We start from the raw sequence: 126,992 nt of genomic DNA on the forward strand, positions 1-126,992 counted from the left end.
TGTATTTTTATGTAGGCCTTCATCACATGGGCAAATACATACCTGTCTCCAAAGCAAGACATGATAAACGAATAGTATATGTCATCGCACCAACTGGCGTTCAGCCGCTAACAGGGCTTGACACTTGCGAGCATCGCGTCACTTCAAAAGCAAATAGAACCCATTATAATCACTGATGCTGTCTACTCTGTATACAGCACACAGATGCCCGTTCATTAAACAGCTCATTTGTGCATTTCTGTAAAAAACGAGCAGGAACAAGTGGGTGTTTTTTTTTTGTTTGTTTTTTTTTATGGGGTCACTGATGGCATCATGGAGAATTATGTTTGTTCTGAGAATTTGGCTGCAGATTGTTTTGTAAATGAGGCACAGTAATGGAGAGTTTGCAAAGAAACTTTAGTTGACAGATGAAGCACTCAGCTGTATTGTACACCGCAAAAATATTTTTCTTAATTAGATTTTTTTAGTGTATTGGATCTGACAGCAGCTACACCGAGCCATCAAACCAACACAGATCACCTAGGGGTCGCCCTTATGGTTTAAATTGAACTGAACAGCCTATAATAATTTATAGATTTATAGCAGATTCAGTTGACAACTTATCCTGTATAGTGTGACATCATGATAACACGATATGGGACTTCACGATATGTGCCTAGAGTAATTGTAACTGTAAAATAAAGGTTAAACCTACCATGAGAAATATACTTTGGAGTAAAAAGTGTGACAACTAGCATTAGTTTATGCTGTAACAATGCATAGGCTACAGATAATAATCTTAACTGTGTTTTGTTAAAAACTAAATAGGTCCACATTTATGGAAGTTGTCAGTTTATTGAAAACAAAACGGTAACCATTATGCACTGAAAGGAAAATGGAAACAAATACCATTTTATAATGGCTCAGAGTACCTTTAAATTAAGAGAAATGGCAAAATAAGCATTTAGGTTACATTCAGGATATATCAATAAAAGACTTGCAGTACTATTAGCCCTAATGCTGCCAAAGTGCAATGACAAAATGCCTGGCCGCACATAAGATTAGTTACCGTTCAGATTGCACTAATGTTTATTGACCAGATCAGATGGAGAGGAATGATATGTCATTTAAACACAATTTAAAGGAATGAGGAACTGAGAGATGGTTCACATGTCCCATTAATCACATTCAACAAATATCACACAAAATTCTCAATGTAAAAAAATAAACAGGTTAAGCAAAAAGCACACATCTAATAAAAAATATTCCCTTCATTAGACATCCGACACCAACAAACATCCACATATGAAGTATACAAATATAGCTACATGACGTTATTCTCACAGTTTCCAGATAGGGTGTGAAACCGCAAGTGCGTGATTTTATTTGTCCTGTGAAAGTCGGCTGTCACGGTCACAATCACATTTCAAGTGAAATCCTGTGATTGTGAATGAACCATTGACCTGGAGAGCACCGGTAGCCCTGGCCTATGTGTCTGGCATCTCCACATCAGAGTTAAGGTTCAGTTCAGCGATGTTGTTATAGAGTGCCGGGTCAGGGCTGGTTTGAGCCTGTCTGTCCCGTGACTGGACCATTGCTTGGCGCAGACAAGAAATCCATTGCTGCTTATTGAAGGAGTCATTAGCCTGCAGGCTGTGGGATTGAGACTTGGAGCGGCCTGTGGTGCTCACACGGAAACAGTTCTTCACTGGGAACGGCAAAAGCAGAAAATGTGGAATTAGAATGAGATGAAAAAAGCAATTAGAAAGTCTCCAATCTCAAATAAAAGGGTCAAATAAACAATTCAAACTTTTAAACCATTGCATTCATTATAAAAGCAGTAGTAAATCAAAAAAATATCACTTTATAACCCTCTGGTGCTGTTCATTTGGGCCTCACGCTTGTGAGGTTATACACTTCTATACAGACATTATCAAAGGCTACTTTGTCAAAGTTTAGTTTTTTGTTTTCTTGTTGTTTTTTTAAATGTTGATTTAAAGTGTTAGTTTTTGCATTATGATTACAGTCAAACCTGAAGATTGTGCATTATTGATATGTTGCAATTGTGCATTTTGGATATGTTACAGTGTCATCCCTTCATTATTGCATGTGTGTTCTGCATTTTGAACGAATTATTGATTTTATTTCACAATTTCTCAAAATTTGCTCTGTTACAGTCTCTGAAAATAAAGACGAATCGGCACACTGTCACTTCTGCTCCCTGATGATATTTTTACCTGGTGGTTTGAAAATATCTTTATGTACTTTAGATAAGATATATATCACAGGCGTGGTTGGATAATCAAGATTTTGAAGAAAATATTGCAATGTCTCATGTATCTCAGTCTTAAAAGTTGCGGTTTGATCACCTCTCAATTTAATGTAAAAAGATGAATTTCCAAGTTGCCGATAAAGTTCTTGATCATAATACTGAGTTTTATTATGTTTTAACTCCAATAAAGCATTTCTTTGAGCTTTTGGTAAATTATTAAAAGCTGTGTACTCTAATTTTTTTTAAAAGCTTGTCCCACATGCCTTTCAACCAATCGACAGTATGTTTCTAATGAAGGATTTAAATTTTTTTTGGTGTAATAAATGTGGATTTAATGCGCAAAACTCCAGAGTTAGTTGGTGAACTACTTTAACATTCTGAGGAAGGCAAATTCTTATTTCGTTGTTCATGGAAAAATGACTGAAAAAAAAAAAAAAAAAAAACTTTTAAGGCATAATGTTTTAAAAAACTTCCGAAAATCTACAGACACAGAATTCATTACGATATGTTGTAGGAACAAATGACAAACCTCTTGTTTATTTTCAGGTGAAGTGCTTTATCTGATCGAGCACCTGCCTGAAGTTTCTGGATGTGTGCAAATTAATTTTTTAGAATTTGTTAGTCTCACCAGTTAATTTCTGTGTGTATATGTGTGTGGTGTGTGTGTGTCTGTTTTACTCGTTTGGTTTAGAGTTTAACCCCTACAGTCACATCAGTTCATGTGTGTGCATGTGAGGTTGTGAAAGTATGTATGTGAATGAGTGTCATTTTGCACTTTTGATGTTTTGAGTTTAACCCCTTAATTGCAGTTCTTTTTTTTTTTTTTTTTTTGGCAGATTTGTAGATTTTGACAACAAGAATGCTCTGTTTTCATATTTTCCATTAATTGCCTATAGCAATCACTTTACAGCAAACAGAGACTGTTTTTTCAAGACCATTTAGCCTTTTCGAATCACGTCCCCAATTTATTGTGTGTTCATATAGGAAGTGGGACAAAAGTCACCAAGTTTCGTACTATTCTAATGGAGTAAAAAATACAACAATAAAAATAAAACAGCAAAACATTTTGGCCAAAAATGAGGGTTACCAGAGGGTAAATACAAATTTAAATTTTCATTTTAAAAAACACAACAAAGAAAATAATGTAATAATATAATTTAAAAATATATTAGTTAATATTAAAAAATATAATAATTTAGGTATGTTGCCTGAAAAGAAATTAATTAGACACTGATGTCAAACTAAATAATAAAAAAATAATGTTTATTAATTTGAATCATATTATTGATTGCAAGCAACATTGGTTAAAATATGGTTAATATTTTTATTATTTTTCTATTTATTTTTTTATTATTATTACAAGTGTAAGATGCAATGCCATTACTTTTATCATTGCCCGTAAAGGCCCCACGAAAGGATCCAGAACTGCTTGGCTCTCCATCGGGTAGGTCCTCCAGATGGAGGTGAGCAGCTGGGAGGGGCTGACGATACACCTGGAACTGGACCGGTCCTTCCCTGTCCTGTGCCACTGGTCGAGTCAAAACCAAAACCAGCTCAAAGAGGAACACATGCAGCTTCTACAGAGGAGAAAGGGGGAGAAGCATATAAGTGTGGATTGCATTTAGTTATTAGACCTGCTGTGTTAATTCAAAAGCTGTTTTGTAAACAGATTACAATGTATGAGTTACCTGTCCTTTAGTACTCTTCAATTCACCATGACAGTACAAAAAACGCGAGGCCTGTATTTCTGAAACCCTCTGGCTGTCTTCTGAGTAGCACAGACCCCGTCTGTAAAACTGACACTCGGCCTCCCCAGTTTTAAGATTGACTTCTGTTATAATCCTTTGGATTAGATCCATCTGAGGTAAAAAGAAATCAAAGAATTACAACAGTTCTAGTCTTTTAAGTTTTTCATCTGTTATTTATGTTTAATTTTATTTCAGCTTCATTTATTTTTAATAGTTTTCATTTTAGTAAACAATAGTTCTGAACTAAAAGAGTCACTGGCTGAATTCAAGTAGCATACTTGCATACTACTCTTACAATTCCTCTCATATATTTATATGGCACAAATAGTAAGAATATGCTGGTATGCTATTTCAAATTCAGCCACTGGCTTTAAGCGTGAATCATTAAATCAATCACTCAAACAATTTATTCAAAACACTGATTTATATCCAGCAGGGCCTGGCATAGCATTTTTATTGGCCACAATTTTGACATTGACACCATGGGGAAAAACTGCGACAACAAGAATGCTCTGTTTTCATATTTTCCATTAAGTGCCTATAGCAATCACTTTACAGCAAACAGAGATTGTTTTTTCAAGACCATTTAGCCTTTTCGAATCACGTCCCCAATTTATTGTGTGTTCATATAGGAAGTGGGACAAAAGTCACCAAGTTTCGTACTATTCTAAAGGAGTAAAAATACATAAATGAATAAATAAATAAAACAGCAAAAAATTTTGGCCAAAAATTAGGGTTACCAGAGGGTTAATACAAATTTTAATTTTAAAAAACACAACAAAGAAAATAATATATTTTTTAAATTATATTATTACATCAGTTAATATTGAAAAACTAAAAGAGTCAAATTCTGACTAAATTCAAGTAGCATACTTGCATACTACTCTTACAATTTCTCTCATATATTTATATAACACAAATAGTAAGAATATGCTGGTATGCTATTTTAAATTCAGCCACTGGCTTTAAGCTTGAATCATTAAATCAATCACTCAACCAATTTATTCAAAACACTGATTTATATCCAACAGGGCCTGGCATAGAATTTTTATTGGCCACAATTTTGAAATTGATACCATGGGGAAAAACTGCCATACAGATATTTTTAATATCTCATAATTTTGCAGCAGGTATATTAGGCTGCTGTCACTTTAAGGGCTATTTCACACAGCACGCGTCAGTAGAGCGTAAGCAGCACATATTTTTTTCGGTGTCCATGTTAACAGATGAGAGCATTCACACCGCAAGCAGAGGCTGCGCGGCAGCGCGTAGCAGGAGCAGCGAAGCAGCAGTGCCGCGATCATTTCGGCGCTGGGTCTATTTTTGCTGCGCTGCGCTGCGAACGCTCAATTAAAGTGAAAGTACACTTTTGATGGACAAAGTAAATATGATTTCACACAAAAAGTGCTCAAAGTGCACAGAATAAGCATATCTAGTGTGTTTTAACAAGAATTGGAGTATGTCAGGAAAGAAAATTAATATTAAAAAATATTTATAGAAGATTTTCTCATTTAAATGTGCCCTAGAACCAGTTTTTAAAAGATGTAATATAAGTCTAAGGTGTCCCCGGAATGTGTCTGTGAAGTTTCAGCTCAAAATACCCCATAGATTATTTTAAATTAATTTTTTAACTGCCTATTTTGGGGCATCATTAACTATGCACCGATTCAGGCTGCAGCCCCTTTAAATCGCACGCTCCCTCTCGTGAACTCTTGTTATTCAACTATGCCAAGGTAAATTAAATTTTTGATTCTAGGGCACCTTTAAACTTGTTTTCAATTATTCAGTTTGGGTTATCATAAAAAAATAAAGTAAACTAGCCAAAAAATATGATATATAAACATTATTTTAGTTATTACACAGACAGCTATAGGATCTAGCATACACAAATTAAAACAGAGTTTGCTGTCTTATTTTGCCGAGTTTTCTGTCTTGTAAACGTGCACGCAGCATATGATGTAAAACATAAAGCTTTATTGGTAATTACCTCATTCATGTGCAGCAATGGTTAACACAAGGCTTTTAAGACTTTCAACACTATCAAGCTTATAAATGACCAACTTATAAAAACAAATTTATAGTTGTCTTTGTAAAGAAATGCTCACTTTATATGCAGCTTGAAGCCGTTGCTGTGACGCTGTACAAACGCTTCCAGTGTGAATACTTGTGCATCTCTGCAGCTGCAGTTCATGCGCTGCTAATGTGACGCTAGCGGTTTAAAACCAGCCTAAGACCTGACACACTGATTCATTATACTGCTACACGTGCATTATCTTTCTCAACTGTTTATGTTCACTTAAAACATAACTGTTTTTACGTCAATACTCGCCAAGACTGGCATTATGACATAATTTTTTGTGTATTTGACTGTTTAAGTGCAATAAGCAGCGAAAAATAACTCAATTTGGTACTGTGCGCGCACTTTGGGTGTGAGCACAAAATCTGCGGGAATTAGTAAAATTATGCGCAGTCCCACGCCAAAATTCAAGCCCTGTAACACCATTAATATTCATCCAGATCAATTGAAATGAACGAGTGAGGGAAGGGAGGTTTGTGTGTCAACTCTCCGTCGGAGAGATGAGAGAGCGAGAAAGTGCAGCTTGTATTGTGTATTCTGTGGAAAATTAGCATTGGAAGTTTTTCAGACATTTTAGTATTGATATGTATTGAAAAATCTATATTTTTGACAAAACTACATTACACTTAGTTTATTATTTCAGATGCCTTTTTAAAAGACTACAATTGAAAAATGTATTAAATATAAAATTCAACCTGCCAAAGTGGCTAGAAGGAGTGACTGCATTACAAGCCACTGCTGAAATCCACCCACTTTTGGGGGGTGTTAATGTCAAGCCCTGATATCCAATGTAAGTTTGTATGTAGAAGCATCTAAACTCACAGCCAGAGGCAACACTTCCTCATCTGGATGGTCAGGTGGAGTGCTCTTCTGGATCTCCTTTAACAGCAGAGGATATTTCACCAGTCTGCTGCGGGGCAAGTCCAGAAAGTTCCACAGGTCCAGCTTTCTGCTGAAGGATGACTCCTGGCACAGCCGCAAGAACTGTTCAACCCGCCGGTCCTGTTTCTTTTGATCGAGCAGAGCTTTTGCTCCAACCTGGTTACAGCAGTATGTGATGTACGCCTCCAGACAGGGAAACTATGAAAGGAGAGCAAAGAGCTTATAACACCTCAGATGTTCTCATGAAGTCATGTGGGTGAACTTGAATGTGTGTCAATAATAATAGAGGCAAAAATGTTTTTATTATGGACTATAAAAAATATTTTGTTATTATCTAGGCTTTCTAATGTTAGACTGACCCAATCCATCATGGTCGGGCCGACCTCTTGCACAGTCTTCTCTGCTCCACGCAGACCTTCGAGACGAGCTAAAAGATCTGAACGCACAGGCAAATAGTAGTGAATACATCATTACGCTTCAAAGAGACACCTACAAAGAGTTCACTGACATTTACCTTCATGAAGGGGTATTAAAGAATCAAGGGTTCCAAATATCTGTCCCAGCTCGCTTTCTGTCATGATGTCTAATTTCAGCATCGGTTCATAGTACACCTGCGAGGACAGTTGAAATTAAAATCTATTATATAAATCCATCCCATAAAGACAAACCTGTTGAATTCTGGACAAACCTTTTTCACTAGACTAAGATCCTCAATGAGCTGTTTCTCTCCCTGAGTTAACTCATAGATTACCTGTGGGTGAAGAAAATAAAGAGGTGAATGAGACACAAATAAGGGTTAAAAGTGTACAGGTAGCTCTCATGAGGCCTTGTAGAAGATACCGCAAACACACACATTTAAAACTGCTACTGTCACACAAGTTACCAGTCAGTGCTTATTGCTACTGTGTGGTAGAGCTAGTTTCTTTTAGAGGAAATTCTGACACTGAAATAGAGAACATGGCCTCATATACCAGCTCACTTCCTGTTTCACAACTAAGGTAGTGAAGACAGATTTGGGCAGCTGAAAGCTCTTTAAAAAGGTATTAAGGTACATGAGCCAAAACTACTAGTTTGAATCTTTTAATTAAAGCCCCAGCATGAGAATGTAACTTTAAGTAAGAGTTGAATTAATCATGCAAAAAATATATTTAGAGTAAGAAGCATTCCTTTGTGTTGTGGCATTAATTCAAGCAGCTTTACCGCACCTCTTGTCGCTTGATCTCTTTGGTACTGAGCTCGTGGCTTAGACTGTCCACTGTATCACTCCATAGCTGGCTGCTCCGCCGCCGTGGAAATGAAGAGGCCTTCTGACGCGTTCTTATTGGCATTGGGGGCAATGGCCGGGCCTCTGTCCGGAAACTGATTGAACGCTGAGCAAACAAAACAAATATTCATATATTCACACAAACACACACACTCATATATATTTTATAGATAAAATTGATATAATTTATATTTTCATGGAATGTATAAAAACAGATCTAAATAAAAATGACTGAAATATATATATATATATATATATATATATATATATATATATATATATATATATATATATATATATATATATATAAAAAAGAAGTACGATTTTTTTTTATGTTTTTGAAAGAAGTCTCTTATGCTCACTAAGGCTGCATTTATTTAATCGCAAATAAAGTAAAACAGTAATATTGCTCACAGCTTTTGTAACAGTATATACTACTGTTCAAAAAATTGGGGTCAGTAAGATTTTTTTTTTTTTTTTTTAATTAAAGGTGATGAGAGGATTTTTTCATCGACTGAGAATCCAAAGACTGTTAGTGAAAAAAGAAACGCCTCCCAAAAATCATGCACGAGTATTGGAACACGAGTGTTTACCACCGGCATTCGCTGTGTCGTGTTTTTTGGATTCATTATGTCGGACTCACCGCAGGTAACTCATAATCTGCAGTTGTTACTCCTGTCTCCTGACAAAAACATTGCATGCGGCGCCTGTGGAGTGTGGAAAGTTACTGGAGCGCACAGTCGCGCTCGTCTCTCACAAGGAACGTCATGGCAGTGACTGATAAGCCAGAGGGCCAATCGTTTATGCGATGATCGCGGAAACGATTGGCTGATGTTTTTAAGGCCCTACCCCGTGCACAGATGATAATATTATTACTTTCAGTGCACCTAATAAATTTATCAGTTAGTAAAGACAGTTTCAAGTAATATTGCAAAAATGTATAAAACAAAACATCCTCTTTAGCACCTTTAATAGTTTAATTCATCAAGGATACATTAAATTGATCAAAAGTGACAGTAAACACATTTATAATTTTACAAGAGATTTCTATTTCAGATCAGTGCTGTTCTTTTGAACTTTCTATTTATCAAAGAAAATTGTACACACCTGTTTTCAGAATTTTGATAATAATCAGAAATGTTTCTTAAGAACCAAATCAGCATATTAGAATGATTTCTGAATGATCATGTGACACTGAAGACTGGAGTAATGATGCTGAAATAATGTAGGAATAAATTACATTTTAACATATATTCAAACAGAAAACAATTATTTTAAATTACAAAAATATTTCACAATTTTTACTGTATTTTTGTTCAAATAAATGCAGCCTTAGTGAACAAAAGAGACTTAAAAAAGTCTTACTGATTCCAAACTTTTGAACGGCAGTGTATATGTGTGAGACAGAGTGTGTAAAACTGAAATCATATATTCATGTACATTAAAAATATAAATATATATATATATATATATATATATATATATATATATATATATATATATATATATATATATATATATATTAAAATGATATATAAATCCCCCCCCCCCAAAAAAAAAAAAAAAAATATATATATATATATATATATATATATATATATATATATATATATATATATATATATATATATATATATATATATATATATATATATATATATATATAATATATTATATACAGTCAAACCAAAAATTATTCAGACATTTTTTATATATTTTTACTAGTGGGTGCAGGACACTATAGTTCATTTATGTAAGAAAGTGAGGATAGTAAAATAAAGTAAACTGTGACATATTATACCCAAAAAAAAGTTCATACAGTGGACTACCAGTAAAATTGATAAAAATTTGGAACCAAAAATTATTCAGACACTTTGACCTGACCATGTTTTGCTTAAGTATTATCTAAGATTAATTTTTTTCTGACACAGTTTAACTCTGAGATCTTGTCATATTTTATTACCGTTTTTTAAAACTTTAGTGAATAAACTGTATTAATGAATGACATGTTCAAGGTGTCTGAATACATTTTGGTTTGACTGTATGTATTTAAATATAAATGTACCATATATGTAATTTATTGATTTAAATACATTTATAATATCTACCTTATGTTACATATGTACTTTATTGATTTTAAAAAATATATAATACCTAGCAAACTCCTAAAAAAACCTATATTAAAAATAACCTTCTCATTGTTATTGCCGATGATAGTTAAACTAAAAATGGTTTAAAGATTTTGGCTAAATAAGATGGATGTGAAAAGCTGAGTGTCTTCATAACTCACCTGTATGGACTGGCCCAAGCGTTTCAGTGCAGGGGTCTTCACCGGTGTTATGATACCAGTGACTGAAGCACTTTTGTCTACTGGTTTGACTCTTTTGTTACATGGACCCTAATATGAGGCCAGCAGCAGAGAATGAGGGTCAAGGTTAAAATTGACATGTTTACATGGACCACAAGAATGTCTAGCACACATCACCAAGTCATTCACTGAAACTGAGAAAGTTAACCGACACAGCTTTCTCAGATTTTGATTGTGATGTTTTAACTACTATGAAGGCTGACGGATCATTTCTGTGTTCAGCGGAAAGGTACTAGGAACAAAGATGCATATTAATTTCTGTACCTCAGAATCTTGTGTGTGGTCACTGATGGGAAAGTCATCGTCTTCCTGAAAGAGACGTGAAGTATAGCACAGATGTCAGCACGAGAATATAACCACAACCAATTAGATGAAAGCAGTAAACATATACGGTACAGATAAAGTATGTATATGTATATATCCAAATATCTAAACATCAGTAAATACAGCAGTATCAGTATTATAGAACAATGACATGCATTTGCTTTCACACAGAGTGGGTGTTTCTTCAGCTACATGCATTTTTTGATTAAAACTTTTTTCTTTTTGCTATACGAAGGTGGATTTATTTATTTTTTTCATAATTTGTTTTTGCTTGATTTGACTGTTTGAACCACATTTCAGTTGTGAAATAAAATAAATCATAAAATTCATTTTAAAAACTATTATAATCTAAAAAATAAATAATGATAAATTTATTGTCTTTATATCAATACCTTAATACCTTTAGACAAATTACGATTTAATTTCCACAGCAAAAATGAATTATCAAAATATACAGTTATATCGAAAAAAAAAGATTTTGTTACCAAGGAGATGACAACGTCAGTGAAGAGCTCGATATGAAAAATGAACCACGCATTGTGTGAAGATAAGATAGAAAAATCAACATATATATATCAGAATTTTCATGTGCGTCATTTCCAATAAAGCTGTAATTTTGCCAAATTATTCCAAACGTGTGAAATATGGAGTGTTTTTATGATATATTAAATTCTAGCTAAAAAATTATCCTCTGACACAAAAACTGGGCCTTTCAGCCACATCATTTCCACCACAGAATATCATTAGCCCCAATTGAGAAAACACACAGTTCTGGTCCTAGATGCTAATTGGTCGATGCAAAATTCAAGCCCCCTTTTATTAACAGTTTTTACCTGTTCACCACATCCAATCTTTTGATTTTTATCAATCATTAAGTATGTTTTCAGAGAGATTATTAGAAGGAGTCCACAGAGTCAAAAATGCAGGTAGTTGAAGAAACCCAATGCCAAATGCAAGTGAGACTTCTATCACTCAGAGTGTGTGCATGTAGCAGACTGAGACAGGAAACTGAGTTGTAAAACTTTTTTTCCTGTCAGCTTTTTTCTCAGCTGAGAACAAGTTGCTTAATTCTTTTACTGTAGCCTTCCTTCAATTCTATAAAAAAATGGCTATGAATTATGAATGCTCTATTCTCTAGATGCCTTATGTAAAAGACCAAGAAAACCATTGATTGTTATGAAGTCACCTGGTCTGTCTTAACAAGTTTCCGGTGTAGAGCACAAACAAGCAGACCACTTTCACCACATTACACTCCTCAATCGATGCCCATTAACTGTCATAAATAATCAATTATTAAGTTAAAGCTTACGGGGAGGAGCTTTAACCTTTGAGTAGATCATCTTTAGATCACCTCAAGGCAGCCTAACAGGAAACACTGCGGCTTTTTTGTAACAGATGCTCAAATTATCACACACAAACATCCAGTATATTCCATTTCAGAAATGTTTTTCAACAGAAATGTTGTATCTAATATCATAGACAACAACTTACACAGTCCTCCAAGATTCGGGCTGAATTCTCAGCATCACTACTTGGGTCTTGTTTTCTTTTCTTCTGCTCAGAAAACCAACAGATAACACATTGGTTTCCCTCAAAGGAACAAGACCTACAGTGCAAGGTCTGTCCAACAAAATTTTGTGTAGAAGATTTATGCCCGAAACAAATCTTACCCCTGCGTAATCTGATAAGTTGGCGCATGTGAGGAGTCTGTCTCTAGATACTGGAGACCTGAAAAAGTCATACAAAAAAAGTGGTATTATGACACTGAAAAGACAATCTTAGAAAAAATAATGCAAATATTATCTTTTTTAGTCTTTAGTATACGGACATTAGACTAAAGCGAATTTATATGGCACAATAGCCAATCAGAATGATATTTAGACACCAAAATGTCTTTGTTTAAGTAACTATTGATGATCTGTGAAAAAAAAAAGTCATACCAGGAAGGTGGTGAATCAACCTCCGTCTCTTCAGGCTCCATATTTTCCTCTCTCATAGCATCTTCAGATGTGTTTATAAAAAGAAACGCCGGTAAATAAAAGAGTATTAGGTTAAAAATCAGACCATAAATCTTAGAAGCACCTGTTCCAACTTTTCAAAGAAAAGACAAAAAACTTAATGTGCACTCTCTTCCAGCCCTCCCCTCTTCCTCTTACACTTGCATGTCTGAAACCACATCCTGTGCAAGAAAAAAATGTGTACTTCCTGTTGTCAGGCAGAACGAAGCCAAACCACCACTCTTTAACGTCTCTGTGACAGATCCTTGGTTCTCTGTGTAATTGCGCCAGTCATACATAACGCCATCACTGAAGAGGACGGAAGCTAAACCAAATCTTCTGACCCATTTCTGAAAATGATAGTCAGTGGCGTCTACTGCTCAGTTGATTAGATCATGACACGACAGAGATATGTGACAAAGATCCTCACGTGTCATAAATTGGGCTTTTCTTGAAGCATGTCAGGAAGAAAGTGTTTTTCAAAAAAAGAATTCACAAGAAATGAAGGCCTATTTTCAACAATGTTCTTCGAGAACCTTTAGAAAACATTGATGGTCAAAGTATGTATTATACGAGCAGTTTCTATTCGTATTCACATTTTTGTAGCCCTGTTACCAAAATTTAGGACATCTAAAATCCTTCTGATTTTATTATTTCCTAGCAACAACTTTAAATAAATAAACATCAAAATAATAAAAATAGAATTAGTTAACATAATTGCAAATTTAGACTAAATTTATTCAGAAGAGGCTAACTAGTTTGAGATCAAATGTTATTTTTTAATTGTTTAACTCACATTTCTCTTAACCCTGTAGTACTGTTTGGTCATTTTTGAGTTTTTTTTTTTACTTCATCAGAATGGTACGAAACTTGGTAAAGGTTTTGGCACTTGCTATTTGAAAACACAAAATCATAGACATGATTCAGAAAGGTTAAATTGTCCTGGAAAAAAATAGTCACACATGTACTGTTCGCAGTCAAAAATGGCCTCATTGGAAATTAATGGGAAGTGAATTATCTAGTGGAAACGTTTGGTACTGCGTCCAAACAAAATCTTACTGAAAGCTCATTTTTTGAGATGTCAAACACAAATTTAGAACACAACTTTAGATTTACATCTTTGATTTTCTCACAGATTTAGAGTAAAACATGTTTTGGAAAATATATATTTCATATACAATTTAAAAATACTATTTTATGCATTTTTCATACTTTTTTTTTTCCCCAAGAGTCTTCTATTAAAGGGACCAAACTAAAGTCTGTGCTCCAATATTTATGACAGTTTCGTTTTCAGGTCTATGCTCAAAAAGTGACTAAAAGGTGATAAATGGATCACAACTATTACATAAATATAATTTAGTACCATAAAATCCCCTAAAAATGCAAAATATTAAATAAATCTGTAAAAAAAAAAAGACTTACTTGTCTTTCTGTTTACATGTTAATTTAATACACATTTATTGTATTTAAAACTCACTACTTCAGATGCTAGGTAAAAAAAAAAAAAAAAAAAAAAACCACATGGTGCCTCGAATGCTTTTTAAAAAAGTAACAAAGCACCAAACTTCATCTATTCTTGAAAAGTACCATTAATAAAAACCACATGTGCCCACAAGCATTTGGAGAATGATTCTGTAGTGAGATAAGAGCAAGAGTAAAACTAAAACAGCACCACAGACAGTTTCAAATGTGATGCCTAATGGTGGCAGCATCACGCTTTGAGCTTCTTTGCAGCAGGGTTGAGATAAATCAATACAAAAAGAGGGACAAGTTTCAACTCGTATGAAAAAACAATGTGCTGTAATTTGCAAGGCAAGTGGGAGTTGGATAATTTTCAATAAGACAGTGACTCAGAGCAGTGTAACGGCCAAACTGGAGGAAATTTAAACAAAAAAGGTTCATGTCATGAAGTGGTCCAGTTTAAGTGGATTGACTCACAATACAGCGCATAAAAACAGTCAACAGTTGGATTAAATTCTATTATCTATATTCATTCAAAGCCTTGATCCTAATCAAATGTTGACCCAGACTATTTATTTCTGCTATTTATTATTGTTGTGAAATATTTTAACAAAGATTACGAAAATGTTTTTAAGTGGCAGATATTTTATATTTTGATTTTTCTTTCTATAAAAAAAAAATACTCTGGATTGAATGTGTACTGTGCAGCTTTGTGACAGAAACACTGAAATATTCCTGATAACCAGTTTGCTTAACTGCAGATTCTTTTTATTAACTTTATAGATACATTTTAAAAACAACAATAGCAAAGAAAAGACAATAAAGCAAGGAAATGTTTTCAACTTTATTCACTAACACACTAAGTGCTCCCATTACAGAGTAAAATCACTTTTTTTGTACTGTAATGTTTTTTTTTTTTGTTTGTTTTGTTTTTTGGAGTTTAACAAAGTAGAAAGAATACAGAGTTTATGTTCTACAAGGTGTACACCAGAAAGAAAAAAAAATGGGGAGGGAAAAAAAAAAAAAAAAAAAAAAAAAAAAGTTATGTGCAAGTTCCTGAACCCAACCCATACAGAAGCCAGAGAGGCAGAGGGATATTCCCACTGGACCTATGGGAGAGCAGGAGTTCAGAAAGTGGACCAACTCGCTCCAAGACCTTGGCCAAAAAGAGCATTTCAAGTTACATTTAAACGTGACATCAAGCCAAGGCAGCGATTAAAAAATTAAGCGAACATAACTGATATTTTTCCTTTGTACTCCATTTTTTGGCATTAGTCAATATTTTTCTCCAGAATACAAAGCAAGATGGTGCTGCCCAGAAATGTATCATGAGGACAAAAACAGAGATCAGTGCGAAAAAGATGATTCAGAGGGAGGGAGTGACAATCGGTGTACAGATTAATTCATACACTGAAGCCGTGTTACAACAACCAGTTCAAATAAGTTACAGCCAAAAGATTCACATGCTCCCCATATTCCAAATGATAACCAGCCTGATTAATTCATACCCTTGAGAGCTCAACCAATAGAGAAAGAGGGGGTGTTTGAGATTTAATACTTATATTTTTCAATTAAAAAAAAAAAGTTGGATTTCTCTTTGGGCTCTCCAAGCATACTGATGCTCCCCATTCCCAGTGGGCTGCCCTCTCCCTCCTCCGACACGTCCCCTTCCCTACCCCAACAGCCCTCTCAGCGGATGGTGTATCTGACATAGGGGACCTCAACATCCTCTTCTGTGTCATCATTGCAGCAGAGCTCAAAAACTAGTGCTTTAACATGCTTCCCCAGTTTCTTCTTGGACACCTTGGTCACAATCTCAGTCATCCTATAGAGCAAAACAAAGTTAAAGAATGTAATTTTCTTCAATTCTATATGCGATTATGATTATAATTCTATGTCTAAAAACATACGAAAAACAAACTCACGGCAGTTCCAGCCTTTCTTTAAGCTTGGCCGCGGGCATGAAGAAAGAGTAGAGCATGGAAACTCCCTGAGAGAGCATAGTGATCTCCAGTTTGTGTTCATTCTGAAGGAAGAACAGAGTGTGATTAAAAAGATGCAAGTTTGCCTGTTTATACAAGAGAGAGAGTGCTGGGTGATATGGCCTAATTTCACTATTTTTTTCACATGCCATTCTACATCAATATTTAATCACAATATTCATGTCATAGCTTTAATGGAGAATGAAATGCATTCAACACATTTGCTTGAGAATTTATGTAAACAACATATTTGGTTACACGTAGACTTTAAGAGTTCAGCTTCCATTTCTGAAATCTTTTTTTTCCAAATATGGCTATTAATTTTTTTTTTCTTCAGGATTCTGTTTTGATTTAATACAAATTAAGACAATATGAAATAGTGACTGAAATGCGGTCCATTAATGCTGCGTTTACACCGAACGCGTCTGGGGCATCTGATTTACATGTTAAGTCAATGTAAACGCACGTCTAGGTGTCCTGCGGAGCGAATCAAGCATCTAGCGCGGCGCAAATCGGCCGTTGACACGCGAATGGCATGGCGCAAATTGAGCGTTCACGCGTCTGACGCGAATTGAGCATCTGACGTCCAAACGCCCGAGTTGAAAAATCTGAACTTGGTGTAAATTCGCGGCGCGTTAACCAATCAGGGACTCTGCTTTGGTAGTAACGTGTTTATGATGTGATCAGTGATGCCGGAGACCAGAACAAAGATGTCGCTTTGTGTGGCCACCCTGAGCTCTGTGATGTGTCATTATATCTTTATCGAGACAGGAATAAAAAGGACCTTGCCTGGAAGAGAATAAGCGAAGAAATCGGACAATCTGGTTAGTTGTAAAACTTTTTGCATGATTTTAGCCGTTGATACTAGCCCACCTTCTAGCTAGCAAAAGTCGGCCGGCATAACAGAGTTAAATTGCCGCTACAGGTTTCCAACTGACGAGATTGTTTATTCAGAGGATCTGTGCAGATAGAGATGGAAGTCCCTACTGTGATTCGAATTCGCGTCTGAACACACTGTTTAGATTGAATTTTACACGCGTCTGAAGTGTCTGACTTCAAAATGTTCAAGCGTCCAACTTAACGTGTTTGGTGCGAATTTGACACCCCAAATGCGTTCGGTGTGAACGCAGCATTAGACTACATGCAGGGCTCAACATTAAGCCTTGTCATGGAGAAGTAAAATCGATCATTTACTTGGCCGAGTAAAAAAAAGTTGCTTGTCCGGAAATAGATTTTTGTGTGGTGTAAATATAAAATTTATTCTGAAGCAATATTCTTTATTCTGAATATTCTTTTAGAATATTGCAGTTTTGACATTTAAATCTGCATATTTGTGATATTTACCCTTTTTTTTTTTTACTTTTATAAGGGGCGAATAATTAGAATACCACACAACAGGGCTATCAAATCAAATTGTCAAAAATGTTAGATCGTTTTAAATATTTTTTGAAAATACTAAGAAATGTTGGAGTGAAAATGATAGTAAACCGCCAGTAGGTGGCAAGTAACCATCTTAATACGCAAGTCATTCATTCAAATGATTTGTTCAAAAGGCTGATTCATTCATGATTATGTTTCATTCGTGATTATGTTTATGAATGGGTCACTGAATCATTGACTCAACCGATTTGTTCAAAACGCTGAATCACTCAAAAACACAGTAAAAAAAAAAAAATGGTTTGCTGCTGTGATGTTTATTTGGAACTATTTTCACTGCTGAAACGGAACAAAAAACAGTCAATGTTCCTTCTAAAATGTAAGTGACTTGATATTAACTACTTGTTTAACTGTTTTATGAAATCAGTGTCACGTTGACAATAGTGATGGTATTCAGGAAGACATTTTACGTTCGAATTAGCAGCAATTCGGGGCAGCAATTGCTTGAATGGTGGGTTCATTATTATTCTTAATGAAAACAAACAACAAAACAGTACAATGACAAACTCGCTTAAAGAGGCGCTTTTACATTTTGCTTTGAAACCAAATCTTCTGCCATCATCTTGTCAGTCAGGAGTGAGGTGAAATGGGTGAAGTTAGGTGAAATCTGAATCCTGCTGCTGATGTGTTGCGACTTTTGTTCGCTCACACTGAATTGAGCAGATGCGTTCAGTTTTTAAATTGTATTGTCTGTTCTCTAACTGAACCAAAAGATTTTTATTACTATAAAAAATAAAAATAAAAAAACATCTAAACAACGGTGTGGTGGGCGGTGCCGTGATGGACAAGTGATGTAACTAGTGTTGCGGCTGAACACCGGTAACACAGACTATCGCAGCAAGCCTAGTCCAGGATAGTCCCTTCAACAAAGAAATCTGTTGATTTATCTGTCAAGTACTCAAATTAATAAATCAACTTCAGTGCCCATCCCTTGTTTCTTCAAACATCTCAACAATGAGCATCAAACATTACCTTGAAATAGTCCAAGAACTGTCGGAGTGTCATTTCCTCTCCATTGGGCTGAATGCCCTTCACCTCGAAACGGTCCCAAAGTGTCCAATCAATTTCGTAGTACTGTGAAAGAAGGCAAGAATGTCAGACTAGTTTAGTCATTTAAAGTGATGCTGCTGTAATGGAGAATGCTGCAGCGTACCTTGTGCTTGGGGGCAGCTATGGGCTCAGAGAAGGCAAAGAAAGGTAGAGCAAGGTTCATGAAGCCGTTCTTGTAGGACTCAAGCTTCTTGTGTTTCTGAACAATCTTCAGCAGCTCCAGACACACCAGACCCACCACAGCAGCTGTCGTTGTGGCGATGGCTGGAATGATTTTTCCAGCAATGAGCTTGCTCTGAAATAAGAAAACTAAAGGTGAGGATCTGCAATGATGGGATTTAACTCCCAAGACAGTTGAGAAACCATTTCACTTGCCCTCTCACCTTATGTCTATCTGCAGGAGGAATGTCATAGTTCTCCGCTCTCAGATTAGAAGCCGCTACAATGAAGTCCATATGGAAGTTTGTGTCATCATCCTGAGGAAGAGAACATAATTAGCATTTTAACTAAGTTCAGAAGTTCTACTGGCCAGGAAATTGGGGTTGAGTTATAAGCGGCACCTTTTCAAAGTCAATGGGACAGAGCTTGAACTGAGAGGTCGCTTCTACAGAAGGCAACAGTGTCTTCAGTTCTTCAAGCCTAGAGTCATCTGAAAAGAGACCAAGTTGCATCAATAATAGAATGAGCAATGCAAGGACAGTAAAACCTTGCATTTGCTTTAGTGTCTTTTTACACTTTTTCAAATATTGTTTCAAATCCACGCCCACCCAAGTGTTGTCAATCACCTCTTCTCTTACCGACTGATGCATTGGCACTCTGCAGCTCCTGATCAGACACGTGGATCTTGACTCCTGACTTGGGTGTAAACTCAGGCACTTTAATTTCTTGCAGCAGCTTGGTCAGAGCTGGGCGGTCATTTGAGGTTGGCAGGCCATATGACTGGGCATATAAGTTAGCTGCTGCCATAATGTAGTCCATGTGAAGATCCTGCCAATCACAATAATATCAAAATCGCTCTTATTTTTTGTATGTAATTTCAAAAGGAGTTCTTTTTTTTTTTTTTTTTTTTTTTGAGTCTTCAAACAGTGAAAACTTACGTTGTTAGTGCTGAATTCTAATGGATGAGGACATCTTTTTGGGCCGGACCAGAATGGTGCCCCAGAGCTGGTAAGCTGGACAAAGAGAGGTAGATATTACAATAATGTTCAATAAAGTAGTAAAATCATGGAAATTAACCCCATTTTCTCTTTATCTTATTATAAAGTAGCGTTTTTTTTAACAGGGACATTTGGAGAACATCGGGGGGTGGGGGGGGGTTGATGTGCTGGAAGCAATATCTTCGAAGTGTTCTTGGGCAGCGTTTGTTTAAAGCACGTAAATGATAAAGATTTACGAGATAAAACTACTTTCAAAAGAAAATGGTCTGCAACATTAAAACACCGTAATTTTTTTAAATGTAAATTATTTTAAATGTTATTTAACATTATAAATAATTTTACAATCTTTTTTACATTTTTTATTGCACATTTACAAAGCTGGACAGAGATCATACCTACATAAAAAGGCACATCATACTTACTAACATGCAAAAAAAGCAAGATTTGAAATGGAATGGACTCATGACTTAAAGATGTAAACCAGGACAGCACTTAAAAAGGGGATTCAACATATTCTTCAAAAATATAGTATCTCCTAAAACTAAAGGAATAAATATGACTATTTTTAACTAAAATCCAATTAAAAACCATTAACCCAAAATGTACAGGTAAAAATTACAGTAGTAAAAGCCTTTCAAAAGTTTCAGGAAAGTAAGAACAAACTAAAAACTCTTCTGTAAAAATTCCACTATGGATTTATCCTGAACAGGATTTTGTAGCAAGTCTCTTTAACCGTTGGGGTAACAGGGTATGTCAGATAGAATTTTAAAGACACCTCAACATCGCCAAAGGCTACATCACTGAAAAGACTTAAGGCCTCAATTAAATGTTTTTAGAAATTTAAATAAGCATGATAAAACCTAATAAAAGATGCTTATTCAAATCAATGTATGTATAAATAACATTTTAATGTATTTGAATAAATAAATCTAATCAGATTAATAGGAAAGTGTCATGTCATTGACTCTTTAAAGTTCAGAAAATGAAAGCATAGTCCACTGAGAGCTGATAAAATGAGAACAGGCAGGCCTCACCTGGTCTGGAGGGAAATTGTGCAGTAGCTGACGGATGTTGTTGTTATACTGACACTGCCAGTGGTTGCGAGCCCAAGCTACACAGTCTTCCCAGTTGCGTGGTTTGTCTGTCACCAGGCTCTTGTATACTGCCTCCAGCACCTCCAATGGCTGAGCTCCAGGGAGCTTCAGAGTGCGCTCCATAAACTTTGGGTCTCTGGGGAGGGATATGAATATTACATCTTAAAATGACTGACAGCACCATGAGTGGCAAATTTACAGGGTTGTTTAAGGTGACGGGAACTTACGTCAGATACTGCAAGGCATTTTCAGCAGGCTGCTTGAAAAGTCCCTCAAACTCATCACGAGCCCACTAAGAGAGTGAGAGGATGGATAAACAGTAAAAGGTCAGTTCAGGTCAATGAAAGTACTTAAGCCTCAAGACAACAGAAGTTTATCACAATATTACTTGTTACCTGGAGGGTGTGTTCGATTGCATTTGGGAAGTTTTTGAGCGTGCAGATAGGAATGGACTTCTCTGGAGGATCCTGGCTGGAGCTGTAGGACTCTGTCAGGAAGGGAATGACCACCTGCACATTCCCTTTGGTGCCTAGAGTACCAGACTCCAGCAATGGCTTACGGTAGTACACACATCTCCGGTCCATATACATACCTGGAAAATCAAAGCATGCCCAGTTGATTTCACACAAGCAGCTATTTGACCGTTACATTTTAAAGTGACCTACGTGACCAGCCGCTTTACTTTCTAAAACTCTTACTTACGGGCATCTACATTGTCAAGAGCATTTGCCACTCCATCAAGGCTTTCAAAGAAGTCATCATCATAGACCTTCTCTGTGTCCGGCCCTACACGGTTCTGATGGCCGGTGATTCGGACTGTCGGGTTCATCTGCTTCACGGCTGCAGCTGCGGTCTCGCTCTTCATCTTCTGCTCAAAGGAGGAACAAAGTCATCAGCAACCATAAGCCGGGTGCACGCTGTATGATTTATGGATGTTGCTTGTAAAACTGTATGAACATGATCCCCACTGTAGAATCTCAGTTGTCATTAATGTCAGATTGTACGGCAGTCAAGCAGCGGTAAAAATGGACGTATGCAAGAAGATTCGTCCGGAGTTTTACATCAAGCCGTTGGGTGACTGTGAGACGCATTTACATGCAGGATAGAAATGGTGGACAGCAAATAAAAACAATCTCAGGTAAATTTTGATCATGGCTTTTCTTGAAAAGAAAACTGGAAAAAAAACAAAGACGTGTGTGGAGCAAGCGGTGTTTTGTTGTCTCGCTAACTGCGTCAAGTTCTGTGCTCCTATTGGTTTTTGATTTGACGGTTGTCGTAGAAGTCACACTCCAGGATTGTACGTCATATCTTCTGACAGAATGTCAAATTTGCTCGCAATGGTCATTTATCGGCTACTGGCGAACATGTCAAATCAGTGCTCAAAGACTTCAGATTTTGGCGAATCAGAGCAATCTTTTAGGATTCACAAAATTTGTCTCACATGGCCAAAATCAAACAATGTGCACAGATTACACCATAATCAAGTTCTCCCCTAAATTCTATCCTCCTTCAGTCTAATAATGTGTCAGGTCAATCTCACCGTGACATCCCAGGGCCTGAAGAGGAACTGTCGATTGAGATTGGACTTCTCTATGGTGTCCATGTCAGTGACTATGACCTCCCCATCACCACTGGCCAAGCCCATCATGGCAAAGTTTTTCAGCAGCTCACAGCCAATGGCTCCAGCACCAACCTGAATACAAGAAATAAGTCACTAAAATGAACACTTCAAAGACTAAAGCAGTGTTATTTTAATTTATAAACCATTATAGTTGTTAGTATTTTAAATTAGCTTGTGTTATACTTTTTTTTAGCTTAATTTTATAGTAATTTTGTAAAGTTCTTTTGTCATTTATACTTCTAAACAGATTTTATTTATTTTTTTTAAGTTTTAAGTTAGTAATTTTAGTACATCAACTCAAAATAAAATTAGAAACATTGCCTAACTGAAACAAGTTTTAGTTTTTCCATCTAATATTTCAATTTTTTTTTTTTACAAGTTTACAATAACAGCAATTTTGTTTGATTGGCTCAATATAACTTCAGGGAAAAAGCAAGCATGGTGCAATTGCATAATTGGCATGGTGTAATTGTCTCCCATCTTGATAAATGACCAGTCTCAGCTCCTCACCAGAAAATATCGCTGTTTGGCTAACAGCTCCTGCAGCTTGGATCCAAAGACAGCAATCTGGCCATCATACCGGCAATTCCTCTGTAGAAAACAGATGATTGAATGAATTATTCTTTGTATGAAACCCACAATCTTCTGAGTGTGCTGCTGTTCAGTTCTGCTAATGTCAACTCCACTAATATCAAACAAACACTGAAGACATGGAAATATCTTGCAAAATGAAGGTGATTGACAAGAGGCACTCACAGGTGCACACTCTTCCTCTGTAAGGACGACATCCTCAACCTCAGGTAAGCACTCCACAGCATCAAAATACAGCCACTGCATGATGGGCATAAACTTTCCTGTGCAGGCCTGAGCAGATGAGAGAAAAAACATTTAACAGACCATGACAGATGAGGCTAATGCAAAACGTTCCTGATATATCTCATTGATCCGAAGCTATAATGGGAGACTGTATTACCTTCATAACCTCCTGGGCAGCAAGCCCACCAATAAAGGCATTGACGGGTGCCAGGTCTCCAGCAGCCACACAGGACAGTTTTTTGATGATTGCCTGGTCCAGCTGCTCCTGCTTGGCAGATCCGGTCTGTGCAGCGTTCACCTCTTCAGCAAGAATCACAAACTCGTCCGCATCCGACTGCAGCAGTACAGAGAGAAAGAGATCATTGCTGAGTCACTGAGTATGAGCAGATATATTAGTTCTTGGCCAGAATAAGCTTGAACGTGGATTCCTCCATTAGCAGTTGACAGAAATCTGGCTACACAAAAATAACAAGTCTTCACCTGACTCCAAGGCTTCGGTAGGCGACTGTGCTTCTTCTCAAATGCATGAAGCGCCTGAAAGCCCACGTGCAGTTGGCCTGGACGATCAAATTTGGCAAAATCAGTCAGCATGAACTCTGGTTCGGCCATGGAGGAGGACAGGGATTTCTGGGCAAAGAAAGATGCGTGCATTTGAAATCCAGTAAAATATTCACTTTACATGATTTCCATATTGTTAGTCTCAGCAGGGGTATCAACTTACAAAGGCAATTTTCTTAGGCATCTTCACTTGCGTGACAATACCACCTCGCACATAGTCTGAGAATGAGCTTGTGTCACAGATGCTGAAGGTGTAAGGACCTGAAGACAGAGGACATCAGTCATATAAAACAGCCCACTGACCTTCAATGGTGTACGGTTAATGGCACACTTTAACAGTAATAAAATGTTCCATGCAGCACTGCATGTTATGGTTCAGTACGGCTCACTTTGGCTTTTTCCCACTGCATGGGACAGCTCGGTATGGCTCGGTGGAGGTTCCAAGCGTGCCGCGCAACTATATGATCAGTCTATAATCCCACCCACTTTGAAGCGGTACTAAATTGCAACAGAAAACCAAACCGAAAATAAAGCGAGCCGAGCCAAGCCATGCTGTACCGAGCCGAGCAGGGGTGTGTTTCCCAAAGCGAACTATGGTCGCAAGTTCCGTCGTTACCAATAGAGTTCAATGGGACTTACGACCATGGCTCACCAACGATGCTTTCGGGAAACGCAGTGGAAAAAAAAGCACCACTAGACTCCAGGATGTTATTTCTGTCATTCATAAGATCCTGTTCCTTCAGGAAAGAGGTAGTTGACTGATGTGATCAGTTGCTTAAGTTATTGACGCTTGTTGTCTCATGCTGAACCAGTTACATTTTAAAAAGTAGGCCAACATAAAAAGCAGTTAAAAGCTGTCATAACAACTAGATGTCTCCAGACGTCTGAAAAGGTTGTAAATTTGCCAGGATGAAGACACAGATGCATATGGTTTTGACAAAGTGAGGAAGATGATAAAGGCAAAGAAGAATCCACTGAACAGTTTGAACATTGAAGTTTGTCAAGCTCTTTGCTTATTCAATTATTTTGCTAAGTGACATTCAATAGTTGATTATTTAGCCATTTTGTATCATCTACAACAAGTGTTTAATCAGGTGTCTGTAGAAAAGATGTACACTGACTTTTTATAAAAAAATAATTACTATTAAAAATAATATATATATATATATATATATATATATATATATATATATATATATATATATATATATATATATATATATATATATATATATAGATAAATAGATAGATTTCCAGCTAATGCTCAATTAAGCATTATACAGTGTGTAGGGTTAAACTTCCATGGAAAACTCAAAATGACTATTTAATGTCTTATTTTACATAAGACAAAACAATTCTGAACATATGAGGGAGCCTACTTTTATGTGCGATTTCAAGTCTGGTTATGAACATTAATAAAATCTTAAAATGACATATGCATTTATATAACAAATATTTTGCAGTTATTCAGAACACTAAAATATTTTGTGAGCAAGTAAATACAGAATGACTAGAAGAGTAATGTAAATTTACTGGTTAAAAAGAGTAATGTTTGAACACCCAGCAATTAAAACTCTTGGAATTCTGAAACTTGAAGGGCTTCAAGTCAAAAGGGTTGAGATTGTATTCTGGGGGTTTTGTATTCTGGGGGTTCCTGGGCTAACAGAATCTGGGTGGGTGTTCCTGGGTCTGTAACGGCAAGAAAACCCCTGATGACTCACCCAGTGTCTTGATCTCTACTGGTTCACAACCATTGAGTTCTGTCATGCCCTGCACTTCTGTGAAAGTTACGTAGTCTCCACTCTCAAATCCATGTCGTGCTTCATCCAGACACGTAACCACACCAGCGCTGTCCTTTTCACACACACACAAGGCAAAGAGAGCAAAAGAAATTTAACAAACGACAATGTGACACTTGATTCATTCTGACTCTACAATAAACAAGGCTTAATGTTACCGTCACACAGGCTTTTACCTTTGTGATCATTGAGATCATGGCGCTCAACGGTTGCTCACCATTGCTGTCAAACACTAACATTTCCTCCCCAAAATCACAGAATAGTTGCCTATTCAAACACATAACATACATGAGAATATTATCCAAAAAACATGAATAACTGCACACAAATCAAAGGGGATATTCTTACCCAAACAGCCCACGTGTGTCTGCAATGATCAACTTGATGCCATCACTGTGGCAGAATTCCCCGATGCGTGTCTGCTCATCGAGGCTGGAGTTGGTGAGCACAACAACCTGGTCAAATACAAACACCTTTCAGGCAACTCATTCAAATTTGGTTAAAACTAATACAAAATTCCATATGTATGTGGAAAAAGTAGGATTTAGTCCATGTGTTCAGGTGTTAGTCCAGTGGAGAATAATGGCAGTACCTGAAACTGGGTCAGGTATTCATTGGTGAGGGCGCCAGTGTAGGAGGTTACAGGCACATAGCTGTTCAGTTCTGCCAGTCGAATCTGACTGACATCTGCACGGTTCTTCCCAAGATCCTCTTCACGGAGGTAAAACTAAAACATGTAACAAACACTTTTTATTACTACTACTACTACTACTACTATTAATATTACACTGCTGTTTCATTTTTATTAATATTTGTATTATATAATCCTGTCTTAATTTAAGACAATCACTGCTATTCAAAAGTGTGGGGTCGGTTTTAAAAAACTTTTTTTTGAAAAGTGTCTGGCTCACCAAGGCTGCAAAATGCAGTAAAAACTAGGGGTGTCGCTAGATGAGACGGTGAAATACATGACTGGAAAAAATATTCTGCAGATGTATTTGAAATGTTTTTTTAACTAATCATCTTGTAATCAATGTCATTTCAGTTCTACTTTCTGAGTATGAATTATCATATGCAGTAAAAAAACAACAATACTCAAGTACTGTAAAAGGTTTTGCCACAAACTCAACTGACTGACTTCTCTTCTGTATGATTTCAGTCTCTTCAGACCTTACTGTACATGATTTATGAGCTTCTACAACTTTTGACCTCCTAACTGAACTCCTTTCCACAAACTTATCATAGAAATAAAAACAGCATAAATAAAAACATTAACACTTTACAATAAGGTCTCATTTATTAACATTAATGTATTAACCAACATCAACTAACAATGAGCAATATATTTGCTACAGTATTTATTAATCTTTGTTTATGTTAGTTAATAAAAATAGTCATTCATTGTTAGTTCATGATAGTTCACAGTGCATTAACTAATGTTAACAAAAGAAACCTTATTGTTTGTGCTTAAGATTAAGAGAAAACAGTTATTCATTTTTATGGTAACACTTTACAATAAGTGCAACCATAATCACATTCTCTCAATATTCAAAGTGCAAATAAGACCAAACTGTTCTTTGATACAGAGCTAAGAGATGATTACAACCTAAAATAGCTTTCATATTGAGAGATATCTGTATTCATCAGGGAGCCGCTTTCAAAATGTGGGGTATTGAAATCGCGTTTGAATACGCGCTCGCGTTTACTTTCACTTTCACGATTGCACGTACTCTGTGAATATGGAACGGCGGCGACTGTTATCCAACTGAATTAAATGTTTTTTTATTTAAATACAAAGCAAAATGACTGTGGAGGCGTAATGTAAACGTAGCGGTGGCATATTCTTTCCAAATCATCCTAACCACTCCGTCAATGGCAACATCACAAGACTACTTTTCGCCTCGACAAGAAATTTTAGTCTAGCGACACCCCTAGTAAAAACAGTAATATTCTGAAATATTACTACAATTTTAAATAATTGAATACATTTTATTCCTGTGATTGCAAAGCTGAATTTTCATCATGATTTCTCCAGTATTCAGTCACATGATCCTTCAGAAATTATACTGATATGCTGCTCAAGAAACAATTCTTACTATTATCAATGTTAAAAACAGTTGTGCTTCTTAATATTTTTGTGATATTTTTCTCAAGATTCTTTGATGAACAGAACATGATTCAAAAGAACAACATTTATTTGAAGTAGAAATCTTTTCTAATATTATGACTATAACTTGACAAATTTAATGCACTCTTACTGAATAAAAGCATTAATTTCCTTGCTTGTTTTAGTTTAGATATTTTTAGCTTCCTTTCAGAGCTTACAAGCAGTGGCTGTGTGTTGCATTCACACACTTGCAGTTATTATGAGTCATGATCAACAACTGACCTGTGATGAAAGGTCCCTCCACTCGGCCACACCCTGGTCATGCAGGGTGACGCTCTTGACTCCGCCCAGAATTACATTCTTGGCTATTTCTACACCCAAACCTCGCATCCCTGAGATCAGAACATTGGAGCTCTGCATGCGCTTCATAGCATCATGGCCCAGTACGTACCTGAGAGACGCATACTAAATTTAGCCACTCATGTTATCAAGTCTCTCTTATTTGCTCAAAAAGAACACTACAAGACTACATCAAACCGAAATGAAGGCCAAACTCACAGCTGTCTGGAGTACAGACCCTCGTCGATCTCAGCATCATTTCCATTCTTAGCCATGCCCTGCAGAGACCAAAACCACAGTTAACAGACTATAAATAGACAACCAAGCACATGACTTATGAAACAGGCTTCCTTTCAACAATCAGGCACAGTAAAGAATGAAGATTTTAACCAAAAAATGCACATCAATTAATCAATATTGATTTAGATGATCTAGATGTCCAAATTATATCCAAACTAGTTTGTTTTGAACCTACGTTAGCTGGTGTGTGGGACAGTTCGGTTCTGACAGAGTTAGAGGAGGAGCAGTGGGATCCCGTCTTCGTCTCTGATCCTGACACGCGACGCTTCTTGGACAGCGGCGAGCTGGACATCTAAAAGAGAAGAAAGAAAATTCAATCTCTGTGTTTCTCAAGCAAATATTATGAGTTTGAAGTGCCTAAATATTACACAAACAAACACTGCAGATCACATTAAACATCTAACATAGAAAATTAAAAGAACAGCATCTGACAGATCATTTAGTTTTGGTGGAATAATATATCAGTTTCCCTAATTAGACAAACCAATTAACATCTTAGAGGCTTAAAAGCATTCAGGTTATTTGCTCTAGGTTGGACTTGCCAAAAGCTCTTGTGTTACTCCCACAAACAAGTGGAAAGCAGTGGCGCAAATGAACAATAATAGCAACATCCGGATGGTTTGAATACATTATTTAATATGCAACCACAAGGAAAATATGCTCTACTTATTGTACTTTTATTCATTATTGAACAAAAATGTTTTAAGATCTGGGTATACAGCCAAGATGGAACAAAAAGGCACAAATTTCAGCAATGCAACTTCTAGAAAACAAATGATCATCTGTGTAAAACGTAATGTGTACAGTTAGGCGAATGCTAAAATATGCCCTCCTTATACAGATAAATGTTTATTTCAGCACTGGACAGTTCCTATAAGAGTATAAAATTGATTGTACAGCAATGCAGTGAAGTCAGTGTCATTCAAAAGGGCAAAGGGAGTTCTGGTCTATAAAACAAAGGCAGAGTTTTATTACAAGACTACTCATATTTCGCAAATAACTGCATTTAAATGAGCTTTTACAATGAAAATAAAATAAAATAAAAAGGAAAGCACCAACCTAGATTAAATTAACTTATGTGAGGATTTACAACAATAAGGTTTGTCTTCCCACAGCACAAGGAGAGCCTGATTTCTGCCGCAAGATTAAGCTCTTCGGCTATAAATAGCTCGCGGACAGAAGCGTTGTGTTTATGGTGAATGGCTCGAGCATCTATTGGCTCACCCATTCTGCTTAACAAAACCGCTGATTCATTAAAACAAAACTGCAGTGAATGTCACATCCCAAGACCTGCTCCGTGTAGCACAAACTCTTATAACATTACGGTTACCTATCCACCCACATATATAGCCCACTATGAAACTAATGAGCATTATGAAGTTCAGTTTGGTTCGAGTTCAACGGCCATTGAATTGCATCGTATATTCTAGAATGACTACAAACTGCGCTCGTGAGTTCCGCATACAATCGTGCCGTTGTCAACAGACACTTCATTTTGTAAAAGGGATAGTTCGCCTAAAATATATTAATTATGTCATGATTTACTCACCCTCATGTTGTTCTAAACCTGTATGACTTGAGGAACATTAAAAGAGTTGTTAGGCAGAAAATGACTTAATCATTCACTTTCATTTTTTCCATAGTAATGACTGAGGCTGTCATTCTGCCTGACAACTCCATTTTTCCCCCCGGAAGAAAGTCAGTCAAACAGATTTGTGACAGTAAGAAAATTACCATTTATTTTTTTGATGAACTGTCCCTTTAACAAAAATCAGAAGAATACCAACAAATTCCATTAGTGTACAGATGGCGAAGTGAACTTAATATCTTGACGTAATCTTGCACAACAAAATTACGGTACGAGCAGATTGATGTGCCCACCCTCTGATTTGGGATGACCCAAGCAAAACCGAAACATGAATAAATCCGTGCGTGACATAAGCAAAAAAAAAAAAAAAATCTAAGATTTTCACGTAAACATCAACGGTTACACCTGCTACGTTTCAGCTATTCACTTCCGTTTCGACGAGACAGAAAAAAAAAAATCATCTGCAGTATGTCAAGACATCAAACGTCAAATTAAACGGTCACGCCAAGTGAAATCCAAACAGGTCGCGTGCCACTAATCACTGATTTGATTCAATTTAACCGGATGATAAACTAGCAGGCAACACGAGGGCATTCTTAGACACCTAGCTTGCTAGCCTGCTACATGCTTTGTAATAGTTGGTGCAGCCAGTTTACTGAGCCTGAGGCCTAGCTCACTAGTAACAACTTCGCATGCTAACCAGTGAATGAAATAACTCCGCGCCTGCACAAATACAACGATCCGATTTATGCCGATCAAACACCGCGCAATTATACGAGCAAAGGCTAGGAAATACACGCTATTAAACAGACAGCTGCTTGTACTGAGCTAGCTCACAGTGCAATTGTTTGCCTCTTACCAATAATCCTTCTCAGTCCACTCTCAGTGTCAGCAAACCGCTCCTCGTGTGAAACTAACTTAGATGGTGCGGATTGTGGGCTGATGTAGATGCGAGGAGAAAACGGACAGCAACAGCACGAACAGCGCTGGGCGAGATGCTGTGAGAAAGCCCCCTTCACTATCCTGCCGAGTCACTGTGTCGTTCAGTCTGCTGCCTGCCTGCCTGTATCGCGTTTCTGGTTTTGTTTCAGCGAACGGAACAAAACCAAAATGGCAGCTGTGGCACAGGGGCGGAGCTGCTCCGATAAGCAGGAAAAGGTGGACTCGCCAAGAGTGCTGCAATCCTCTGCAGTCGCCCATTGGCTGCCCTACCTATGACTTTACGGAAAACCCGCCCAATTCAAGTACGCATACTGCATATGCCGGGACTTTAGAGTTCTGTAATTGATATTCAGAAGTGCATATTGAACTGAACCACATTATCAAGATGCTGTGGATAAAGCACTGAGCCCATGCTGCAAAAGGACAGTCAACCAAAAAACTGTTCTTCCAAAACGGCATGACTTCCTCTGTAAAACATAAGTTATTTTGAAAAATGTCTTTTTTTCTGAGTATTACCATTAAAGGAACACTCCACTTTTTTGAATATATGCTCATTTTCCAACTCCAACCCTAGAGTTAAACAGCAGAGTTTTACTGTTTTTGAATCCATTTAGCCGATCTCTGGGTCTGGCGGTACCACTTTTAGCATAGCTTAGCATAGTTCATTGAATCTGATTAGGCCGTTAGCATCTCGCTCAAAAATGACCAAAGAGTTTCGATATTTTTCCTATTTAAAACTTGACTTTTCTGTAGTTACATCCTGTACTAAGACCGACGGAAAATGAAAAGTTGTGATTTTCTAGGTCGATTTGGCTAGGAACTATACTCTCATTCCGGCGTAATAATCAAGGAACTTTGCTGCCTTATAATGGGTGCAGCAGGCGCAATGATATTACCCAGCGCGTCTCACAAATGTCTCCATGGTTGTAAGGCATGCTTCCTGTGCAAACAGGGGGTCACAGACGGTGTGTAATATCATTGTGTCTGCTGCACCCATTGTAAGGCAGCAAAGTTCCTTGATTATTACGCCGGAATGAGAGTATAGTTCCTAGCCATATCGGCCTAGAAAATCGCAACTTTTCATTTTCCGTCGGTCTTAGTACATGATGTTACTACAGAAGAGTCAAGTTTTAAATAGGAAAAATATCAAAACTCTTTGGTCATTTTTAAGCACGATGCTAACGGTCTAATCAGATTCAATGAACTATGCTAAGCTATGCTAAAAGTGCTACCGCCAGACCCAGAGATCGGCTGAATGGATTTGAAAACGGTAAAACTCAACTGTTGAACTCTAGGGGAGTTGGAAAATGAGCCTTTTTTTTTAAAAAAGTGGAGTGTTCCTTTAAGTGGGCATGGCATTTGATGCACAGAAGCCATTGGCACATGCTGCTATGCTTAGTGGCGCATCCAGTTGTCAATCGCATGTGCCGCTAAAACTTGTGGATTGCATCATGTGCCACTGGCATGTCGCCATATGTTGTGGCACCTCCAATAGCTTAGGGGTTTTCTAACCTGTCCTGGAGCACCCCCAGCACTGCATATTTTGTATGTCTCCCTTATTTAACACACCCATTTCATATCTTGCAGTCTCAACTAATGAGCTGATGAGTTGAATCAGGTGTGTTAGATGAGGGACACAAACAAAATGTGCAGTGCTAGGGGTGCTCCAGGACAGGTTCAGGCCTAGTGACACATGCCACTGTCTGCCGCATATTGTAGATGGTGTAAAACGCACTATTCGGAAGAACGTCATTTAATAATATAAGAAGTTGCTTTTAAACATAGGGTTTATTACATCTCAGGGTTAATTGTTACAACCATTAGGCTGCCTCCAACCATCTGCCTCGTGGCCCATTGTATGCATTTATTTTATTTATTATAAAATTGTTGTTGTTGTTTTTAAATACATTTTTACAATGTATTTTTATACATATTGTAAATGCAGTTTTGATAATTTTTCAACTTGCATAGGAATGACAATTCAGCTGTCATTTGATTTTATAAAAGAATAGTCACTATTTAGATAACTAAAAATCTAAAAAAAGATATACTATTTAGATAGGTGTCCACAATTAAAAGTGAAACCAGCAGGGGTATGTGCCACCAAATTGACACCAAGTATTTCATATTGTGAACTAACAGAGAAAAAAGTGCCACAAACCATTATAGTGACACCCACCATTCTGAAATGCATTATGAAAACTGAACAACCATTCATAAATGTGCTGGACCTCGACACTGGCTCTTCAAAATGCAGAGTAATGTAGGTCTGTAGATATATTATATTAAACTAGATGTCTATTAAAATGTAAGTCAAATACTTTATCAAAACATTCAGGCATCTCCAGAAAGAATGCATGTTAACATTGAATGGTTTCATTCCTTATTATATAGTTACATAACACTATTTGTGCGATATTAAAAGGGATAGTTCACCCAAAAATATCTTTGTTCTGCTCCCCAGTGACTACCATAGTATTTATTTTTCCTACTATGATAGTCAATGTGGGGCAAGATCTGCTTGGTTACAAACATTCTTCCCAAATATCTTCCTTTGTGTTCAGCAGAACAAAGAAAGTCATACAGGTTTGGAACAACTTGAGGGTGAGTAAATGACAGAATTTTCATTTTTGGGTGAACTATCCCTTTAAAGCCATAGATGAGAACCACTAACCACATATTAAATTATACCTATATTTATTTAGATCAATATTAGACTCTGATTACTTGTTTGTGCTACCATCTAACTCGCAAACAAATACACCACCCGACTTGCAGATTATGTGTGCGGTCGTCCGCCGGCCCCTCATTCACAACCATTGTAAACTTTGGATATTTTTAAATATATCTCTGATTGTGTTAGTCTGAAAGAAGATAGTAATATGTTGATGTTGATGTTGATATTGATGTTGATGTCCTGTTTCGATGCTCTGTCGTTTATTTTGTGATTCTGTCGTTTTTATTTTGTACAGCACATTGGTCAACAGCAGTTGTGTTTAATTGTGCTTTATAAATAAATTGAAATTGAAAATTAGTCTGAAAGAAGATAGTAATATACACCTAGGATGGCTTGAGTGGGAGTAAATCATGGGATAATTTTCATTTTTGGGTGAACTATCCCTTTAATGCGATATTCGTAGTGACCCATGGTAGATTTATTTTGTGCATTTCATAGAACGGGCAGTTTGCGTGATCGACAACATACAGTGGCACTGGTATTACATAGCATTCAGTGGCACATGCCACTCAGATACAGATGTGCCAAAAATTGACATGTTTGAAAATATTACTGATTTGTAAATGCGTCTAATTGATACTTTTTCAAAATCACTTAATTAGACTATTTATTTAGGATCTTGTGTCACAAACAATTACATGTTCCACAACATTGTCCCTCGGCACATCACAAGTTTTAGTGGCACATGGCAATGAAAACCGAATGTGCCACCAAGCACATGTGCCAATGGCTTCTGTGCATAAGACACCATGCCACTTAATGTTAATACCGCTACTGTTTTTTCTTTCTGTGAAACATAAGTTATTTTGAAAAATGTATGTATTTTTATCCATAAAATGGAAGTCAAAGGTAACCAAAACTATTTGGATACCAACATGCTCTGCAGAAGAAAGTCAAACAGTTTTGGAATGACATGAAGGATGAGAAAATGACAATTTTCTTTTTTGGGTGAACATTCTTTTAAATGCGTTTTAAATCCTATAGGAATTACATGGGAGATAAAAACAGTACTGAAGATATAAAGCAATGTTTTGAGGAAAAATATGACATATTATTTGAGTCCTATTGTATTGCAAAATAACAAAAGCATTTTCTGAGATATTTAATGTCCCTGCCCATTTAAGGGTTATATACACTCTCTTCAAATGCTATATGTAAACAGTACAATTATAATCTTGTTGTGGATGCAAAATGTTTATGCTCATAAATTTAGACACCGTTTTTAAAAATATTGTTGTGAATGTCTCTCAATGCCACTTCATGCTACAGTAATGTAAAGATATGCTTTATTTACAATAATAGCCAAAATTAAATGTACATGTGAGTTTGGTAATAACTGAATATTTATTACTAGTAATGGGAAACAGTATGAACTAACCTCCCGTCAGGTCAGACAAAGCAGCATTCTAGTCATTACAATACATTATAGAATGCAAAACCTTTTTTGCAATAAATAATTATTCAAATTTGCAGAATATTTTAAAATGGCCAGAGGAACTGAAAAGCACTTATATGAGATATTTTAACAGACATGTACCAAAACACTAAAGCAGGTCCTGCACTTATTCACTCTACCTAATGTAAACACACAACCTGCTCATTGACAGCTGACTCTGTAAAGTAGGTCACAACTATTTTACTAAGGAGCAGACATACTTGACACAAACCAAGTGGGTAAAATATTTCACCCTGCATGCATATGGGGATAAAGAGTGGCGGAAAATAAAGCCATAACAAAGTTTAAATGCACCTAAATGGAATGATGCTTTCATAACCTCTGAATAATCTCCCTCATTGCCCTGCAAGGATCAGTTTACCTCCCCTAAACCAACAACCCAAAGAAAACTATGCCTTTTCAAAGCAATGACTACCAAAATGAGGGGTTAGGCATGGGCTTTCTTGTAAATGAGAGGAATAAGCGTTGGGGGATGGGGTGATGCTTGTGACAAAGGCCCAAGTGGGCCGCTTATTCTCGCATATGGAGCATAAAAGAAGCAAATGTCCCCTGTGCGAGTTACCTTCACAGCAGGTACAAATAATGTAAACAACCCCCAACGCATCGCATCTTTCTGCCGCTCACGCACCTGCACTTGATAGTCAAAACCTCACACTTCGCATGAGCCAGTTAGCTCGCTGCAAAACACCATCTTAAGATGGTAGTTTCAGATTTCAGATATATGCGTACTAAAGAGGGGATTTGTGGGATTTAAACAAGCTGCAGTTTACAGTATAGCAAATCGATGCTAACAATGCACGGGGTTATATAAGGTTGAGGCTTAATGATGGGTGATCTAACCAGAGAATCAAAGCAAAGCAATGACCGGGTACCCCATATCCCACAAGTTTGATTCAGTATTTAGTCTATTTTTCCTAATGTAAATCTTGAGGTGTGTTTTAAAGACTGTAATCTAAGCAGTTGTGCAGATATATAGGCAGTCAGATTACCTCGCTATCTCTCCAGGCTAGCTTTCTTGGAAACGATGCGAGGACGTTTTGCGATAACGTTAGCCTGCAAAAACGAAGCTTGTTAGCTTAGCACAAGCTTCTTGCAGAGCATGAAGGAATTCTGAAAAATAACCTAAACCATATGACGGGAGAACTAGCCAACTTTTCCGCAAGGATGAGTTGGTTTCTTTTATCCCCGGCTCGTGATGCGCGCATGGAGCGCATTGTCTCGTGCATGCTGTTAGCTGGATGTTCCTAAAGTGGCCAGTTAAAATTTACAGGCAAATTGTTGCGCCTGGCTAGCTGACTTCAGCGGTAAAACCTGGCTTTGGCTAGCTGTAACTGTGTTCTTGTGGACACGTTAGCTAGTTAGCATTAGCTAGGCACATAAGTATGCAGAACTCACCACATCCGATATTACTTGGCCTCTCCACGGTACTGAATACAGAAATACCTCGCGGGCAAAAGATAAACAACAAAAAGGTCAAATCAAACCGTTTCTGTAACTTTATCCCTGGAAGTGGCGGGAGCTCCGTGACTTTCCAGTGTGAGGGGACGCTGGACTGTTGCCTGACCGGCTATTCCCTGTACCGTTAACAGTTCAGCAAGTATTCTTCAGTTCATGAGCGTAGAACCAACATGTGCAGAGTTTGAGTTGAGGTTGTGTTATTATTCAAGATACAGGGAAATAACACAAACCCGTGTTCACGTTAGACCGCCATATACATGCATTGCATAGATGGTCAAATGTCAAACGTTTCGAGTAATATATTATAACTACCGTAATGTGGAAATAATGAAAACATTTTATACAGTTTGTCGAAATCATAATTTAACAATTGATATCCCCCCTTTAGTTACAAAATAGACTCGCCCAAAGCTTGGGTTGCGATATGCATTATGGGAATAGTAGTTTTTATTGATTGAAATGTGCGTCAAGTTGCTTTTGTATTGAACATGGAATTTTATTATCGACCTCAAGATTTTAGGTTAAAATTCATATGAACGTGTATATTGTACCATTTGTTTTTCCTTCTCGCTATCATTTGAAATAGTCATGCTATAATTCATAAAATGTTTTGCAATACAAATTTGTATGTGTTTCAATAAAGGAGCTCATAAAAGCCGCTTACATAATAATGCATGTAAAATGCAAATGTGTGCAAAAACAGTTAAGATGTCACACCACATTGTCAACTGCCCTTTTGTCATTTTCAAAGCCGTGTTTTCTTGGCACTGAGGAGGCTCAGATTGCAGGACATTAACAATACAGACAATAGGTCGTGCAAACGAATCACAGGCATAGAGTATGTAAACACAAAGATAAATAATGTTACGATTGGGAAATCTGCTAAACGATGTTTTCAGCAATGGGAATTCCAGGGTAGTTAAATGCATCTGTAACAGACAGTGAGTGCATTTAAGAGAGGCACGTGTCACTAAACAAATATACCACTACAAGAGAAGATGAGCAGCACGCCATATGAAAGGCTGAAGCTCATTCTGCTCTACAATCTATCTATTCTTTATGAGGCATCTACATCTGATAATTAGATCATGTATCATTTTATTGACTACTGATATTGAAAGACTGTCTGAGGTGAACTATGAGTTTAAGAGGGACGGCTTGGTAAAATTAGACTGGACCAAACTTACGGAAGAGAATGTCCTTATAACATATCATGCGAAAACTGATACCCTTTTGAATGAGGTGGTATTACCCAGAGATGCAATTATGTGTACAGATGTGAATTGTAATGACATTGCTCATGGTACAGCTTTGTGTATAAGGTTGGTAGACCATATTTTATACACTGACAAGAATAAGCCAGGGTGGAAAAAGGAGTGTCTGCATATCATACTGAAGCTAAGAAAACATTTAAAGGGTTAGTTTTATCAAAAAATATCTTAATTTTTGTTCCGAAGATGAATGAAGGGTTTATCGTGTTAAACGGCATGAGGGTGAGTAATTAATGTCAGAATTGTCATTTTTGGGTGAACTAACACTTTAAGGAACTTAGCAGGTAGGCCCAGACAGGGGCCTGTTCTTGGCCAGAAAAAATTAACCAATGCTAGATATAAATATGCAGTTCATTATGTCTGTAAAGATGAACAAATGATGAGAGCAGACTCATGGCAAAAATTCTGCTTTAATTATGTAAATGATTTCTGGAAGGATGTAAGAGCACTAAATAGGAGCAATGAAACATTACAGTCCTCTATAGAGGGTGTTTCTGGAGCAAAGAATAGTTGAGCTGTGGAGACAGCATTATTCAGCCTTCTTTAACAATGTTATAAACGAGCCTAATAAAGTGGAAACTCTCTCCTGAACTGATATGGAGTATTACAACTAATTATTAAGTAATAATTCAGCTCACAGATAGGAAAGCTGGTGGTTTAGATCAAATTACTGCTGAACACCTAAAGTTTGCGAGCCCTAGGGTTGCGGTTCTTCTTGCCATGGGGCATCTACTCTTACCAGCCCTTTTTAATGAATAGTCAAAACAATTAAGTGATGTAACGAGAAGACCAAGTGGTAAGCCATATTCAGAATTTGCCCTCTGCATTTAACCCATCCAAGTCAGTGGACAGAAGACACACACACCCGGAGTAGTGGGCATCCATTTTGCTGCAGCACCTGGGGAGCGAATAAATCGAAGAATCAAAATGACAACCTTCGGGTTACAAGTCTGACTCTCTAACCATTAAGTGACTGTAAGACTGGATGTATGCTTGATAATATCCTAATCAATTATCTTATGCATGCATAAACCTTTTTAGAGCATATTGCACTTCTTTTTATACTGCTCCTTTGTGGGTTAAGTTTAAAAAAGTGAACCTATGTAAGCCTCAGATTGCCTACAATGACTGTATGAGGATTCTGCTGAAAAGAAGAGCAGTGCAAGTGCTTATTTTGTAAGGCAAGAGTAAAATATTTTCTGGCATTAATGAGAAATTTGATGTATAAATTTATTTGTCAGCAGGATGATTCACAGAACGCTATTATGATGTTGTCAAACCTTAATCATTGTGTGGTGCAATACCAGTCACCTATGAGAAATCTGTTTTGTGTTGTATTTTTTAATGTTACTGTTTCTTCTTCTCTAATGGACCCTGATTCAAAAAAAGTTGAATTAAATATCACCAAATACTTAAGTTCACAAATACATCCATGCTGAACTAGCAACATCTACACTTAGGGTAACAAACTTGATAGATGGCATGTGTCTATGTTAGCTTTTCACAATGTCATACATGACGCAAAGTCATTGTGGAATTGTAATATTTACTATAAGGCTGATTATGTAACAACTGTCATTTTATACCAATCCAGATGTCATGCCAAAAGAAAAGCCTAAAACAAGATGGTTTTAATCTGAATTTTATTGAAATATTTGTGTAGAGAGTGCAAAAAATAACTTGGAAGAATATTCACATCACCGAAAACTATATCATATTTGAGGAGGTGGAAGCCACAGTTACAATTCACAGACATTTGCGAGGACTTACATATAGACATTAGAGCTTACTTTAGAATATATTAGCAAAAGTACTATACAATGTAAAGATATACTAGTATGCATCATAAATTGAGAAAAGAGAGTGAGAGAATGAGAATCAAACAAACATGTATATGGACACATACAACAGCAAATAAATAAATAATAAAAAAGGCCAGGATAGAGAATATAGTTGTAAAGTAGTCTCAAAGTTATGATCAATTATCGCACTCTGAGAATTATTATTCTCAATCAATGAAAGACTGTCATGTTTGGCAGAGACTTATAGAAACTACTGTACAATGTGAGAATATACAATAAGAATGATAAATGAACTAGTCTTATTGGAAATACTACAGAAGGTAAATGATTGATGAGAGTACACAGATGCACTGCTTCAACTTCACTATCTCAGAGCAAAAATCCAAGATGGATGAAGTGACAAAAATCATAACACCCTCCAAAGTTCGTACCTGGTAAAGAGCAAATGCACAGCGGTTCTCCAAAACAGAGCAGGATGCCAACTTGTTTTAAGGGAACAAGTTTCATTAAAGGTGTTTTTTTTTTTCAAGTTATATAAACTTTTGTATCCAAACTCTCCACGGATTCTACATTACAATTATGAAATTGTTATTTAGGAAACATATTAGTGTTTGCTATAATCTGGTAGTGTAAGAGCAGAACCATTTACAAGTGGGATAACGGTTTCCTCTAATAATACAAAATGCTCAGTTCCTGTCCTCTTTACACATAAAAAAAAAAAAAAAGATTCTTATCCATCACATACAATCAATAACAAGGCTCTTTTGCTTTTAAGCCCCAAAGATCATTGTACAGCCCCAAAAGGTATGCTGTACTCATGGATCTATAATCCATGTCCCAAAGATTGTATTGTTACATAATGCACCTACTTTATTCTTGAGCATTCACATCCTCTTAGCATATTTACAAGCCTTTTCCTGACACACTTCCCCTTGGTGATTGGCCAGACCGCTTTGTAGACTTCTGGCCATCGCTGTTACCCTCATCAGCAGTTGGATGGCTGTGACCCTGGATGTGACTGGGTGGGGAAGGTGGTGGGTATGAAGGAGGCGGGATGGTCAGGTGTGGTAGAGAAGGCATTGCTGGGCGAGGTGTGGTGGGAAGGGGTGGCGGGGTCGAATGATGGTACGAGCGAGACCGGGGTGATGGGGAAGAGCTGGCGCTTTTTGCTCTCGGAAGGGTCTCAGGATGATCGCTGATCTGCTCCAGCAAAGAAGGCATGTCCCCTTCGATCTTCTCTAGCACGGCAGCCATTTGCTTCTCAATTTGTTCGATTACACAATCCATTTGCCAGTCCGCGCTGGCTCCACTTCCTGGCTCTAGACCACTGTACTGTCCGACAGAGTAGGTTGAACAGTATGTGCTCCCGTACCCTGATGCACCATGGACCATATCCCGCAGCTCCTGCTCAAATACCGTTTTATCATGGCCGAGACTTGAAGATCCCAATCCCGTATACGTACACTGGATGTTTTTCACTGATTGGCTCCCCTTGTCCGGTCGTCCTTTCTTCAACTCTCTGCTCTTGGGGTTGACCTCGCAAGTCGCCCCAACTTCTGCTGACCTCTCTGCAACTGCTTCTGGGAGCTGCGTTTGACACCAGCTGCTTGCGGCCATATCGTGGACTGTGTCTTTCTTGTCTTCTGGTTGAAGAGGTGTTTCTTTTCCCTCTGAAGAGGTACCGGTTTTGGCATCTGAACTTGAGGCATGATCCATTGAGAGATTGGCGGCAATCTTGCGTCGATTTGGAGTATCAGGGATAGGTGATTTCTTCTCAACATTGCCAACAGTTGTGGGCTCTGGCTCTGTGGGGATGTTGTCCTCTTGGCTGTCTGAGGTCTTGATGGGCTGGATGTTTGCTGCTTTCTGGCTCGCTCCTGTTGATGATTTGTCCTCCCTTTCAGAAGAGCATTCGGTAGACTCTCTCTTGCTCGGCTCCTCTGCTTGTACTTTTAAAGAGCTGGTTGATTGGGTAAGGGTCTCTGCCTTTTTCTCTTCTACTTTTATATGTCCTGCTTTCTCCTCTTCTTGATCCTTCATGGATCTACTTTCGACGGACACCTCGTGGGACACGCTCATAGTAGAAACGCCACCTGAGTCTGTTTGTATCCCCTTACCATCTAATCCATCTGAGTTGACCTTTTCGCCCTGGCCTTCTACTGCACTATCAGACGATCCAAGTTCAGAGGCTCTGAGGCGCTGCATGAATGTGGTGACACGAATCGCTTTCTGAAAGTGAAATGAAAAACACCAAACGCTTAGTGCCCAGTGAATTATAAAATAACATAAGGTCTTCTTTGCTATGGAGGTGAAATGCATTGTTAATTGTGTGGCAATTTGTGGTAGCAAATTTCCCTTTCTATCACTTTCATGAGACATACACATTAGAGATGGGCGTTTTAGTAATTTTGTTGCATCAGAGGGAGGCATCTCATTTTTTTTAGTGTATCGAAAACTAATTTTTTAGGAACTGAAATGAATCAACATTGAAACCCTGTTCTGATATATTTGGTTCTAGCTGTTTTTGAATGTGAAAATGCAAGAACTGCAAGTTAAAATTATGTCTGAACGAAACAATGAAAGTTGATCTGAGTGAAATGTTTAAGGGATGCGCAATATATAATGGTACCTTATTGATTATTTGCCGATATTAGAGAAGTTTTAATTTACTGGTATCAGTTGATATTGGATCTTTAACTATACATGCTCATTTTCTCTATTTTTACATTTAGATGACCGTTGCCATCATCTAAAACACACTTAAAAAGAGTAAAACTTAACTAAAAGTTAATCTTTAAAACCACTATTAATTTAAACACACTTTTATATTTCATATTTTGCAAATCTTAAAATGAATGTCCTTTTTTTCATGCTGTATATTAAAATGTTGTGATGCCTAAAATTTACTTGTAGCATTTAAAATGGTTGATTTGAGTTTTTAGTGTTTTATTTAACATTTATTTAGACAAAAAGAGTTGAATTTTAATATTGGTCATTTATCGATCATGTCATGATTATCATTACATAGTTATTATCAGCTTATCAGTATTGAGCCAGAATTTTTTATATCAATACATCCCTGTTTTTAAAGGATTAGTTCACTTAAGCCATCCTAGGTGTATATGACTTTCTTGTTTCTGATGACCATAATTGGAGAAATATTAATAAATATCCTGACACATCCGGGCTTTATAATGGCAGTGAACAGGGTTCACGAGTATGAGCTGAAGAAAGTGCATCCATCCACATACATCCATCTTAAATGTACTCCACACGGCTCTGGGGAGTTAATAAAGGCCTTTTGAAGCAAAGCGATGCATTTGTGTAAGGTATGAAATAAAATACCTCCTTCCATATTCAATGTATGAAGAAAGTATAAAACTCTTGCAGTTCAAAAAGCTTACGCTACGTCCTACGCCTTCCCTATTCAACTTATGGAAAAAGTGTAACTGACGCGATGCCAGTTTACACTTTCTTTGTAACTTGAATACGGAAGGCGGTCTGGCGGAAGCTAGATATTTTACTTCATAACTTGTTAAATATGGATAATTTTTTAAACGAATACATCGCTACGTTTTAGAAGGCCTTTATTAACCACCTCCTGGAGCCGTGTGGAGTACATTTATGATGGATGGATGTGGATGGAAGCACTTTTTTTCAGCTCATACTCATGACTCCTGTTCACTTCCATTATAAAGCTCGGATGCATCAGGATATTTATTAATATATCTCCGATTGTGTTCATCTGAAAGAAGAAAGTCTTGAGGGTGAGTAAAGCTTGGGGTAATTTTCATTTGAAAGTGAACTAATCCTTTAAGCTATCTATATAAAAAAATTAAAGCATAGCAAATATTGTCTATTGATAATTGCTGTTACTTTTGAGTGCTCTGCCACTCGTGCCCATCCCTAGCACACATACAGGATGACCCCCAATTTGATATGTATGTGTCATTGGCAAAAGCATGATGTGAATAAATGAATCAGGGCCAAGGTATGTCATCCCACTTCGCCTTCTCTCTCTCTCTCTCTCTCTCTCTCTCTCTCTCTCTCTCTCTCTCTCTCTTTTCATAAGGACCACTTTGGTCCTTTCTGGCACACACAAACACATGGGACAACTTTTCATACACATACATGTGACACTACGATGAATAGTCAATCTGGAGATTTGTCTGAGTGAATGAAGGGCTAAACTGGAATATTCAAACTGGAATATTAAGGACACTGTGAGTAAAAGCCAGACGGCATATGACTGAATGCACATGGGACCAGCTGGGCAGTGATAAATTTGTTAGTTACTGGTATTCAGATACAGGGAGGCTTAAGTACAGCGAGAGTCTTTCCAACAATCCAACTTGAACTACATATTTCCTGCATGATCGTAGCTTGAAGAATCAGGCCAGGCCATGAGACACTACAGCCATGTATTAACGTACACTAGGTATGATGCTAGAGGAAATATGAGTGCCCAAGTCAAAGATTGTTATACAGAGAAAAGAATCTCTGTCTCTAGGCTGCCCCGCGAATATCAACAGTACCTTCAACTCCTGGGTTTCACATGCAAGGAAAAAGCAAACATAATATAATAACCATCAGAACCTTTATTAAACAACAGCTTTATTTGCCATTATCATCTTTACAGTTACTGTCCTTATACATTATCCTATTATTTATTGTGCTGTTTGCTAGAAAGGTGAGTAATGCAATTATTAGAGGCATTTGGCAAGTGCACATGACTGCTGTGTGTGAAATTAAATTCCTCTTACCCTCCACTTTGCCTTGGCAAAGTTTTTCTCAAATTGAGCACAAACTCCTTCCTTCAGATTCTTTTCCGAAGCCCCATTTCCAGCGATCCTATCAAATAGAAAAATAAATAAAAATAAGAGGAGGTATTGTCTCTGAAAGCAATCAAAAGTTTGCTTTTTTGTATACAGCCTTACCATCCATGTGAAAGTGCATCTTGTGCAGTAATTCTCAGCATTTGGTCAACCTCCATAAGTCTGCAGACCAGCTCTTTTGCTACATGACATGAAAGAGAGAGACTGAGTGGTAAAGCATCAAAAATAAAATAAACATTTGAATTATTACTAGTCCGGATCAGGAGCTTCTCAGTTCCTGATCTTAGTACCAGCAGGGGAAATGTCATCCCAGTATGGTGAATCAAATTCAAATTCTCCAGCAACAATGCGGCAGAAGATGATCCGGTTGTGCATGTCGGTGTTCTCCTCCTCAGTTTCATCATAGAAGGGAGGGTTTCCAGACAACCTACAAATGAGATTTGTATGATTTGTATTATGTTCTCCTCTTACATTTCCTCATAAAGATCATGAGTATTTAGGTATGAAAGTGCTGTACATTTACTGTTAAGTGTTTCATATATATATATATATATATATATATATATATATATATATATATATATATATATATATATATATATATCTATATATATATATATAAAAACCTGAAAACCTGAAACTTCTGAAAGTCATCAATTACTTAGAAGACATGTTAGGGTTCTTTAGAGATATAATGTACCAGCAAGTTTTCTTAATCAATTATGAGTACACCCTCCTAAATGTTTGATCCCATGTTTGATCAACAGGTAACTATGTTGAACCAAAACATTTAAAGAGGCAAGTAATTTCTTGACAATTAAAAGTGTTATATAGCCCACTGAATCATTCTCAGACTTAATGCTGACAACAATGGAAGCACTTGGGAGAGAACTGTCAGGAGACTTATTTCTTAGCACAAAAGAGGACAGTGGTACAAGAGGATTACCAAATCATTGTTTTAAATGTGAAAATATAGCAAAAGTAACACAGAAATTCAAAAACAATGGACTTGTGAAAAGGCCCCTGAAATAATCAGGCCTTCATTTTAAGCTTTCATTTAGTGATGAGGGATTTTTTTTCTAGACAAAAAGCAGAAGAAATACCAAGCGAGTTTCTCAGAGCCAGCAAAAGCTATGAAAAGAGTGACTGTTTATCTCACGTAGTAAGATGCAGCCTGCAGAAATGACATGCATGGTTGTTGTTCTCACTGGAACTACCTACTGTAGCCAAAGCACAATAAAGTCAGTTAGCCATTTCCAAAGCCCATATTTACAAAATATAGATTCTGGGAATCAATACTCATAAGACCAAATCTCATAAGACCAAATCAATCATTTTGGATCCAACAGCATCCAAAATGTTATGGTGTTGCTAGAGGAGGAGTACAGTGAGAAGTGCCTGGTTCCCACAGTAAAGTTCAGTGGTAGTAAAGCTCTTATATAGGGATGTATGAGTGCCGAAGGTGTGAGAGAGTTGTGCTTTATCAATGCTGTCATGAATTCCCACACCACTGTGTAATTTAATACACAAACTTAAAACAGAAGATGTTACCCTTTCCTCATTACCTGCATTGTTGAGCATTTTTTCAACATGACAATGAGGATATGCAATGAGGATATTAAAGATCAGGGCATTTAAGGAGCTCATCATCCAGGAGTTAAACAGGACAGATGTGACAATTTGTCATGAACTTGTACACTACGTGCCAAGAAGGGTCAGAGCAGTATATTCAAAACTATGAAGGGCATACTAAGTGCTAGAATATTATACATTTGTTGAATTAAATCTAGGGAGTACTCATTTCTGCAATCCTTAATTTAAACAAAATTGGCTAATTAACTTATTTTATGGCTATTAATGACATATATTTCTCAGATTTTATTATGTATATGTTTAATACAATTTAGTTTTGCCATCTTTCCATGAATTGTATTAGTGATCATAAAGAAAATGCATCTTTTGTATTTGTATATATATATATATATATATATATAAATTGTCATTTTACTTTTTGTTGAAATATAATTCAAATATAATCTGGAAAACATTTACTTTTTATTAAACTGACAGTTTATCTGAGATTACACTTTGATTTATATACATAAATTAGTGGTCAAAAGTGATGTCCACCCTAGGAAAATTGATATCTTCACTCTTTATTCAAATATTTTTTAAGTCAATTATTTGATAATGCAATAAAACATGACAAATTGTACTGGCATAATTACTGGCCAGGCTGTTATACAAAGAAATTATGAACACATGCAAAAACAAGAGAGAATCAACAAAATATTAATAACTATTTCTGTTATGGTGATTGTATGCTTTTTTCTGAGCTTTTTAATTAATTTAATATTTTTATTTTGATTATTATTAGAATTAATAATAATAATAATAATAATAATAATAATAATAATATTATTATACCTTAACCAGGTTTAGTGTTTTGTTCTTCCCTCATATTTAAAATATTAAAATATTTTATATATGATATCAAATAGTTTCCTCATATTTTGATGGCTTAATCTAACTTGTAGGGTCATTAAAAACAAATATACCCTCCTGACATCACTTTTAGCCAATTTTTTTTTTTTTTTTTAAATCTCATGATTTCGTTTCTTTTTCTTTTTTTTTTAAACAAACACATAAAGAAAATAAAGAAACCCTGATAAACCAATTAGATCTCAACATAGTGTATCCAACACTAACTTACAGTATGTACATAATGACCCCCACCGCCCAACAATCGACTGGTCTTCCATAGCGATGACGCGCCACCACTTCAGGGGCTGACATGAAATATGAGAAACAGATGTGAAGGTTACTGCTTCACATACTCAAAGTTAAAGAAAAATAAAGATCATGAGATGATGAATAAATACCCAGGTACTCAGGTGTCCCGCAGGGTTCAGTGATTGAGCCGTTCTCAAACCTGGACAGGTAGAAGTCCCGCAACACTACTTTGTTGTGGTTACTCTCTCTATAGTACATCAAGTTCTCCAGCTGATATGACAGAAAAGGCAGAGGGTAAAAAACAAAACAAAAAATCAATACATTAATTTATAAGTACTGATAGGAGGAAAAACATGGCATCAGGCCAAAGTATGAGTGAATAAGAGGTCGCTGTGTCCCAAATAAAGTTGATATTCGTCTTTCAGTAGAGACCAGACAAAACACGCCCTTCACCCGCTCTCAGTGTGAAGAATGAATTTTGTCTTTAAAAGATAAATCTGAAAACCCACAGCTGACCTACTCGGTATAAAATATGAATCTCACTCTGTGATATTTCAAGCACAAGCCTTAAAAGTAAATGCATCAAAGCTATATCTAAAAACACCCAGGAGGCAACACCCAATTATGCATAACTGAGAACACTGAGCTTTGAGCAAATGAGATGCATACACACATAATAGAGAATGTCTGATGCTAATATCCTCCACAGCGTGTTGCTGCCGTACACTAGAGGGCACTGCAAACACATGCTGTCTCTTGACAAACAGCATCATAACCTTAATGACTTTAGTATGAAGCATTACAACCACAGGAGGTGGCAATTCTGTTTATTCTTTTCATATTTGTTTTGAACAATAATGACACCCACAGGGAGCACCTGCAATATTACAGTTGTACAGTGTTATGAGTCAAAGTGGAATAGGCGTTTGATTAATATAACTGATTATCATTTAATACTCCACAGACAAACACATCCCCGCCACACACATTAACGCAGGTATGTAATATTTTCTGTCTACTAGAGGTCGCTAGAGGCCTATTCAAAACAAAGACGTAGCTTGAGGACACCAAGGTTGAACGCGGAATCTTGGGACATGTGGTCTTCACCTCAATGGCCGGTGGAAAAGAATTGGGATAGGATTCGGGAAGAAGTCATGTTCATGGATGAGATTATTAACGTTACTGTAGTATGAAGCAGAGCAGGACCGAGTGTTGTGGGAGCCGAACGAGGCCGCTGGAGCGATTGCGCAACACACGCCTCACGAGCAGCTGAACTTTTATTATGACACAATCACCGGCGCCGCTTCCGCTTTTCCGGTCATGAGTATGAGGTAACGCAGCTCTGTTTATCATATTAGATACATTTGAGTGTGTTGAAAATGTTGTAACGTTACTCTGTGCGCTCGCTCGGCTGCTGCTGTGAGACACTGTTGCACACTGCAGTAAGATAGATCTATTTTAGAATATCATATTAAATGCTGGATGGCTTGTGCTGATAAATGGCATGCAATTCATTTTAAAACATATTGTATGATGGAGAAAATGCTGTCTTACTGTTACTAAAAATAAAGCTGCATCTGATTATGCTATATTAGCTACTAGACAAAATAGTGTTTTTCTCTGAGGCATGGTAAAGCATGGTACTCACAAAAAAAAAAATCAAGAAAATTAGATTTAAACAATAAGACTAAACGTGTTGAGCTATATAACGATAATTAGTTTTCTGTCTATAAATATATCAAAACAGTTGTTCCCTTGACTATTAAAACATGTAAATATTAACACTGGCCTAGTGGTTTTTGGATATTTTACTGCAAAATCCTCAAATATTTTACCTTTAATGGTACAATTTGTGATATTTTTTTCCGCTAGAGGTCGCTAGAGGCCTATTCAAAACAAAGGCGTAGTTTGATGACGCCAAGTTTTAGAGCGGAAACTTGGGACATGTGGTCTCCATCTCAACGGACGGTGCAAAAGAATAGGGATTGGAGTCTGGAAGAACTCATGTTCGTGGATGCGATTATTAACGTTACTGTAGTATGAAGCAGAGCAGGACCGAGTGTTGCGGGAGCTGAACGAGGAGCTTGAGCGATTGATCAACACACGCCTCACGAGCAGCGGGACTTTTATTATGACACAGTCGCCGGCGGAAGCGGTCCGGTAGATGGTAAACAGTAATTATGTTCCATAAATAAGTAACACAATCCACCATAAAACGTGCAAGAAGTAAATAAGGAACTGCTTGAAGCAAGCTAGTGGTTTGCTGGACGCTAGACACTACTTCCGCATTTGTCCACGGCACTGTTGTCATGTGGTTTCTACGTCAGTAAAGGCGGTAACAAAGGTAACTGATGTCATTGACAGGCGACTGCACTGCCCCGTGTCACTGTTTAGAATGGGAATTTTCTCATGATTTACAAGTAGTTGAAAACATTAGAGATATTGTTTGTAATCAGCTGGACAAAATATATAACACTAGCCTAGTGGTTTTTGGATATTTTACTGCAAAGATTTTACATATTGTACCTTTAACACAGAGTTACAGCCTTTGATTCGAGGTGACATTACACCGGCCTATAGTGCATATGGTGTTTATATACGTACTTTCCATTAATAAATATCATCATATTATGATTGCTTACCAACCTTTAAATTTCTATGGACGATGTTGAGGGAGTGAAGGTACGCCACTGCTTCTAAGACCTGACGGATCACATTGGAGGCATCTCTCTCTGTGTAGTTCCCCTGGTCTAAGATCCAATCAAACACATCTCCACCTGTGGCCCTGTGATGAACACACAGTCAAAAAATAAGATAAAAGAAAATATGTGTGTAAAGTTAATCCTTATTTAAACTGTATTTAATTTGTGGTAAGGTTGGTTAGGGATGGATTATGCCCTGGAGCAACGGGGCTAGTGCTCCAGGGCTTTTGACTAACTGGGACCTTGAGCTGAGAGGTGGACTGACAGCCGGAAACAATTAAAGCTGATACAGATAGAACATCAGCCCTGTAATGGTTTGACATACATCTTTTACATATACAGTAGTGGCCAACAGAAAAGTCGCCACACCTAGGAAAATTGACATCTTTATCCTTTATGTTTTTAGGATTTTGCAAGCGTATCACGTAGTTGTGCCTGAAGTCAAATGTTTTATTTTTGATAATGCAATGAAACATTACAGGATGTCATACAAAGAAATTATGAAACATATAAAAACAAGAAAGAACCATTTATGTTATAGTCATATACTTATTCCTGTGAGCTTTTTGTTTTTCTATGCATTTTTTTTTTTTTTTGCATAGAAAAATAAAACCTTTAGCTGAAGTTTGCAAAATAATTTTGTCAGATAAATACCTTAACCAAGTTAAGTGTTTTGTTCTTCTGTCATATTTAAAATATTTAAAGGATATAAAATATTTTGCTCATTTGTTGATGGTTTAATCAAACTTGTAGAATCATTATAAAAAATAATAAAAAAAAAAACATCAACTACTTTATAGGATTATTTCAGGATAATTTGGGATTAATCCAGAGCCTCAGAAAGGACCAAAATGCAATCTCGTGGTAAGTCACCAAACATAAAACAATTAGTGAATTTTAAAACATAGGAAATATCACTATATTAGAAGGATTTTGGTATACAATTACATAAAGAACTGCCCACATTTGCTAAATCATTAAGAAAGTGTGATGTTTTCAAATGTTTTATTGTTATATTGTTATATAAATCTACATTTTAAATCAAACTGAAAACTAAATTTCATACATTTCAATCTGGATCGGAACATTTTGCTAATATGTAAAGTGATGCACAAATGTGAAACTGTAAAATCTCATATGTTCTCAAAATGTAAAAACAAACAAACAAAACAACAAAGTAAACATATTATTAAACTATGTATGTAATTGTACATCTGAATTCTTGAGCATCTAATTTTGTATAATTTGTAGTGTAACTCTGACACACCATTGCCACCAAAATGACATTTGAACTTTTTCAAACACATCAAATATTTTATTTGCAGAATGTCAGATTTGCAACCAGAATCCTCCAAGCTAAATATAATATCATTCTATAGGATCTTTAAAAGGGATAGTTCACCAAAAAAACAAAATTTTGTCATAATTTACTCACCCTTAAGTAGTTCCAAACCTGTATACATCTCTGCTGAACACAAAGGAATATATTTGGAAGAATGTTTGTAACCAAGCAGATCTCACCCCTCCAAATACAATGGCAATCAATGGGGTGCGAGATCTGCTTGGTTACAAACATTCTTCCAAATATATTCCTTTGTGTTCAGCAGAAATGTATACAGGTTTGGAACAACTTAAGGGTGAGTAAATGATGACAGAATTTTCATTTCTGAACTATCCCTTTAAGATTGAAATGGAAATGGTAAATGACTAAACGTCCAAAAACTGTATTTTCTATTGTAGTCTCTCATTACTGTAATCTTAATAGCTGTAATAACATGTCAGATTTTTATTTCTGGCTAGATGTGGATATTTGCATGTGGAGCGGAGAGAGAATAAGTGCATTTTCTGGAGTGATGTTTTGATGCAGAGAGATGTGTCCTTGGCCTACTGAATGGCACTGGGAAGGGATCGTGACTGATCACGGTAAACGCAAGGTCAGACTCACAGTTCTTGTATGATGAAGAACTCTTTCCTGGTCTCAAATGCATCAATCAGCTGCAAGATGTTTGGGTGTTTGACCCTGGAATAAACACATGACAGCAAAAAGCTGAATAGTTTCTTCATCTCACGTTAAATAAGAGTAAAATAATACTTCAAAAAGAGGACAGAAATAATCACAGCAAGAGTGATACATTCAGCCTCTCTTACCCTATCCATCTTTCTCTCCACCCCATCCTTAAAGGAGTAGTTTGCCCAAAAATGAAGACTATATTTTTACTTTTGTGCTCCAGAGATGAAAGATGAATTTGATGTTTGAAATGACACATGGGCAGAATTTTGATTTCTGGGCGAACTATCCCTTTAAATTTTTTCATTGTCCTCTCAGATCAGCACTCTCACAAAACCCTACATCATCTGTTGATGTTTTGAGTCACCATGTACATTTTCAAGATCATGATCTCGTTCTTGGCTGCCTTCCGCACTTTCTTGCCATCTTTCTTGAGGAATTTCTTGCACACATAGACCTTGTCCGTCTGTCGTTCCTTCACCAGGCACAGCTCGCAAAATTCTTTCCTGGAGAGAGAAATTATACTGAATGCTGCATTTTATGCTGCAATACATACCCCTTATGGCTGTGAATCCGTTATACTAAAAACTATTGAGATGCATTGTGAGAAACGCATTCTGAATTATTGTTTAATGAGATCACGTGTCTGCAAATGATGGATTGGCTTTCTTAAGGCTATAATGGTAGATCTATGCACACTCACGCCTTGAGGACCTGTCCAATCTCGTATTTGTCAGTGACGTCTGACAGGCTGTTGTATGTCCGCCCATCTCGCAGAGCAAGGCACCCAAATGGCATGACAGCATCCACCTGTCCAGAGGAGAACAAGAAGCGTACATATACACATACAGCTATCAATCTCAATAAAACTAATGCCATTCACACTAGAGGAGCATGTGTCTTCACAAACTAGCCTCACCAAGATAGGTTCCACCACACAGAAATTGCGAAATGCTAACGAATGCTTCAACATGACTGAAAGGAGCTTTAAAAACAACTTCATACTTTTTTGGAATGCAATATATCAACTGGAAATATTGGACATTATTCATCTAACACAAACAGAACAAATTCTGTGTAAAACATATACACATTCTTGTAAAACAGTTCATTTTTTCCATAAATCGCCCCATTGAATGGAATGTGACAATTTGCTACACAGAAATTCATCATGCTTGTGCTTTATGAATAAGGCTCACTGATTATAGGACACTTCCCACAACAAGAGTCAGTAAAAGGAGATGTTTAACTCTCAGAAAGGATATTTTTTATTTTCTGGGTTTTCCAATTTTCAACCAAGTTTAAAGTTGGGCCATGTCTAATATGAAGTCTAATATCTAATATGATACAGTTTAAAATCTTGATTTGTGTGATTTCAGTATTTTCTAGAAATAAACATACAAGTGAATAAATAAATGAATAAATAAATAAACAATGGATGACAGAGTTATAAGTCACAGGAATGCAGATTTTGTTAGTTTTTAATTAATAATAAACTTAGTCAATAATGACCTTGCATAATAATAATAAACCATACGATTTTCTCTCTATTAAAGAGGACCAATAATGCCCCTTTTACAAGATGTAAAATAAGGGTGCGTTCACACTTGTAGTTCGGTTCGTTTGGTTCATTTGATCCGGACCAAAGAAGAAGAAAAAAAAAAACCATTTAGTCCCGGTCCGATTAGCGTTCAGATTGGCAATTTTATCGCCGAACCAAAAGATACCGAACCTTCAGGCATAGGGATACACTCACAACCTGATTTTATGACGTATTGCCTATTTTGAGACGGAACTTACCGAACATCCAAAACAATGCTGTGTGCTGAGGTAAATTAGCTCGTTGTGTGTGCGTAGCGGTGTGTAGCCTGCATGTGATGGTATTTTGGCCAGCTGGGAACTCGTGAAGAGCTTATAAAATGTGTAAACTAATCAAAACACAGGCGGGAATCCATCCGTCAAACACACAAATGATCTGCTGCATGGAGACGCGCGTCTGATGCCTGTGATGGGCAAACTCGCGACTATGACAAGATAAACCGACATGCGTGACGATTCTGTCCTTTTTGGGTTTCGTCTTCCTGTTTTTGGTTCGGTTACATATGTCTTTGGTCCATGTTACGTTCATATATCATTCGAACCGCACCAGAGTTCGTTTGGAAGCGGACCGAGACCCATCTTGGATGGCAGCGTTATGTTCAAATGAACCGCACTAACCGAGCAATCGCACCAGGGTTCGTTTTAATCGAACCAAACATGACAAGTGTGAACGCACCCTTAGGGTGCTTTCACACTTGGTTCGATTGCCTGGACCGAACCCGAGTTCGATTGCTCCCCCCTCCCCCTGCGCCCACTGGACTGTGTTCACATTATATTATTTGGGTCCGACCCGCGGTTCGTTTGCGTCATCAAACCAGCAGCTGTTTACTACGTTGCTTAGTAACGATGGCACAGGAGAAGGCAGCAAAATGCATAACGTTGTTCTCCTCACTTTTATATATTTTTTTTAACCGTTGGTTTTGTTCATAACGGTTCTTGCGTCTATCTGCCGTGAATGTACAATGCTGAAGGCGAGCAGAAATGAGAAAAGCTACGCTACAGCTCTCTCTTTGCAGCACGTGACTCACGCTCATCGGGAAAGTGAGTGAAACACACACAAACTCACATTTTTAACAAATAATATGGCATTAATAGCGGTTCACTTCCGCAATTTGGTACGTTTGCATTCATATCAGAAGCGAACCATACCGGAGTTCACTTGAACCGCACCCCAGACCCCCCTTTTTAAGCGGACTCGGGTACGGTTCACGGGTGCGCACCCGAGTTCAGAAGACCGTGTTCACATCATCCAAACGTACCGAACTCTGACGTCAATCGAACCCGGGTGCGCACCAAAAGTGCTAATGTGAAAGCACCCTTAGTCTCTGGTGTTCCCAGAATGTGTCTGTGAAGTTTCAGCTCGAAATACCCCACAGATCATTTATTATAGCTTGTCAAATTTGGTTGTGAGCAAAAACACGCCGTTTTAGTGTGTGTCCCTTTAAATGCAAATTAACTGCTGCTCCTGGCCCACTTTCCAGAAGAGTGCGGAGCTTTAACAGCTCGCGCTTCGGTTGCTCAACAACAACAACAACAAATCTGGAGAATCTCTCGCAGCCACAATGACGATTGTCAGTAACGGTGTTCAGCCTTACATTGTTCAAATCGGATTCGGACACTGATGGAGAGACTCAGGAAGAAGTTACAACTTCTAGAATGCAACTGGACATTTCTGAATGTTTAGTGGATAAATTTATGTAGTTGCTGTGGAGTTGATTCAACTCATCGACTAGCATGTGCCGTAATCTTTTGTGCAAATCCAGCATTGAATTTACCTTCGTTTGTGAAGCAGTCCAGTGTAAAATGACGGCATGGTAACAACACTCTACTACGACAACTCTTCCTCTTCTCTAAAGCAGCCCAACATGACCTCGTCCCCTTTGTTGTTTCTTCCCGGGGAAAGGGTTTATGTAAATTTTAGGGTTAGTGATGTCACAAACCCAGGAAGAAGCTCGTTGTAGTCCCTACCAGCCATTTGTTGTAGTCCTTAAACAGAGAATTCTGTTGTTTATACTCAGACAGCAACATTACACACTAACTAAAGTTAAAGTGAAATTATTATCAACCACCCCTTTAAAAAAAAGCAACATCACATACAATTGCCACACATACACTGGTTTCCATGTTTTTGGGGGCTTCCCATAGATGTAATGATTTTTACACAGTACAAACTGTATATTCTATCCCCTACACTAAAACTACCCATCACAGAAAACTTTCTGCATGTTTAGATTTTCAAAACACTTAATTTAGTATGATTTATAAGCTGTTTTCCTCAAGGGGACCAAAAAATGTCCACATAAGGTCAAAATGTACTGGTATTACTATCCATTTGGTGTCATCTGGTGACATTTGGAATACTAGGTACACACACACACACACACAAACAAAATCATTCAGCAACAAGGATATCATGTTTTTGGTTGATAATAGATGTTTATCACGCCAAACAACACAATTTATATCTTTATTGTATTTTTAAAAAAAAAATCTAATTTTTGAAAAGGTGTTTCTGATCTATCACACAATTACAAGATCAGAAATATAATGCTCAAGTGAAAATAATTCAACAGATGGTTGGGAGGATATGTTTCTCAGTGCAGGGAAACCGCAGATCTTTAAGACTGATGGTATCAGTGAGGAAGAGCGTGATGAGAGACGTGACAGCATCTTTATCAGAAGAGAGAGCACTGGACTGTCATCTGTGTAATCCAGCTCCGGCTCCTGCCCCTAATCCCTAATCCCTCACATGGATCCATGCAAGGGAGGGGTCAGGATACAGTAGGAGAGGTCGGGAACAACTTGAAATATTACATAACTGGACTATGCTGAATTTATGCTAAAAAAAAAATCTGATATGAAGCGATAAACTGGAATATTGTGATATCTATATTGTGAGTCTTTGTCAGCTAAGAAAAGGAAGTGAACACATTAAAATCATCGAGGCACTTTCTAGCTTTTGCTAGACAGCTGTTCATCCTACAGCAAAGTCAACATGCCATTGTTATGTATACTTCTGAGATATCATGTTTGTTGTATTTGCATAGCTATTTCTGTTACCTGCCTTATGGTACCATACAACAACTCGATAACAGTCAATTAAAATAAAATTGTGCCACGATGATTTGTATGTGTCAGGCCTGTTAGAACATTTCCGCATTTCAATAAATAAAATATGATACCCAAAAAAACATGTTACAAGAGCGCCTGGCAGTCATGGGGCTTGTGTCTAAATTAAGATGTAGTCAAAATGAGAACATAATTTTGTGATGTTGACAATATTTCATGTGCAGGTTGCAGCAATAAAAAATATGCACAAACATAATATAAATAGAATATAAGTACTGCCATTGATGGAGTAGGGATAATTTTAAAATCAAGTAGTTTCCTGAATCGTCTGGTTTCTTGTTGACTTGACCCCAATCAGACACGTTTCTTAGGGGGTCTTTACATAAGATGTCTTCTTGCATTCAAAATTAACTAGATGAAGTGCAGCAGAATGAAACAGAACACAGCCATGTTTTAAAAAGTTAAACTATTTTTAACTTGACGTCATCTTAAAAATGCAACACTTTTGTCAGAGCTGTGGGACAGAGGGTAGTGCATTGCTTCTGAAACAAAGGGCTGCAGAGCTTGTGGGGACACATGTGGGGTTTGAGTCCGGCCCCCAAGTTATTATATTATTTTATAATAATAATTAAAGGGTTAGTTCACCCAAAAATGACATTTCTGTCATTAATTACTCACACTCATGTCGTCCCAAATCCGTAAGACCGTCATTCATCTTCGGTGATGAAATCTGAGGGTTTCTGAACCACACATAGGCAGCAACATCACTGCACCTTTTGAGGTCCAGAAAGGTACTAAAGACACTGTTAAAACAGTCCACGTGACTACAGTGGTTCAACCTTAATGTTATGAAGTGACAAGAATACTTTTTGTGCGCAAAAACAAAAAAAATTGTATTCAACAATTTCTTCTCTCTCCTGTCAGTCTCTTACGCGGTTGATGTTGTAAACACAGTGCAGTGCTTCCATGTTCTAGAACAGTGGTTCCCAAACTTTTTAGCGTGGAGTACCCCCTGAAGGGATTTCCATCCTTCCGCGTACACCCTCTCTTCCACTTCGACTGCAGTCACACCTTTACCATATATACTCCGTAAATTGATTTTCCAGTGCATTTTTTTAGCTTTATGAATAACTTTATAAAATAAATAATGTTTTAAATAAAAAATGTCCAATAGAGAAATATGCAATGATGGTAAAACTAAGTAAAACTTTTAAATATTAAACTAAAACCGACAGTAGGTGGCAGCAAGTCACTGTTTTTATGAGTGAGTCATCGAGTCATTCATTCAGTAACGAAGCAAGTGGCTGTGAATGAATCACTGAATCATTGACTCTCACGATTCGTTCAAAGCCGCAGAATTGTTCGCGAAACACAGACATGTGTTGTAGTTCTGCTGTGGTTTTCGTTAGAACTATTATTTCATTGCAAAATAGAGTAAATACTGACAGTACTGTGTTTAAAATTTACGTTTTATTTTTTGACCTGTTGTATAATAATGTCACGTTTGCAGTCATGTGGATATTTGGGAACAATTGCATTCTTGCTCGTTATCATCATTAAATACAAGAACTCACACAAGGTAAGTTTTTGTATTGGAGAAAGTTTGAGTCTTAAATCGAAATTAATCCATTATCTGTGTCTATATTTGTTCTTCATGCGAGTAAGTGCTAAATCTCTACTTTTACAAAGATGCATTGTCGAGAACGACAGTAATTTAGCGCGATTTAAGGCAGCAGATTCGGCACGCAATCTATCATGTGCATGCTGCTTGTTTTACAGTCTATGGTGGATATAGTCATTTTTGACTGCAAATGATGAGGTAATTTGATTAAATGTACTGGATTTATGACATTTTGGAAGTTAGAAATACATGCTCGATTTTAATATTATTTTAAGGTAGAATTAAATGAACTACTCAGCATTTTGTTCGTCCCCTTTTGTCACCTCACATACCCCCAGGGGTACGCGTACCCCAGTTTGGAAATATTGTTACCCCCACTGTTCTAGAATGCCGGCTCCTTATTGGCCGGCTACACACTCATGCGTCGTGCTTCTCACATGTACAGCGTCGGCCAATACTGAGCCGGAGTTCAGATGTAAACACGAAAGCAATGCATTGCATTCATTACATCAACTGCATGGGAGACTGACAGGGTAGAGAAGAAATTGTTGAATAAAGTTGTTATTTTTGCTTAGTTTTAGCGCACAAAACAGTACTCTCATCGCTTCATAACATTGAACCACTGTAGTCACGTAGAATGTTTTAATGATGTCTTTAGTACCTTTCTGGACATCAAAAGGTGCAATGACGTTGCTGTGTATGTGGTTCATAAACCCTCGGATTTCATCAAAAAAATCTAATTTGTATTCCGAAGATGACTGAAGGTCTTACGGGTTTGGGACATGAGGGTGAGTAATTAATGACTGAAATTTAATTTTGGGGTGAACTAACCCTTTAACTTAATCAATGAAAATAAATATGACTTGTCATTGATGGATGGCTGTGGGTCACTGTGTTGTGCAGGAAGTTATACGTTTTGAGCCAGAGTTGCTACTTCCCTCCTACAGGCACTTTTTAACACTCTTTCCGTATGGCATGAACTAAATGACAAGATATATTCACAACGACCGCGTATTCCCTCCGGAGCTGGCTGTAAATACAGGAGGTGACATGCTTACATTAGGGTAGTGATGCGCATGTTTTGATGGGAACCTTGCACTGGAAGGATGGATCACATTTGACAGCCCTCGCTCATTAGCTACACTCAATATGTGGCCTGTATTACATGTAATGAATCGCACATCCTTCTCTCTCCGGTGTGAAAAAAAGTCAATCTTGTAGAGACGACTTTGTTAATGTACCATTGCGGAGTGCGGTGTGATTAAGGATTACTGTCTCAGAGCTTGTGATTTCTCAGATCAGTTCTGGCAAAAATGTATGTTGTTTTAATTGAGGGTCCATGCATATTCATAATGGCTATTTTTGCGCACGCCCACCCGTTTCATACACACACCCATCTTTCGGTCCAAAATTAGCATTCGAACATTCCCCCAGCCTGCACAAGGCAACGCGTCCACAAGAGACCGAGTTCAAGAAAGACACAAGACAAAGACGAGAAAGCGACAAAGGGTTTGAGGGGTGCCTTCTACAAAGACTAGTTTGCGACAGATTCCTCCCTCCATCATTAAAGACCATAAGACCCTCACCATCAGCCTTCCCCAAGACACTTTTCTCTAATGGTACACTCTTCTCTCTCCTGTCTGTACTGCTCTTATTAAAGCAATGAATCTTCATCTCTAGAGGCACACACATTAAACACCAGAGCCAATCCCACAGGATGGATGAGAGGAGCTGTGCTGTTCTCCAAACACATCTGAACCCAAACCCACATACATACATACACACACACACCTCCTCACAATCCAGCACAGCAACAAGTTCAAAAGTCACAGCATGGAGCGTAGAAGTTCTTTCCCTTTCTTAATCTGGTGCTAAATTATAGCGTGCAGTCCCGCTTCCATGTCCACCTCTCACAGACAAACACCATAATCATTATCATCCTGCTGGGTTTATTATGCATTTGGTGTTCTGAAACAGAATTTTGGCACCGCTAGATTTAATTTTTGCCAGAGCCTCAGCTGAAGCCTCAGATGTAGTGAAAATATTGAGAAAAGACTCATCCGAATTAGTAAAGCAAATATTCTGCCTTCGGTTTCTTTGTTACAATTACATGTTATGTGGAATCAACAATTTTATCACAGAGTGTTGGAAGTTTCCTTTAAAAGGAAATATAAACAGGACTCCATTTGCACATTGTGTTAAAGTTGTCAGATCCTTACTTCCGTATTTGCGATGTACGTCCGAATGGATTATCGGAAAGAAAAAAAGTATGGCGGTGACTTGGTTCAATTCATCAGTTGTTGAGTGGATGGACGGCGGGGTTTAAGTGAAGTAAATGATTGGAGAAGTCTGACATATGACACCTGATAGTAAAATTGTAAGGTCAAACTTTAAGAAATGGATGAATCATTCATAATGAGATAAATAACATACATTTACAAAGTAGACACGGTGAATTTCCATTTCATGCCGACTTCAGTGGTCAATAGCTCACCCAAAAATGCAGATTCATTTACCTATCCTTGTGAACTGAATCAAATGATTCACTGATTCAAAAGAATGATTAAAGGGTTAGTTCAACCAAAAATGAAAATAATGTCATTTATTACTCACCCTCATGTCGTTCCACACCCGTAAGACCTTCATTAATCACAACACAAATTAAGATATTTTTGTAGAAATCCGATGGCTCAGTGAGGCCTGCATAGCCAGCAATGACATTTCCTCTCTCAAGATCCATTAATGTACTAAAAACATATTTAAATCTGTTCATGTGAGTACAGTGGCTCAAAATTAATATTATAAAGCGACAGGACTATTTTTGGTGCGCCAAAAAAAACTAAATAACGACTTATTTAGTGATGGCCGATTTCAAAACACTGCTTCAGGAAGATTCGGAGTGTTATGAATTGGCGTATCGAATCATGATTCGGATCGCGTGTCAAACTGCCAACGGCTGAAATAACATGACTTTAGCGCTCCGAACAGCAGATTCGATACACTGATTCATTTGTGCTCCGAATCTTCCTGAAGCAATGTTTTGAAATCGGACATCACTAAATAAGTCGTTATTTTGTTTTTTTGGCGCACAAGAAATATTCTCGCCGCTTTATAATATTAATATTGAACCACTGTACTCACATTAACTGATTTAAATATGGTTTTAGTACATTAATAGATCTTGAGAGATAAAGTGTCATTGCTCCCTATGGAGGCCTCACGGAGCCATCGGATTTCAACTAAAATATCTTAATTTGTGTTCCGAAGATGAACGAAGGTCTTACGGGTGTGGAACGGCATGAGGGTGAGTAATAAATGACAGAATTTTCATTTTTGGGTGAACTAACCCTTTAATTCATGAAATGGACATTGCTACTTGTCTCATGAACATGCCAAGGTGGATATTTGATGGTAAAGACTTAAAGTTCAGTCTGTTCCTCACACAAGTCAAGTCACATTTATGTATATAGTGCTTTAAATAAAACGGATTGTGAAAATAACATTGTTAATGTTGCCAAATTCATTAATTATGAAACAAATACAATGGAGTTGTAAAGCAGCTCTACAGATTCATTATTCAGTTCAAGTTTTGTCTTCATTTGATGCAGTCAAAGCGATGATATTACTGAATATTAATTGTCTTACAAAGCTTTTATTTGACTTCAGATTAGAAAAATAATTCATAAGCTGCATACAGACCACTTTTAACATTTTATTTCCTTTTATAGCTTGAAAGCTACAGTTTCCTACTCATTTTAATTGTCTGAAAAAGTGACCAGAATATTCTTCACTATTTCACTATATACAATATACAAGATGTCTAAATATACTGACAATCATGTCCCAAGTTTGTTTACTCAACTAAAATGACAATTTATTTTTCCCCTTTATCAACATGCAGACACACACTGACCTCTCTTGGTCTGACCAGTTGTAAACATATAACCCAGGGCAGATGTTAACACCAAGTATAAACAGTCTTGGATTCATATTTTAAGTAACCCATCCATTTGAGTTTGGACTGACTCCACAATCAATAACATGTCTGACTTCAGTGGTGAATTCTTAGAATTGACTTTGGCATGAATGTAAAGGGGGCAGCGTTAACCCCACCCAGGCTGAGTGAGTCCAGCTGGGCTGCTGCTCGGAGCAGCTGGATGCTCCACAGATCAGGGGAGGAGGGAGGGAAGGGCTCTCATTCAAACACAAGATGCTCATCCAAACTGTCTGCTCCTCAGGAGGGAGGCTCAGAAATCTGGAGCTGATGCAAAAGGACAGCTTCCATACAGGAAGGGCAGTGAAGGCCTGGATTAAATCAATCTGTTACCCTTCAGGTGGAATGCTACAAATTGACCAGGACTGACGCTGGAGACATGGATGTTGAATTTTGCCTGTTTCTGTAGGTCACACATGATGTACGTGACTAGAATGAGCGCCTGATCCCTGAGCTTATAGGTGAGAACACAGGGAGCACAAACAGGAAGGAGAACAGATTGAAAAGAACTGGGAGAGATAGACCACTTGTGATATACAGGGTGAGATTTGGATGAGAAAATAATCAACAGTACATGATGGAGGAGAAGACTCAAGGTCCTATGGTGAAAAGTCACATGAAAGGAGGTATTGCCTCCACGTCACTGTGATTGGCTGATTACACTGTCAAAAACAGGGGTAGTTTATCCAAAAATGAAAATGTTGCCATAATTTACTCACTCTCATGTCGTTCCAAACCTGTCGTCTGTGGAAAAAAGAAGATAATTTGAGAAATGTTTCAACTGTCCATACAATGAAAGACAATGGTGTAAAAAAAAAAAAAAAAACTTTCATTGTATATACACCAAAAAAACCTAAAACATTTTTTGAAATATATCTTATCTTGTGTTCTAGAGCAGAAACAAATGCAGGAGGGTGAGTAAATGAGGACAGAATTCACATTTTTAATGAGACTTTAATGTGACTTGATTTTGTTGTTGTTTATTTATGCATCTGGCATTCACATTGACCCAAAGGGACTTGCATTCAAGATATAAATTTACATTACTAGATATACATTACTGCATGCGTTGATAGCATACAATAAATTATGTTCCATTTGTCCTTAAAGGGTTAGTTCACCCAAAAATGAAAATAATGTCATTAATTACTCACCCTCATGTCGTTCTACACCCGTAAGACCTTCATTCATCTTCGGAACACAAAAACATATTTAAAACAGTTCATGTGACTTCAATGGCTCTATCTTAATATTATAAAGCGATAAGAATATTTTTTGTGCGCCAAAAAACAAAATAACGAATTTTCAACGATATCTATATGGGCCGATTTCAAAACACTTCTGAGCTTTATGAATCTTTTTTTTTTTTTCGAATTAGTGATTCGGATCTCCTATCAAACAGCTAAACTGCTGAAATCATGTGACTTTGGTGCTCCGATTCACTGATTTGATTCGTAAAGCTCTGAAGCAGTGTTTTAAAATCGGCCCATATATTCTTGAAAAGTCGTTATTTAATTTTTTTGGTGCACAAAAAGTATTCTTGTCGCTTTATAATATTAAGATAGAACCAATGAAGTTAAATGAACTGTTTCAAATATGTTTTTAGTAGCTTTATGGATCTTGAGAGGTGCAGTAACGTTGCTGGCAATGCACGCCTCACTGAGCCATCGGATTTCATCAATAATTTGTGTTCCGAAGATGAACGAAGGGCTTACGGGTGTAGAACGACATGAGGGTGAGTAATAAATGACATTATTTTCATTTTTGGGTGAACTAACCCTTTAAAGGCCCATTGAAGTGTCTTGGAACGTGCAGCATCATTGGAACGTGCAGCATTACAGCCCCACCCTTTTTTTTTATTTTTATAAATAGCCAATAGCGTTTCGTTTATATCACAGCTCGGCCAAAGCCGCTGAGCTCGGTAAAGCTTTGGTTTCCTTCTAATCTCTAACCGTTTCTCCTCCGAAACTCCTCTTTATCGCTTTAAAGGTGCCGTAGAACGTCTTTTTCTGTGTCTGTGAGGTTTCAGCTCAAAATACCCCATAGATTTTTTTAAATTAAATGTTTTAACTGCCTATTTTGGGGCATCGTTAAATATGAGCCGATTTAGGCTGCGGCCCCTTTAAATGCTCACGCTCCCCGCCCACGGAGCGCGCGCTTGCCTTAAACAGCATAAACAAAGTTCACACAGCTAATATAACCCTCAAAATGGATCTTTACAAAGTGTTCGTCATGCAACATGTCTAATTGCGTAAGTATGGTATTTATTTGGATGTTTACATTTGATTCTGAATGACTTTGAGGCTGTGCTCTGTGGCTAACGGCTAATGCTACACTGTTGGAGAGATTTATAAAGAATGAAGTTGTGTTTATGAATTATACAGACTGCAAGTGTTTAAAAAAATGAAAATAACGACAGTCTTGATAACGACAGACTGTGAATACAGTAAGAAACGATGGTAACTTTAACCACATTTAACATTAGCAACATGCTAACGAAACATTTAGAAAGACAATTCACAAATATCACTAAAAATATCATGATATCATGGATCATGTCAGTTATTATCGCTCCATCTGCCATTTTTTGCTATTGTTCTTGCTTGCTTACCTAGTCTGATGATTCAGCTGTGCACAGATCCAGACTTTCTGCCCTTGTCTAATGCTTGAACATGGGCTGACATATTCAAATATTGGGGGCGTACATATTAATGATCCCGACTGTTACGTAACAGTCGGTGTTATGTTGAGATTCGCCTGTCTCTCTTTTAAATGAATGAGATTTATATAAGAAGGAGGAAACAACGGTGTTTGAGACTCACTGTATGTCATTCCTATATTATTTAACTATGCCAAATCAATTTTTTATTCTAGGGCACCTTTAAAATACAGCATTATGTGCAGAATTCACATGGGTTTTGTGGTCTGTGCTGACTCTCGCATATGATAGGCTCTGTGCTCTCATGTCTCTGGACCTGCTCAAGCTGTGGCGGTTCACGTGACACTAATGCGAAAACGGACTTCATTCGCGTCAATGGAAAGCATATTTACACTGTCTGAATCTCTCCCTATCCTCTATATAGTGCACTATGTACCATTCACCACATAGAAACTAGTAAATGTGTGAACAAATGACTGATTTCAGCCACAGCTTCAAATCAGAATCTGATTTATAGTGTAGGGGGCGGGACTTCAGATTCTAGAGAGCATTTGATTGGACAGAAGATTTGATGAGAAGGTGATTTCATGAAAATCTGTGATTCATTTTAGCAGAAGTGAGAGACTGTAAGTTTTGAATGCCAGTGGGAAGGGAAAGAAAAATAAAATAAAAACTGTAAATTTACCCTAAAAACTGGTTCAATGATTCAGAAGAAATGTTAAAGTATCCATAATGGTATTTTGAGACACGTGTAGGCAGAGGAGAGAAACTCATTGTGTTAAAAGTCCGCAGGTAGGCTACAACAAGACTGTGGGAGGACAGATTTTATTCATTAGAAAGGCAGAAGCCATCAAAGCTTTCATTTGTCTTCCTGTCTGAGACTTCGATTTGCTCCTACTGTCTTAGACATTAAATGGAATCGTTACCTATGATGACACAAATTGATTTCATTGTGGTTTTTCCACTATATAATGAGGCACTCCTGCTGCTCGCTGTACTCTCTTCTTCATCTGAGAAGCCAATGCAAATGTTGCATATCCTTTTTTAAGCAGTTTGTCTGCTCGCGGCATGAGCGAACCCTCCGCCCAATTATAATCAGCGATCTGTACATAGTTCATAGATCCCTCATCACTGAACTGTCTGCAAGCAACAACAGAGCAGAAAATTATTTACACCCGCCTTTTTAATAAGCAAACTTACTCTGTGCGCCAATGTAAATTTACAACATCAGTCTGAGGGAAGAACAGCGGGTGTATTTATTATTTTTTTTGTCAGAATTATGGACATATTTTAAAACCAAGCTCCAAAACAAATGCAAATGAAGCCTTGTAAATGGAATTCAATGAAATGATGCTCGTGCCACTTGCTTTGCGGCAGAAACACAGAGCTGTGAATGGGTTCTGGTTCTTTGCAACAAAGAAAAACAACATTTTTTAAGTTGCATTAAACCCATTAGCAGAATTCAAATATAACCGAAGCCATTTGAAGCTAGAAGACGGGCTTCTCGCCGGACCGGTACAGCAGGAGATATGTCTATTGCTCCGGTTTGTTTTATAACGAGTTTTTAAAGCATGCTGGCAGCTGTGGTAAAAGGGCCCTTCATGAGACCCTTCTTTCAGCAATTCTGCTGCTTCTTTAACACAGATTCTTGTGTCCAAGCAGAATCTAAATGAGGTCCCCGGGGTCTCGTGCAGCCGGGGCCACATACAAGACATTCGCATCATTACCTTTCTCTGTCTCCCTACAGACTGTTCTTCAGCTATATAGATACTGTATATCTCCCAGAGGGGAGACAGTGGAGCTAAAACAGGAGCTGGTGTGTGTAACCTTTGGTCAATGGACACCTGCAGATAAAAGCAGCGACTGACTGAAGCAAAAATCAATTTGACGAGTGAGGAATAGCTATAGTCTAAAACTGAGATACAAACACAGGAAGGTTAGCAGAGTAATAAAACGTAATGCCTCATTCTTGTTTGAAGCTTGATTGGCAGATTTACATTTGGGCAAAGGAACAAAAACAGGTTGTGATAGAGAGTTGAGAGGGTAAATATGTGTTCGCTTGCTGTTTTTTTTATGAATTATGCATTAGCATTGAGTGGATTATCTCTGAAAGGAAGTGCAGTAATTCATGCTTATTGCTGTAATGAGCAAAGATACACTTGCTTACCGACTAACTGTGACTTTAATTTAGCATTATGGACAAATCTTTGGGTTGCTCAGTGTTTTGGTCTGAGATGCACTTACTCAGCTGAACATACACACAACATGCCCCTACGCACACACATACGCATTCAGGCATGATACGGACACATGGTCACTGACGATTTGAACATCTAATTATTATGTTTGTAAGAAGGGGGTTTGTGTGACCCAGAAATTAAATCCACCCACAGTCACTATATCAAAACTTTCAGTATGACGAGTATACTAATGGAGTATATATATATATATATATATATATATATGTATAGGGGAAAATTTTATGTTTTCCCCTTATGTTCACTTATAAGGTTACGGTTTCCTGCACCAAAAACATGGTAGTTTCACATGTTATTTTGTTTACAATAATTTACTTTGGGGAAGTCTATGGGCCGATCACAGCACCAGACTAAATGGTAACATCCAACTACGGAAATGTGGCCTCTTTATCGCAAGATACTTGAAGAGTTGTTTTTTCATGGTAGTTGTTTTCAACATTTTATTAATTCATGTACATTTGCCTTTTCTTCACCACTGACAGTAAGAAGAAAGTCTGACAACAATGGAAATAATGTAATCTGAGGAAGTAACATAACTGCCAACATACAGCCCAGATCTTTTTATCTTTACTTACAAAAATGGTGTAAAGCAAGGACAGATCATGTAAACATGCAATTTCCCACCAAATCGAAATCAAATGCTCAACATTTAAATCAATATTGTAAGCTTAGTGTACTGAATCAGGATAAGACCGATTCTTTATGTAATCATCCATAGATATGTATATGTAGATGCAACATTCGACCACTCCAGACACATTGGCGCGCCCGCCATCTTGGAACGGTTAATGTGTCATCACTCACAGTAAGAATCAATAGCCGTGTTTTTTCAGACTGGTGGAAAGAAAACATCCAAAATACACTTTTAAGTGTTTATTTTATAGCACTTTATCTATTTGCATCTATAGATTTCAATTACAGTAAATATCTTTAAAGGCCATTTTCTCAAAATGAGTTTTTCTATATTCTGAAGGTTTTTACAGAGGGATTTGTTGATATATAATTTGCCTGATATTATACAACATTTTATTCCTAAAAAAAATGGTGAAAATATTTTTTTTTTCTGGCTGTTGATAGTATTTTCTGATTTATGGAGTGATAAAAAGAGATATCCAAAATTCCCTCTTTAAAAACCTTTGAATTTAATATGTCCAAAAAATTCAACGAGAACTGTGAACCTGACGTTCTAGAAATGTATGTAAATTAGCGCATATTTAATTAGATAATGCCTCATTTGCATATTTAAACATAAATTGAAATGCCCAATGAAAACATCAGTTTTCATTCATCAGTCAAAAACTCCCATTTATCGCAAAACATTTTACGCTCGCTTGAGGAATATTTTGCAAAACCTCAAATCAGATAGGAGGGAGAAACACCTAGAAACACCAAGCTGCTCCCAAGTATAAGGGGCTTTCCTTGCCATAAATGCTTGGATAACATGCCTACATCTCCTTTGATTAAAAATAATGGCTAGTGCAGTGGCTGGGATATACGTAAATCTACCAACATTCATTGCCATGATTTTTGGATTGAAAAAAAGACGTTTCAGTCGCATAACATCTGTTAATAGAAACGTTGTCATTTCGAAATAGTTTTTATCGATATTTAGAAATTATTGCAAAAAGTTTTGCATAAATCTGTAATGGAAACGCGGCTAAAGATGCCACACAAGCTTCTGATTGTGAGACCCATGAGATTTAAATTCCCGAAGAAATGGGATAACCTACACAGGTGAGAATGTGTTGGTTTCTGTTTTTATGTGTATTAACTCAATATTACAGGTTTTTATACTATGGTAACTGTGGCGACCAGGGCGGGCGAGAGCCGTGAGGGAACGGCGTGAGACCGGTGGCGCGAGAGTTAATGAGTTACACCTGGGAGGCGCACCGGCCTCGAGTCTCTCACGGAGGAGCTCCGGGAGCATAAAAGGAGCGACGACCGCGAAGGACGAGAGAGGACCAGGCCTGGACTTTATTTTATGTTTTATTATGGTTGTGTGGCCGGCAGACGTCCGCGAGGGTCTGCTGGCATTACTTTCATTTTGTTCTTTGTTTATTTTGGCATTAAAACTTTGTTTGAACGTCCGCCGGTTCCCGCCGCCTCCTTCCCATATTTACGAACTGTGTTACAGTAACTTTCTAATGTTGTGTTAGCTGATGCTTTCGTCAGTTTAACAAAATCGTCTATTGCAGATATAAATATTCATACATGTGTCTACGATTAGATGCACAGGCACTTTGCTTTCGAATGTTCACCGGTGTTATCAATATGGCGGACGCCTTGCGTATAGCGGCCCATAGAAACAGCCACTAATGAGGAATCTATGTTTATATATCTATGGTAATCGTCAATATGGTCATTTTGTTACATTTTGTCCAAAAAAAATCTTCCTTAGTGCAAACTAAATCTATTAAAAATTATATAATCTAAATATAATCTAAATATTAAAATATAAATGTAATATTATACAAAAAATGGAAATGATGCCTTGGCAACTAACTAAAATAAAAATAAATGTAAGCTATGTAGATACATCTGAACAAAAAGGATAAAAATGACAAAAGAATTACTAAATCTTAAACTAAAATGATAACTGATATAATAAAAATAAAAGCTAATTCAAAATATTAATAAGTACAATAATTACAACAACAGCATATTAATAATAAATATTGTAACTGCACTTTTTGTTTGCTTTTTATAAACTGAAGGATAAGTCAGAATTATTTTCTGTGATATTCGACAGCATGCCACACATGCCGTTGACAGCGCTTAAACTGTCTTTACCCAAAATATTCATTTTAATGGGCAATTTTTTGTTTCTGTGTCTTACATCCATGTAAATGCCCTTTTCAAATGTGACATGAGTAACAATCCTTACGGGTTGTGGGTTTGCTGTCAGGTCTAATATAGTTGTTATAGTCAATAACAGCCTTTACCATTACACTGAGCCAGGTCCACAAAACAAACCACACTGAAATGTGTCACACAAACTGTAAAGGTTAGACTGATGCGATCAGGCACCTTGTTAAAATGAAAGTTTCTGGTTCAGTAGAAATAAAGCTTTATCGGAAACATTGGTGACATACAGTCAATTACCACTGAAAATAATTTCGAACCGTTTTACACGTTGAGGGATGAGTAAAAGTTGTCTTCGGTAATCAACAGGGTGCTGTCGATAAAACTGAACTTGTTAAACCCATATCATTCCTTTAAAAATAAACCTCACCTACTCATTTCTAATGTTATGCAAGGCCTCATGTGCAACCCTACAGCAAGGAACAGCTTGAAGAGCCGCAAAAACAGGAAGGTGCTACTTCAACCCTGAATTGCTCAGATGGAATGAAAATGCTAAATTATCTACAGGTCAGGGAGCATGATTTTTTCTTTGTCTGGTTATTTTTTTTATAATTAATCACACTTAATTCTTGTAACTATCGCATTCAAGCAAAAACTTTAACGTTTTGTTAAAGCTTAATAATATGACAAAGTGCTCTGCTTTCTAATGTGTCAGTATTTTGGTTCTCTTAGTATACTATTCATTAAATGGCCCTGTCAGCTGTTAAATTTAGTGGTGGATAGGAAGACTTTATGGTGTAATAATTATCGATTTGTATCTAAGATTTATATGAACCTTCTCTGGCGCATAATGTTGAGGTTGAGTGATCGATAATTGCATATGTGCAAGTAAAATCAAAACACTCAGCTCACCTATAGACATTCACATGCATTTCCACTCTCTCTCACGCACACACATCCTTCTGGCACTTTCTTTCACCAGCTGTGATGCTAAACTAACACTGCAGACTGTTCAAGGTTCTGTTTGAAAAATGCCTCAGCTACTTCACTCTTCACTACTTTATTTTAATGTAAAATTAACCATTACAGAAGCTGTGGTATATTCTTTTCCCCTCAAAACCCAATTGATGATTGTACTCTAAGCAGTTTGTCTCCACATTATATCTCTCTATTCTCATGAAGCTTTGATCCTTTGTTCATTTACCCAGCTCCCCCTCTTTGTGCTCAGCCTCTGTTTTCAAATGTGAAAGTGGAAAGAACACACATAAAAAGAAGAGCGAATAAAGGACATAACCTGGGATGATACAATTTTCAGATTTAAATCAGCAATGGACAAATGCTTTGAGTAGAACGTTGTTATACAAGTCAGATTTGGCAACAGAAATGGAGAGCATCTGTTCAGCACACAGCCAATTAAAAACTGTTATGTCATTCATTGTTTGTAACAATCACAAAAAAGCTAAATTATATGTTGCACTAAAAAAAAATATAGAAATACCTTACAACACACCCACGTAGCAGTTTACAAGCCATATATATGTGTGTAAATCGCTATGCCAAGGTGTGACCATGGTGACTCAATGTCCATAGACATGGGGAGTGTGAGCTGTTACTTGGGTTGTACTTTATAGAAGAGCACAAGTTGTTACCCGGGCCGCGAGAAGCGATCTCTGTGAAGTTGGACGAACCGCCCAACTGATTCAGTTAAGTGAGTCACTTATGTTGGATCTGCTCTGATCGATTCAAACTCAAACTGATTACTTCAGTGATTCAAAGGATTGACAGATTAATTTAATAGAACAGATTCAAAAGAGTCATTCCCAAATCGGATATTGCTCGTTCTAATTCTGATCAATCAACAGAAAAAACGTTATTTCTGAAATATTGTCAAGAAAAACATAACGCTTAACGGTTTAACAACACCACCATGATACTTATTAAATAAAATGGCTTTGCTACTAAAAAAAAAAAACTAAATGACTTCAAGTCAGCATGAAACAAAAGTTGCTGTAGTCTTTTCTTCGCTTTTGTGATTTATATCCGAGTGAAACGGCTTCTGGGCTGCGTTTAAGTCATTTAAATTTTTTATGCCCTTCCCTCACTCACTTGCCTCCATCTTGTTCACTCGGATGTACGTCATTGCTTATGTTGCACTACTGGGGGAATCCTTGAAATGGGTTTATATGGAACACCCTAAGCCGTCGATCACTTGGAATCCACTGGTTTAAGCTGGTTCTTCGTTGGTCATGAGCTGGTTTAAGCTGGTCCTGAGCTGGAGCTAGTTGCTAGGACCAGCACTTGACCGGATTAAACCAGCTCATGACCAAATAAGGCCCAGCATAAACCAGCTCAAACCAGCTGCCATGCTTTTAAACATACCTAACCAGCGCATGCTGGTTTTTTCAACAGGGTTGTGGTCTATGGATCTTCCTGAAGTGTACATATTGAGTAGACTCGCTCCCTCGGTCAAAATTGAGGGATCGAGGGTCTGTGCAAATAAACTTTGCTCGCCAACTTAAAGTTGAACGCACTTCAAAATGGCGGTGGGAAGTTTGCGAGTTTATGTCTAAAAGTGGAGTTAAAAGCAGCCTTGCAATAATATTGGATTTGATTTCATCCTTCGGGAATTGACTGGATCGAAGGAAGTGATTTGGAGCGCCAAAACCACGTGATTTCAGCAGTTTGGCATTTTGACACGTGATCCGAATCACTAATTCGAAACAAAAATTTTGAAGCAGTGTTTTGAAATCACCCATCACTAGACATCGTTGAAAATTCATTAGTTTTTTTTGCCGCACAAAAAGTATTTTTGTCGCATTATAATATTAAAGGTGCCCTAGAACTTCTTTTTAAAAGATGTAATATAAGTCTAAGGTGTCCCCTGAATGTGTCTGTGAAGTTTCAGCTCAACATACCCCATAGATTTTTTTTTATTCATTTTTTTAACTGCCTATTTTGGGGCATCATTAACTATACACCGATATATAGGTTGCGGCCCCTTTAATTCTCGTGCTCCCCCTCCCCCGGAGCTGGCGACTGCCTTAAACAGCATAAACAAAGTTCACACAGCTAATATAACCCTCAAATGGATCTTTACAAGATGTTCATCATGCATGCTGCTTACATACATCGGATCATGTAAGTATAGTATTTATTTGGATGTTTACATTTGATTCTGAATGAGATTGAGGCTATGCTGCGTGGCTAAAGCTAACATTACACACTGTTGGAGAGATTTATAAAGAATGAAGTTGTGTTTATGAATTATACAGACTGCAAGTGTTTAAAAATGAAAATAGCGATGACTCTCTTGTCTCCGTAAATACAGTAAGAAACGATGGTAACTTTAATTATATTTAACAGTACATTAGCAACATGCTAACGAAACATTTAGAAAGACAATTCACAAATATCACTAAAAATATCATGTTATCATGGATCATGACAGTTATTATTGCTCCATCTGCCATTTTTCGCTGTTGTCCTTGCTTGCTTACCTAGTCTGATGATTCAGCTGTGCACATCCAGACGTTACTGGCTGCCCTTGTCTAATGGCTTGATCATGGGCTGGCATATGCAAATATTGGGGTCATACATATTAATTATCCCGACTGTTACTTAACAGTCGGTGTTATGTTGAGATTCGCCTGTTCTTCGGAGGTCTTTTAAACAAATGAGATTTATATAAGAAGGAGGAAACAAAGGAGTTGGAAACTCAGTGTATGTCTTTTCTATGTACTGAACTCTTGTTATTTAACTATGACAATATAAATTCAATATTTAATTCTAGGGCAGCTTTAAGATTGAACCACTGAACTCACATGAACTGTTTTAAATATGTTCTTTATGGATCTTGAGGAGAGAGAGGCCTCACTGAGCCATCGGATTTCATCAAAAATAACTTAATTTGTTTTCCCAAGATGAACGAAGGTCTTACGGATGTAGAACTACATGAGAGTGAGTAATAAATGACATTATTTTCATTTTTGGGTGAACTAACCCTTTAAAGATTAAGAGAGCACAAGAATTGAATAAATGGAAAAATTGGATGGATAAATCATTTAGCCTATAATAAGCACAGCAACATTCTTTAAAAAAAAAAAAAAAAGTAGAAGAAAAATGGTCAAATTTGATATCATGGTGACTTTAAAAAACAAACGTTACTCTACTGAGAAATGTAGACATTTAGCCACGCTGCTACCGATCGCTGATTCTATCAAGTGAAAAGTGAATTTAAGTTTGACTAGACACACCATCAAAAACAACAGAAAACTTTTTAAGAAGTTAATAAGCCTATTTATATTGCTAATCAACCTAAACAGACTTGTGACCCATTTTGGTTTGTGAGTGACCAACCAAATTAGAACCACTGCTTTAATCTTCATTAATCAGACCTCCCTATCAGAAGGGTCTTCAAGCTAATGAAGAACTTGGCAACAAACATAAATAATGGGTCCACTGAGGAAGTAAACTCACACCAGAAACAAAGTTTTAAACTGCTAACACCTTGCTGAATTTGCTGTGAATGGAAAAAAAATGGCTTTTTGGTAGTTTAATAAGGACATTGCATGGACCTACTGCAGCTGATGAAATACAAAAAATATTGTTTTTTCACAAGGTGAGGTAAATCTGGGATACGGAAGATGCAAGTGTGAGAAACAGCATTGCGCGCCCATGCGAGTGCAGCCATGTCTTCGGAGGAGAATTAGGTCAGTTGGGCTCCTGGGAGAATCAGAGGGAAAAAGAGAGAGAAAGAGCAAGAACAAGCGAGTGAAACAGAGAAGACAGCGGGGATAAGGGATGGAGTGAACAAAGTAGAAGGTTAAAAGAGAAGGATGAAGGAGAGCTAGAGAGAAAAAAATACCTGAAATGATTTAAGTGGATGGTACCAAGAGAAAACAGCTCCGCATCAGTGCAATGCTTGTTGTTTAAATGCTTTGACTTGTCTCTTCACGACAGTGAACTATAAAAAAAACTGCAAAAATGAGTAAATAATGCATAAAATAATCATGAAAAATTACCAATAGTATAATAATTTACTTCTGACAACTTAAATAATAATACTAATAATTGTATTTAAATGCTGCTTTTATATAAATTATATGATTAATGTTTTTTTATTTGTCTCTTTGTTATTGTCAAATATCCCTAACCTAAAAAATGCTTCGTAGTTCGGTCCTGTGCACCTTCTTCCCAGCATGCACTGGGACATACATAATTAATATGGTTACTGACCATTTGCCAGGTTTTTTTTCACTACTGTTGTTGATTTAGCTGGCATGTTTAGAAATGTGTTGTCTTTTATGCAGGATTCATTTTCTTATATGGTCTTTTATAGCAGATTTTACATCATGAGAACTTCAAAATACTAAAGAAATTTAATTAAACTCAGAACAAGACATGCAAACTGTTGCCTTGAATATTTTAATTATAAATTCTCTGATCACTGAAAGCATCCATACAAATTGGAATGAACGTTCGTGATGTCTTTCAAAAGCAAACTGCTGATCTTGTTCACATCATCTCTCCAGCTAAACTAACGGTGATGTGTTCCTCCATCCCCCCCACCCTCAGTCATTCAAAAGCACAGTTTCATCTCTCGCTCTGTACTGTAGGGCTTGACACTGTACTGGGGTAATTAGTTAGTGGCTGGAATAGATGCATGAAATATTAAGGGAATTCCAAAGGGACCAAACTTCAAATGAAAATCTTGCTGGCCTTCTGGAAATGTGCCAAGCAGGAAAACTGGAAATATGTACTAAAATTAACAGTAACGGGGATTGTATATAAATGTGTGCTTGGGATGAGTGTCAATTAAGATTTCCTGATTTGATTCAAATTCACAAGCTCTTGATTTTGATTCCATTAAATTCAGTTCTGATTCATTTAGGCATATTTCATTTTGCTAATAAATGAAATAAAATTTCTCAGCTAATGGCGTATTATGCACGAAACCTTTTAAGTTGGTACATTTCAAAATTTTATAGGGTCCAAACTGCAGTTCATTTGCTATTTGTTTACTTTTATTTTTTTACATATAAAATAATAAACAAAATTAAACAAATTAAAGGATTAGTTCACTTCAGAATTAAAATTTCCTGATAATTTACTCATTTACTCATTCAAGATGTTTATGTCTTTCTTTCTTAAGAAGTTATGGTTTTTGAGGAAAACATTCCAGGATTTTTCTCCATATAGTGAACTTCAACAGGGTTCGGTGGGTCCAAATTGCAGTTTCAAAAGACTCTACGCTATCCCAGAAAAAGATCTAGCTGTGCGATGTGCCACGCATTACGTAATCACATAGGAAAGGTCAAAGAATGGGCTTGCAACAGCCAAAATATACATGACACGCTGATGTGAGCATGTAAGATATGCTGCTGCATGAGTAGACATACATAAATCCTGTAGTAGATCTAGGCAGGTGGAGCTGTGGGAAGTGGAGGGTTTCAGAGGAGCGCTGCAGAACTAGCTTACAGAAAACAATGAACCAAACCATTTAAATGATGAGCAAGCAATCTCATTGGCTACAGGATCAGCAGAGGCCAATCAGCTTGTGTCATGCGGTAAGCTAAATTTTTAGCTTGATTTGCTAAATCATGTGTGCGATTTATAAATCGAGGGAACGAATTAGTAAATCATGTGCATGATTTACCTTTTTTCTTGCATGTCATGTGTGGGGATCCGTAAGATTGCTTGCAGATTGCATGTAAAGAACCTATCAGCCTGCTCCCACTAGAGTTTCATGACTGAACTAGATATTTATTTATAGCTAATATTGTATGTTTTTGATTCACTACAAAGAACCAATTCAAAAGAGTCATTTGTTCATGAATCGGATTACAATCATGCCTTATATTGCATGCGTCCATCCAAAACAGCTCAATAGAAAGACGTGTTTATGTCCATTATTTCGCAGTACATAGACATTTTTTCTGTTCAAATCAAGATACAATTAACTGGAAAATGTTTTTACCCAGCCCTAATGTGTCCTGCCCTCATCACAGTACATGGATGTCAATCAACAGGCTGCCAAATTCGGTTTGTGCAGCAAATGTCCTCGACTGTAATTTTTAAAGGAATTTTAATTATTTATGAATAAAATCATTGATTAAAAAAAAAGTAACATTAAATATAAAAGGCAGCCAACTTCAGTACTCCAAATTCAAACTTTACAGTTGAATGTTTTTAGAGAAGTCACATGTTGGGAGAGTGTAATGAAGGGACAAGTCCTCTACTAAAGCCATCAGCTTCAAAGATCGAAGACCAGAGAAGCTGCAAGAAAGCACCAGAGCAGGAAAATGAAAGGGGAGAGAACAGAAAGGCAAGTGTAAAATATTCAGCAGTGAAATCCGCTCTCTTGCAAAGCGAGATCTGATGATTGAAATGAAGATAATGGTGGCCATGTTACGAAAACTCTCAGCGTCATTTATCCTCTTTGTGCCCACAGACTGAAATTAACAATAAGGCTGAAAAATTTCCCACACTATCGCAAAGGGTACTTAACAACTCATTAACTTGTTGTAATACAGATTCTGATGTTTGTCCCCTTAAGAGATACAATTTGAAATGCTCGCCTCTACAGCTCATATGCAAATTAGCACAGTGCTACCTCAATGAAGAAAAACACATTGACTGGAAGTCAGAAGTGCCGACCGCAGAGGAAAGTGAATCAGCAGGCCAAAGTCACTGAAAATTGCCCATCTGGAGAGTTTGGCTGCTTCCTCTCAGTGTAAACTGTCAATGCCGCCTGTCACACCAACACGACACCAAAACTCACAGCGCTAACAGATTAGCAATTAGCGTCATCTCCTATATTCTAACCTAAGGCACATCGGTTATAAAGCAGCCAAATATAGGACCAAGAGGTGACGATTCAGAGTTTTAAGTAGGTGGATTATCTAAAATCAGGTCAGTGAAAGACATTGCAGGCACATTTCCCTTTACTTCCCGTGCATTGTGTATGCTTGATACTCCAATAATGCGTTGTGCAATAGCTCTCCTCTCTGTCAGTACTGTAGTAGTCAATCGTCTCAGCCTCCTACATATCTAACATTAGATTAGACATCAAAGGTTTGGTTATAAGTACGCCCAGAGAGGGGCAGCGTGTAGAAGTGTGTTGAGGGGTGAATGGATTTTAAATAGAATGTATTAACAACAGAGCGTACATGTGCGCATGACTGTGCGTATGATGCTACAGCACTTGACTTGCTATCACGGATGGGTAAATGCTCTTGAAGAAGTTGGTTGGGAAAGACAGCAGAAAGGAGGACAGGAGAAGGAGGGAAAACAAAGTGATCAAAAACAAGGAGACAAGAGGCCAAAGGGCAGAATACGAAGAACGTCTGTAGGAGGACAGAACACATGAGTCAGATTGTGAAAATGTTTAAACAATACATTGTTCGGCTCTACAGCTATATTAAAACATCAATCATTTTGTTTTTACGGCTGGAAGAAAATGGAATATGTTTTTTCATTCGCTACCTTGCAACATTAAGTCAATACGTTTTAAATAAAGTGTGTAATTTTCTTGATATTTTCTTCTATCTCAGCTTAATATGAAGAAAAACATTCAAATATATTTGGTTCATTTTTACGAACGCGCTTGAACATCCCTACCAGCCCAACACAGAAACACTGGCTCAACCAATAGTGTGTGTGCTCTGTTTAGCAACCAATGATCATTATTTTTTAATTTATTCCTTTGCTAAGCCTCACCCCTTGGTTACCGTTGCTAACTCAGACATGCTTCACAGAACATCCCATGGGAATTAATTGGACTCTATTCTGGTGGCATGGTTTTCAGTAAAATATGCTCATAAAATGGTAAAAATTGATTGGATAGATTTCTGACAAAAACTGGAATTTGACATTGCAAATAATTTTTATCTGATATTTTTCTTTTAAAAAAGTTCAATTATGCAGTAGCGCAACTAAAAATGCTTCTCACAGTCAATTGGGGGAAAAAAAGCAACCTGCTGGCGATTTCAAGTAATAACAACAGAACTATTTTTTATGATTCTACAACAGTTTAATCCATGATTGGCTTATTATAGTTAACTAAGGCCCAGTTTACACTAGTTTTGCTATGGTTACACCTGTCGTTTACACTACGCCGGCGTTTTCGAACCTCAAAAACTGAGACTTTCGAAAATGCTGCCGAGTCCGTTTTAGTTTGAAAACGTTGGGGTTTTTTCTTGTAATTTAATGACTTTATTCTCAACATTTTATCTCGACTTTTTTCTCGAAATTTAATGAGTTTTTTTCTCGTAATTTAACAATTTTATTCTCAACGTTTTATCTCGACTTTTTTCTTGAAATTTAACAACTTTAATCTTGAGATGGTTTTATTTTTTATTATTGCTTGGCCCTAATCCTCTTCCATATTTTCCTTAACAAAATGCTTTTAGAATTTAATAGGAATTTTAGCTATAGTTTTATGATACTGGATGAAATATATGTACCAGAAATAAATAAAAATCTATCTATCCACATACATAAGTGTATATATACGTGTGTGTAGGTAGGTATGTATGTAAATAGAATCTACCGCATATATGTATATGGTGAACATATTCCTAGTCTTTACACTGTGTCTACTGTCTACACTTAATGCAGGAAGCACGTTCTATGAACAAGCAGCACTCGCAATACGTCTAATAGGAAGGACAAATGGATTTGCAACGGTTGCTTTGTCACGCCCGGTTTAGAGAGTTTCTCGCTGTGTGGCACGGTAAGACGCGACAATGTTAGATGGTGTTGGTGTAAAAAAAAAAAAAAAGAATCGAAAATAACAGTGAGGAATTCTTGGAATCGATTCTTTTCGATTCCAGAAACAGGAATCGGAATCGATTCCAAAAAAAAAGGAATCGAACAGCCCTACGAAGCTCGGGCGCACCAGATAACACATCAGCAGCGTCTTACGTCAGCAGCGTCACTGCGGAGTCGTGAACACGGATTGACAACAGACCCGGAAGAGAATACAATGCTGAATAAAGTCGTAGTTTTTGTTATTTTTGGACCAAAATGTATTTTAGATGCTTCAAAAACTTCTAAATAACCCACTGATGTCACATGGACTACTTTGATGATGTTTTTATTACCTTTCTGGACATGGACAGTATACCGTACATACATTTTCAATGGAGGGACAGAAAGCTCTCGGACTAAATCTAAAATATCTTAAACTGTGTTCCGAAGATGAACGGAGGTCTTACAGGTTTGGAACAACATGAGGGTGAGTCATTAATGACATAATTTTCATTTTTGGGTGAACTAACCCTTTAACTTGATGTACTAAAATAACTAAAACTGAAGTAAAAAAAAAACTATATATATATATATATATATATAACAATAACTATATTAATGCTAAAAACAATAAATAAAAACTACTTCAAAACAATAAAACTATAATTTATCTCAATAATACTAAAATGACAGTGATCTATTACCATACACTTTTTTTCCCTTTTTTTTTGAAGACTGATTTTAAGATTTATTTAACGATTCCATATCTTTGGATTTTTTCTTTAAATTGCAGAGCAAAAGCTTGTCTAAGAAAATGCTGGCTGGCAACAGTTGCTAAAATATGATTGTTCAGTAATGCTTTTAAGGCCGGGTCAGTTCTGTTTGGTGCCAACAAAGGTGCAGAAATTACATTTAGTTGTACTGCTGTTCAATAATCTGAAAGATTACAATTTATGAATCTACCATTTACAATCTACTGTTTGGTGGTTTGCTATGAGCTGAATAACAAACCTGGCCCGTTCTATGATAACGGTTTTAAAAAAGAACAGTGATTTATCACTGTCTTTAATATAAACAGAATTAGATTATCAGACATTTATATTATGACACCAAAAGCAGTAATTTAATTTCCAGTTCTGCAGTGTTTTTATTTCCTCCTCCCTAGATAAATAAACAGAAAGAGGAAGATTAGTGGCTCAGTGTGGGACAACATTCAAATGACAAGAGTACGTATAGCGCACTGCTATCATAATGAGGATCAAGCTTTCAATGGCAAAGGCTTCATCTCGTTTTGTTCCTCATCTCATTCTCAATTCTCTTTTTCCATCTCTCTTTATCCTCAAGTTGGGAGTAATGGCGGACAAAACAAGGCTACAGGGAAGAGTCCTCATCACTGATTTATGCTTACTCCCGTGTCCCGCATGTATTTACCGCACTTTGAATGTAATAGAAAGCATCGCCTGTCACAAAAGCGCAAACAAAAGCGCCAGCTTTTATTGTGATGCGGAAAGCCTCAACTTGCATATCTCGCTCACAAAGCCCTGCTTCCCCCCCCAACCACTATTATTTTTCTCTCTTTATTTGCTTTGTTTTATAACAAATGATGAAGTGGAAGCTGTTCTGTCTATTTCACATGCAAACGGAAACAAAATTATGCTGCAAAAGGTACCTAAGCAAGGTGGAGTTGGTTGAAAGCGCCTCTGCTTCAAATTACATAATGTAGATGATTAAAAGTAATTTGATGGAGAGAAAGAGAATGTTTGAGCATGAACGAGTGCGTTAAGACTCACATGACCCCATAATGGCTTAGTTGTCAGTTTATCTCAATTATACTATAATTGCCACTCTCTTCCTGTGTTAGTTTCTGCTAAAGGGGCTATCATGACACTTCTAGTGCTGGGCTTTGGTGGTCTTAAGGGGACCAACTCATCCTTTGTATCCTATATATGCATATTTATGAAAATAATTATCTTTTTTTAATATGTTAGTGAAGAGTGCTAGAAGGGGTGTAAATTATTGGTGTTCAAGACGGCTGCAGCAGATGCATGGCATCTCAGCAGTGCTCCAAGCTCTGAGCTTAACACTTTATGACCCCCAGAGAGGGTTCAATGAATGGCTGTGGAGAAGAATCTCAGCTGGCATGAATGAGGGCATGTGCTGGGGTAATGGGGCAACAATTAACATCTTCTAACAAGATCAAGACATATATTTCCTATGTTTCTACAGCATTCTGGCTTCTTTGAAACACTGAATCATTTTGTTATGCACATACAAACATGCTTTTATCCAAACTTACACTCTATTCAATTTCTATATTTTATCAGTTATCATGCATTTCATTAACGTAGTGTCTATTTACACTGAGTGCAAATAGCGTCCCTTGTTGGCAAATGCTATTTACACTAGCTCTGCCCACCAATGTCTGGTTGGGCCACTCAAGTTTTAAAAAATACTTGAGGAACTCAATGTCTTCAGTGGTGCAGCAGAACGCGGGTTCGAATCTGCCTTTTTTCAGAGCTTGCGTTAATTTTCAATAAAAATTCAAAAAATGTTCTAAAAGTGGAAATAAACTGGGAACGAGTGTTTAATAATATTAAAAGTGTTTATAGTGTTAGGTGTAGGGAGGGTTTTTACTCTCCCAATAAGGCAGCATCCAATTTTAATATAATCATTTACACTCTATGATATTATTGACAAGAATGTTAAAGGTGCCCTAGAACGTTCTTTCACAAGATGTAATATAAGTCTAAGGTGTCCCCTGAATGTGTCTGTGAAGTTTCAGCTCAAAATACCCCATAGATTTTTTTTAATTAATTTTTTTTTGGGGATTCATTAACTATGCACCGATTCAGGCTGCGGCCCCTTTAAATCGCGCGCTCCCTGCCCCCCGAGCTCTCTACTATAATACAGTGCATAAACAAAGTTCACACAGCTAATATAACCCTCAAATGGATCTTTACAAAATGTTCGTCATGCATGCTGCATGCATGCTTCGGATAATGTAATAATAGAGTATAGTATTTATTTGGGTATTTATATTTGATTCTGAATGAGTTTGAGGCTGTGCTCCATGGCTAATGGGCTAATGCTACACTGTTGGAGAGATTTATAAAGAATGAAGTTGTGTTTATGAATTATAAAGACTGCAAGTGTGTAAAAATAAAAATAGCGACCGCTCTCTTGTCTCTGTGAATACAGTAAGAAACGATGGTAACTTTAACCACATTTAACAGTACATTAGCAACATGCTAACGAAACATTTAGAAAGACAATTTACAAATATCACTAAAAATATCATGTTATCATGGATCATGTCAGTTATTATCGCTCCATCTGCCATTTTTCGCTGTTGTTCTTGCTTGCTTACCTAGTCTAATGATTCAGCTGTACACAGATCCAGACGTTAATACTGGCTGCCCTTGTGTAATGCCTTGAACATGGGCTGGCATATGCAAATATTGGGGGCGTACATATTAATGATCCTGACTGTTACGTAACAGTCAGTGTTATGTTGAGATCCGCCTGTTTTCCGGAGGTCTTTTAAACAAATGAGATTTATATAAGAAGGAGGAAACAATGGAGTTTGAAACTCAATGTATGTCTTTTCCATGTACTGAACTCTTGTTATTCATCTATGGTAATTTTTTTGATTCTAGGGCACCTTTAAAACATACATAATACGTGTCCTCAAGCTAATTACTGTATTAATTAGCAATGTGTGTATGAGCGTAAATGAGCGCGGATGTGTTGATAATATGACATTAGTATTCACAGGTATTTGTATGTAAAGCATTGTTCTAGCACACATACATTAACATTATTAATGCACTGACAGCATCTAACTTGCAAAAAATATGAAAAAATCCTGTGGCAATTTGTACATGAAAAGTATTTTCTGTGTGCGTATATTCAGTTTACAAAACATGAAAAACAAAAAAGGAATCAGCACACCAAAGAAATCCAAAGTTCAAGATCTATTGAAAAGTAGTATGTTACTGAAGATTCTCATATAAAGTGACAACTGAATACCAAAATGCACAAAAAAAAAAAAAAAAAAAAAAAGTGACTGTGCACAATAATAATAATAATAACAAACCTTTCCATCCATCTACTTTGAATCTGTTTTGTGTGTGGATTCCTTTTATGTTTGACAGCATGTAAAACATTGTATGAACTAACAATTAGTGATTTAAAAATCGAATGAACTAAAATAAGGAACTAAAAAATAGTTTACAATAGAATATTTTAGTTGAATAGAATACTGAATTTACTGAATAGGTTGGTTTTATGGTATATGACATTAATTAAATGTCCATCACTATACCCAAGCCTAACCTTTAAAACAAATTAAAATTCTGTCATCATTGAATCATTATTGAATCATTTAATTTTTATTTTATTTTCTTTAAAAATGTGTAAATAGTGTAAATGTATATTGTAACTAAAATTACTGTCAATTATTATTGTTAATAGAAAATTATTATTATTGCATCTAAATAATAGTACACTATAGAAATATATATTTACATACATTTAAATAATAATAAATAAATAATATTATAGGATCAATATTCCATTGATTTGTGATTTGTTAGGATAGGACAACATTTGGTCGAGATACAACTATTTGAAAATCTGAAATCTGAGGGTGCGAAAAAAAATCTGAATATTGAGAAAATCGCCTCTAAAGTTGTCCAAATGAAGTCCTTAGCAATGCATATCAACTCACAAAAATACATTTTTGATATATTTGCGATAGGAAATTTACAAAATATCTTCATGGAACATGATCTTTACTTAATATCCTAATGATTTTTGGCATAAAAGAAAAATCGATAATTTGGACCCATACAATGTATTGTTGGCTATTGCTACAAACATACCCGTGCAACTTATGACGGGTTTTGTGGTCCAGGGTCACATTTATGTTTTAGATGCTGTCAATACATCCATATCCAAACAATGCATATGTCACCATTTTGTATGAATACCTAAAAAAATACTAATGAGATCAGAGTTTAGATGTCTAAGTTTATTCTTAAAGCACCCTGTGTCTATACAGGCTGCACATAAAACAGTCCCAATCACAATTTTATAGATATTGTAAAGCTGATTAGATATGAGCTATAAAACCTATGAGAATATTTTTCACAAGCTTCTTATGAATCCTATTTCATTCATCATTATGGGAGAGTGTTTATAGAGATTACAAATCCATCAAGGAGAATAGCTCATTTGTTGTAGGCTGATATGATTAACACGTGTTTACTTCATTTGTTTAAAACTGCAAACAGCACATCTGAGCTTATGAGCTGAATGTTGGACAAGAGACTTAGACGCCTGCAGTACTGAAATACACCCGTCCATTTACAAAACGCATCTGTGGGAGGTGTGTAGTGTGTGGGCAAAAGGTACGAATCTAACTTGAAAGTGTTTGCTATATGTAGTCTAGCATCAAGGTGGCCCACAGGAGTCGGACTGAATGCTGCACTGGTTGGAAACTGAAGAGAAAGGCTTCATATAATGCTCATATGGTGGGTTACGTGTATGCATTATTTTTCGCTGAATATTTTGTCTCAGATCTTGAGGAAAGCTGCTGTGATGAGTCTCCAAAATTAAGTAACCACTTAATTGGCACCATCCAAGAGGTGAAAACAATATTGTGTGACACGGCGCTAATGGGCATTAGCATGTTTATAAATAACCGATTGCTTATAGAGCTTCATTTGTGACTCATTGATTGTGATTTCCCTCCACTAATGTTATGGAGACTGTAGTATGTAATGTTTCCACACTGTGATAACAAGCCATTTGAAAAATGTAAAATCGCTAACATATGTTCTCGCTGAGGTTCTCCACTCTGTCTAGCTCAGGGTTGCCAGCACTTACTCTCATAAGTGGCATAATTTGTTGAGTAGCTGGAGGTGATAGAAACCAGGATGTGGGCTGAAATGATTCAGAGCTTCACCCAGTAGAAACGCAGATAATGATGCTGACATTCGGCATATCAGTGGACTCTGGGGTGCTTTTATATTAATTCAATGCACCATTATGACAATATAACAGTCAATGTGTGGAAGATGTTACATTTGTTTTGATCATGTCTAATGTAATTTTAAGTCAAAATCGTCATTCGGAGTCACTGTTAAAAGATAGAATGACGTTCATGGGCGTCTTGGAAACCTCGGCTGGGAATTTAATCTTGTCTGGATGCTTGTCTTGACTTGATTTCATTGCCACCTTTGTGAGAGTCCCCCGATCAGACAGATTTAACCCTCTTGGATGGAGGATATGCATCTATAGTGAGACGGCTGAGAAATGTCATACTAAAATCTGGGGTTTGCTTTGTCTGCTGTTATGTCTTGCACACAGTTGAGTGTTCTAGGCTTTTTAGTATACTTTACTGATCATTAATTAGTATGGACAATCAATGAGTCACATAGGATGGTTATGTCATGTTTACAATTGCTTTGAACTTAAAGGGGGGGGGGGGGTGTAATGCTATTTCATGCATTCTGACTTATTTACACTGTTAAAGAGTTGCATTCTCATGCAAAACACGAGTTGGACTTATGATGGAGTATTTCTGTGCCAAATATACAACTTCCGGTTGTGGATATGTCTCGCCGAATTTTTTTCAAGTATTGCCTGTATCACGTCATAAAAGGATTGCAAAGTAAGAAAGAAATTACAGTATTTTACACCTCACAATAAATATGCAGCCTTCAAATGCGACCTCCAGAGGATGCAGCCTCTGAAATGAGACGCAGCTCCTGTCACCAAAGAAGTGAATTATCTTTTATAAATATTAGGGCTGTAACGATATGCGATATGAAACCGAAATCGCGATACGCAGGTCCACGAACCTGTATCGCGATGTGAGAAGGCAGAATTGCGACACACCCCTTCCAACTCCCAGAGTTATCCTTCCTGTCCAGATCCAATGCTACCACATTTTTAAATTACTATAAGTATTAGGGGTGTAACGATTTATCGTAGATGGTGTGTCTCAATCAGCTCTAGTTCAGTAAGTGTTTCGGGCACACATTGAATCTTGCAAGCAGGTTTAAACGTTTCTCATGTCAGTCTCTTGCATGGTTGCGTGAGAAAATTCGTGGCTTTCTTTCACCACAGTGCACAGCAACGGCTGTGCTCACAGAAAAGCAAAAGATGCTTGCGATGCTTATTATTTTCAAATGTAGCCGCGTGGCAGGCGCGCTCTTAATAGGATCGACGCGCATGCAATTCTCAACTTCTCAGAATGCCGCAAGCGCACCGCAGGTTGTGTGACAAGAATCAACCGATCAGTTATGGCCTTTCCGTAACAAAACATCAAAAGCTCAGCCGAACAGCTGATCATAGCTGTACAGGGTGGTTTTTATATCTTATCTCCATCAATATATCTCGTAGTAAAACTAATGCAAGGGCTAAAAATCATTTATCCTTTGCAGAAACATCCTGATCCTCTTGGAGAGCTCAGTTCATGGTTGCATAGCAACGGCCGACGCCACGGGAGCGCAAACGCTTTGGAAAAGAAGGAGAAGCGGTGCGGCCGCGCCTTCCACGCGTTTTTAGACGCGATATGTGAACGGCCCCTATTCATAATTCTAAGTTCATGTTAAATTTAACATTTTTTTTCAGTGACAGACAGACCTATTCAGCTGTTAATTTGAATACAGAAGGTTTTTATTAAACCTTGAAATGTGATCTTGTATGTACAACAAGGAAAATTATAGAAATTTGTTCATGTTTTTTTAATATATCTTGTTTGAATTTCCGTTTCATTTTGTTCAAAATATCGTGATACGTATCGTATCGTGTACTCCGTATCGAGATACGTACCGTATCATGACCTGAGCGTATCGTTACACCCCTAATAAATATCTTTTATAAATATGATAAAACTAAAGACTTTTTGGAGATATGAAGGATGCAGTATTACTGCATTTTCCCCAGTCCATTTGTATAGGCAGATGTATAGATGGCAGGAACTCCTTTGGTTCAGGAGGAACTGTAAAAGGTGATTGCTGTTTGTTTGCCGTGCTCTGTTTACAATTCTGCAAAGCCTCAAGGACCATGCTGATGAGACTTCCACAGTTTTTTTAATATTTAGACCACTTATATTATTTTTTGCTATCAGGATGGGAAGAGAGTTTCAACCAGTATAACAAAAAGTTGTTATGAAAAACGTCTTAGTTACTGATGTAACCTCTGTTTCCTGATGGAGGGAACGAGACATTGTGTCAATGTAGTGACATTTGGGGTCGCCTTTGGGAGCCCCAAACACCTCTGATCAACAGGTAGTTCAGTGATGTGGCAGAAGGAACACAATGTATCGTTCCCTCCATCAGGGAACGGAGGTTACATACATAAGTAACCAAGACGTTTCCTATCTGTCACTTTGTTGTGTCGATGTAGTGACACTAGAAGTCCCAATGGAAAACGCCACAACAAGCTGAACCATGTTATAAGGTTTGGTGGCACAGATGTCGGCAAGGTAACAATTGCACTCGCTACATCGTAACCTTCTCAAAGCCCCATGTAAGCCGTGTAGTCCCTCATCCCACAGGGGGACAGAGGACAGTACTTGGAACTGGTACAATGGGAATAGGTCGCTTCAGCTGTTTTTGACCTTTTCTGTTTTTTATTTTTTGAATAAGAATAAACTTACAGCTGTGCAGACTAAGAGTTAGCACTGGGGAAGTGTGAAGAAGAAAGGACACTGTGGAGGCCACATCCTGCCCAAAGGGAGAATATATCACATGGACTTATCAAAAGGGAAGTACCACACATGGAAGAAAGTCCTTGTGGTAGGTCCTACCTGAAAAGAGATGAGCTCTACAGACACAGTGACTGGTGGCAGAGCGAAGCAGAACGAAGATACAGGGTTTTCCGTCAGGGAAACCAAACAGTGGAGAATACATCATATGGGATTACCGCCAGGGCATCAGCACATATGGTGCACTTAGTCCAATTGCGCAAGCTCACCTGAAAAGGGGCATACCATGTGTAGTGGGCACGGTATCGAATTCCTCCGCCGAATTCGGCTACTGATGGGTGTTGGAGGTTAGAAAGATGTCCAGGGTTTGCCGAACAGGAAACTCACAAAAAAAGTACACATTACTACCTCAGGGAGGGGAAAGGCGCTGTGTGCAAGCAATACTCCCAGCTGGTTAGACAATCACCGCTTTGGACCAAGGTTTCCGGCGGGCCGAAAAACCCCTGACTTTGGCACCGAGGAAGCACCGAAAAGGCACGATCAAGCCCTGGAAGTGACAGTGGAAACGCGACTGGACCTGGCACGCACTAGCACGCCCGCCTTTGGCCCGGCAGTAGAAACGTGGCTAGTGTGTCTGTGCCAAGAGGGGTCTTGGTCAGGGAATACCATGGTGGGCAGTGGAAGGATTCCTGGGGAGCTACCAGGCTTTGGAGAATGCATTCCAAAATAGGAAGGCATCAAGGCTCGTCCGAATCCAATGTTAGCTTTACTTCCTGTCTCCTGAGATACCTTTATCTTATCGATTTTTGAAATCAGCATAGAGGTATCCTTCGCTGCACTTGATATCCCACAATCCAATGTGTTCCATTCTATGACAGTTGAGACAGTTGAAAAAATAAAGATGGCATCTGAAAGTGGTTGGTGGTCAGTTTGTATGTAAATATACATTTTTGACCAACGTTTTCCACTTTTGATGTCATTTCTAGCGAGAAATTACTATTGTAGTAATTAAATATTTGCTTAGTTATCACCAAAACTCTCTGTATTTTGTTGTAAATTATTAGACCATTATACAGCCTCAGAAGTCTGTCCAAAGGTGAGGTAACTTTGTGCACAAATGCTAGAAGTCAGCTGCCTAAGCTTTCAGATGCAGCCATTGTCAAGAAGATCTTCAGAAGTTCAAAATGAGCATCAGAATGGGGAAGAAAGGTGATTTTTAGTGACTTTGAATGTGGCATGGTTGTTGGTGCCTGGTCTGAGTATTTCAGAAACTGCTACTGGGATTTTCACGCACAACCATCTCATAGTTTTACAAAGAATGGTCAGAAAAAGAGAAAATATCCAGTAAACGGCAGTTCTGTGGGTGAAAATGCCTTGTTGATTCCAGAGGTCAGAAAAAAATGGCCGGACTGGTTCAAGCTGATAGAAAGGCAACAGTAACTCAAATGACCATTCTTGGCACACTTTGGGACCCTTAGTACCAATTGGGCATCATTTAAATGCCACAGCCTACCTGAGTACTGCTGCTGACCATGTCTATCCCTTTATGACCACATCTTCTGATGGCTACTTCCAGCAGGATAACATGCCATGTCACAAAGCTAAAATCATCTCAAACTGATTTCTTGAACATTCACAGTCACCAGGTCTCAATCCAATAGAGCAGCTTTGGGATGTGGTGGAACGGGAGATTCACATCATGAATATGCAGCTGACAAATTTGCAGCATCATGCTATCATGTCAATATGGACCAAAATATCTGAGAAAATGTTTCCAGCACCTTGTTTAATATATAGCACGAAGAAATAAGGCAGTTCTGAAGGCAAAAAGGGGGTCCAACTAGCAACAGGGGCGGTTTCTTCATTAGGGCAACAGGGTAACGCACCACCAAAGTGAGAAAGGGACGGATTTTTCAATCACATTCAACCACAGTGTTACGCTAGCTGTCACTGCTAGGCTGTTATTCCTCTGGATATACGCTATAGTCAATCAGCGTCGAGTCATGTTCTGTGGAGTACCGCCTCTTTTTAGGCATTTCACTCTGGCCGAGATTTGCCCCGAGTGCTCCCATAGACTTCCATTCAAAGAACTTTTTTTTTCGATAGATGCAATCTCTAAGCACTAACGTGCTTTCGTCATCATACGTAACCTTAACTTGTGCAGCGAACAAACATACCTCTATTAATGTATTTTTTTTAAAGCTGAAGTTACATCCAATTTTTTCCTCAGTGCATAATTTACATTTCACAGGTATATTCTCCTTCTGTAAATGTTAGAAAGTCGAGAAAATATTTCCATTTTGCAGTCAGGCGTGGACGAGCCTTCAGCAAGCACAAACTTCCATGAACGAGCGCCGCCGCGCGCATGCGCGCCAAACAGTCGGCGTTCAATCTGAGTAAAATACATTTTGCTAAAAATATTTGTTGTTGAATTTTTTTTTTTTTTTTTTTTTTTTTGCGAACATAATAATTATGCCAACTAAGTGAACCTAAAACTAAGTGTATTTGTACGATAGCAGTAACTGTGTAAGTGACTGTTGTAGGGTGATCAAAATAATAAAAATAATTAGTCTGTTCTTTTGTTTTTATTTTTATTTTCATTTTTAGTTTAGTGTATTTAACTTATGCTTTAAAAAACATTTTGTTTTTATATTGTAAAGTTACAATTTCAGAATATAGCCTAGACCTAATGTGATTTAACCCCTTTTTTGTACTTAATATAGCATATCTTGTTTTTATAGCCTTCAGTATGAACATTGTTTCTAGGACAATATTGGGCAGGATGTGAAATAACATTTTTTTTTTTTAAATTAAATACAGATATTTTTTTTTTTTTTAGATCCTAGCCCTATGGCATGCTTTAAATACTGAATTTTCTATGTTTTATATGAGCAGTAAAGATACATTATTATATCACTTGTTAAATGGTTATTTAACAATTAGCCTATTCATTCCTGCATTTCTACATTGTTTTTTTATTTTTTGCGCCCACCAAATTTTTTTTTGCACCAGCCGCCACTGACTAGCAAGGTGTACCTATAATAATAAAGTGTACCTAATACCATCACGTAATAACTGAAACATTGTCACCATATTTTTTATGGGGAACTTGGCAACCACAGCTGTTTGTGGCAAATTTAACAGGATATTCTTTACACTGTAGTCAGAGCCATATATCCTTACAGAAAGCGCTCCGACATATGGTGAAACAGGACATTCCTGATCTTATTTTTCTCTCTTATCCAATGGTTTCCTGTCTTTCTTTATCCTATTCAAATAATGGCAGAAAAGCCAAAAATATAACTTCAAAATAAATAAATAAACAAAAGTTATAGAAGTAAAAATGCCAAAAAAAAAAAAAAAACATCCTGGCAGAGATTAATACTCTACCCCATAGCTGACCCTGATGAATTGAATGGTCTTGAATGCCACCCAAAACATTTATTTTTAGGGAATAATATTTAAACAGGGCTGCATTTTCTAGACCACCAATGAATGTATTTGCATTTCATTTAGTCTCTTTCATTCTTGTAATGCAATCCCGCATCCACACTCCCAACTTTTTTTTGTTTGTTTATTTTTATTGCTAATCCACTGTGGCCCATTTGCTCTTCCGCTCAACCGCCGTTTTTTGGCACATTCTGAATTGGAGTCGGTCATGGCCATTAACCATTTATAACAGATCTGTTCTAGAAGCTTAGCATTTGTGAAATCCTGTAAATGAGTGTTAGCAAGGAATTCCAGCATCATGCTGCTATGTGTTAAAAGGATGTGCAAAATTTCAGCCGAGCTCACAGCTCACCTGTGGGTGCGTCTGTCACTTTCACAAACACCTCTCTGGCTGCAAAGACTATTTAAGTGTGGCACGGGGTAAAACAGTCTCTGTTTCCGCAGCTACAACCTGCAAGCTGAAAGCTCTAGAAGGTTTGACAATAGTGATATCTGCATCATACAGCAAGGCAGGACCTCCCTAATTTTCATGGTTTCGTTTATGAAGTTTAGCTGAAATGTTAGTATAGCTAATGAAGATCTCAGATGTAATTTGTCTCATGTTTTCTGTCTACAAAGCATTGGATTTCTTTCAGTGTGTTTAGCAATTCACAGAACACTATTAACAAAGAACTTGAGGGCAGGCATATCTTCAATGGGCTATTAATGATAAGACCAACAGGGAGTCTGTTATTCTACTGTAGTGACGGTACCACCAAGTATTGATTGTAAAAAATACAATGAAATGATGCATTAAATAAACCCAGAATATTTAAGCAATTTCAACCAAAAGATAAAATGCAGTAATGAGTATTTTAATGCCTTTGCGATGTAAGCACATAGTCCTTTTCATGAAAAAGTTGAAGGCATCTGGTTATAATGACTGACTGAAAACAATAATAAACATTAATGCCAGAGAACTAGATGTGTGGGACTCGATGGTTTGACAAAGATAAATTTGAATTAGTGTAACAAAACCAAAAACCAACCATTATTAATTTCCATTAGAGTTGCACCTGTTTTGAAAAACAGTATTTTATAAAAAACAGGTGAAACTCCAATGGAAATTAAAAATGTCATCAAAATGTCAATGTGTGTTTGTAGATATATCATTATGAATTCAGAACACACACACACACACACACACACACACACGCAGACTTTTGAATCTATTAGTGAGAACTTCACATAAATGTTTTGTACTAACCTACACTACACATAAAATCTTTCGACTTTATTTATCTCTTGAGCCTTTCAAATAGTAAAAACCACTTCAAATGTCCTTGATTTTCAACATGTTAAATATGTTATGTCACTATATTTGTGAGGTCATGTGGCAATATAGCAAAGCTGTATACGCACACAGGCTGACCCTGAATTTCTCTCAGCCCTAAACAACCACTCTCGAATTAAGCCTACTTGTACAATAAATGGCTGAATATCTCAGTAATGGCAAGGACAACATGACAATAGGAGGAAAAAATGCGACAAGAACAAGTGCTCAGTCACGAGTAATGATCACTAAACACGTTGATAAACCCATTAGGGAACAGTATGTCATAGTATGTGCCTTATTAATAATTAATTTGTTATTTCCAACCACTCTCGCTCTAATTTCATGGCTATTTATCGTTACATTACTCGGCACTACTAGCTACTCCACCTGCTCTTAAAACAGTTTCGAAAATCTCACGCAACGTCGCTCATCAGAAAGCTCAACTGTTTCTCTCACGCTGTTCTTTTTTTAAAGGGTAGCCTGAAAATCACGTGTTAAACAACTTTTCGGTGTAAATGCGGTCAGGGCTCTATAATTACTTCAAGAATAATTAAAACACGCAACACTTGAGGCAATCTCGCGCTGAGAAACAGCATCTCAACCTCACACATCGACAGGTTGATTTTTATCCGAATGCTTCCCTCACAAACTCCAGCGCAATCTATAAACTTGAACATGAAATCAAAAACCAAAGAAACCGTGATGCCCCAGTTTGTTTCAACAGATGTTCCGCCTGTTTTGCGGTGCTATTTGATAAAAAGGAAACGCTTTAGAGGGAAGACATAAAACAAAAATCTATGACAATACACCAAAGTTGTTTTACCTGCTCGGATTGGCACTGAGTACGCACGGGATAGGTGAGGAAATCCAAACTTTGAAGACTGCGAGCCCTTGATCGGCTGTTAATGGCTCGTTTATGAGAGACGCATTAGATCGGCGCAGTTCTGACAAGACTATGCGAGCAATGCTGCTGTCTGTCCCTCCCTCCCTCTTTCTCTCTTCCCCAGAGAAATAAATAATCTCTGCTTTCATCTGGATCACCGAATCTCTCCCTCCCTCTCCAGTTTGCTCTCTCTCTCTCTCTCTCTCTCTCTCTCTCTCTCTCTCTCTCTCTCTCTCTCTTACACACACACACACACACACACACACACACACACACACACGTATAGACGTTTCCATTGACTTCTATTGTGTTTTTATGGTCTTGATATTTTCTCACACAAATATTTCTTGATCAAACCCTCACACAAACATTTCTACGTTTTTAGATCATAATTAAAACATTGTTTAATTAGCCATTTTTCTTGTGAGCATTGGCAGGTCCCCGCTAGGCCTATGCGATTGTAGGGCCTACTATTTTTGCTTAAACTATTTTTCCATAAAAGTCTAGTCACAGCCAGGTCCTGTGAATTTTAGTGATGGCCCTGGCTGGGACTAGACTTTTATGGATCTCCTCTTCCCTGGACCCAATTAATTAGCTAAATACGCTATTGGACCTTATTGGGCCCCTTCATCTGGGCCCCCGCAATCTATGAGAGCCTTTATAAAAAAAAAAAAGAAAGAAAACAATGTAATGCCCAACACACTATTATACAAATTCATCTCTTTTTATTGTACACACACACACATTTGTATTTGTGAATTGTGGGGACATTCCATAGGTTTAATGGTTTTTATACTTTACAAATAGTTTTTTTCTATCGCCCTACACCTAAACCTACCCATCACAGAAAACTGTGCACATTTTTACTTTCTCAGAAAAACTCATTCTGTATGATTTATACGCTTTTTGAAAAATGGGGACATGGGGTAATGTCCTCATAAGTCACCCTCTCCTGTAATACCTATGTCATACCAATGTCATTATACAAATTTGTGTCCTGATATGTGACAAAAAGTGCACACGCACACACACACATACATACATATATATAGGCTGTATCAGATATGACTGAATTGACGAAGCATATGCTCGTATTTATGTAACAAGTATTTCATAATATCTGAAAGGATTTGCATTGACTAATGCAGTGGTTCTTAAATCTGGACCCCACTGCACATTTTGTGTGTCTCTTTTATTTAACACCTGTTTTATATAATTGGCTCATTCACACTTACATTTAATCAGATATAACACAAAAATATGCATATTTGATGTGCTGTCCTAGGAGAGGACACAAAACCAGAGTACTCCCCCACCCCCAACACACCCCTGGATGGGATAGGAATAATCGAGAATGATGAGTTGGGGTGGAGGAGGGATGCTGGAAAAAATATCATGGAACAGAAGTAAGACGGCTCTATATATAACCCTCCTCTTGAACTGATTGGGTAGATTATCTGAACGTGCTCCTCCCGAACTTTGTTAATAAAACATTATTTAGTAGAAACTGCGAGACCTGGGTGTGTCAGATAAGGGACACATTCAAAAGCCCTCCAGGACTAGGATTGAGAAGCACTAGCAGATTGCGAGCGACGGGATTACTACATCGGATTAAACTGCAACAAAAATCATTTCATTATCTGCGCATCAGATGAAAAGCACGGTGGGGTGGCGAAAATCTCTTACTCTCGTGTCCAGTTTTGTTTTTATTAGGACATTTTATAGGCCGAATAGTATTGTGCGTTAACGTGCAGTGACGAGATAATATATCAGAGTTTCTTAATGAGTTTTGTGGGGTTTTATGTTGTCATTAAAGCTTTAGACATACCAGTAGTGTTCCACAATGAAATAATATTGGCATCTCAGCATGTAAGGATGAGTTTGGTAATCTACATGGTCTCACGCCATTATGAAGTTCATCAGTCAGATGGGAAAATGAGAAGTCCTTTCTTCCAGTCTATAGCCATTATATCTCTCTGGGAAGAGCTAGTCTCTTCTTAATGGGATGAACCATTGAACCAAACAGAGATCAGGGCAGCGATGCTGTACAAGGTCTATAGTGTGCCAATGGGATACGGACAGATGGCTGTGTAATTATGCAGGAACTAACCCTGTGCGTGTGTTGCTGCCGCTTTTGACTGCGAATATGCTCAATTATTTTTGTTTTCTCAAGAAAACAACTATCATGTCATTTCATGATAACTATATCTGACAGGTCAGAACATAAAATTCAATGTGCTCTAATTTAGAGGTTATGCAACATAATGTGGAAAGAAATTCAACATCAAAACTCATTGTGCTAAACACAATTATAGCCTCAAGGAGTTCATTATGGCTAGCAACACAGAGCAGGTATGGATATGTAAAGGATAATGTACAGTCTTTTAATTTGTGATAATGTGATCGACTGACTGTACATTATCTTGCTGCTTACTGTATATATTTGAATATAATAATAATAATAAATACACTTAGAATAAATAAGTGTACATGAAATATTGATTCAAATTCCTTTAGGCCTACAATACACAAAACAGTCATCAATATAGCATTAATAGTGAAATCCTCTTAGGTCATCTTCACTTTTTTCAATAATTGAGACGCAAAATGGCAGCAGCTGTGTTTGTATGAAGCAATATGCAATTTTGAAGGAATAGGTTGCATGAATGATTCAGTGACTCATTCATAAAGACAGCCAGCTGTTTCATTCCTAAATAAAATGAATCAGTTATTTTGAATGAATCGGTTGACTGGATGATTCAGTTGATTCGCTTATAAAGACTATCACTTACTAAACACATTAGCTATTTGTTATGACATTTTTTCTTTTGTCAAATCAACTTAAATAATTAATGTGGTTCGGATAACATAATATTTTGAGTTTCTGTTGATTAAACCAATCGCTGTCATTGTATTAGCTCAAATTTTTAATTTCAATGAACTCAAAATTTTAAGGCAACCAGGTAACTTAAAAATTCTTTTTTTACAGTGTATTTCCTATAAAGAGCACTATATTGGGTGTCAGCCATTTTGTAGTGGTGTCCAAATTCTGAGTGAACAATATCATTTCCTTACATTGCTTTACTCTTTATACCCACAATGCACTCCGATTTTGAGTGTACAATCAATGTACTCAGCAACTGACTATTTGCCACATTGCAATGCGAGACGGTGATAGAGCACAAAAGATTAAAGATGGCAGATGACAACATTGGAGGTGGCAACTTTTACAAATGTAAGAGCAGCTTTTTGCTAATTAAAATGCATCTATATGAAGATATTTTGAAGCTAAATGACAGATGCATAATATCAACTGCATAATATTGTATACATAATGTATGTTCATACACTTGTTAATTTTAAGTTATTTTGTTATTTTATGTTATTTTAAGTAAACAAATAAAATAAATGTGACAAAAGTAGTGTATTTTTAATATAACAAATAGTGAATAAACATGACAACCAGTTGTTTTGTTCTCTTTATTATGAACATACAATAAATGTGTGACAAATAAACTTTACTGTTTTACAATAGGATCCATTTTACAATAAAGCCAAGATGTTACTACAGGGTAGGCACAACATTTATGACGAAACTGTCTGCGACAGTTCGCTTATGCATTATATTTACGTTATTGTCTGAATTCGCTCACTCATTTTCATTCCCTTCTTCCCATACAGTGGACTTGAATGATATTCGCTATAAGGAATAGCGAATGAGTGAACAAGTGAGCGATTTCAGACACTCATATAGTCTGACTGTCTGGAACATGTACACAGAAAATTAAATGCTGCTATGCCAATCAGATTCAAGGACTTGAACTGTCATATAAAGCAAATACAGTGTGACTCTTATAGCTAAATAAATAAATGAATGAAAACTGGCTGTGCACAAGTGAATTTTTAGTGGTTCTCTTGAACGCACGGACATAAAACACCAAAATAAAATATAACAAAGCCTTAAGTCAGACTTGTCTTTGACCCATGGTCCATAAAATCAAAAGCTCTATAATTAGCAATTGGGTTTTAAGAAGGGAGGAAATGGCCCCACTGGCAGGCCTGTGTAAGACAACCTATAATTGGACCACAGGCACACCCATTGAACCAGCTACACAGTGTCCCTGCATCATGCATTACCATTTAATTGTAATCATTATATTGCCCAAATGTAGTTGTAATCTAAGCAAGAAGATCACGACTTAAATGACAATCTGTTGAATGCACATAAATAAGAAACCTGTATGTGCAGTGGTTCACAAACACACACTGATATGTTGATGTATTTCAGAATTAGGGATCAAAGGACGAAGGCAGCCAGTGCAATGCTATTCATCATACGGTTATTTCCTGTGCTGGAACTAACATGCATTTGTCTTTTTCAGATAGCCTTTCAGGGTGAAATTTGGCTTTCGCCCACATGAGTTCACACTGTGGCCTTGGGTTTGTGTGACAAAGCCTTCTTCAGAGGAAAATAATATCCTTCGAAAATATATAATAAAAATGTGCAGTAACTGTGATGTGCGGTAGCTTAAAGACAACATAGATTGAAATGGTGTCTGCTGGAGAGACCAAAATGGATGTATTATGCTCCACTTCAAATACATACCTAACACAAACAGAAATTGCATGTGCTTGAATTAACTTAAGGTTACATAAAGGCAAATCTTCTACAGAGAATATTGGAAATAAGCTATATCTTAATCTAAGAAGATGCAGAATAAGTTACGCAATATGCTTAGTCTGGTACAGTTTTTATGATCATACAATACAGTTAAAAGGAATCGTTCCCTGGCTAATGGGTTATCGGTCACGTGTACAAGATGGCCTTAATTATGAAGCTATATTTGAATGGGGATGTAGGGCAGGGATTACTCTGACATTAACTGAGTATAGAGGTAAATCATAAGGGGATATGTCCAGTCCAGCATCTGTGTCTGAATGTCACTGATCCAATAAATGAACACATTGACAGTGGCGTACTTTGTGTGAGCGTTTTTAAAGTCCTTAATTGGCTGGTCAATGAAAGCTGGTTTAAGCGATTCTGTCCCAGCACACATTGACTAAAGTGAGTCGGAGGAGTTCATTAATCACATGGACATAATGGTGAGGAGAAATATGGGACATTCTGTGATGGCTGATATTTTGGAAAAGGTGAAATTTATTTTGAAAACTTATTTTGAAAAGGATTTCTATGAGCATCTCAAAAATATGCACTATTTTTAAGCCTTTCGTGCACAAAAGCTGTCTTATCTTCAGACAGAGGTCTCCAATTAGCCTGCTCTTTCTTCTTGGAGGCCATTGAAATCTAGTCTTCTGTGCACACACGCACGTATATTGTCGCTTGCACGTCTGAAATAGGTGCGAGATGTGCCCTTATTCTGGCCAATCAAAACTGCAGCTGTAGAAAAAGAGTTGAGAGAGTCAATGACATATGAGAGAGTCCACAATAAAGAAAAAAAACATCTAATTTCCTTCTAATCCCTGGTTTATATTATAATTTTTGATACTCAAAAAATATATTTTGATTTTTGCAATCTAAACTAACCTTGCCTTCTCATTAAAAAGGTCAAATTATCTGATATTTAAGAGAGTTACTGACCTTGACACATAGTCATGACGGTCAACAGAAGTCCCCTCTATGACATCATCTCCTGTTTCTTGTCTTTTTTTGTTTCGCTGTGTCTGGAATCACATACTTTCTTGGTACTTTTTTTTCAATAAATATTTACTTAACGACTGCTAAGAAAGTACGTTCCATATAAATGTGTGAATATAATCTGGGAGCGCTACACTCGCCATGTTGTCATTATCATGTGACCTACCAGGATCAGTTGCATCACTGCCATTTACAAATCCTCTCCTGTGGCCTCATGGGATAGTAGCACACCTCAGAATCTTGCCAGAAGTAGTAGGTCATTTGGGTACTTTTTGCCTACTCGTTTATGAGAAGTGTGAATTTGAACTTCTTTTGTAAGATACTGTTTTTCGCCTATAGTACACTGTAAACGTTAACGTTTAAAATAATTAATTGATTTGTTTGAGTAGGGCAAATTCAAATTAAACAAATTAGTTCAATCAAATTAACTTTGAGTATTTAGAACTTTCTTTTCCTTTTGAGTTCATGAAACTGACACATTTTAAGTAACCTGAATTGTTTCATTGTTTTGAGTTTTATGAACTTGTTTCTTTTAATTTAGACAAACTTAAATTTACCTGGGATTTCTATTTCCCAGCATGCTTTGCCAGGACACTCGAAAGGGAGAATATGCTAAAATTAAGGGTTATATGATGTTTTTGTTTGTTTGTTTTTTGTGCAAGATTAATGTTAAGTGGTGGATTTAGGAGTGTTTAATGCTTTGCTATCCCAATTTAGAAGAGTTTCTGTTATGTGGGTTTGTCATGGTGACAAGTGGAGCATGTGCTTGAATTGAGAACTAGCATTTCAAAAATCTTCAATAATGCCGTACTCTTTTAGCAATTGCCATGCTATGCTAATGTTACAGGTCCCGGGCGTGGAACACGTAAACAGATTACAAAAACCCTGAATTATCAGGAGAAATAAATGACAAGAAGAAAACTTAGTGGCTTTCCTGGAGTGCAGCTCATAGTGTCTGAAGTAAACACAATGCGCATCACCATAGCAACCCACACTGTACTCCCTCTAGTGGCAAAAGTTGTCTTTAGTGGTGATAATTAATGACTCAGTGTACAATAAACACTTTTGTCACATAAGTACATAAATAAATACATATATATTAAAGGATTAGTTCACTTTCAAATGAAAATTAGCCCAAGCTTTACTCACCCTCAAGCCATCCTAGGTGTATATGACGTATTCATTGTACGAAGAAAGTGTAAAACTCTACGTCCTACTCCTTCCATATTCAACTTATGGAAAAAGTGTAACTGACGCGACGCCAGTTTACACTTTCTTCGTAACTTGAATACGGAAGGTGGCTCGTGTGGAAGCTCGATATTTGACTTCATAACTTGTTTAAATATGGATATTTTTTTTTTACACAAATGCATCGTTTTGCTTCAGAAGGCCTTTATTAACCCCCCGGAGCCATGTGGAGCACATATTTATGATGGCTGGATGTAGATGGAAGCACTTTCTTCAGCTCATACTAGTGACCCCCATTCACTGCCATTATAAAGCTCGAATGCACCAGGATATTTATTAATATTTCTCCGATTGTTTTCATCAGAAAGAAGAAAGTCATATACACCTAGGCTTGAGGGTGAGTAAAGCTTGGGCTAATTTTCATTTGAAAGTGAACTAATCATTTAAAGGTCATAGAGAGGATTTTTTCGTCGACTGAGAATTTTTTAAATGAGCGCATGCGTAAGAACAACCCCCTCCTTCACAGCTCACTTCAAAGGAACGCCTCCCAAAACTTGTGCACGAGTATTTTGTAACATGAGTGTTTACCACCGGCATTCGCTGTGTCGTGTTTTTTGGATTCATTATGTCGGACTCACCACAGGTATCTCATAATCTGCAGCTGCAGTTGTAATATTAATAATATTACTTTCAGTGCACCTAATAAATAGTCTTTTATCAGTTAGTAAAGATAGTTTCAAGTAATATTGCAAAAATGTATAAAACAAAACATCCTCTTTAGCACCTTTAATACCAAAACAAACATTACCTTGTGACTACACATGTATAATGTTATCAAAGCACTGAGTTACCAATTAGAATTTGCTGAATTATCTATAGCTAGCTAAATTTCCACTACTAAGAATATAATTTATAATAATGTTGACGCTGATAGCCTTGTGGGTAACGTGCTGACATATAGCGCCATTGCGCTTTTTCGAGTCCCGGAACTTTCCCAATCCTGCCCCCCTCACTCTCTCCCACTTCACTTCCTGTCTGCTTATATAAAATATATAAGTTAAGATAACTTTATAATTTTAAGTTTAATGTATGAATTAACATACTCAAATATTTCAAGTTAAGAGCAATTGAAATATATGAGTACACAATTGAAATCTACCCGTTCTGCTTACTTAAACTTTGGATTTCTTAACTTTAAAAATTTGATGTAACTGATTACCTCAAATTTTTTGAGTTTTGCCAACTTATTTGGGTTCACAGTGAAGGGAAGTATGCGATTTTGGATGCAGCCTATGTTTCTGCATGTTGAACACATCAAATGACTTTGATTTGGCAGATAAAATCATTTTAAAGTATTAATAAACAGTCAATCAGTCAATTTGATCAAATGCTTTAAATGAGAGGTGTATTCAATATCCTTTTTGAATAAATAAATCCATGTCATTTTGATACTCACAGAGCAATGAGAACCGCAAGTCTACTTCAACAGATAAAAAAAAAAAAACACATATATGTGCAATTTAAACAGGACCATTACCACTACAGATATTGAGAAGGACCCCCACCACCCACCCCAAAATTCAGATGAATGAATATGAATTTCTCTGTTCCAGTTCCATCTCCTTATTAATCAGTATTATAATATGCAGAAGACACGGGTTGTTTTAGAAAATGAATGTATCTAGACCCAGAGCAGTCTTTCCCCCAGATTTTAGAGGTCACTAATAAAAAGAGTTATACCCTGAAGAGAGAACGCATGAACTGGGTCAGAGTGGAGATTCTTTCACTCACTAGGTGGTTTTTTAACTGTTTCACACATGCACTATTCATTCATCCTCATAATAAGAGATACAGCATAAATCACTTCCCCCCACAACTGGATAAGTTGAAGTGTTAAAAGCAGCGCAGTGAATTGTCTTACCTCTCAGTCCCTGGCCGTCTGTCTCTTCGAAGATAAATTCAAACTCCAGTACTTTCATTAAACAAAAGCAATAGAAGCACTTAAAGCACTGTACATAGCTACAGATAAAGTGGTGGCAGAGGTTGCTAAAACACCCTTTCGATTTGCATTTGTTTATATAGCAAACACTTGTATCTAACGCAGTTTTAATAACGAGGAATAGCCTACAACATTAGTTCATTTTAGATAATCACTATTTTCAATTCAGCAGGGCCTCACGTGCCTTATTGCACATAATATAGGCTATATAAAAACATAGGTTATCCAGAAATCAATGTTAATTATTCACAGGCAGCACCAGTCTCTTCCTCATATTAGGCTACATTTGTCTGTAACAGGTTTCTGCGTGAAAACATTTCATTTGCACACGTCCCACTCAAGGTTTTTCTTTTGTATCCGGTTTGGCTCATCAAATTTTTTGTAAGAACTGTCAGCTTTAACCTTTTGCTCTCTCTCTCACACACACACACGGACACACACACACATATACACACACACATACACCATCAGCAACTTCTTTAGCATTGACTGAGGCTATGGATGTGGCTTTTGTATGTTGCTTCTCTCGAACTATTCCGCTGACCTTGAGCTTGTATTATCTAGAGAATAAAGACTGCTTCACTCTGCTGAAAAAGATCAGAGTCATGTTGAGGCAGTTTGAGAGTGACTGATTCAAACTGGTGTCTATCGAGCACCAAGATTTGACCAGATATATGAAGCAACCCTACCATATATCACCGTGTTTATAATCAAGGTTTCTCAACTGTCCTAAAATGAATGCATGTAAGTCTCTGTGGTTAAAAACCCATTTGCAAAATGAAGGAGTATGAAGGAGGTGATATGAGAACAAAGATGGAAACATATCACCACCTCCAATTTACAGACAGACATTTTGCATAATGAGCAGAAGCTGTGAATAGTGAATAATTTTAAAGAGAAAAACCTGTCAATAATTTATGACTAAAAACTCAAGCCTAAAATTATTTTATTGCATTGCTTTCATTTCAATCTTCTCCTCTCTGAATAAAAAGTAATGAATAATCAATAGGCATGAATTGAAAAACTCTTTGAATTATTGATTTACCTTACAAATAGAAAGAGCACTGATATCTAGCAGAATATGAATTTGATTTTTTTTTTTTTTTACTTTTTTGACTGTAAAATGACAGCAAAGGGATACTTTTTCAAACATTATGTCGATGGCAGAGATCATATTAGATATGTGGTGCATATAATCATAGTACATGAAGCGGTAAACAGGCCATGTTTATAGTTCCGGCCATCAGGAACTCGAAGAGGGGCACAGATTGCACTTGTGGCTAGGGACCAAAACAGGAGCAGAGTTGAGAACGTTCCAACTGTGCAATGGAAAGCCCCACTGAGATCCCCCTTACATAAGCACTCCAGCCTCAGTTCTGGCCAACAGGACCTATAACACACCGCTGGACATCAGTACAGCCAGCTCTGTTCTTACAGAAGTGCTACATGTACCAGTTAAAACGCCATACTGTTATACCATGTATACAACAGAAAAGTTGGAGCAGAAAAGTAACATTTTCCTACCTGTTGTGCATGTTGATGAATTATTCATAGTTCAACACCAGCTCTTTTTAGTATCCTTCTGTCTTCCTATTTTCCCTTTTAGTTTTCAGCCTTGTGTTGCAGAAGCAGGTTTCATTAGGCCCTGCAAAACACCCTTTTTATAACACTGCCATCTAGTGATAATAGACAACAATCTCATCCTGAATCTGAAATTTTTACATCTGTCAGCAAGAGATTTTGGAGTAATCTTAATGTAATTAAATTTTTATTTAATTACTGTTTAATATGTCCACGTTTAGTCATACAAATAACAGTTCTGCAGGAAATGCAAAAAAAAATCTAAATTCATAATTTTATTTTATTTTAAATGTATGTGGAATTTTAACAAACTAATTAAAATATATATTTTTAAATGTCAATTACTTCCATGTTATTTACTGAAAACAATATATAGTTGTAAAATTAACATGTTCTGGAAGGAAATGCTAAATATATAACTTGAATTCATATTTTTTTTTAAATTATTTTATATTTAAAGGTGCCCTAGAATTAAAAAATGTATTTATCTTGGCATAGTTGGATAACAAGAGTTCAGTACATGGAAATGACATACAATGAGTCTCAAACACGTTGTTTCCTCCTTCTTATATAAATCTAATTTGTTTAAAAGACCTCCGAAGAACAGGCAAATCTCAACATACGTAACAGTCAGGATCATTAATATGTACGCCCCCAATATTACAGAAGGGCAGGATGTCTGGATCTGTGCATAGCGAAAAATGGCAGATGGAGCGATAATAACTGAAATGATCCATGATAGCATGATATTTTTAGTGATATTTGTAAATTGTCTTTCTAAATGTTTCGTTAGCATGTTGCTAATGTACTGTTAAATGTGGTTAAAGTTACCATCGTTTCTTACTGTATTCACGGAGACAAGAGCCGTTGTTATTTTGATTATTAAACACTTGCAGTCTGTATAATTCATAAACACAACTTCATTCTTTATAAATCTCTCCAACAGTGTAGCATTAGCCCATTAGCCACAGATCACAGCCTCAAATTCATTCAGAATCAAATGTATACATCCAAATAAATACCATACTCACATATTCCGACGCATGCATGCAGTATGCATGACAAACACTTTGTAAAGATCCATTTTGAGGATTATATTAGCTGTGTAAATTTTGTTTATGCACTGTTTAAGGCAAGCGCGAGCTCCGAGGGCAGGGAGCGTGAGCATTTAAAGGGGCCGCAACATGAATCAGCACATTTCTAATTATGCCCCAAAATAGGCAGTTAAAAAAATGAATAAAAAAATATCTATGGGGTACTTTGAGCTGAAACTTCACAGACACATTCAGGGGACACCTTAGACTTATATTACATCTTGTAAAAAGACATTCGATGGCACCTTTGGATGTATGAACAATTTTGGTAAAAATAAATAAAAATTATTTTCTTTTAAATGTTAATCACTTTAATGTTAAAGGTACAATATGTTAAATTTTTGCAGTAAAATATCCAAAAACCACTAGGCTAGTGTTATATATTTTGTCCAGCTGATTACAAACAATATCTCTAATGTTTTCAACTACTTGTAAATCATGAGAAAATTCCCATTCTAAACAGTGACACGGGGCAGTGCAGTCGCCTGTCAATGACGTCAGTTACCTTTGTTACCGCCTTTACTGACGTAGAAACCACATGACAACAGTGCCGTGGACAAATGCGGAAGTAGTGTCTAGTGTCCAGCAAACCACTAGCTTGCTTCAAGCAGTTCCTTATTTACTTCTTGCACGTTTTATGGTGGATTGTGTTACTTATTTATGGAACATAATTACTGTTTACCATCTGCCGCTGGTTCTGTCGACAAGGACAGCTCCCGTAAACTCATGACCGGAAAAGCGGAAGCGGCGCCGGCGACTGTGTCATAATAAAAGTCCCGCTGCTCGTGAGGCGTGTGTTGATCAATCGCTCCAGCTCCTCGTTCAGCTCCCGCAACACTCGCTCCTGCTCTGCTTCATACTACAATAACGTTAATAATCGCATCCACGAACATGAGTTCTTCCAGACTCCAATCCCTATTCTTTTGCACCGTCCATTGAGATGGAGACCACATGTCCCAAGTTTCCGCTCTAAAACTTGGCGTCATCAAACTACGCCTTTGTTTTGAATAGGCTTCTAGCGACCTCTAGCGGAAAAAAATATCACAAATTGTACCTTTAATTACTGAAAACAATATTTACAAACAACAATGCACCTCTGCGGGAAATGCTAAATATATATTTTAAAATACAGAACCTCGATTTAATTGAATAAGACTCATGAAATCAAACACACAGTTGTTGACTCGGACCCAAAACATTTGAAGAAGAGCTTTTACTTGATTTTATAACATACTTTAAACAGTTCTGAGCTAGAACAACCTTTGAGCAATGTCCTTGAATGTTTTGAGAGTCAAAAGACCTCTTTGCATTCAGTAAAGCTTATGTTGTCTGTTTCCTTTTTAAAGTATTTTTTTAATGGTTAATTGCCAGCTTTTTCCTTTACAGCAGTTCACTGCTCCCTCCAACCTTATGACCCAGTCCCTGACTCTCTTGTGTCCTACATTAGCCGTGCTCTGACCATGACCAAAAGACTTCACTTCTTCTTCTTCTTGATTTTTTTTTTCAAATTGAAACAACATGCTCAATGTGCATGTTTTTCAAGTAGAAGCCAGAGCTATATAAATAATAAATGCATCTTTCAGTCAGTTTCTTCTGAAAACAAACTTAAAAACAATAACAACAACAACAACAAAAACTTAATAAATTATAAAAACCTAAAAGCCATGAACATGTTAATGTGTTGATAACAATAAATAAAAGTAAAAATAGCTGTTGGTTAAAATGTGAACATACTACACCCACACTGACATACATTCAGACAGACACGAGATAAAAAAAAAAAAATGGTTAATTTTAATCAAAAGCGGGTGATTTTTTGATTTTGTTTGTAACTACCAACATATCTGTTTTGTTTTTTTGCTTCATATTGGTTTTACTGTGACATGCCACATAATTGGTCATTGTGTGGTAAATCATTTTAAAATCATTCTTAGTATTCTTTATGTACTATTAGAGTACATTAGCTTTAATTTTTTTATATTTTCAATTTAATTTTAGTTTGTTTTTGTAATTTTATTATGTGCAATTGTCATTTTTATTAATTTACTTAATATCTTTATTTGTTTATTTATTCATTTATTTTTGTCTGTTAATTTGCCATTACAACATTTCATATGATTTATATGATTATGTAATTGTTTTAGTTTAAAGCTGCAGTCTGTAACCTTTTTGCTTAAAAATAATCCAAAATCAATTATTGAGCAAGTACATAATCAGCCAGTGTTCATTTCCTCACCTTAGCCCGATTCATAACGGTAAGCTTGTAATAATGTTTTATAATTCAGTTGGTACCATAGACTGTAAAAAAAGATGGACGACGCGACGCCGCTTCCTTCCATTGTATTGAACTGAAGCCAAAATGGGCCGATGAATGGGCGCTGACATGTTACGCAATACGTCAAAAAAAAAAAAAAAAAAAGTTTGGAGCCTGGGCATGCGCAGAAGGAATCGTCAGTGGAGCCTTGAGGCGGAGTCGCAGTATCAAACTTCTGCCCAGACGACTGCGTCATCATTCATGTATTTTAAAAATTATACACAATTTAAAAGTCTACCTATAAAATAATAGGCTATTTTGTTTCTAGAGCAATAATATTTTTGAAACTGCAAATTCAGTAGATAAAATCAATATAATATGCCACTAGAAACAACTCTAAATCGTCAGAAACAGTCCTGCCATTTTAAATCAAGTTCAACTAACGTTAGGAGATCGATTGCTGTAAATAGAGTAGGCTATCATTAGTTTTGTCCTGCTAATTATTATTTTATACCCATAAAAATAAGTAACTGCCAGATAACGATCACCTGCTTTTTTTCCCCGTCATGGCTAACGTTAGGCGTGTTATCTTAACTAATAACATTTATTAATTAGCTTATAACGCTCATATTTAATGTTACAGAAAAAAAGTTCAATGATCCATCAGATCCTGTAGGTCGGTTAGTACAGTTTACTGCTGAACAACTCATTTTGTTGGTGTTAAATAACAAAGAAATCGAAAATTAATAGTTAGTTAATACATCTTCAATCTCCCCTCGAAGCTCCGACAGTCCTCAGACAAGCTGTCAATCAACTTCGAATCATGACGACACACCCCGTTTTTATAGCATCAAATTGCTAGCTAAAATCTAAATCATCACAAAAATGAACAATTGAATATATATCAGCGTGATAACAACTACCTTAAATGACCAAAACCATCTTTCAGAAAGTTATATTTGAAGCATAATTTATTTTTAAGTTTTCACTGAAGTCTCTTTTGACTGCATTGAGAGGGCGGGGTTTATGACCTGTACTGCATCCAGCCTTGAGGGGGCGATCAAAGAGCCCACGGCTTCACTTTTCAGGACATATGAGACACACCCGGTTGGTACTGGTGGGATTCCATGTGAAATTCGAGCATGTTGCTGCTCGTATTTGCGTCACGTTTGTTTACATAAAGAAGGAGTCCCAGCTAGTAGGCTATATGGAATGTGAGGCAGATCATTTTTAGCCTTTTCTCACAGCAGCTGCAATAATTAAACTTATCATTTTGATGGCGGATTGTAATCCAGAATGGTCCAAATGACAATCATCAGTGACTACTGGAGATTCACCCATAGACAAAAGTATAAGATTTCGGACTGCGGAGTGGCTACAGAAATTGAAACATAAAGGTAACTCTAATATGATTTGCACGGTTTGACGTGATCCGAGCGATCGATTTAATCACCAATGGCAGCGCGATTTACTGTAATGCTTTTTTCTCAGTTGGTCAGAACAAAAGTTGCAGACATGTTACTTACTTGTTCAGACAATTTCTGATGAAAATTCTTATTTTGGTCATACTTCCAAGACGTAGAATCTGTGATTCCGAAGTACAGTATTCGCACCGATGTGGTGACTGACAGCAAACATTAGATTCATCTGCGTTGAGGAGCCGTGTCGATACACAGTTTACGTAAAGATAATTCCGCAACTGCAATTGCAGGTTTCAAACAGAGGTGGCGACAAAGAGGCAAAACTTACGGACTGCAGCTTTAAATTAACAACCACAACACTGATCACTGTTTATATTCCTGCTAACATAAATTCATTTTAATTGACCATGATATGACGGAATAGTTTGATAGAAACATCAGATTTCAAGCATGTGCAGCAGTGTTTCAGTACTGAAAGTCCGGATCTCTCCACCAGAAGTGGCAGAGCGCTTCTGTGACTGTAGGAGGCACTATAGAGTTTCCCCACAGACTTTCCCGTGATCTCCTCCTTTCCCTCCTCTAGTCAGACTCATTCCCCTCCCCCAGTTTGATACTGCTCTGTGGACATGCACAGGCCTCCATCAGCCAGCCTGATAGGTCTTAGTTTCAGGCTCTCTCCCTCAGTCCCCAACCCTCCCACACCCACTAACTGGAGCACACATGCTGCTCTCTTTCCCTCAGACTCGCATAGCAGAAAAAAGTCATTCTTTGGAGAGTGACAGTGCACAGCCATATCATTCCTCCATTTTGAAACCCCTACAATAAATTATATTCTCTTTATAGTCATGAGTAGACTGACCTCAGGGTCACAATCAGTACAATTCATGACATACAGTCTGCAAAAACAAATCTGAGTTGATTTCAGTAGCTACATTTACATGCCCCCAAATAATCCTTTTATAATTTGGATTGATGGCTCAGTCAGACTGAAGATCCTTCATGTAAACATCTTAATTTATCCAACTGAGCTTGAACTTTGTTTAAATTGGAATTGGTAGTGTTGACCTTAAATAATGGACTCTTTTCATAGACTGTGATGCTGAGAGAGTGATGGCAAATTTGGCATCTTTCTCTCTTCTGACTCAATCAACTCAATCAATGAACTCTATATTTTTCCTGTCTTTTGTAAAATGTTGTCTACCTTTCACTACTATAAGTTTACCCAACTATGACAGCTTCTGCTTCTGAGAACCTCGGAAATGTGAAAAGGGTCCATCCAATCAACAAGACAATTTTTTGCCTTGTCATCAAGGCTCACAATAGCTCTGGCGACATTATCGTAATGTTTTTTTTTCCGGATCTGAACATGCTCATCGCACACCGCACAAGCTGAATTTTTGTTCAGAATACATGTAATGCACATGTAAACAAATATGTGAATGCAGATTGCATCATTTGGGGTTCATAAATAGAACTTCAAAATCTGAAATTGGATTCATTCTAAAATTGTCTAAAATTTGTGTATGTTAACATTACCTAGTGAGTTGAGGTCTTGAGCATCTTGTGAGTTAAAAGTAAAAGCCTGTTTTTCAACCGGTCCCCTCTTTTCCCCTTTTTATCAATCCAGTAAATATCCTATTTCACTCAGAAATGTGATGAAATGGGTTGTTTCATGTTTCATGTTGACTTAACTATATTACACACATGCTGTTTAGTTGCATATAAATTAAATCTCTATTACTGTATTTTTAGACCAGAAAGTCTCAAGCTCTAATAACTGAAATGTGCAGCTCCCTTACAAACTCTGTGCCCGAGCAAATGAAGAATGGCGAGATCAGAGAATTGCATTATGAGGTTTTGAGAACAGTGCTACTCAAATGATCAGGCCAACCTACACTCAACTTTTGAGAGAAAATACTGAATATTATAGATCATATTTTGCACATTAGTCCACAAAGGAAAGAAAAAAAAGAGTGACCTCTGAAATGTGTAGTTTGCAGCAGTTGAAACCCATAAGGTCAAAAGTAAAGTAGAAAAAGACAAAGATGATAGAGACTGACCAGGGTTAGAAGCATTGTGAGATGGACAAAACAGCACTTTATTGTTCAGAAATGCTTGCAGTGACAAAGAAAAATAGAATAAAGGGGATAAACAAAACAACAGACAACATAAACTGGAGGTCACAAATTTAAACATACAGAAAGTTAGACTGAATAGAGATGCTCATTCTGGACCCCATGTCACAACAGAATCCAGCCGAAGGATTTTTTTTTAAGTGTATAACCGCTAAAAATGGGAAAACAATAGCAGTCAGCAGAAGCTGAACCAAACACAGGCTAGTCTACTTAGCACAATGCTACAGTGGTCAATTTAACTGCCAAATACTCGTACGTTAGGGCAGATGTGGATGTATGGAAAGCTGCTTTGGAAGCAAAACACAAGTTACAGGATGGTGAATATATTTATAAAAAAACAATGCTTCAATTATAAACAGGCAAAACAAAAGCAAGAGATTGTTCTTTTATTTTGCATTATTTATATTTAGATATATTTTTAGCAAAAATGCTATACTTTTGTTAATAAAAGTAAACATGAAAAACAGCCACCGAAGCCACATCCATTGTCTATGTGAACCAATGTAGAGCATATGAACATTAAGTGTGAGCACAAAAAGTATAGCAAATCTTTTTTTTTTTTCTTAAATCAGTAAGTACACCTACACATCTCCTTAGACATATCTAAAAGACTGTACAAATATACACAACCAATACTATTTGATACCATGAAATTTAATAATACCTGTTGGTTCTAATAATCACTCCTTTTGGAGCGGCTGAATGAACATCAACAAGTATGGTTATGTTTCTGTGTGTTAAAGGAACAAACTGAAGGCAAATCATGTATTGTTTGGTGAATGTTGAGTGTTTTCTTTCCCTATCCTAAGGAGGTCAACCCCAGCTTCACAAGCAAACAATTTGCATTCATCTTCATACTTCAATCTGTAAAACATGACTTTTTTGCCTTTCTCAAATGGCTTTAGGTGTTGAGGGAAAAGCAGATCCTTATAGCTACCATCTGTAATGTAACCAAGGTCCAGATTCAGAAGTTCAATGAGGCAGCATTGTTGGTGTACATCAAAGTACAGCAAAAGTATACATGTGCATTTTATTCACCCTGTCCAGAAATCAGACCTGTTGCTTGGTTAACTGAGTCTCTGATTGTTCAAGCTTGTTTGTGATACCTGACTGACATTCGCCCTTTCGTTGCCTTGTTTCATTTAACAAGTCTTTCGCCCCATAGCCGTTTTCGCTGTGGGTGTCGTCCCTGATGTCAGAGTCACTTCCTTCCACTTTATCATTTGTCTCTGGTTCCTCACTACTAAGGGACTGTGCATTGAGACTAGCATTTTGCACATTCACCTCATTATCGCTGTCCGAGTCCACAGCAATTGGTTCAGAATTGACAAGTGCTTCAGGTTTTAAGGTGCTCTTCATTGAATCATTACAGTTGCTCCCTATGATGGTCTTTTGACCATTCGAATAAAGCAAGGCTTTAGCGGAACCCCTTGTTAGTGTCCCATGCTTCAGCTGCAGGTCACCATTGGTTGTAGCTCTTTGCCGAAAGCGAATGGCATTTGCAGATCTGCCTATGCGATACTTAGAAGTTCGTCTCTTATGGTCATTTTTATGTTCATTTTTATGGTTCTCGAAATAGCACTTTGAGTCAAACTTAATGGGATGATGCAAATCTACAATGTCTTGCATTTTAAATCCCAGCAAGACCCGAGTGTTTAACGTTTCACAATTCAGCATACATCTCCTCCTTCGATTTGAGAAGTGGCTCGCAATGTCAGATTTCCAAAGCCAGAGACTGGACGCAAGCTTCTCCACCTCTCGTCGAGTGGGGTAAGGCTGCCTGTTGAAGTACTGAGTGAGGAAAGCTTTTCGTGTCTCATAGGACTCATTCTCGTAACCCTTCGGGTCCAAGGCAAAGACTACAGGGTCGTCTTGTTTGTCAGTTGAAACTGGTGGGCTATGCCCAGTTTGGTCATCGGTTCCGGATTTTCTTCTCTTTGGCTCAGTTTGGTCGAAATTTGCTAAACCTGCCCGTTTGAGACCAGCACCCTGGGCCTGTGCAACTCTCGCAGAGGGAGCAGGCCGGCCGTTTTGAGTTTTGCTGACACCCCGGCAGTGCACAAGATGCAAAGTGATAGTGGAAGCTGTCATGTTACTAGTGTAGACGCCAAGGCAATGGATGCACTTGTAAGTCAACTTCTTCTCCACAGGATGAACCGTTTGTATAACTTGATGTCGGTCACGCAAGTGATGAGCTAGAGAGTCTGAGATAGGTCCCTTAAGGATCGAGAAGCAGAGAGGACAAAGTGTTTTGCCTACATCCTTCTTATAAGGTACAGCTGCTTGTGGTGTAGCCTTAGCCGGTATGACGTCTGAGGCATCTGAGGGTATCTTTGGGACTTGTGGGGTAACCTGTTTATTCCCCTGCAATGATGGTGGTAATGCGTTGTTTTGAGCATGGAATGCCACGGATTCTTCTGGGGCATCCCGCATGTTATACGTGGTGACGATCAGCTGGACATTCTTGGGATTTCCCTGCTGAAGTGTGAGGTCAAAAGTAAGTGGGGAGTCTGTCCGTGGCCCTACGGATTCATTGGGATGTACCCCTCGCATGTGCGTCACCATTTTTTCCACATCATTGAATGTGGCCCTGCAGTGCGGGCAAGATAAGCCGTGTATCAACATGTGGTTAAGAAGCGTGTCGCTAGGTAGGTAACGGTTGCAGTATAAGCATTTACTGGTGAAGTTGTGAATTTTCATGATGTAGTTGGCCACCGCTGGTACCTTTTCCGCTTTGTGCTCCTTTTCAAAATGTGAACTATACACATTTTCTGGAAACAGCTCATTGCAGATGGTGCAGATCTTCCATTTCTGAGTGTAAGATGTGCCGATGACAGAGTTGCCCTTCTTGGAGGTAACAGATGACACTGTAGTAGCTGCTGCCTGAACCCGAGAGTTCAGCTGAGGGATCTTTAGTATGGAAGTGGATGCAGATGCAGAAACCGAACTGCGGAGACTAGCAGAAAGCTGTGGTTTGCTTGTTTGAGACTGCTGTGGGATTGAGAGCTGAACCTGTTGTCCTCCGATGGTCAAGGATTGTGTAGTCCCTGGCTTCAAACCAAATGCTCCCTGTTTCAGGTGAACACCTGACAGGAGACCACTTGAGTTCAAACTCCCTTTAGGAATGACAATTCGGCTCAGCTGCTGAGTGGATAAAGGCCGTACCCCAGTCACTACTGTACCCTTTGGCATTACACCAATGAGGCCCTTATCACCCTGAGCTTTAGGGGACACCATAATCACAGGCTTCGCCCGAGGTACCACAACATTGGTGTGCCCAATCATGGCAGTAACTTGATAACCAATGCGCTCATGGTCCTCAATGACATGCTGCACAAGGGCTTCATAGGTACGGGGTACAAATAGGCACCGTTTGCAGTGGATGGCTGTGCTCGTACTGTTGGCACCACCAGAATCAGCATTGCTTCCTGCACCAGAGCCTGCTGTTGTCCCATTGGGTGGTGTTATCTTCTCACCAGGCCTCACCAAGTACGGTGCCGCTACGTGTTGAAAATGTTCTCGGTAGATATGTTTTCGCACCACATTATATAGTGGGTCCCTGTAAGTGCATTTCTTGCAGTAGTACACTGCTTGCTCTATATTATCACGTGTCTTATCCAGTCGAGCACCATCTTTCAAACCAACCCCTGCTCCCTGAGGTCCTCCAACATTCTGGCGCACCATATTGTTGGGCATATGAAACAGTCTGATGTGTGTCTCCAAAGTCTTTTTGTTCCCATTGTAAGTACAATAGGGGCAGTTCAGGAGAATGCGGTTTTCAAAGTCCTCACTGTGCACATTACGAAAGTGACTCTTGTAGGCAGAGAAAAACTTGGAGGAGAATGTACATCCTGAACAACAGAACGGCTTTGAGCGGTACTCCTAAGAGGAAAGAGGACAAATGGGTAAGGAAAAATGGAGATGTGCTCAAAAACAAACAGACACAATATTATAAAAATTATTTTCCTGGCTTTAGGTAACATTTAAGATAATACTCACTTGTGATTTGGTCATTGAGGGATCCCACATACACACATCGTCCCATGCGGTGTTTTTAATGTAGAACTCATTGGGAACAAAATCCTTATAGTCCTGGAGGGGAAAAGAAAGTACAGAGTGAAAAAGACTTTATAAGGACTCAATACAATAAAGATTAAGACAATATCCAGTCTTATAGAAAAATTTTATTATATACAATTTTATACATAAAAATAATAATAATAATTATGTGGTTTAAAATAATCAAAGCATATTTTCATCTGATTGTTCTTCACTAAACAAACATCACATTCTATTTTTATTTACATGCACCAACATAATACATAGTAATAAACAGCCATTTACAAACATACTTTTATAGACCATTTCCTAAAACATTTCAAGGCATGTTCTGCTTTTTAACTTAGCCAAACTTAGTAAACCATAGTAAATCGCACATTGTTTAGAGCAGGTTGTCTTGATTCAAATTAGCCCACACACAACATAACATGATGCAGAGATCTTGAGAAAATCCTCACAGAATGATGTGACATGTTTTCCAACGTCATTTGAAAGATGAACTAATGGAAACTGGATCTCGGGTATGGTGGGTAGGGACGATGTGTTTCGACCATATGGACACTGTTTTACAGCTGGAGCGCGTTTTGATTGGATTGATTGCTCAGATTAACAGGTCTTGATTTACCATGCACCATACAATAGGTGCATACAGCTGAAACATAACTGGAAGATGATCGATCATCAACCAGGATCTTATTACTCGTTACTTATTCTATATAATAAGAAATATTTTTATGCTTTATAAACTTAATAAAAAGGTTACCTTGGTTACAAATGCCAAACTTTTGATTACTTTGAGATGCCAACACAAAATTTTGCCCATATGCAGTTGACATGATTGTGAACAAGCTCAAACTTGATTTTATGACCTGTCATATACTTTCTAATAGTCATCATGTCAAGCATGAACAATAAAAAAAAAAAAATTAATAAATTGCATAATTTTTTCAGTGGTTTTCTCAGCAGTGTTGTAATTTAAGAACCTCCAAACATGATCAAAATCTATTTTCTTCCAAATTTGAAAGGTTTTCTAACAAATGAGGCCTTTTTTTTTTTCTTTTTTTAGAAAAGTATAGAGTCAACAGAGAGCTTACGTTTAAATGATCGGGATCGGCCGATCATGATGACAAGAAAGGTAGTTGTATCGGCTAGAATTGTCAAAAGTACCGACTTTGGTACCAAGTCGGTAATGAAATTTAAAAAATGTGACAACAATGTGAATATTGTTGAGCGAATTCGTAAACACTTCTGAATGGCTATTGTGTTGAGGTGCTCATCGGATATGTCTGTGATTGGCTTAAATGAGCAACACTTCAAAAACGTTGTAGTCATCAATGAGGCTCTTCACGGAGCTCTTACACAGATATACATGGGAAGATTTGAAAGCAGGCATCTATCGTGGACCAGTCTGCTGACAGACACCTGCTTTCAAACGCTCCCATGGGTTGATCATTGTAGCCAATCACAGACATATTGATGTGCGCATGAACACAAAGGCCAATCAGAGGTGTTTACGAATCCGCTCAACAGCGCTCAAAGCATAAAATTTCAGTACTGATTGGTACCTGAGTCGGTACTTTTGACAACTCTAGTATCTTCCGCAAAAATCCTGATCAGAGCATCCCTAGTAGAAAACATACGAAAAAGCTGGTTTGCCACAGATTTTACAGCTACGCAATGTGGAAACACAAAATCATTTGGAGCTGTCTAAAGGAGAATCTGATTGTCCGTGATATTTAGTATGTAGACAGTCAAACATCAAATTTACTTACATCAATGTGCTCCCTGCAAAACTCCAAGCCAATGTCACCCAGCACTTTTTTCACATTTTTCCTAGCTCTCCTTAGACTGCTGAGGTTGTTCACTGGGAGTTGAAACATTCTGCCACCTGAAATTCATCACATTATTACCATCATGAATGAACACAGTTTGTATTGTTTGAATGATTTCAGAGAACAATGCATGAATAAAACATCATTGATTGATTTTAAATCAATCATATCAGTTTCTCTCACTGTGACACGATCAATCTGACCATTTAAATGTACCCTAATCCAGACCACATAGCTTCATGTCAGAGAAATGGTCGCAAGGAGAGAAATAGGTCTAAATCACAACAAATGAGTCAGTCAGCATCTTTCTCTAAGTCTTCATCACAGCCTGGGAAAATGAGCTGAATACTAAACAACTTACTTTTGACACCAAACAATATCGCTTTCTTATTTTACTTATGTCTTCTTCACTGACACCACTACCAACAAATTTATACATGAATGACATTCAGACGAGACATTTCACATGTAATAATCATTAAAGGTACTTATACAAATGAGAATGTCAATGAGAATAAGGAAAATACATGTATGAGGCAACAATTACAGAAATTAACCTCTGTACATGTATATGTGGTGGTCTATATGACTGATCCAAACAAACTGACACAACCTAACATACTGTTTTGTTAAAAAGGAACTGGATACATTAATGTTTTATAAAATTATGGGATTATTACAATTAACTTTAAATACACTACCGTTCACAAGTTTGGGGTTGGTATCATTTTTAATGTTTTTGAATGATCTCTTATGCTCACCAAGGCTACATTAAAACAACTTTTCTATTTGATTATATATTATATTTTAAATGAAATGTATTCCTGTGATGCAAAGCTGCATTTTCAGCATCATTACTCCAGTCTTCAGTGTCACATGATCCTTAAGAAATCATTCTGATATGCTGCTCAAACATTTATTAGCACCAATGCTGAAAGCATTAGTGCTGCTTAATATTTATGTAGAAACCGTGACAGTTTATTTTTCAGGAACGTTTGATGAATAGAAAGTTCAGAAGAACATCATTTATTTGATATTAAAAAGTCCATTTAAAGGATTAGTCCACTTTCAAATTAAATTTTCCTGATAATTTACTCACCCCCATCATGTCATCCAAGATGTTCATGTCCTTCTTCCTTCAGTTCAAAAGAAATTAAGGTTTTTGATGAAAACATTCCAGAATTATTCTCCTTATAGTGGACTTCAATGGCCTCCAAACGGTTGAAGGTCAAAATTACAGTTTCAGTGCAGCTTCAAAGGGCTTAACATGATACCAGACCGGGAATAAGGGTCTTATCTAGCGAAACGATCAGTCATTTTCGAAAACAACAACTGTATATGCTTTATATAAACAAATGATCGCCTTGCATGTTCTTCCGCCAAAACCACACTTCTATATTCTTCAAAAAGCTTACGTTGTATGTCCTACGCCTTCCCTATTCTACCTACGGAAAAAACGGAACTGGTGCTGCGTTCATAAGTAGAATAGAGAAGGCTTAGGACATACAGCGTAAGCTTTTTTTTTTTTCGAAAATGACCAATTGTTTCGCTAGATAAGACCCTTATTCCTCGGCTGGTATCGTTTAAAGCCCTTTGAAGCTGCACTGAAACAAATTTTGACCTTCAACCGTTTGGAGGCAATTATATAACTATAATGGAGAATAATCCTGGAATGTTTTCATCAAAAACCTTGATTTCTTTTTGACTGAAGAAAGAAAGACATGAACAACTTGGATGAAATTATCAGGAAAAATGTTTATTAAAGTGGACTAATCCTTTAACATTACAAATATCTCTTATTTTTGATACATCTTTACTCTCACAATTTAAAGGGTTAGTTGACCCCAAAATGAAAATAATGTCATTTATTACTCGCCATCATGTCATTCTATACCTGCCTGTAAGGCCTTCGTTAATCTTCGGAACACAAATTAAGTTATTTTTGATTAAATCCAATGGCTCAGTATATATACAGCAATGTCATTGAACCTCTCAAGATCCAGAAAGATACTCAAAACATATTTAAAATATAAAAAAGTTCATGTGAGTTCAGTGGTTCTACCTTAATATTATAAAGCTACGAGAAAACATTTTGTGTGCCAAAAAAACAAAATTAACTTTTCAATGATATCTAGTGATGGCCAATTTCAAAACACTGCTTCGAATCTTTTGTTTTGAATCAGTGATTCGGATCGCGTGTCAAAATGCTGAAATCATGTGACTTGGCGCTCCGAATCACTGATTCGAAACAAAACATTCGAAGCAGTGTTTTAAAATCAGCCATCACTAGATTTTGTTAAAAAGTCGTTATTTTGTAGGCGCACAAAACGTTTTCTCGTCACTTTATAATATTAAGATTGAACCAATGAACTCACATGAGCCATTTTAAATATGTTTTGGAGTACCTTTCTGGATCTTGAGAAGTTCGATGGCATTGAGGCCTCACTGAGCCATCGAATTTAATCAAAAACATCTTAATTTGAGTTCTGAAGATGAACAAAGGTCTTACGGGTGTAGAACGACATGAGGGTGAATAATAAATGACATTTTCATTTTTGGGTGAACTAACCCTTTAATGCATCTTTGCTGAATAAATGTTTTGATTTATTTTTTTCTTAAAATCTTACTGACAGCAAACTTTTGAATGGTAGTGTATTATTACATCTGTTTTACATGTAATAAAGCAAAATCGAAATCCTTCATGAAGTAAAAGAGCCTCAGTACATGATGTGCATGTACTTCTGGTTGGGATGGCACAGTTTCAAAGTATGATCGTACAACTGAAAAACAAACACATCCAACAAATCTGTGGCCAACATTCTACAGCATCAGCACTGCAGATCTGCGCTCTAACGAATATCATTGATGAAGAAATAAACATGCACAACTGCAATGCCAAATAAGGCCGGTCCCACTGCAGCCCTCAGAAATGAGGTCAAAGATCAACTAAGGTCAAAGGTCAAATCTGACCTGTATTTATCATGGGAAAACCTGCATCAGCTCCTGGCCTCACCAATGACAAGCATCACACATTACACCCTGCTTGAACAAAGAGCAGCAGTTTCACTTCAGCACTGAATGGGGGCTCTCCCTCTTTGGTTAGGCGTTCCTCATCTCCTCGCTGACTTTCTCCCATCCTTTGTAGATGGCGCTAGAGAACAGCTCTTCCTCCATGTTATATAAGCCTCTCCCTGTTCTGCCTGCCCTTTTTCCACTCCCTTTCTTTATGCAGGCTTCTGCATTACAGCCCTGGAATGGCGCCTCCTGTTGAGGCAACAGCAGAGGCCAGTGCATGGAAAGCCATATCTGCAGTGTCTGCTCTGGATGGAGGTTATCTGATGTTGCCTTAGAATACAGATGACTTGGTATACAAACACACGCATGTACACAAGCAAATCTCAACTAATAAAACTGAAAATTAAAATATATGATGATCTATCACATGATTAACCATCTCATGGTCGTCCATATCCAAAAACATGAATCCCGTGTTAATGAGAAAAACATAATGCTGTCAAACACATTCAGCATCATCAGGCCCAACACCACAGCTACAGTTCCTAAAGTAAAATTGCTTAAATTAAAATTCAAGCATTGCGATTTGCTGAATGACATCTATCCTACAACTACCCATAATGGTAAAAATACTAAAGAAAAGACCAGACTGACTAATCATAGACCAACAATACAAACTACATAGAGCAAAATCAAGTACACAAGTACATGACAACACACTGACGAGGAGAACAACTGACCAATTAGAGTCCAATAACAGTCACACGTTGGACTGTTTGGTTTGTTGACATGTCAAACACGATCAAATCCAGTAAGCGCCAACTTTGGTTCGTTATTAGTAAAACTGCGCACGTTTAACTGACAGCGCTGGTTCGTTAATTAAAGCGACAGTTCACCAATAAATATTAATAATGATATTCACCCTCATGTTGTTCCAAACCCTACTTTATTTTCTTCTGTGAAACACAAAAGCAGCTGTCAGGCAGAATGACAGCCCCAGTCACCATTCAGCGCATGTTTTTCAATGCAACATCTAACATTTAATTTAACATTAGCATATCAAAGGGAAAAAATGAGTTTAGAAGAACAACATAAAGATGACATAATTGGTTTTATTTTTTGGTGAAGGTCCCTTTAACGATTGATTCGTTGCAGCGCGAGCTATTCGTGTTGAGTTAGCCTAAAACTGTCATAGCAAACAGATATATAACAGTGAAGTGGAGTGAGTGGTTTGATTTAGGGTCTGTGTGAACGATAAAACCCCCGGTCGGCTACCAAAACCTTACAGTTACAACGGTAAGAACACATAAAAACTTTATTTTTAATTCACGACCAGCTTAATGGCACATGTAATAAGCTACATTTTCCACCTGAGGGTCGGGTTTACTCCCTCCAGGTCTTACTTAGAAGCGAGTTAGCAGGTCTCTTAGTTGAGTCGCACTCGGCTTCGTTCCCCAAACACACAACGGGGAGAGAGTTTACCTGACCCGCGCTCCCGCAAGCCGCAGCCCGTAATGTCACTTTCCCGCCTCCCGAGTTGAGCGCCTCGTCCTCCGCTTCACGGGCGGACACACCACGCCGAAAGAGGGAGCTCGACTCCTGTCACGGGCCGACCCAGAGCTGTCTGTTTGCCGGGAATGAGCTGCTGCAACTCATCTAGCACTGCCTGTGCTGGTCTACGGGGGTCCTGGAGGAAAAGGGAGCGTGAACCGTCGTGCGTGTGTTGCGTTTGCGATGATGCACAGTCCACAAGACGCTGAGGACGGTATAATTGACTGCAATTAACGTAATCCGCCATCCACTTAAACAATACAACCCGGTCCAGTACCTATACTATCCAAAATGGCGTGTGAAAAAGGGCGGAAGTGACATGTGCGTTTGATTAGCATAAAAAAAGCATTGTGCCGACGGAGAGGCGTTGGGTGTGGGATTATGTGGTGAGAGGTGTCAGACGACCACCAATCCAATATTTACCCTCCACCTTTGCTTACCTGAAATGCACAAGTGTGACAGTGCTTGCATATAACCTTTTCATAAATGCTCCCGAAATTGGTGTAAACAGCCCCTGGGTGCAGTTACATGGAATGAACCCATAGGGGGCGCCATCGGCTGAAACTTGATTGGGTAGAGGCGTATGCGTCAATTCTGCATCTGGTATCTACCCCCGCAGAGAGTCGGATGTATACAGTGCCTCAGTACTCAGCCAGCATTTGAGCATCATGAGTTCGGGTGGTGGCGCTGTACCGCGCTCATGCGCAACTCACCGGGACTACTTCTGCATGTCAAGTGCTGGGGTTGCAGACTGAGCCATGGTGATTCCCCCACCCTCTGGGCCTTGAGCTCTGGAGTTATTACCCCCTTGGTGTTGGCAGCATCAAACTCATTCAGGGCAGTTCCTTACCTTACACAAGTTTGGGGTGTCATTTGGGACTGAACACCCTAAACCCAGAGAGGAGAAAATATTTCTTTGTGGATATGTAACATGATAGTGTACACTAGATTGATGGCAGTATCTCTTCATAGGATGTAGTCTATTGTTTTCCTGGAACACTGACTGATGTGTGAAATTTGCATAAGCAAAATAATTTTGCAACATTTAATGTTTATTTCAGGGAATGCATCTTATAGCCACTCAGAAATGTACAACACATTTGTTCTGAACGTTTTTTTTTTTTTTACAGGCTGTTAAAAATAAATAAATTAATATACATATAAATGTTCCAAAAGGGTGTTTTCACAGCAGTGCAATAGAAGCAGCATTTTGGGTTCACCAAAGAACCTTTAGTGAACAGCTCTTAAAAGAATAATTTTTTTCTTAGTGTGAAAAACAATTTACAGGGCTCCAGACTAACTATGAGCACTGTAGCCCCTTATTATTTTAGGAGCACACGCAGAAAATGTAGGGGGGGGACCTTAAATTGACTTTGAAGCGCTGGAAAAAATGGTGTGAAGCACTTAAAAGTTCTTGAAAAGGGCTTGAATTCCACACTCAAAAGGTTGTATGAACCTTTAAGTCCCAGACTAAAATGCATGTTTGAGCTGTTTTAACTGAATGTAACCTTTATCTCCAGATGCACACCAGTAATGTTTTTTTCTAGGGTACATTTATAAAAGCTACTTAAAGGTCCAGTGTGTAATATTTAGGAGGATCTATAGAACTGTATAATATACCAAACTGTCTTCAGTGGAGTATAAAGACCTTACATAATGAAACGTTATGTTTTTTATTACCTTAGAATGAGCCATTTCTGTCCACATACACTGCGGGTCCCCTTACATCGAAGTCGCCGTTTTGCACCGCCATGTTTCTACAGTAGCCCTATATGGACAAAATGCTGTACAGAGTGCATTTGCTTGACTGGTTCCTCGCTGCTGCCTCAGACGATGACTTCTTTGTCCTGTGTCGGTCACCGTAGCTTCTCTATGTAATTTGAAAGGGAGGGGACTGAGCTGTTGGTTACAATTCGCAACGTCACCACTAGATGCCGATAAAATTTACACACTGCACCTTTAAATGCCCTAATTGAGGCCACATCCACAGGAAGCTACAGCTTTCCCTATCCAATCTTTTTTTGTTGTTGTTGTTCTAAAAACAAATTCCATAAACACATCGTCGTCTCAAGAAATATCTGCGTACACACGAAACCACTGAAACTGACTCAAAACGATGTAGTATACATGCCAGAACAGAATGAGGAGCTATAAGTCTGCCACAGATACACTTAAAACGGAGAAGAAGACATGGAGCGTGCGAGTCGAGGGGTCAAGACATGGGGTGATGACATCATCGTATCGCAAAATATACGGAATAGCTGCACACACGAAAATGCAAGGGTGTCGTTTTCAGATTTATCCACTTTGGGACTTGGTTTTAAACAATAGAGGGTAAGCACGTGATGTCACCGTCGACCGTTACGACTGCGGTCACGCCTGCTGAGTGGCAAAAGAAAAAGGTTTTCAGCGTGAAAAAAGAAGCAAATGGAAAAAAGAAGCAAATGGATCACTGCAATTCACAGAAACAGCTGGACTCCAGCAGGGAAACATTTGCAGTTATCAATTTGTGTCAAATTATTGGATTTTGAGGTAAAATCATACTGTATATATTATATTGTTATATATTATGTTGACAACTCATCAATAAAATATTTTCCATCTTATATTCTGCAAAATTGGGTGTTTTTAAATAAACACTGACAAAAACTATACTATAAAACTATATATGTTTTAGGGCTGGACAGTATGACGATATGACAGTGATATATGTGGATTTAAACCTACCTATATTGTAGTTATATGAAATATTCACAGGCAGATTTGCTTTATGTATTTTCCCGGCGTCAAATCAGGCACATATAAATGTCAGGAAACATGACTCCTGGCTGCATGTCAATATCCATGGATTAAGTTTATTTGACAAGTTGTAAGAAACACTTTCGAGCCCAACCTTTAGTGTAATTCGTTTGTTTTACTCGCGTTTTTGCAGTTTCCCCTATTAAATCCAGTCACGCAGCAGGTTCTTTTGCCACTCAGTCCAGCTGAGGGAGCGCATTCCGGCGGGAAAGTGACGTCAATGCATACTCTATAGTGGTTTCAGGCTCCCAAAATGCCGGATCCGTCCGGATGAAATGGTGATATGATACAAAAATTTTTACTTATACATCTGAACGCGTCTCCGTGTGTATGGGCTCTGAACTAAGGCCTAATCCTGGCTTAATCTCAGCCCTGACTGTGAAAGCAGGCCTACATCTGCCACAATACCATGATTACTGTTATCGTCAGTGCTGGGTAGTAACTGATTACATGTAATCTGGATTACTTAATCAGATTCCAAAAATGAAGTACTTCAATTAGATTACATTACGTTTTAAAACACCCATAATCAGACTACAGTTACTTTTTTATTGATTACATGTTATCAAAGTCCTTTTAAGACAAGTCATTTCACTCGGCGGCAATATTTGAAACGCCTCTCGGGCATCCTGGGCATCATGCAGCTCCTATCTCTTTGAATGGGGAAACATCAAATTCTCCAAAACTGTTCGTCAACCTTACGATTAAATTTGATATTTGAAATCACTAATGAAATCTAACAACAACCGACTCATAAATTTAGTTTCTAAACGCTCGAATCATGACAAAAAACTATTTTTTTTCAGGCTGGATCAAGCTAATGCGCATGCGCAGACCTAAATGCGCGTCTCTATAGAAACCGGTGATTCTAATGGCCGCTGAAGTGACGCGATGACTTTACCAGTCGGCGATTGGCTCTTGGCTTTAGAAGGCGGGACTTATTCCGCCATATTGCGCGTTACACTTTCTCCCATTCAAAACAATACGAGTGACACGTCTTGTGTTATTCTATAGTCTTTGACGTTATTCTCACAATGGCAGTTAATTTATTCGTAATTCATTGATTCTCCCTACTACTACTTTTTTTTAATAACCTAAAAAAACCCTCTTTTACCATAAAGAAACTTTTGTGTAATGGAAAGTGGATATTAAAAGTTCGTTGTGGAACCATCAATAGCCACGTTTCCACCAAAATTACCCGGAACAATTTGTCCCAGGAAAATTTTCCCCTCAGACCTATTGCTAGCATAGCGGTCTAAAGTACCGTGAAGATAGTCTGGTGACGTAGGACTGCGTGTGACTTTCTAGTTCCTGCTGGATTTCGTCCTCCGCATATAAGCTTAATAAAGCCTGAACCTCATCGTCAGTCCATCTGTCGTATTTTTTAAACTCCATTGTTGATTCGAATAGCAAACAACTCTTAAGCCGCCTTTCCACTGCACACAACATTCGCATCCGATTGTCGCATTTCGCCCACTAGCAGTCGCACGGAACTTTGAAATTGGTAGTGAAGCAACCGTTACCCTCGGCTTATTCCAACCCAGCAACCACCATGGTAAACTGAACGATTTTAATGATTGTAACGTTAATGCATGTATGAATATATCCATACAAAGCAAATGACCCTCAATACATCTAAAATAAAAAAAACATACTAGTAGATTTTATAGAGCTAATACGTAAAAAAAAATATTTAATAATGATAAAATATCTTCTTTTTTGACATAATTATTAATAACCACCATTTGAAAGAAATGGTGTTTACAGAATAACATTAAAGTGTTAAAATATTGGTAATTCTAACTTTGCGCTCAGTGTTTTGATTAGAATACATCATACGCATACGGTCATACCGCAGAAGTTCAAATATTTCAATGCATCCGAAGCTCAAATCGGATCCGAAATTTCCGCATTCACATATGATCCGAACTCCACGCAGCCCCCGTACTACCCTCCATTGGAAATGAATGACTTCCGGTCCAACGGCTGTCGTTTGTCGTGTGCAGTGGAAAGGCGGCTTTACTGTATGCACCACAACAGACTTAAAAAACGATGGCTGAAATAAAATGCTGCATGAACTCAACCAATTAGCATGTTCAGCATGCGAGTCCCACCCCCGAAAGTT

General features: G+C 37.5%; 4 protein-coding genes across 11 annotated transcripts; all 4 read right to left on the minus strand.

Moving 5' to 3' along the window:
• Positions 1–825: 825 nt before the first annotated feature.
• Positions 826–13,082, minus strand: arhgef3l (Rho guanine nucleotide exchange factor (GEF) 3, like). Of its 2 annotated transcripts, XM_067371507.1 has the most exons (13): positions 12,855–13,082; positions 12,585–12,642; positions 12,406–12,468; positions 10,855–10,899; positions 10,513–10,620; positions 8,164–8,328; positions 7,647–7,709; positions 7,473–7,569; positions 7,318–7,394; positions 6,899–7,156; positions 3,940–4,110; positions 3,636–3,828; positions 826–1,687 (listed from the first exon to the last, which is right to left on the minus strand). In XM_067371507.1, the coding sequence occupies exons 1-13, from the start codon at positions 12,908–12,910 to the stop codon at positions 1,467–1,469; spliced, it is 1,575 nt and encodes a 524-aa protein (XP_067227608.1). In that variant the 5' UTR covers positions 12,911–13,082; the 3' UTR covers positions 826–1,466. The 2 variants fall into 2 exon arrangements, with proteins under 2 accessions (XP_067227608.1, XP_067227609.1); XM_067371508.1 differs by lacking the exon at positions 12,406–12,468.
• A 2,302-nt stretch (positions 13,083–15,384) lies between these two features.
• On the minus strand, positions 15,385–36,971 carry uba1 (ubiquitin-like modifier activating enzyme 1). Of its 4 annotated transcripts, none has more exons than XM_067371075.1 (26): positions 36,840–36,971; positions 28,808–28,924; positions 28,552–28,610; positions 28,276–28,444; positions 26,479–26,613; positions 26,235–26,341; positions 26,063–26,153; positions 25,809–25,941; positions 24,251–24,348; positions 24,010–24,156; positions 23,687–23,863; positions 23,470–23,577; positions 23,224–23,304; positions 22,633–22,785; positions 21,795–21,960; positions 21,488–21,684; positions 21,320–21,384; positions 21,033–21,228; positions 19,939–20,013; positions 19,627–19,828; positions 19,402–19,490; positions 19,225–19,317; positions 18,945–19,136; positions 18,764–18,865; positions 16,298–16,398; positions 15,385–16,197 (listed from the first exon to the last, which is right to left on the minus strand). In XM_067371075.1, exons 2-26 carry the CDS (start codon positions 28,922–28,924, stop codon positions 16,062–16,064), a joined length of 3,189 nt encoding a protein of 1,062 aa, XP_067227176.1. In that variant the 5' UTR covers positions 36,840–36,971; the 3' UTR covers positions 15,385–16,061. The 4 variants fall into 4 exon arrangements, with proteins under 4 accessions (XP_067227176.1, XP_067227175.1, XP_067227177.1 ...); XM_067371074.1 differs by having other exon boundaries at positions 36,751–36,890; XM_067371076.1 differs by lacking the exon at positions 36,840–36,971 and adding an exon at positions 31,080–31,317 and having other exon boundaries at positions 19,639–19,828.
• A 2,780-nt stretch (positions 36,972–39,751) lies between these two features.
• On the minus strand, positions 39,752–94,365 carry camkvl (CaM kinase-like vesicle-associated, like). Of its 2 annotated transcripts, XM_067371500.1 has the most exons (12): positions 94,224–94,365; positions 63,167–63,191; positions 52,868–52,974; positions 52,539–52,670; positions 52,102–52,176; positions 50,101–50,239; positions 47,604–47,724; positions 47,435–47,510; positions 45,012–45,148; positions 44,824–44,902; positions 44,650–44,737; positions 39,752–42,115 (listed from the first exon to the last, which is right to left on the minus strand). In XM_067371500.1, exons 2-12 carry the CDS (start codon positions 63,170–63,172, stop codon positions 40,790–40,792), a joined length of 2,286 nt encoding a protein of 761 aa, XP_067227601.1. In that variant the 5' UTR covers positions 63,173–63,191; positions 94,224–94,365; the 3' UTR covers positions 39,752–40,789. The 2 variants fall into 2 exon arrangements, with proteins under 2 accessions (XP_067227601.1, XP_067227602.1); XM_067371501.1 differs by lacking the exon at positions 63,167–63,191.
• A 17,200-nt stretch (positions 94,366–111,565) lies between these two features.
• adnpb (activity-dependent neuroprotector homeobox b) lies at positions 111,566–122,538 on the minus strand. 3 transcript variants are annotated; one of them, XM_067370880.1, is made up of 4 exons: positions 122,509–122,538; positions 117,443–117,558; positions 115,611–115,703; positions 111,566–115,493 (listed from the first exon to the last, which is right to left on the minus strand). In XM_067370880.1, exons 2-4 carry the CDS (start codon positions 117,548–117,550, stop codon positions 112,662–112,664), a joined length of 3,033 nt encoding a protein of 1,010 aa, XP_067226981.1. In that variant the 5' UTR covers positions 117,551–117,558; positions 122,509–122,538; the 3' UTR covers positions 111,566–112,661. The 3 variants fall into 3 exon arrangements, with proteins under 3 accessions (XP_067226981.1, XP_067226982.1, XP_067226984.1); XM_067370881.1 differs by lacking the exon at positions 122,509–122,538 and adding an exon at positions 122,000–122,341; XM_067370883.1 differs by lacking the exon at positions 122,509–122,538 and adding an exon at positions 121,921–122,341.
• Between the last annotated feature and the right edge of the window lie 4,454 nt (positions 122,539–126,992).

The sequence above is a fragment of the Chanodichthys erythropterus genome, chromosome 20 (assembly GCF_024489055.1).
Source record: "Chanodichthys erythropterus isolate Z2021 chromosome 20, ASM2448905v1, whole genome shotgun sequence".
Taxonomy (NCBI): domain Eukaryota; kingdom Metazoa; phylum Chordata; class Actinopteri; order Cypriniformes; family Xenocyprididae; genus Chanodichthys; species Chanodichthys erythropterus.

Excerpts from the sequence above, each read along its gene's own strand:
- arhgef3l (XM_067371507.1), bottom strand. The coding sequence starts at position 12,910 with ATGAGAGAGGAAAATATGGAGCCTGAAGAGACGGAGGTTGATTCACCA. Across the intron at positions 10,900-12,405 it reads CCCGAATCTTGGAGGACTGT|GAAGACGATGACTTTCCCAT; the intron begins GTAAGTTGTTGT and ends CGTCTCTTTCAG. Across the intron at positions 1,688-3,635 it reads CTTTACGGGCAATGATAAAA|TGAAGAACTGTTTCCGTGTG; the intron begins GTAATGGCATTG and ends TGCCGTTCCCAG.
- uba1 (XM_067371075.1), bottom strand. The coding sequence starts at position 28,924 with ATGTCCAGCTCGCCGCTGTCCAAGAAGCGTCGCGTGTCAGGATCAGAG. Across the intron at positions 28,611-28,807 it reads TGTCCCACACACCAGCTAAC|GGCATGGCTAAGAATGGAAA; the intron begins GTAGGTTCAAAA and ends TGGTCTCTGCAG. Across the intron at positions 19,491-19,626 it reads ATCAGTCGGTAAGAGAAGAG|ATGACTCTAGGCTTGAAGAA; the intron begins GTGATTGACAAC and ends GTCTCTTTTCAG.
- adnpb (XM_067370880.1), bottom strand. The coding sequence starts at position 117,550 with ATGTTTCAACTCCCAGTGAACAACCTCAGCAGTCTAAGGAGAGCTAGG. Across the intron at positions 115,704-117,442 it reads TTTGCAGGGAGCACATTGAT|GACTATAAGGATTTTGTTCC; the intron begins GTAAGTAAATTT and ends TTTCCCCTCCAG. Across the intron at positions 115,494-115,610 it reads CCTCAATGACCAAATCACAA|GAGTACCGCTCAAAGCCGTT; the intron begins GTGAGTATTATC and ends CTTTCCTCTTAG.
- camkvl (XM_067371500.1), bottom strand. Across the intron at positions 47,511-47,603 it reads CGGGACACCTGAGTACCTGG|CCCCTGAAGTGGTGGCGCGT; the intron begins GTATTTATTCAT and ends ATTTCATGTCAG. Across the intron at positions 45,149-47,434 it reads GGGGTCATTATGTACATACT|GTTGTCTGGAAACCCTCCCT; the intron begins GTAAGTTAGTGT and ends TCTCATTTGTAG.